The sequence below is a fragment of the Gossypium raimondii genome, chromosome 1, assembly GCF_025698545.1.
Source record: "Gossypium raimondii isolate GPD5lz chromosome 1, ASM2569854v1, whole genome shotgun sequence".
Lineage (NCBI taxonomy): Eukaryota > Viridiplantae > Streptophyta > Magnoliopsida > Malvales > Malvaceae > Gossypium > Gossypium raimondii.
Genome location: NC_068565.1, coordinates 49154018 through 49298196, shown reverse-complemented (window position 1 = coordinate 49298196; position 144179 = coordinate 49154018). Strand labels below are relative to the sequence as shown.

Here is a 144179-nt window from a genome sequence, read left to right as displayed (position 1 = left end):
AAGAACCCCAACCCAGCTTTCCATGAGTTCTACTACGTAACCATACGTAAAATCCTTGTCGGCAACAAGCAGGTCAAAGTTCCGAACAGTACTTTTGTCCCAGGACCGGACGGTAACGGAGGCGCCATTGTCGATTCAGGGTCAACATTCACTTTCATGGAGAGACCTGTTTTTGAGTTGGTATCGAAGGAGTTTGAGAAACAAATGGGAAACTATAGCAGAGCTCGTGAAGTTGAAAACATTTCAGGGTTAGCTCCATGTTTCAATGTTTCAGGCCATAGATTAATGGACGTCCCTGAAATGAGTTTTTATTTCAATGGAGGAGCCAAAATGGGGTTGCCTTTGGCTAATTATTTCTCAATCGTCGGTGATGATAATGTCGTTTGTTTGATGATTGTTACTGATAAAGGCGTCGGTGAAGGTGCCCGTAGCGGTCCGGCGATAATATTAGGAAACTTTCAGCAGCAAAATTATTATATTGAATTTGATTTGGCAAATAATAGGTTTGGGTTTGCTAAACGAAACTGTGCATGAAATGCAAGTTTTCTTAAAGTATTTGTATTAAATTATGTTAAACAGTATATTTTATAATGAAATAAAAGTTTGTTTAAAAGAAGTTTAAATGTGTGATTTTATTTATTTTATATTAAAAATATTTTTAAATAATAATATAATTTATTTTATATAAATAATATTATTATTTTATTAAGTTAACGTTTAATTAACTTTTCACACTATTTCTATATAAAATTAAATAAGGAAACCGATATAATAATGATTTATAATAATGAAAAGTTTGAGTTGCGTTAGTCGCATTTGTTATTCGGGTTTTGCCCTGGTATTGTAATTCACCAAAAAAAAATGAAAACTATTTATGATTGTACTTCTAGCAACGTCTTTTTTGAAATTTAAATCTAAAATATTGTCTTCCTGCATCAACACTTATTAGTATTTATATTATTATTAGCTCCTTGACTAAAGTGGTGTTATAAGTTAAATAGACACAATTTAACTAGAGAAAATGTTAAACGATCTTTTTAAAAAGTAATATTATACAATATTAAAGGTGGGAGATAATAGTCATACCGATTGGACCCGTGTTTGACACGAGCTTTAACTATCACTCTATACAAATCAAGTATGAGTGTGCTTTTGCATTTTTATATAAAATTTATAAAAACAATTTAAACCCAAAAATAAATCTAGAAAAAGAACTTCTCACTCGATGCGATTTGAATTTAAGACTTTAAAATCTCAGTTTTATCATTTCAATAGAATCTCATTAACTTTCACATATCTTTTAAATATAATTTTATATAAAAATTTTCGATGTGGTATAATTAAAAAGAATTTCAATTTATATTATGATTAATAATGATTTTTTTATTAGAAATAATAGTAATTCTTTTAAATAGTAGTAACAAAAAGGAGGGAATGGAATGCTTTTCTTTGGAAGTTCAATCAACTCATTGCTTTCTAGCTGTTTAATTGGGATGTTTTTTTATTGCTTTAGCAATTGCAATTCCTGGCTGTTCCTAATTTCTTCCTAACTAAGCATTCCTTTGCCTTTGCCTTTTCCTTTCTCTTTATTCACTTTTTTCCCCCTATCTTTCATATTCGTTTTATGACTTTTTTTTTTTTTAAATTCAAAAATTTCAAATCAATATTTTACTTAATTAATTTATATAAAAAAAATCTTAAGCATTAAAATTCAAGTATGACGTCTTGAAAATCATATGTGGAATGCATTAATTTGAGTTGAGCTAGTTTGTTAAACTAATTATCCTAATAGTAATTGTTGTCGATTAAGTTTTAGTTCAATTAGCATGAGTATCATTGTCAATGCAAGAGGATGTGGGTTTGGGTATGCTGAAGCGCATTATCTTCCCATTTATGAGTTAGGGAGGGACTATAGGTAATTCTAAGTATTGTGATCAAAACCTATAATAAAATTATTTTAAAAAATAATAATTGTTGATATACTTGTAAGTTATAATTTTAGTAAAAAAAATTAGAATATACCCTTCACTACATTTTTCAAAAATTAAATTATTAAAATAATTTTATATTCCCTTCAAAAGGATAATTTTTATGTTAATTATATTAGTCCAAAGTTGAGATAATAGTATAATTTTTAAGTAATCGAATTTAAATTTGAACCATCATCTGTATTAATCTATAATAAATTATATACGTAAAATATGGGATAATAGAGAAATATTAGGAATAAAACATGAGCAAATAATTAAGTAGTATATGTACATTAAAATATTTTTATTGAATATAATGTAAATATTTTTATTATTAATAAAATTATTGAGTTTTAGAAAAACCGTGTACCAAAAAGAATTAACAAAATCAATTTCATTAAAAATTTGTTACTTAAATGGATTTAAACTTGATAATAAACAAAAGAATCTAATATTAATTTAAATTAATTTTTCATAATTTTAATTACTTGATTTTATTTACATATTATTTAAATATTAATATAAATATAAAAGATATTTACCTCTCATAATTTCAAAAATATTCACTTATCTTCGAGTTTAAAGAAAATCGTTTTAAAATCTATTTGCAATATAAATTTTATATAAAGAAAATTATACTATTTTTTATAATGTTTGCTTTGACTTTTTTTATTTTTAATTATAAAATAATAAAATTTAATTATTTTAAATTTTGATTGAAGATTGTATAATATAAAATTCTAATTAAATTATATGTGTTTTTTAAAAGTTGATAAACATTTCATTAATCCAAGATACAGAAGGACTCCCCACTACAAGTTTCTTAATAGCTAAGAAATATTATATATGTTTTACCTATTAATAAACTTAACCACCAAGATATCTCTGAACAATAAAATTGCCCACCCAATTAAAATCTAGGTTTAATATAATAAAAGTCTTTGTAAAATAATCAATAATTAATTGAATTCTCAATAAAAACAACATCTAATTCACTCTTTAATCGAATATAAACATTAATTAAGTTTTAGAAAAATTAATTTTTAAGTAAGCCCTTAATGGTCATTATGTTTACCAAGTGGTATGTTAGGATTATGCCATGTGGAGAAAACTTATAAATTCTTTTTAAATGTTTAAAATTCATAAAAAATTATAAAATTGCAATGTATATTATAAAATTAATAGAAATGAAAAACGTAACATACTATAAAATTAAAAAATATATATTTTTGAAACTATAAAATTATTAAAATGTTTAAAAAATATTAAAAATCACAAAATTTTATTAAAAAATTATAAAACAAATTTAACGCTTAATTTAAATTCTAAACTTAACTTGATTTGACCCATAAACGCTTTCGTATTGTGGGGTCGGGCCTTGATAAATTTTTAGGCATGTTTGATAGGCCCGAGCTTTGCCCCAAAAATGGGCTTAAAATTTTGTTCAAACCCAACTTAAATAAAAATGTTAAAACTTGAGCTCGACCTGGCCGTATTAAATTTTTTTATATAATTTTAAAAAAAATATTATACATCAAAAACACTAAAAACATTAAAATAAATGTTTCCCGAAAAATTAAAAATATTTTTTTTAAATTATACTTATATAGCACTAATATAGGTGGAACTTAACAAGCAAATGTCTCTAAAATATAGTAAAATTAACAATAAAATAAGAGTTGTTCAATATTCAAACAATAACAACAAAATAGTAGCAACATAATAGTAAATGATAGTAAAACAGTGAGAAAACAATAAAAAAAACAACAAGAAAACAGTAGACTTTTTTTCTTTTTACAAATTTGGGCTGGGTCCGGGCCAAAAAATCTTATTTTAGGCTCGACCCATTTTCTAATTAAACTTTATTTTTTTGCTGAAGCCTATTTTTTAGGTCTATATTTTTTTCAAACTCTCCCATTTTTCAAGTAGAACTTCAAACCAGTCCGAATAACCAATTAACAGGTCTCTGCTTACCGGTTATAGCAACATTTGGTTTAATGCCAACATAATAGAAGACCAAACTGAGATGAAAACTTTGATACTTTCCAAGAGGCTTCTTCCAAACTGCATTGGGATCGACACCTTGCAGCCAATATTTTTATGTCTTGATCACAGATTTTTTGTCACATACCTAAGTTATCCTAATTCAATCAAAATATTAGATATAACATCTATGTAGAAAAACTTTGGGTTTTATATTTGTCTTTAATTTTTTTTTAATTTACTAAATATTTTATATTTTTATAATGCATTATAATATTTTGTAATTTTTAATAGCTTTTATAGTTTTTAAATATTTTTATAGTTTGTTATGCTTTCATAATTCTTAAATAATTTTTTATTATTTTTAATAATTTTTATATTTTTATAATTTTTAAAAATTCTAAAAATTTTAATTTTTTTTTAGCTTTTATATATATTTTTAATATTTTTATGTTTTTTTTAATTTAAAGAGAATTTACCAATTTTCGCCACGTGACAAAATCTTGACATGCCACGTGGTGAATGTGGCGACGGTCAAGGGCTTACATTGAAGTTGCTTTATTTATTTATTTACTTCCTTTCGTATGATTATAGCATCACAATTCTTAATCATTGTTTTTTGATACAATGCTTAGAACTATCCATAGTATCGACCCTCCTCAACCTTTTATACTGACAACAAGGCCGATGTCAACTGAACTAAGGCCTCGTTCTCCTTTGCTTTTTAGGACTTTTGCAATAAAAAGTCCTTTTCTCTTAAAAGGAAGGAAGAACAACCTCCATTTCAGAAAAAATTTCTCCATCAGAGAAGTCTTTTTCTCCAAACGAAGAAGTTAAAAATTTCTCCTTTTCTTTAGCTTGAAGTGCTTTTCTTTAGCTTGAAGTGCTTTTGGCTGATAATTGACCTTTTTAACCTAGTTAAACGTTCTTTCCTCTGCTGCTGGTTCTTTGGAGTTGTATACCCCTTTTTTTTACATTTTCGCTTTCAAAGCTCTTTCCTGTTCTTTGTTCCTCTTCCGCAGGTGAGTTTCTTTTCTTCTTCTTCTCTTTATTTATTCATTATGCTTTGTTTTTAGTTGTTTTTTAGTTCCTCTTCCACAGGTAAACTCTTCCAACAGAAAAAAAAAGAGGGAAAATTCTGGCTTTTGTGCCTCTTTTGCTTCATTGTTATAAAATACTCTTAGGGATGATACCTAGGTTGGACATATATTGCTTCAAATATGTGAGTTTATGACCATTTATCTGCCTCATCTGTGAATTAGATTTTGTTATGATAGTATATGGTTGAGGAATGTGTTTATGGAAAAACTGGAATAAATGTCCTAAACAGGCATATTATGCGTAGGGTAGCAGCTTCTTAATTTCCTCTGCTCATCTATGATCTTATTAAGAGTTTCAAGCTGTTGATACTTAAGCTGGTATTTCTTGAGACAAATGATTTCAACTATGGCTATTTTTAACAGTTTACCCGGCATTTTTGCTTCCTCTAGGATATGTGCAGCTTTGACATTTATGCTCGTATACCATATGTGCTACTGGCTCAAATTCCATAGACTTTGAGTTACCCTTTCAAGCTTGTTGTACCCTCTTGCTTCATTTACCCTGAACTCTTCATGGTGTTGTTACTTAACAACACTCAAAGTCTGCATTGTATTCTCCTCAATCGGAAAACTAATTGACTATCTAGCCCTCTTAAAATTAGATTTGTAAGTTGAGAACACCAGGGGATATAGCCCTGTCTGGTTTATCAGGCCATAGTTTTTTGATGTTAGTTGATGATAGTTCCAAGTGCATAACTTTGGCACACAAAACCTGCAGAACCGACCCTCATTGCACGAATTATGCATGTTTGTGATGATAAATACATACACTCATTAATGAATGCTAAAGAATTTGTTATTAATGTGATTGATAAACTTCAAGTTCAACTATTAGAAACAAAACAATTTGAATTATCATTAAAACAATTATATAATTAGTGGTCAGACTTTTTTTTTCTCAAGATTAAGGAATTATCTTTTCTTAAGGAATGGAATTCTTATTTCACTGCTCAAAGAATTCTAGAAATTGACATGGAGAATTACACAAATTTCAAAAGGCTAATTCTAAATGTCCCTCATATTAGGTGATTTCTATTAGAACCTTGGCTGTAAAACTTACAATGTTACAAAAAATTGTAAGGTGATAATTTCATCAAGGCCGATGATGTACTGCATAAACAACCTCTAGTCTTCGTTACCATTAATGCTTTACTATTTTTTATTACATTTTTGCATTGTCATATCATACTCTTACAATACTAGTTATAACATGCAATTAGAACAGTCTATAACATAAGACATTTCTAGTTTCTTTATGTAGAAATTATGTACTCTAGTTTCTTATTCTATTATCTAATTTAAATTTTCACCCAAATAAATTAAAAAGTTAAAGCACTAAGCAAAAGAGAAGAGACTAACCTTATGGTTGAAAAATGGTGTCTTTTCTTATTCTATCATCCTCTTGCTCCCTTTTAGATGTCATTGCATACATCTTTCAACTCTCAATTCATTGTTTTTCTCTTAGATGAGTGGACATCTTTGAGTTTTGTACCGTTGATCTGGTTTTCTGGACAGCATTGAGACAACTATGAAGTTAATTACACCTGTGGCTCATTCTTTTTATGACGTGAATTATATTACCGTTATAATCATAGCACAATTTGATGATAATGAGGCTTATATGCCCAAATAAATTGCCAACAATAATTACTTTGCAGGTCTTATGTTATTCCTCTGGGTATTTTGAATTACATTTACAAATACATTAGGCACAGTTACTTTGGAGTTGATGCCTGGAAAGCTTACATATCTCACAAGGAAAGTAGCACAAGTATGTCTGGACTATATAGGAGGCTCTCCTATCCCTCACAGTCCTTGAAGAAGTTTTGATGCAATCGATCGTAGTGTGTTTGTCAATCGTCAGTTAAGGAGCTTCTTCTAATATCAAAATTCAAATGTGATGTGAGGATGGTTACAACATAAAAATAAAATGCTAATATTATCGAGTATAAATTTTTTTTTAATTTATAAGGTTAAAAGAACATCCTAATGTATCATTTTTTATTGTTTTTAAAAAAAAAAAGATTAGAGAATTCAATCATTCACATTCATCATTACGTAGTGTGATTGAACGAACTTTTGGTGTTTTGAAAAAAATGGGTCATTTTAAGGGATATGCCAAGTTATAGTTTTGAAAAGAAAATGATGATTGTTGTTGCTACAATGACGATACACAATTTTATCCGAAAATATGTCGGTCGAAATGATGCATATTTTATGGAATACGAAGATATTAACTGGGTATATGAGAATATTATTGATTCAGAAAATGCGCATGGTCGAGAAAGTGATGATGATAACGACGACGATGATGATGGTGATGATGACGGTGAATAAAACAATTCAAATGGTTTTGAAATGGAATTAACAAGAGATGCTATAACTTCTAGTTTAATGAATTCACTTTAAATTGTAAATGCTATTGTAAAATTTTTAGTATTTATATTTGGTATATAAATATTATCCCTTTTAAAACTTTAATCCAAATATATGTAATATTTTAATTTGTTAGGTTTATGTTTTCTATGTTATGTTAATATACAATATGAGTTATATATCCAAATACATTTTAAAATAAAATAATACAAATGTGTTAAAAGCATTAATTAAAAATAAAAATAATTTTATAATAATACAATTGTGTCAATATCTAATTAAAATATTTAATTTTTATATTTAAATATTTAAATATAGTTTATATATTCTAATTAAATTAAATAATTAATTAATATTAATTACTTAGAAATATTTAAAATTAATATTATATATATAAATATTAACAATAAGTTATAATAAATTATTTTTTATATTTTTACTAAAATATCATAATATTAACTAATTTTAACATTATTTAAATACATATTTGTTACTTTATAATATCATATCTAAAATGGACATTTTATTCTTCAAAAGCACTTTTTGACACCAATACCAAACACTCAAATTTTTCAAAAGCACTTCTCAGAAGCACTTTTCCGCAGCACTTTTCAAAAGCACTTTTCAAAAGCACTTTTCAAAAGAAATGAAGAACTGGCCCTAAAACTCCATCAACACACTAAAGTTGGTTTTTTAAAGATTTAATTGATTGCTTATATTCGATTAAAGGCTCAATTCTGTATTGTTTTTTAACAAGTATAATTTAGAGTACTTAATCAATTAAATGAAATAATCATCAATAAACTTCATAGATACAATTCATCATTCAATAAATTCAAACTCAACAAGCAACGAAAAAAAACATTACATACAATAAACAACGAAATCGTTTCATGCAAAGCATATAACAATCTAACATTAATTAAATCCAAAATTATGTCTCTATGGGTAAATCACATTCTTGGCATTACAAACCAAATGCATTGATATAGGCTTTTTTACATTAATAATAATAAATAAATAAATAAATACATATTAATGAAATTAGGTAAAATGTATCGTGAATATTTGGTGCCGCCTGAACAATCGGCGACACCGAACTGAAATGTGATGGCCTAAAATATTTAGGGAGTTAATATGTAAATTTTCTATTTTGATTGAAAAGCTTTTAAGGGTGCGATCTCATGCGGCACCAAAGTTCAAAAGCGTAAATTGCTTCATAAGCCCTTCTTGTTTATTATTTCTTTTTATTTCCCTTCAACACAAAAAATAGAGAGACCTCTTACCAATTAGTCCAAAATATTTATTTTACTAAAAGTATTTTGTAAAAAGTTTATTCAACTGAAAATAAATTTTATTTATTTTACAAAAAAATTGTTCAAATAATTTTTTTTGTAAAATTAGTTTTGAAAAATTATTCAATTGGAATAAAATAATTTGAAAAAAATTGAAAAATAAATGAAATTTTTCCAGTTGAAATCAGTTTTTTACAAATATAATTTTTAGTAGAAAAACTTTTTAGACAGTATCGTAATAGGCCTCTCCATTTTGGTGTTGAAGGAAATAAAAGAAAATAAATAAAAGGGCCTATGAAGCAATTTACCCTTTTGAAATTTGGTATTTTATATTATTAATGTAAAAAAGCTTAGTAGGGATCAAAATTTATATAAAATAAAAGGAATGGAACCTAAACTTTTGTGTTTTGATTAATTATCGAAATGGGGGTACTACTTGATATGGGATTCATTCTAGGGGTGTGCATAATTCGGGTAAAACCGAAAAAATTCGGTTAACCGACCGAATTCGGTTAATCGGTCGGTTAACGAATTTTTTCGATCGGGGTCGGTTAATTTTTTATGATTTTTCGTTAACGGTTAATTCGGTTCGAAACCGGTCGGTTAACCGAAAATTTTCGGTTAACCGAAAAAATTAATAAATAAAATTATCCAACCCAACCCAAACTCAATTACCCAACCCAATAAAACTAAAACTAAAGTTTACCCAATTACCCAATCCAATAAAACTAAAACTAAAAGACAACCCAATTTACTAAAGTCTAAAACCCAATTTACTTTAATAATTTATAAATTTTTTAAATTTTAAAAATAAAAAATAAAAAAATTCGGGTAATTCGGGTATTTTTCGGTAATTCGGTTAATTCGGTTAATTCGGTTAATTCGGGTAATTCGGGTAATTCGGGTAATTCGGGTAATTTTTAACCAAAAATAAAAAATACATAATTTTCGGTTAATTCGGTTAACCGACCTTATTAACCGAAAAAATTTTGGTTCGGTTAAATTTTTTTTAAAAAAAATCGGTTCGGTTAACGGTTAAAATTTTTGGAAGGTCGGTTAATTCGGTTATAGTAATTTCGGGTCGGTTAACCGGTCGGTTAACCGAATGAACACCCCTAATTCATTCTCATGCTCCAAACCATTTTCTATTTTAATTCCAGCTTGAAATATGGAATTTATTTCACTTAATCAACAACTAATCAGAGTGGCGCAGCGGAAGCGTGGTGGGCCCATAACCCACAGGTCCCAGGATCGAAACCTGGCTCTGATAATTATTTTATAATTTTCGTTTTTGGTTGATGTGGTTGTTTGGGCCGAGTGCAAGTACAATGGTTTTCTATTGCTATGTCGTGACATGTGGGCTATGTGTTTTGGGCCGACAGCAATGGTTCCTCTTTTTTTTTTTACTCAATTTCTTTCTTTTTTAACAACTAAAAATAGAAGCTATTCAATTAAAAATGAATAAATAATATAAGGAAATAAGAATTACCCAATTAACAATTACTGAAAAAGAACATCATTCACAAAAAAATAATAATAAAGGTGAAATTGGAGCCTGTTCCTTAACAACACAATCGACTCTTATATACCTTATCTCTCACTGCTCTACTTATACTATGCCCCATATGTTCCATAGCAAGAACAAGTAGTGGATCCCTTGATAGATTCCCCGAAATGGGTCAAACTCTTATGATGGTAAGCCAACTTTTGATTGAAAGAGTCTTAAATGAAGTTTTAACAAGAACGATCATACATTTTCTGGAGATCTAATGATATGTTGTGGGTTATATTTATGAGTAACAAAACTTACTTGATTTGTAGCAATGAAGCAAGGCATAATTTCCTTCTCTGCACAACTGTTTTCAATTATAACCCCACATTTATTTTCTAATACCATATGCTTTGATTACGAACGCCATTAGACATTTACAATAGTTGAAATGATCATCTACTTGTATTCTTAAATTGGAAGAAATAAACATCCCTTAACCAATACAAAATTGAATGTCATAATCAAACAGGAAAACCAAAACCAACGTTACTAAAAAAGAATCATTATTATTTATTCAACAAACCTAACCCAAGAACACAAAAATACTCAAATACATAATAATAATAATAAAACAGGGTCCATCGCCAAAAATCAACATATATTCACATACCTATAGCAAAAACAAGAACAAAATGTATACATCCCTGAATGAAGATAGAATCACAGCCTGGACCAAAGCATGAATCAGATTCATACTAGAAATCCAAATCACATCTAGTGGTTTTAAACGTACCACCGAAGCTACCATTCCCAGTGTTCAAAGGAACCTTCAAATCACATGAAATTCTAGGCTTAAACCTACCAGTTTTCACCCTCCCAAGCTTAAACCTAATCCTCAAATACAACTTCACATCGATATCATAAACCCCATTAACCCTGTCTTCATTAAACTCCGATGTCTCATCAGCACCAAGTCTAACAAATTGCTGCCCTACGAAAACAGGGTTTAAGTAACTAGTGTTCTTATGTCCTTGATAAAACGGGGTCAACGTTTCGGTATCGAATCTTTGATCCTCGTAGTAGGCTCGAGCCTCGATACGATCGTAGTATATGCCGATCCTACGGTTGGGATTACGTATTGTCATGTTAAGAGCAAGGTTGTAATGCAAAGTGTTGTTGGAAGTGAGGTTGAATTGGGTGAGTTGGACGTCGGTGACATGGAACTTGACCTTGTTGGGACGGAAGATGAGCCAAAAGATGAAAACGGCTAGGCCGATGATGACGATGGCGGTGATGATGATGTTGAAGAGGCATTTGAGAAGACAGCAGCCACAGCCACAGCCGGAGCCACGGCCGGGACGGTGGTAGGTTCTTGTAGGTGGTGGGATTGAAGGGCCGTAGTAGGCACCATTAAGGTGAGCTTGTTTGTCAGACATGGAAAAAGAAAAACAAGGACAACAACCCAACAATAGAGGGAATTTGTTTGGTTTGGAGAATGAATTAATGAAAGAATAAGATAGGATGGAGAAGAAGAAAAAGAAGCGTATATATATAGGGAATTAGTGAGGTGGTGGCCGCGTACGTCGTCAAATTAACGCGGTTGCTTTGGGCATTTTCTTCTCCATATGGTGGAAATGTACCTAGCAGCTTGTCTTCATTCATATTATTTTCTTATTTTCTTTTTGCCGCCTTATTATTTTCTTATCTTATAATTATACTTTTAAAGTATTATATTTGTACTTAGTGTCTGTACTTAAGTTTTACATTTTTTTTCTAATGTCAAATCTGTGTTTTTCTTATATAATTTGATATTTGTATTTGACAAAATTATATATTTTGATAACTGTGAATATTATTAATTTAAATTTTTTTATAATTTTATTAATAGAATAAATTTAGCGTTAATTATGAATTTTTTAATTTTACTTTTGATTTGTCAAATATAGTCCAATTAATGTGATTTAATTCAGGTTTTAGAGTTAATTTTGTGAAAGTTAATTGCTAATATTAATTATTAGCTAATTATAAATTTTATCAACTTAATCCTAAAACCTGAATTAAGCACTAAAAAGTTAACACGATTACTTTTGGGTACCAAAATATATAGGTTTTTCAAATATAGATATTATATTGGACAAAAATAACATAGGTACCACGTTAGAAAATAAAATCAAACTCAAATTGAAATTTTGGATTCAAAACACTATAATGTTCTAGGTGTTTATCATTTCAACTAAGAATTTTACTTAATCCTTAAATTAATTTTTGTTATATAAATATTTTACCTGCATCATAAGTGTGTGATAATTTAGTATATATAAATGACTTTGGCTTTCAAGAAAAAATGTATTATCTACTTATACTAATATAATTTTTTATTGAGTTAGTAGTACAAATTAACCAAACATAATTCAATTGTGAAAATTTTAAATTTATTATTTTAAAAATAATAAATATTATTTACGTATACCATGGTTTAAACTTAAATAAATAAAAACCACTATTCTAACTCAATCGTAGCATTTATAATCTTATAAATAAATATATCTATTTTGCATAAAAAATTTCACCTCAATTAATTTAATATATAGATATAAATTCAATATTCATTCTTTAATTATTCTTCTTGTATCATGTAGATTGTTGCTTTCAAAGTTACTAATCTACCCAAGGTTTTATGAGATAAGAAAATGGACAAGTAATTGTATGAAATTGTGATTCCACGTCATTTCTATTCTTTTCCAATATGATAAAGATAAATTAGATTTTTCCCTTGATATTCAGCTTTTCCTCTTGAAAAATTCAAATCCAACTAAAAATGTTAAATATCTGGAGAAAAAAAATATGATTTATCATTCTTCTATTGAAAAGGGATAGAGTTGATGTGGAATTACAGATTCATACAATCCTTTTTCTAAAAATATGAAGATGCCCAATATCTACTTATTCAATGTTTTTAGCTTATTATGAACTAAAATGATTTATGTTTAATTTAAAAATACATATTTGATGTACATAATACTATATTAATAATAAAAGCTACTAGTGATGTAGGTGCTGAGAAGCTTCCAAAGTTTGCTTTCATTGACTTCAATATTGCTTTATTATTGGTTTAGAGGAAGGTAATGTGTTGTTGGATTAATATCAAGCTTTGAGAATGATGTGTGACTGTATTAGTTTGAATGGATGTCATTATATTATTTTATTTTCGAGTTCTATTATGTGCAGTTGTCATGTGTGTGTTTTAGTTCAATTCGTAAGTTTTACTTTAAATTGTAATAGATCTTAGTCCGTTTGTGTTATAATAATTTGATTTTACTTTATGATTACTCGAACAATTTATTTGTATCGTGGTTACATTTATATTGAGCGTTGATTATATTGTACTTATAACAATTTTTAAGAAAAAAATAAAATATTGAAGAAAGAAAAAGTTTTCTTTCATTTATTATATGAACAATTTTATAGATGTGTAAAATTAAAACGCTTCTTCATTTTGTCTCTCCTTTTCTTTTAAATTGAGGATTATTTTTTCCCTCGTTTTGCTCTCATTTTCTCTAATCAAACAAATTTAAAATTTATTTTCTTTCTAATTTTCACCTAACACACCTTAAAACATTAAAAAGTAAAATGTTATGTCACTTTATGACGAAAATGTTAGAAATTTGAGTTGGAAAATTTCAACCAAACCAAAAACCTGTACTTGATAATTCATAAGACTTTAACCATCAATGTTCATGAGTTTTATAACTGAATAATTAAAATTTTATTAGTATAGAAAATGACAATTCTTATTAAAACACAAGAGTCAAGATTTTCACCTAGTTTTTCCGAAAATAAATCGATAATCAATTCAACCCTTAATCGAAAACAATATTCAATTCAACTATAATAATCGATCAAGCTCTTGAAAAACTAACTTCTATGTAACCCTCTGACAAAGTAAACCATGAATTAAGTCTATTTAACACAATTATAGGATGTACCAACAAATTAAACACACCGAGGGATTTGGGGTTGAATGTACAATTGTATGGCCCGCGTTTATCTTACCCATATAATTGTTGGTTTATCAACCTCGAGTAAGGCTAATTGCGGTAGACGGCTGACCTAGCCCAATTCATAATTTGTGGTAGAGAGTGAGGGATACGAATTTTAATTTTTATGTATCGTAAAGTAAAATGAATATAAAAAATATCTTAATTTTATAAAAATATATATATAACAGAATATACGACAAAAAAAACCATCATGCTTAGTAATTGACAGTATAATGTATAGGGTTAATGTATTATTTGGGATTTGAATTTGGCAAGTGTTTTCAAATTAAGGTTTGAACTTTTTTTTGTCTAGGTTAGTCCTTGAACTTGACAATCGTTTCCACATTATGACTTGAACTTTTTTTTGTCCAAGTTAGTTTCTAAACTTGACAATTATTCGCACATTGGGTGTAACACCCTGAAATTATTGCAAATCACGAAATTCCACATCAAATTGACCCTTAATTACATATGATTAAGAAACACACATTAAACGATCTTCTAAGCACCAGGAAAGCACCTCCTCTAAACCGATCTGAAACTTAATACAGGAGCACACAAAACTTATAAGGATTTGATCGAAATCATACCTACAAGAATCAAAAAGACTAACGTAAAACTTATCATAACTTACACTCACTCGATAAAAGTTGTTGAACAATAATATGAAATAACAGATGAAACTCTAACGAAGCAATAGTAGCCAAAATTCGAGCACAAGGACGGAATGGAACAAAACCAATAGATTTCAAGGCGCTTTAATGGAAAAGAGAAGAACAAATTTTTAAAAGAAAGAATAAACAAAGGAAGAACAGAAAAAAATGAATTTCAATGACAGAGAGAGAAAAGAAAACTGTCAACCAAAGAGTGGGAGAGAAAGGATGTTACTAGGAGGAATTTTAAGGATTCAAATTCTCAAAAAAGTAAAAAATAAAATAAGATATATAAATAAAAATAGATTTAACTAAAATCCTAATATAATGAGTTGAAACCAAAAATGAAAATAATTCCCACTAAGCGCACACGAGGATTTGAACACAAGATCAAAAGGCAAGCTAACAAACACCTTATTACTAAACCAATAAGCTCATTCTTATCTCTCAAAGGCAAAAGAAAACATAAAAATCTATCGGCAACCAACAACTCACTTGCAAACCTTAATTCTTCCAAGCCCAATTTCGAGGTGTGACTACTCGCCATGACACTTCCGCTGCACACTCTGATCCCACACACTACAGAACAATACTTACTCTTACAATATTTTAGGAACAGTCTTAAAAGACCTAATTTACTAACACACACAATACCACATCTATAACACCCCTAACCCGTATCCGTTGCCGAATTAGGGTTACGAGGCATTACCAAACAAAACATAGTTCATCACGATCATTTATTACAATTCATGCACAATTTACCATTTATGTCAATTCCTAGATACCCATCCAATAAATTATAAAACATATTCATACTTTGCCATCACAAACTGTGCCTAAACAACCAATATGCAAGCAATCACTGATACATAATTTAGTTTATGGGAATATATGCATTATAGTAAAAACACATCCATCAACTAAATCGTTACTCAACCAAAACATATAACCAATACACCATACATATATATCACGAAACATACTTCCCAAAATGAGCTTATACTATGACCGAGAATACACAAACATTAACATCATTATCAAGACATCTCCACATGGCCACATATATACAGATCAAAATAACCATATCGAAACTAGCCTATAATGCCATAAGTCAAAAGTACAAACTTTTAAAGTACCGAAATAGCTATTGATAGTGTGACGATGTTCCTCGATGATCCCTGAACTCGAGCTAGCTTTCAAAATCTATAAAACAATAAAAAGACACACAAAGTAAGCTTTGAAAGCTTTGTAAGTCATAAGCAATTAATTCAACACGAGAACATATATAATTTAATTTAAAATAGGCCGAAATTTAGTTAATATCATACATTTATAAAATCATTTAACTCATATATTCCAAATTACCATATTAAATCACTTCACTTACCTTATTTTTTTTCAATAAACATATAAACCTCATGCATACCTGAGCCATTCAACTCAAATTCACATTTGGATTTGTTAAGTACACACAGAAATTATATAAAGCTCATACAATGCCATATCTCGGATATGGTCTTACATGTTAACGCATATCGATGCCACTGTCCCAAACAGGGTTGTAAGACCCAATTTATGCCCGGGCCCGACATTACAACCCAAATTACAAACCCATGACCCAGGGCCCAATAAGCCTAAAACCTTAACTAGTTTCAGCAAAAATTAGAAACCTAGAAACCCTAGTGCGCCGCATCTTGCTACCCATGTGCGCATTCAGCGCGCATCACGCCCCATGTGCTGCCCCTTCTGTCGCCAACCTTGCACCAAAACGGCAAAAAGCCGTGAACTTTGCCATGTACCTGCAGACAAAGAAAGACGAAAACAACAACAAGCAGAAGAAATATACAAAAAAACAAATGAAAAAAGGAGAAAAGAATTTTGTATTTCGGCTTTATAAGCCCAAGAATCGAACAATGTAAAGGGGGGTTCTTTTTGTTTTCTTTCTTGTAACTTATTCACAGAAATAAAAGCAAAAAAAATCAAAGGTGATTTCTTGGATTTTCGATTGCAATCTTTCCTTTTTCTTTTTTTCGTTGTATTTATTTTTTATTTTGATTTTTCAAACAAAAACAAAAAAATAAAGATAAAGGAAAAGGGGAAGAATAAACTCACCTGAATCGGCCTCTGAATCTGGCGTCGTCATCGGCTCTTCGCCGTCATGAACATTGGTTAAGGAAGGACGGAGGCCTTCCGCTTTTCTCCTCGTTTCCGTTTGAGCCTTGGTCTCGAAGGCTCCAACGCTGGTTGGAGACACCCTCGCATGGATCCGGCCACCGAAAGCGGGGAAGGCGTGATGCGGGGGTTCCAAGGCTAAGCACGGAACCCTAGCAAAAAAGGAATTTCCTTTTATTTCTTTTTTGCGTATCTCTGCGAGAATGTAGCAAAAAAAAATAAAACAAAGCCTTTAGCTTTTGTGTTGAAGTTCAAGCGGCGCCGTGTAAAGGAAAGAGGGTGTGCATTATTACCCTAATGGGTATTTTACACAATTAGTCCTCAAATTCGTGACACATGCGACGCACTCTTTATTTCTTTTAATTTCGACCACGTAATTTCTACTTTGTTCAATCTGGTCCCGCACAAATCAATGCGCATACGGGATGGGGAATATTGCGCGATCGGTCCCTCCTTCTTAACGCGCATTTTTACTGTGGTCCTTTACCTTTTTTATTATTTCATTTAAAATCTGGCCCTATTTTTTATTTTTTATTTTTTTTCTATTTTGCTTTTATATTATGTCATTAATATTAGTATTTTACTATTTGCTTATTTTAATATTTTAAACTTCAAATTTTGTTATATATATATATATACATAGTTATATATTTTTAGACTTTATAATTTATATATGTATGCATGTTTTTATAATATATATACGAACATATTTTTAACTTTTGTAAATATATATATATATACTTATATATATATATATATATATTATATATATATATATTTAATAGTTTTATAATATGTATATAGACATACACTTTTCACATTTTCATAACTTTATGTATATACACGTATATATCTTCTACATTTTATACTTTTATTCATTTTCTTTATTTATTTAGTTATTTGCATGTTTATTATTATTTTAAAATGTTTTAATTCTATTCGTTTACTTACTTGCAATTATATCTTTTATATTTATTTATTTCATTTCATTTTGATGATTGTTCACATTATTCATACCTACACTATCTAATTCATTATTGCTTTGGTTGCAGTATTAGCATTGTGTTTTATTTCTATTATTTCGTGTTAGATTAATTTTATTTGATGCATAAATTATGATTTTGAATAAGCAAAATCTTGTGTTTAGATTCGAGAAGGTCGTACCCTAACTTACTGGGTTTCGATTTTCGCAATAAATCTAAATACACGAATCTTTTCAAACTCAAGTTCTAGACGATCTCGGGCATTAAAAAAGATCATGTCCTAACTTACTGGGCATGATCCCTTTTCTAAACCCGAGATAATTAAATGTCTTTTTAAATAAGTAAATTTTCGGCATTTATTCTCGTATCGGGAATTCGATACGTTGTGTCCTAACGCATTGGATATGACATGTCATTTTCTCAAGATGAGGATTTTTCTAATAAATTTTTGGCATTTATTCTCGTATCGGGAATTCGAGACATTGTGTCCTAACCTACTGGATATGATTCTTTTTCTCGATTAACGTGAAATATGCCTATTTTCTCAAAAAAATTTAACATTTTAATAAAGGATTGTATTTTTAAATCTCTTTAAAGTTTTCAATTTTCGACATTAAGACATTAACTAATCAACTAGGTACCAATTTTGGGCGTTACGAGGGTGCTAATCCTTCCTCGTACGTAACCGACTCCCAAACCCATTTTTCTGAATTTCGTGGACCAAACTCGTTGTTTTAATAAAATTAAATTGTTTATTAAAAACAACCACTTTTACGAGGTGACCCGATCACACCTCATCAAAAAAGATTGGTGGCGACTCCCGTTTTCGTTTTCATTTTCAAAATCCAAGTAGACCCCGTTTTCATACAAAAAATGGTGTCAACAAGGGTCTTATATGAATCATATACGATGTCAATGTCCCAGACATGGTCTTACACATTTTCTTACTTCGATGCCAATGTCCCAGACATGGTCTTACACGAAATCACACTTCAGAAGTCCTAATATCATGTCATCAATATCAAATACATTTTCTAAGGTTCATTCAAAGCTATAGACTTCTTAATTAAATCATTTCATGCACGAAACCAGTAATCCAATGCTCAAATCAATTCAACAATATATATATTCATGTACGAACCAAATTTGGCAATGTACAACCATATATGAATCAAGTTCGGTAATGTATAATCATATACAAATTAAATTCATCAATGTATAACCATATACGAATCAATTTGGCAACTTATATCCATATACAATTCAATTTCAACAATGTATAACCATGTACAAATTAATTTCAACAATATATAATCATATAAAAATCAATTCGACAACTTATATCCATATACAATTCAATTTCAACAATGTATAACCATATACAAATTAATTTCAGCAATGTACAACCATAAATGAATCAATTCGCAACTTATATCCATATACAATTCAATTTCAACAATGTATAACCATATACAAATTAATTTCAGCAATGTACAATTATATACAAATCAATTCGGCAACTTATATTCATATACAATTCAATTTCAATAATGTATAACCATGTACAAATTAATTTAAGCAATGTATAATCATATACAAATCAATTCGCAACTTATATCCATATACAATTCAATTTCAACAATGTATAACCATATACAAATTAATTTCAACAATGTACAATCATATACAAATCAATTCGACAACTTATATTCATATGCAAATCAATTTCGACAATGTATAACTATAAACAGTCCGAATTCGGCAATATATAAAACATTCAAATTCAGAAATGTACAAAACATATATGTTTAAATTTGGAAACATTTATTTACATATGGACTAATCTCGTTCGGAAACGAACGGATCGGAACAACTATTCGACAACTTTCGACTTTTCCCGATCTAACTCTGATTTCTTTCTTTCTTGATCTAAATCAATTCAAATTTAACTTATTTAAAGACATATTCATTTAATTTTATCCAAAAACACATAAATGAGAATTTTGCACTTTAGCTCCTAGAATTTCACATTTTCACAATTTAGTCCCTATTTCAAAACAACACAAAATACTCAAAATTTCATTTAACCCATGTTTGGCCAATTATTCCTTAGGTCCTTAGCAGCCCATTAATTCCATTTATTTCACATTTTAACCCCTCAATTTACAAATTTCACAATTTAATCCTTAATAAGCATTTTTATCAACAATCACTTAGTAAAACATGATAATCTAACATAAAATATTTATTTTTCATCATCAAACAACAAAAAAATTAAGTTATCATCAATGGCAACTTACAAATTCATCAACCAATCCAAAAATTTAGGCATGGGCTAGCTAGAATACAAAGCAACAATCTCAAAAACATAAAAATTATTGAAAACGGAACAAAAATCACTTACATGCAAGCTAGAGATTGAACTGAATGCTTCAAAGCCCAATATGTGTTCTTTCTTCTTCAATTTCGGTGGAGAAAAAAGATGAATGAAATAAAATGACTTTTGTTTTATTAATTTTAACCTTAATTACCTATTTACCTTTATACCCTTTAAAAACTTTAATAATTTCCATAAAACCAAACTCATAAATGTCCACTAACACAAAAATGGTATAATTACCACCTAAGTACTCTTATATTAAGGTTCTATAGCCATTTAGTGCATTTAACTTATAGAACTCAAGTTTTGCACTTTACGCGATTTAGTTCTCTTTATCAAATTAAGCATGCAAACGATAAAATTATTTCACGAAACTTTCACACATATTAATTCACATGCTGTAAACACATAAAATAATATTTAAAAAAATTTACGACTTCGGACTTGTGGTTACAAAACTACTGTTCTGATTTAGCTAAAAATGCACAGTTACAACATCAGCATAATTAGAAGACCAAACAAAACCAAAACACAAATCGCAACAACTTACAACCATACCTGTCCCGACATTGATTCTAGCTCCCTGATTTCGAGTCTTCTTTAAGGCTTGCCTTAAGCAGGTGGTCGACGAGGGAAATCTTTAATCCGATGCTCCGTAGACCTATATCTGAAACATGCTCCAAACTTTTTTCGACACTCGCCCTAATGACGCTTCTTACAGAACCTACAAACCGACATGTCTGTGCCACTACTAGAACCTCTCGCAGTACCTTTCTAAAATCTGGCTCGTTTTGTAGAACATAGCTCCAAACTAGAGGAATTATGACCTCTCCTATTACAACCCTTACACTTACACTCAGCACACTTACCTTTTTCTTCCACTTTGGACCTCTCCAGCATGGTCTTGAAGACCCTCTCCGGAACTCCCAACACTGATTGGGTCAATGTGGCCATACCAACCCCAGAATTATCGTCACCAGTAGCTTGCGTAGCTACGACGACTTCTGGTTCATGTGCAAACGCACCCCCTGGCGAGGCAGAAGACTCATCTAAAGTCCCACTAGGTTGATTTTCACAATTTTGCTTACCGTCAGAATCCATAGCAGTTCTTGAGTCTAATATATTAAGGTATCTATAATTCCATGGCAACATAGTTAGAGATAATAATAATCTAAAACATTACAGTTCTAATCTTACAGTTTCAATGTTCCTATAGACCAACACTAGAGTCTCAGACACTTTGTTTGAAAAACCATAATTTTGAAACAATGTGGTATGTTTTTACCTGTGGTATGTTTTTACCGAAAACTCCCTTTTAAATCCAAGCATACATACACATTAAAAACACAAATCGAGTTTTGGCAAACTTGGCTCTGATACCACTAAAGTAGCACCCAAAATTACTGCAAATCACGAGATTCCACAACAAACTGATCGCTAATTACATACGATTAAGAAACACACCTTAAACGATCTTTCAAACACCAAGAAAGCACATTCTCTAAACCAATCTAAAACTTAATACAATAGTACACAAAACTTATAAGGATTTCGATTGAAATCATACCTAAAAGAATCTAAAAGACTAATGTAAAACTTACCATAACTTACACTCACCTGATAAAAGTTGTCGAACAATAATATGAAAAAAACAGATGAAATTATAACGAAGCAACAGTAACCAAAATTCGAGCACAAGGACGGAATGGAACCAAACCAATAGATTTCGAGGCACTTTAATGGACAAAAAAAAAGAACAAATTTTGAAAAGAAAGAATAAACAAAGAAAGAACAGAAAAAATAAATTTCAATGACAAAGGGAAAAGAAAACTGTCAGCCAAAGAGTGGGAGAGAAAGGACGTTACTAGGAGGAATTTTAGGGATTCACATTCTAAAATATATATATATAAATAAAATAGATTTAACTAAAATCCTAATATGATGAGTTGAAACCAAAAATAAAAAAATAATTCTCATTTAATGCACACGAGGATTCAAACACAAGACCAAAAGGTAAGCTAACAAACGCCTTACCACCGAACCAACAGGCTCATTCTTATCTCAAACATTAAAAAAAAAAACATATCAGCAACCAATGACTCATTTGCAAACCTTAATTCTTCCAAGCCCAATTTTGGGTTGTGACAACTTAAATATTTTCTCATAGGTTTCGTAGAGACTCAAACTCAAGACCTCAAACACAAATCTAAGGCTCTCAACCACTGAAGCAAATACTTAATTATTTCGTTAGGAAAAAGATTCGAACTTGGGATCTTAATTTAACGTCCATATTTTCTCATATTTCTTTTAACCACTGGGCTATTTCCTCATTCTTGTCTCTCAAACGCAAAAGAAAACATAAAAATCTATCGGCAACCAATGACTCACTTGCAAACCTTAATTCTTCCAAGCCCAATTTTAAGGTGTGACATTGAGACTTAAACTTTTTTTATGGTTCAAGTTGATACCTGAACTTGGCAATTATTCTCACATTTAGGCCTGAATTAAAAAATTTGGACCAAAAAAAGTTCAAACCTTATTGTGGAAACAATTGCCAAGTTCAACAACTAACTTGGAAAAAAAAGGTTCTATCCCAATATGGGAACAATTTCCTAGTTCAGACCCAATATGAAAATATTTGTCAAGTTCATAGACTAATTTAAACAAAAAAAATTCAGGCTTCAATATAATAACCATTACCAAGTTCAAACCCAAAAAGGTTAACTATAACTTATACAACAAGCTCAAAATTTGTCATAAATGAAATAACTATTTTGTGACGTCTAAAAAGTTGTGACAAATTTTCATGGTCACCAATATAAAAATTTACTAAAGAAAATTTTATCATTATGTCATTATTATTTATAGTTTTATTCATGACAAATTGATTCATTGTATTTATAATACATAAAAGGTACATGTTATTTTGTACAAAAATAGGTTTAACGTGAAGAACACAATAATTTATCACTCTTTTTATATACATACTTTTATAAATATATATAACTATTGTAACAAACATCATGAAATTGTGTTAATTTTTTGCACTAAGAATTATCAAACAAAAAGTTGTTGATCAAAAATCTTTTAGTGATATTTTGAATTTTATTTCACGTTTTGTTTGTGTTACTTGTTCAAAATTTATTAATGACAAATTTCCAAATGTTATGTTTTATGAAGAATTTTTTAATTTCATGCTAGTAAATATATTTTATGAAAGACATGTTTAGTTTGTCATTATAGTAAATATTTTGAATTTTAAAAAGAAATTAGCTAATTTTTATTTTATAATTTTAATTTTATATATTTTCTTAAAAAATTCTTTTCTTTAACCTTTTAAATGTTGATTTTTATAATTTTTATTTTAAAAAATATTTGTTGACATAACATATACATTTAACTAATGACATGACATGTAATAATTTCATCAGGTGGTTTAAATTTTTGAAAAAAGTATTAAATTGTGTGACAAAATTAAATTTGAATGCTAATTTAAACCAAAAAATTTAAGTTTCTAACTTGAAATCAAAATCAACTACTAGATATTATATTTATTCTTTTACAAATTACATCAAATTTCAAGCCTCCAACCTAATTTTAAAGTACCCTTGTAACATTATGGCTGTAATCTTCTTGTAATATAGGATGTAATCTCATTACGATCTTCTCCTTAAATAATTTAAGATTATGTGTGAAATCTGAATTTTAAGATAAAATTACCCTTTATTTTTATTATATTTATTAATATAATCCTTTTTATTATATTTTAAGACAAAAATAAAAATATCTCCTTTTTTCTTTCTTTCTTTTTTCTCTCATAATTTTGAAAATCAAAACATTTAACATTCTCTTTCTAATTTTAACTCCGCACTTTACTAGACATTCACCCTCGTCTCCAGTTAGGTAAGTCTAATATTTTAATTTCTAGTTGTGTCTTCATATTGCTTTGTGGTTTATTGCATTGAGAGTTTTTTTTTTTCATTTTTCAATATATGCTATAGATTTCATGTTTGTTGAGTTCTTGTATTGTTGATTGTTATGTGTTCTCTCGTTTGTTTATTTTTTTAGAAAAGTTCTCTCAATTGTTATGAATCCTTATTTAATTAATTAAAGAGAGTATAGAGAGAGAAAGGTAGAAAGAGGAGACCTTGTACAATGGCCACCATTGTCATCTCTTCCTCTATGTTGTATCATTTGTACGTTTCAATTACTTTTCAATTTTCAAATCCCAAAATTTTTTTGTTGAGCAATTATTTTATCAAGAACAATTGCTAACACTTTTTTATTAATTTAATATTACTATTATAGATTGAAGTTTGAACCTTATTTGCTTTTGTTGTTTGTGATTTAAATTAATGTTTCGATAGAAAATTTCACTGAAATCACAGCTTGGAATCAAATTCCTTTTTTTTTGATAGGATTTTAGGTTTTCTTTTTCCAATTATTAATATTATAGAACGATTGACAATTTGGTGGACTAATTTGCTCTTTAACATCCTCTTAGTAGTTGACTTAGTTATTTGCTTAATGGGTTCATATTTTATAATAAAGACAATATAATAAAATTTGTTTTAAGATAATCTTGCATTCCGTCAACCAAACATTTGGATCTTATATTCCAACCAAATGAATCAAACAAAATAATATCATATTTCACTCATAATCTTACATTCTCATAATTTTATTACGAAACGTAATCTAAGATTCAATGAATCTAGTAGTGAGATGTTCCAAGTCCAAGGAGATGCCAACTCTGCAAAATGACTTTGCATGAACATGAACTCTATCTCCATGTGAATTTGTGATTCATCTTAAATATTCTCAAATGAAATTGGTCTTTGATTCCATAATATATATATATAGCCATTAATTAAACAATTGAATTCCGTCATTATCTCAGCTCACACATGCCTAATTACCCGCACAAATGGGCATCACATATCCCACCAACATGCAAACTAGAAACCAGCACCTCCTTTTGGTTTAAACAGGCCATGGGGTGGGTAGTCAACGCAATTTACAGCCCTTTTGTTACATCGAGCTAGTGGAAAGGAATGACTTAAACACATTTAAACATTTTGCTCATCAATTTAACTATATTTTGAAATTATGGTTTATTTAATGAATTATAGGTAAGAACTTGTAGTTTTCTTTATTATCAAACCCTAAAATAATGAAATCACGTGGTTATAACAAGTAGCTTTGATGGATTTGACAAATTAACACAAACAAAATAGGAAAAAGGGTGTGAAAATGTTGTTAAAAGAACAAAAGGTTTATTGCCTACATTGGAATGAGTTGTGAATATATTCACACTATCCCTTCCCATCATTAATATATAAAATATTATCATGTTGTGTTGGGTGGGATGAAAATTTTGATTAAATTTAAAAGCTTAATCTATTGAGAGTAGGCATTTACAAAAGTCCCTTTCTAACACGTAAGTGTATATATATGTGAATTAAATTATTAGGTAGAGAGAGCTTGTGTTGAAAGAAAACGACCACCACTACAATTCCATGTGACAAAGACCCATTCCATCCCCTCATTGGCTCAAACATATTGCTAACACACAAAATTCTCAAATAATTTTAGTCTTTTTGAGTTTAATTACATCTATCCATACATTAATTGGAACATTTTTATCACTAATTTTTTAATTTATTAGTAAATATATATATGTGTGATTATAATTAAGTTGAAACTTTTATCAAGTTAAATTGATATAGTTTTATTTTATATTTATATATTACATATAAAAATAAATTAATGTATTTATGCCTTATAATGTGCTTGATTGAATCAAATTTAAAGTTTCATGTATATATTTAAATTATAATTAAAATTTCATATGTATAATTACATCAAATTAAAATTTATATATTAAATTAAAATTCATGTATAATTTTATAATTTATGCCGATATTTTTAACCTAAATTAGGTGAATATAATAATTAGTATTAAAGATTGGGTTAAATTATGGAGTTAAAAATAAAGAAAAGGAAAAGGGAAAAAATAGTATACATTTAATTCTGATGTATGACAAACAACAAATAAGAAGGCTCTGTTTTAAAGCTTCCCACTACCTTAATTGATAACTAAGGTTAGGTTTGGGTGTATGGTGGAGAATAGTGTGGTGTATTTAACTTATTTTTTATATTATAGTATTATTATAGTATTTAATTTTATTGTCACTGTTATTTTTACATTAATGGTAGGTAAACACATTGCTCACCTAAATTAACCCTAAATTTAATTATAAACTTTTTTTACAATGAAATAAAATAAATTCCAAAGATAAAAAATTGAGTTAAAAATGTATATATAGGCACAGAATAATGCGAAATTTATAAAATATATTATTTTTTTACTAATGTATGATTAAATAATCATTAATCATAGCTATAGACATCAATAATCAAGATATATATTATTAAATATAACTTACATCCTAATTAAGGTTGAAAATATTCCCTTTTTAAATAAAATCAAAATTTAAAGATCCAAGAAATGAAGAGTAAAGAACAAGTAAAGCAATATTTGAAAAACAAATCATTAATTGCTCAATTATTCATTGAAAAATATTTCTTATTATTAATTTTTTAGAAAATAAAATATTTAATTGTAAATTTTGCTAATTTTTTCCTCCATTTTATTCTAGAGCAAAATGTACAATTTATCCTCCAAATAAAAGAAAAATAAAAATTTAACGGCGTGAAATAACAAACGAGGGAAATTGTCTTAATATCAAGGTAAAACAAACGATATACTTAACGGCGTTATCTTTCATCATCTTCTTCCTCAGCTAGCCACCTTACACGCTAACACTGCATCTAGTCACCAACTGGTACTTAATGGCGTTTTCTCCGACCAAAACGCCGTTACTTTTGCTGCCGAAGGTAATAAAAGCCGGGCACCTAACGTAAAGATGATACCTCCCGGAAATAAAAGTCCCAACTTTCCATCTCACCCGTCCATCAATCTTGATCATCAAGAAAACCGACCCGGCACTCTGATCGGATCCTAAACTGGCGGAATATTCCGGTGCGATAGGCACTGAATTCCCATTGACGAAGGGTGACCAAACGTTGATCTCTTTGTGACCCTGGTACGTTGGAGGGATGGATGTTCGGAGGGTGATTTGTTGGTTCTGGTAGGTGGCGTAAACGTCGAGCCGGTCGTAGTAAATGCCGATTCTGTCGTTGGGGTTTCGAGAAGATAGAGTGACTTGGAAATTGGAGGTGAGGAGGTTAGGGGTGGAGGCGTTGAAAGCGTAGACGGTGGTGTCTTGGAGGATGAACCTGGGTTTGCTGGGACGGAGGATGGCCCATATGAGAAGAATTGTTATCAGAACGATTAGAATGAAGATTAGGATGCCGGCGATGATTCGCCGGAAGATTTTCCGGCGGTATTTCCCGTGATTGCCGCACTCTTTTACCGACATCGTTGATATAAAGTATATATGAAGTGAGAATTTAGGGGGAGAAAGAAAGATGATGAGAAAAAACAGAGCAAGTTAGCTCTCTGTTTTTTGGGTGTGTAAAGAAATAAACTTTGTGTGGGAACTTGAACGTGCTTGTACATTATATAAAAGAAGAGGAGAGAGAAAATGGATTCGAATTTTCGATAAGGGAACAACTACAAACCCGAACATAAACTATTTCAATAATTAAAAATAATAATAAATGATTTAACTTAATTATACCATAGCACTTAGGGAGTGGTAAAAGAAAGTGTATGCTTTTTCTTTTTTTTTTAATGTACATGAATTGATAGTGGAAAAGTTTAAGTATAATGAAGACTCATGGATGATGAAGGTGATACAAAATTCAATGTGGAAAATTAAAATTCATAATGTTTTGATTTTGATTAGAAGCTTGTCAAATTACTAATTATGCAAGAAACCAATTATATTTACCTATTTTTTGTATGATGGAGAAATTAATTCATCCGATTGATTTTCATTTGATAAAAGAATCATATTTTTAATTTTGAAAGCGAGTAATTAAGGACAACTAATCGGGACATCGATTAAGCATAGTTTTGATTGATATAATAACAAATTTAGCTCTTAATGTTTACATATTTTGTTAATTTGGTCTTGATTCTAAAAGAATTCAATAAATTTAACCTCAATATTTGTACATTGACACAAATATTGCAGGTTAAAATTGTTAAATCATGACCGAATTGGTAGAATATGTAAATTATAATAGCTAAATTTATGTAAAATTGGCGAAAAAATTAATATTGTGATTAATAATCCTTACTTATTCACTTTCAAAATTAATGAGGATTAAATTGCTCGATTCTTTTTGAAAAGTTGTTTTACCAAAACATACTTTTACACAAATTAGAATTTAAAAAAACATATTTCTATAATTTCTCTATCATTGTATTTGTATTTAAAAAGGAGTATAAAGTTGGAATCAATAATTTTAAATCTTGTGAAGAGAATATATATATGTAGTTGTTTAAAAGGAAAAAGCTGTTTGAATGAATTAGTGGTTAAATTCTATGAAGATATTAATAAATAACCCTTAATACAAGAAAAGAGAAATCACTTTTTTATAATAAATTACCAAAACCAAAAATAATAAGAAAGGTAAAATATAAAAAAGAAAAGGCAGATTACTGACTTTATGAATTATAGAGCTTTTTGGCTTAAATCAAAAATTTAACTTAGAATAAATAAATAAAAGTGAAATGGATAGACACGTTTTGATTTTTAGAATCGTAGAGACCCACGCTATGATGAGAGGAAAGTTTCCAGCTCTACTCCCACCGACTTTATTTGAGGTTCCAGAATATACACACCTCACCCTACTTATTTTTATGAGTGTTATTATAAATGTAGGAGGACGTGAGTTTGAATGTACTGAAATACATTAATCTCTTATTTATGGGTTGAGGAGGGATTATGAATAATTTTAAGCATTCTATCAAAAGAAACAGATATGATAAAAGAAGAAGAAGAAAAAAATTCTTAAGCGTAATTAAGGAATCAAGGAATTAAATGTGCATTGCATTACGTATTTGTATCGATCGAATAATTATAATTATTTGAATAATTCTAATTATTTTAAAATATTATTATATTGATAATTGAAATATGTTTGAACAAAATTCATATATGTATTGATCGCTACTGAAGAGGGAATGATTAAGCTCAACACCGATGAAGTAGTGCTTTCATATAGATGGAGGTGTGTTTAGAGATGCTGATGCAAACTGGTTATGTGACTTTTCATTATAGATAGGCAAGGACACAATTTTTAACGTTGAAGCAAGAGCTGTGTTACAAGATCTTCAAATAGCAGGAAAATGGATACAGAAAACTTGAGCTGGTGGAACGGCCAATAGTAAATTGGGGGAGTTACGCTTAATACACAGTTTGCTCAAGCGAGACTAAAAAGTAAGATTTCATCACGTTTCGGGATCTCAAAATAAAGTTGCCGATTATATGGTCACAACTGTTTGGGAAGCCTCCAAATTCAGTACGGAATATATTAATAGCTGAGTGTAATACTGTTTCTCTACATCATTAATACTTTAAGAATATAATCGTTTTATACTGTTTTTTTATGAGAAAAAATTCAAAGTCAAAATTTTAACATCTCAATAATAATATTAAGCTAAAGTTTCGTTGAATAAAATAAAATTAAAAAAAATATGACTCTTTTGTGTATAAATTATTATTTTAAAAGATTATCACAAAAGAGAGAAAGAAAAGTGAATTGCCTTTATGAAAATCCGAATTTTGTTTCAGTATATTTATTTAGTTAATTTTAAAAAATATCATAAAAATTATATTAATAATTTTACATTGACTTGATTAGTATGTTTGAGTTGAAAGGAATAAACATTTAGGAGTCCACAAACACAATTATACCATTCCCTTATAGCATCAACCAAATCATAATTTCTCTAACAACTTAAGACATAGTTAATTAGAATGAAAATTTTCCTTCTTGGAAAGAAATAATGATTTGATGGGTGGCTCATCCCACCACCAAATCTTAAATTCTAAAGTACCTAATATTTATTTTTATTTTAGATTAAAAAAACCCTTCATGCTGTTTTAGCAAGAAAGAGTTTGTAATCTATTTCTAAAGCTAAATTATCATGGCATTTCACCCACTAATTGAATGTGATTAATTACTCTTTTCTTTTATTATGGTTTACGTCACTAGCTCTCAAACCATATTCATTTCTTTTAATTTTGTCTCTAATTTTTTATGTTGGTATTTAAATTATTTTTCGATTATTATTTTTAGTCCCAAAATTAACGAGTTTAAAAATAAATAATCCATTCGATCGGTGAGAATGCACCACGTGTCTCTTCTTTTCTTTTTCATGTCATCTATGAAGTGTTCATATATCGATAGCATGATATATATATATATATCTAAATCTAGATCAAGATAAATCAAAACAAAACCTAAATTAAGAATTACTATAATTTACATTGAATGAAACTTAAACTTAACATCTCAAAATTTACAAAATATTAAGTTCATCATTAAATCAAAGTCTTCATTTAGGGTAGTCGGCCAGCCAAAAATAGTTGTAACTAAATGAGTGAAAGTCAAAAAAATAATGTTGCTTAGAAAATCTTTTCACATTTGAACCTACCATGCGAAGAAAATGTAATTAAACTTGGGTCCCCAAATTCATATTTATTGGACCCTTTTTTACTATTTCTAAGGAAAATTATATATAAATTTGTCTTCAAAGTGGTCAATAATGTGAAATCATAAAATGGAGTCGTACGTGTGTATGAATTTTCAATTAACATTAATATTAAATAAAGTATACTAAAACAAACCCAAACCCTTACCTTTGAGTAAACCAAAGTAATTAACCCAACAAGAAATACAAAATACCAAATAATTAGAAAGCAAAGAAAAAGCATCTACCCATAGAACACGAAAGGAAAAGCAAGGGAAGCACTACATGATTAAAATTATTGAAAATGTAAGTACCACTTAGAAAAAGTAGAAAGGTGAAAGTGTTTTCTTGGGCAGACTTTTCAATGCTTGAAATCATGATATCTTAACAACCTCCAATATTATATATATATATATATCCAACTTATCTTTACACACATATATATTTCATCGAGTTGTTCTCATCTATCAACGTTGACCTATTTAGTATTAATTCAATTATCATCAATAGAATAGACTTAAATATATGATATTTTTCTCAAATAAGTATATTAGTTAAAGATTTAAGAGGTTAAAAATAATGTAAGAATTTAGTAAAAATTGAAAGTATCTATTAGAAAGATTGATTCATATTAATCCTCTATTATTAGATACTTTCATATGAATAAAAGCATGTGAAATCCTTTTTAATATGAAAGGTTAGAAAGGGTTCTTAGAAACAATAAAAGGTCTAAAAACAATTTATAGGAAATTGAGTGGTAGAAGCAAAGGGTATATATCCCCCTTTTAAGAGGATGACAATTTGTGGTGGGCTCAATGTACAATAGTTTATAGGGGGTAGTAGGATCCCCCAATGTCAGCTTGTGGGCACTGACATTTAAGCTGATTCCCATCTTTACGTTTGTTCTGCAAAGTCCCCACCATGAATCTTCTTTGAACCTCTAAAACCCCATTTCTCCTTTGATTTTTGAAGTATATATATATCTCAAACTTTTATACTTCTTAATTCTTTATAGGATGATAATGTTAACATTTGAACTATGAATATATAATAGGACTTCAATCACTACTAGCTTAAAAGGGACTGTTAGCTTTTAATTATTATCAAAAAAAGAACAAACATTTGATCCACCAAATTTAGTAGAAAGGATTTTGCAATTAGAGAGTAATATTTTTACACGAGTTTAATTATTTCAATGTAGTCGTTTCATACTATTCTTTTTACAAAATAAACATCTAACGTATTGTATTAAATGCAAAAAAAAAATTCTTTTATATTTATAAACATTCATTAATTTGTTATTTTATATATATTTTCCTGTTACAATTTCAGAGCGTGTAGTAGACACGAAATTAGAGCGATAAATTTCAAGGAAATTAATTGTTTGACTAATAAAGTAGGAAGAAAGGTTCCAAGTCTTTGATTGACAGAGAAATTTGTTGCCACAAAACTCCAAACTGGAAAAAGAATAGCGGAAATGATGGAAAATGAAAGGAAGAGATTTTACAACCAACCTTATCAACCCACCACACCATTATAGATTGATTGGAGTATCGGTTTAGAATAAGGGATTGGACTAGTTGAATTAATTGAATCGATTTTCTCTATTTTTTAATAATCTATTCGATTGAATCGATCTGATCAATTAAACTAGAAATCAACGGTCTGACTGATTCGACTATCAGTTTAATTCTGAAACCATAACAGAGACACGCATATATAATATTATAAATTAATAGTTTTTCTATCTAAACTCTAAAGTAAAAAAATTAATCATACGATGGATTGAGCTTTAAATCAATTAATATATGAACTCAAGTATATTTAAGTACATATTTTCTTCTGATTTAAGAATTTAAAGTAGTACGGATTGTTAAAAAAATGAAATTAAAGTAAAGTGGAAAGGCATGAGGTTGAGTGAAAATGGAGATAACAAGTATTAAATAATGTTCACATTGAGGATTGCTATTTCCTAAGAGGGGGTTTTGTTCATCGAGGATGTGTATTGATACGAAGCAATATTGTAAAGAGTGTTTTGATAGATCCTATAATTTTGAATGGAACATAACTTACACAGGATAAACATCATACAACATTAAAAAATAGGTTTAATCTAAAAATTAAGGTTTGCTTAATAGTATCAATTGATAAAATATATTTAAATTTAATAAAAAAATTTAATGACGTTAACAATGGATTTCTAATTTTAAATCAAACAATTTAAGAAACTAAATCACTAAAATTAAAAGTAAATGAATTAAATTCCAAAAGACAAAAGAGTAGAGAGACTAAGAGCATAATTAAACCCATAAAACAATATGAATATAATACAAATATGTGATCCTATCGAAATATATAATATGATTTATGAATTTATCAAAAATACACTAATACAATATAGTTATAGGATTATCAACTCTAAATTTTAATAATTAGATTATATATAATTAAGGGGTAGGGGTCTTCAACATTGTTTTCATAAATAGGCTAGACCGACTGGATCAATAATCATTCGAGGTCTTGATCAAAAATAAAGAGTTAGATCAGTTGATCTGCAAGCCAGTTGAATTGGTTTAATCTATTTTTTAAAGAAAATTATGATTTTTAATAATTTATTCAATTGAACCGGATAAATCGGTTGAATCGGTCAAACTGATTCAACCATCAATTTGATCTTGAAAACTTTTGTGTTCAAAGATCAAACTCAAGATTTGATATTGTTGCTACCTCAAGTTGCTTATCTGCTAAAATGCAAAATTGTAATGGAAGTTCCAAATTGCAGTGGCCACTATGGATTAGCACTGCGGAAAACTGTGCAAACAAAATTAAAGTACCATAAAGGTTTTTTTATGCAGTTCGGTTTCCTTAAGTCTATGGAGCCTGGCTTAGTGAGTAATTTCATTATCTTTAATCACAAATACAACAAGTGGTTCACATTTATCACTCTCCAAGTATAGAGATCTCATCTTTGCACTTAAATACTAGAACACTCACCACCAAATCCTCCCCCTAAGAACTTGGGCAGTAAACACTTAACAATATTTATACGTATGCACTATCTCACATAACTGTTCATTAATGAATTAACTAGAATGCATTGAATAAGCTCTCATACAAAACCTATACCAACCTCAAAGCATGTATCCTATTTGTCTTGCTAACATAGAATCTATGTGAATACGAATATAACTCCTTGAAAATAGCTATTACAATCTCAAAAATCAAAGTACAATCAATCAAAAATCTTATGTCCAAAATAGTTACATAATCTTAATCGATCCTCCATGTTTAGGTAACTAATTTCGTTACTGCATATACTACATTATACAACATTGAGGTAAGCTATTAATAGTTATTGAGTGAAATGTTATGGCTGGAATTGAAGATCGAGACAAGGATTAAATTGAAAAGAATAGAAAGCTGCATAACTTAACTGATACAGGAAATTAGTATGAAATCGAGCTGAAATATTATATATTACTTGATGAATTGATAGTTTGAGGTCTCTGTAGAATACATACAAAGGTAAATTTGATTCGATCGGGTAAATAGCGAAATATGAACATTTCAAATATTAAGGTTAAAGGAATTTCATCATAAAGTAGACATTTCTGTTTGGTTGTTGATTATAATTTATTAGTTTTGAAACTAATACCATTTCATGAACGAATTAATGTTCGTAGTTAACGGTGAGGTCAGAATATCTTAAGACAAAGACGAAACAGGCAACAAATAGCATAATTATCTTTTTTTTTAAATTAAAGTGTTTATACGATTAATTATATAAGTCGATTTGCATTTTAGTTATAAGAATGACTTATGCTTGAATTGGTTAATTGAAAAGTAAAGTTTATGCTATCATAATTTGCTTCAATTCATGCTTAAATAGGCGGCTAAATGTACTAAATGATTGTGACCATAAACATGAGTTGAGGTATGTATTTACTTGATTAATAGCTATGATTGAGTTATGTTTGAAAATATGCGTATGTATATTTGATGGAGTGACTGCATTATAGCATCGTAACGTTATTTATGTTATAAAGAAAACCAATGATAAGCATGATTAGAGGCACATGTATGTTTGACTAGTTGATATAATAAGTATAAGTAGGAAACATATATTTGTGTGATTAAAATGTGATAATGTGATACCATCTTTATTGTAAATGAATGAATTGTTTAAAGAACATATGATAAGATATATGCTATGGACATATAAGTGTGAATTGAATTGAAAAGAAGCTTGGGGGCCGATTGTGTATTAAGGAGCTCATAGGCCTGGGAATGACATAAATTTGTGGTATGAAAAGAGAAGTATGTGCATATATATTTGTATGCATATAGAATTGGGTGTTAGCATGATTATGAGCACATTAAATTATGCAGGAAGATGATCAGCATAAAATATATTGCACATGCATTCTTTTATGTTGAGTTAAAAATAGTCACATGGATTAACTTACATTTGTTTAAATTATTTTCAAATCATAGATTAGCACTAAGTGTTTTACTCAGTGTATGACTTGTTTTTCCCGTGCGCAGATCAGGTTTAATTCGAGCTTTCTAAGTATCGATTTCAACATCCAAACAATGATCCTGTGCTACGCAGGGTTTGTAATCGTCTTATTTTATATTACGAGGGCATGTACCTAGGTTGAGTCACTTAGTACCTAATTAAGTAGATATGCTTTTAAGTTTGTTATGTTAAGTTATAGAATGGTAATTTAGTTTGTTGTTTGTGAATAGACCTTGAGCATGAATTAAAATGTTCAAAAGTGTTGTAAATGTTATGCTCTTGGTGAATTAGGTTTTTTTTGGTTACAGCATGTGAATAGAATACGTTTGATGCATATACATATGAGTGTGTAACTTAGGACTTCCATATTTTGATTAATATATGAAATTGATGTATATGTTAGTTAAGGCTATTGAGGTTGTTGGCATTGGTTGTATAGAAAATTGAAGTTTTGAATATGTTTTGGTTATGTTAAAAATGTTTAGTTAATGTTCATTTGGTCTAAAATAAAATTGAAATAGGTTTACATGGTTATGCCTTTAAATTGCAGGTTTTGGGAATGTGAAAATGTAGAAACAATTAGTGACGTTGCGACATCGTTTGAACATCATTGCGACAAGGAGATCACGTTGCAACGTCATGTGCTTGTCATCGAGACGAGCTTGAGTTCCAAGTCATGGCGTGACGAGGAATCCCATCACGACGAGACCAAGACAGTGAGTCACATCGTGACGAGGAACTCCCTCACGTCAAGACGTCAACCTTGAATTTTGAAACTTTTCATTTTAGTCCTTTTTCGATTTCGATTTCAATTTAGCTTTAGAGTTTCAGTATACTCATGCAAAGCCCAAGAATGATTGTATTACATGTTGAATGTATAATTATTTGATTTTATCAATAAAATTGCATAATTTTAAATGTGAATTTATCATAGTTGCTCTGACAATGAATGTGACATCCCTTAAATCGGACCTGGCGATCGGGTCAAGCATAGGGGGTTATAACTTAATGAACAATATGCACTCTCTCACGAAACAACATATTAGAATCAACTCAATAAGCTCTCATACAAAACCTATACAGGCCCCAAAACATATGTCCTATTCTGCTTGCTAACATAGAACCTATGTGAATACAAACATAACTCCTTGAATATAACTTTTACAATCTCAAAAATCAAAGTATTATCAATTGAAGATCTAATTTCCAAAACAGCTTCATGATCTTCATCGATCCTACATGTTTCAAAGGTTGATTTGATTCACATGAATCCAATCCAATCTCCATATACCAAGGATTGGTTTTTCACAGATGGACAAAGTATCTCTAATAAAACAGCACAGAAATAAGTTTGTAGAATTTCTCAATTAAATTGTCAAACCAAATAGGACAAGTATTTAATTACCCCAGTGGCAATATTTAACTATCTCAGTGATAATCTGTAATTAGCACTACCAAACACCACTCAGCAACTCTTAATACATTTTACCTCAACATATATCAACTAGTACTTCATTTTAATGGAAGTCCTATACTATTACACCACAAGCTGATTGATAATTAAAAGTTATATATATTATATGGAGTGTATAATAGTTTTTAAGTGCATAACTTTGATCCTGTAATTTTAGAAATTAGATGCTACATATTATATAGTGTATAATGTACATATTTATGGAGTAATAATAAATTCAGTCTCTAATATGTACTCTTTTATTACTTTGGTCATAATTTTTATTTTATCTTTTGACCTTCAATCTTTAAATTTAGTTTTAATGATATTAGAGTGGCAACCCATGACAGATCTACATATACTTCATTCTTGACATGAATAATTTTTAAAATTTTATGAACTTTTTTTAATTTTAATAGTTTATATATATATATATATATATATATATATATATATATATATTTATTTTCATGAAGTATAAGTGGACAGTCATGCGAACAACCATGTCACAGTTGTATTAAAATTCTAACAATCTTATTAAGTTTTATATTTAAAGAAAAACAATTTAACTAAATTTTAAAGGTTAACATTGAAAAAAATAGAGAAAAAATAAATCACCCTATTTTAAACAATAAAATGACTTTTTATATTGGACTTAAATAAATTAAATCTAGACAAATCATTTCTTTTATAATTTTTTTTAGAATTCAACTCAACCCATCCTTATTTAACCTATAAATAAGGATTATTTCTCCTATAATTCTTTTTACTATAATATAAAAGTTATTAAATGATTAATAAATTTTGTGTATTTAAATTTAATTTTTAGGTTATGTAAATTATGTGTAGATTTTATCAATTATTTTTTCAATTTAAACTGTCATGTGTGATGCTACCCAACTTTAATAATATTTTAATTGATTTTACGTAACATTAAATTTAAATTAACTGAATATAATTCAATTATTATTAATGAAATGCTCCTAAATAAGATGGGGCTTTGAAGGTCCTTGGATTTTGTGCTCAAAAAGCAAAGACAAAAGTTCCACATGTGTTTTAGTATAATACGATGGATTAATCTGTTAATTAATTTATTGGGCAAATTTTATGATCAAATGGAGCGTTTTCATGTGTCATATGCTATTGGGTCCCTCCCACACTTCATATTCAATGCCTATTCAACCGCAAGCATCAATCCAACACTGTTACTGTTATGACAACGAAGTTACGTCTATGAGAGAGACCAGACCATTGGAAATTTAATTTGTTACGGTAAATTATAATAAGGTTATTCAATTATTAGTAATTCTACATTTTTGGCATTTATTTTTAAAAAGCTATAAATTGGTCATTAAACTATTAGTAAATTTATAAGTTTACGTCATGGTCGCTCAATCTTTGTATCATTACTCCCTAACTCGATAATCTAAATAGTATTAACAACTCAAATCCCAAACCCTAGCAAAGTCGTAGTCAATCTCATGCCTCACTTTTAAGTTTTAACCCAACAATCTCAAAAATCATACATTCTTAATCCCCTCACCATTTCTCGTTTGATCAAAACCACAACCTGAGTGAATCCACAAGCTAGCTATTCACACACCCTTATCTCGAACTAGCAACCAAATATCACCGCAACCACAATCAAAGCTAACAAAAATAACAAATAAAAAAGGAAGAAAAAAATATCTTGTTTCGGAGAGCCCTAAACAAGATCTAAGATTCGGTCAAGAGTAAGTTGAAGAGTTTCAAGTGGTGGCAGCACAATCTAGAATGTCAAGAACAGGAACATATTGGCGTCAGATGATCATCCAACGACAGTGGGCAAAGATCGGGGAGCTTCTTTTGCTAGGGATTTGGGTTTAAATTAGTAGACTTTTATGCTATTTCAAGAAAAACTAGACTATAAAGTTGAAAGAGAGGAAGTTAAAAAGTGAAGAGATTATTGAAATACAATTATAAAGAGATATCTAAAATCCTAAAAATTTCAAATAACTTAAATTTATTAATTAACTTGCAACTTATTTTAAATTAAATGACCAAAACATAACATAAATTCATTAAGATAACTTGACTGTAACTTATGGTATGAGAAAACTTTTGATAATCTGTTAAAATCCATTTCTTTTGACCTGGTTTTTCAAGAGTGTTCTTTTATCCAAGGGCTGATTAGCCTGCCTGAATTTGACAAGTACTTTTACACATCGGATTGGTGTAGTCTGAGTTGAATTTGAATAATAAAAAATATGTTTAAATTTAAATTTAATTATAAAAGCATAAGAAATATAAATTAAAACTATTTCTTAATATTTTATTATTTTTTAAATCGTAAAACAAATTTTTTAAGTGAGTCAGGCCAATCTAAAAACAAGTTTGGGCTTGAAACTTTTTTTGGAACTTGGCATCAATCGATCCAGCCCATGAACACCTTTAGGCTAGATTGGATTATATTAGGTAATTTTTTGACTTGATTTACATGAATATTGAGTATTTTGCTATTAGTTCTCTACGGATGGGGTTGAATTTATATAATACCTAATAGTTTATTTGGCTTAGATGCGATAATTGATCAACTATATGTTTAAACCAATTAAGTAAATCAAATAAACTAATTTATTTCAGTTAAATCAATTCAATTGTCTCTATTTATTTGGTTTAACAACTTCTTGCTCACCCTCGAGCATAGAACAATTAAAAGAAACAACACAAAGCAATTGTTTTCGCTATTCATTAATCGTTACTTATATTTATAAGGCGTTAGATAATGAAATTATTATTTAAATGGAACATACAAATACCAAAATGATTTCTTAGTGGTTAAATTGGAAATAAAATAATCGACCAGTACATGTAAAAAAACCAATGATAGAATCAACTATGAATTTCATAATGGAACTAAGCATACCTTAGGGTGATCAAAGATGATTCCACCATTACCAGTACTTGGTACAAGCTGCATATCAAGCTTAGGACAATGAGGATTCAAATCATAATCCCATCCCAGTATACCTGTTCGATACGAAACCCTCAATTTCATCCCTACAACAAAGCTCATTTCCCCTTTAATTTCATCTTTCCTTATCCTTTCCAACACCCAATCATCAACATATGGTTGTTCTTCCCCACATTGAGCCCTGTTGAACTGCATTTCCACTAGCCTTTGCTTCTTTGGCCCAAGGTGCATTGCTTCCACAACAGCACACGAAATTGGGTTACTGTAATTGTAATACAACGAGCTCTCGAAACTGTGTATGGACATCTCTAACATGCTGTTCCGGTTTGCGAACAACACCGTTACGTTCCATCTTGTCTCGGTTAAGAAACAGGATACGTTAAGGCCTGACATGGTGATTGAATGGATTTTGAGTATCAATGGTTGCTGTTGTGGTTTTGGTGCATATCTTGATGCCATGGTGATTCCAACTATTAAAATGATCATGCCAGTGGCTGTGCCAAGTATTGTAAGTGCCAATTGTAAGTTGCTTGAATATGACTTTGGTTCCCCATTCGCCATAACCCTTTCCTGCACACTTTCAACCACACTAATGCTAACTTAATATATATATTTGGAAAACTAATTAAACCCCATTTCAGGAAACTTTGAAAATGGAATCAAAGTCTAAATTTGATCGCATCTTTCAATTGAAGAAGAAGAAGAAACATAGAGGGATAGTAATTACCTTGGAAAACTTCAACAGTTGAGTTGGCCCCTTGTTTGTATGATGATGGTTTGGCAATGTTGTTGAATTTTTAAGTAAGAAGCGGGAATGGTTTTTACTAACAGATAGCTTTAACGGTGATGCAGTGATTTAGAAAATACAGTGGAGAAATATGAAATGGGGGCATTCACGGTTTCACTGCTTATTTTGATTCAAATCCAGCAGTTTTTCTTTAAGAAACGTCGCCAGTTTTTGGAAGAGACTTCTACAACTATCAATGGGAATTGGGTAAATTCCACTAATAGTCACCCAATTATTAGTAAAGTTATAAAATGATCACACAATTATTCAACTTTTTTCATTTTGGTCACCAACCGTTAAATTACTAATGGGAAGATAACTTGGTAGCTTTTAAAATAGTTATAATAGCAACTTTAACCCTCAATATTTATGAATTGTGTCAATTATATCTTAATTCCAAAAAATTTAACACCCAACATTTACAAATTGTGTAATTTGGCCTTTTGCGCTTTTATTTTCTTTATGATATTGAGAGTTAATTTTAAAGAATGAGAAAAAATTAAAATTATTACTTTGAATTTTTGATGTTTCCATTTCGATATATTCTTTATCAAATTTAGTTGATAAATTTGTTTATTTAGGTTTTTAGGTGAAAGGATCACAAAAAAAAGAAGTAAAACTGCAAAAATAATCAAATTATACAATATATAAATATTGAGGGTTAAAATTACTGTTATGCTAATTTTAAAAGTTCTCACTACTCCCGACTCTCTTTCTCTCCTTTCCCAACTTAGTGGTACTTTCCTATTATTTCCCCATAGCGTGCTAGTAGTAAGGATGCTCGTTTCTTAAAATATCCCATATACGTAGGCAGAAACAAGGGAGGGGCAGATTTGTCCCGATGGGAACAATAGTAACAATAATGTTTATAATGCTATGGCATCAGATATAGTAAGCAAAATCATATGAAAAGAAAAAAGGGGTACGAAGTAACCATAACGGATGCCTTGGATGGACATCAAGTGGTTGATATTATCCCCTTAAGAGATTTTTTGCTCTTCTTGGCATCTATTTTTTTGTACAAATCTTTTTGGTTCTTAAAAAGATAATGCTTCGATTCATAATACTATTTTGAATTTATAATTTTTTTTTGAAAAATATTTAATATATGTACCAACCAATATATAAAAGTTTTTATTGATTTAATTTGGACTTAGCCCTTGGACTTATTATTGTATCCATTTGGGCTTTTAGTCCTTTATGTTGCAATTGATTTTTTTAGGAAAGAGTTATTATCATTAAACAAAAATAACAAGGATAAAAAAAAAAAGGATTATTGACCCCACCTCACATTGAACCAAAGCACTTTTGGTTTCTTTTATCAATTTATTTAAAATATTTTTATATATATTTGAACATTTTAGGTTAAATTTACATACCCATGACAGTACTATTTCCCTGCAAAAGGAAGCCATTAAATGCTCTCACTGCTTTGTCTTTTCATCAACAATAGGAAACCCCAACCCCAACCCCAACCCAAAAACATAAAAAGCAAAAATGCTTTCAACATGCAAAGCCAATATCAATTTGTCTTTTCTCAAGTAAAAGAGCTTTAAATATTCCTACCAGTGCTACATCAAAACATATTACAAAAAAAGATGCCCAAAATACCTAAGTCAACTCAATTCTCCCACAGGACCACTTATTTATCTCTACAAAACCTAAATCATACCCTACATTTTCCTTCAAAGATCTGGCTGAAAACCCAAAAGTTTATTTCACCTTCTATCTTCATCCTCTCTTATTCAATCATGGCAAATCACCAAGTCCGGTCCCTGTGAAACCCCATCTCTGGTGGAAGATTATAATAGCAATCCTCTTGTTTCACAACACCAACTCTTTTCATGGATTTCATCATCTCTTGGGGTTGTCTATTTCTCATACCTGTCAAAGATTAAATATAAAGTCCCTGCTAAATATAAAGTCCTTCCAATATATATTTTTCAATATAAAGTCCTTGTTAGAGATGATATAGAAAATTTGCAGGTACACTATAAGCATAATGATTATTCCAAAGTCCTAAGTTACATGAATAGTAAGTTCACTGACTAAACTATACAATATGAAACTTTATACAAAACATTTCCATGAATACACAACAATGACATTTGTATTTGTACTCATCATTATCATAATCATCATCTTTTACCTTTGTTTTTAATAGCCTGAAAATTTTGTCAGACCTGGAAAAACCGTATCAAGAGACAGACACACCACCATTTGTTTTTAACAATACTTCCTTTTACCTTTCATGTAAAAACCAAAAAAGGAACTTACTTTGTTTCTTTGTGGAATCAAAAGGGGTGTTCACAATACGAGGATGAAACACACCAGTGCCACCAGATTCTCTCACCAAACCACCACCTAACCCCAATTTATAATTATTAAAACCATTAGCTTCAAATGGCAAACCCCGGTTTTGAAAAAGCCGGTTTTGTTGTTGCCTTTGCAGAGACCTAACCCTGGCTTCAACGTAGCTCTCAACCTACAGAACATAAATAGTGACAAGTGACAACCCATTGTTTAGCTTTAATACATCCCATCATTACTGTACAAATGACCAAAAAAAAGGCACTGAAAAGTGAAAGGACGGTTCATAACTTGATAAAAGCATTAGAACCTTTAAATGTACCTGAGCTTGAGTTGGTTTCAAGAACTGGAACTCATAAACCGGTTTAGTCCCAGCAAGAAATGGACCGTTTCTGAACCCGTACGAGTTTTGACCCAAGCCAGCCCCATGAACTGAACCGTAGCGAACCGGTTCTTTAAGCCTCTGCAAAGTGGGGGAGCAAGAAGAAGAACAAATGAGAAACAAACAAAGGGAATGTTACAAAAGCATAAAGCCATGCAAGGGTTAAGAAATGAACCTGAAAGTTGGTGACTTTGGGTAGTTTCTGGTGATGCTTAGGAAGCGAAAGGGCGGCGAAACGAGGAGCTAATTCATCCATGCAAGTGAAAGGGAGGTGATGGTGGTGAAGGCGGGGGTTGAATTTGGAAGGGGGTTCGTGGACGAAGATATCGGAAGGTAGCCAAAGTTCACCGTCATCCAAATTTGGAGGAGAGTTAGAGAAATTATTCGCCATTGTTATGGGAAGTGAAGAAGCAGGGTTTTCGAGGAGGAAACGAGGCTTAAGGGAGATGAATGGGCGCTTTGCTCTCAAAATGACGTTACCCCTCTCACATTCACTTCTTAAACAAGAATATACACATTGAATTACCCTATGTTTGGATCACTACTAATAAAGGAAAGGAGAGTAGAGTGAAAAAGGTGAAATTACATTCTAAGTCCTTATATTATTAAATTGTTTAATCAAATCCTTTTTACTATTAAAAAAGAAGGGTAAATTGTATTCCAGTCACCAAAATTATTAGTAAGTTTATACTTTCAATTAGGTTGTTGGGATGTTAAAATTATTGTTGTATGACCTCATTTGCATCGCTTGCATCAATCGAAAGTTTTCTTTCCACTTCTCTTTTATAGTTTAGTTTTTCTTTATAAAACAGTTTTGAATGTTACGAATCTGCAAATCAATATCCAAACAAAAAAATTTTTCTCTAGTCTCTGACACTGACCATTAGATATCAGATAGACTTGAACTTATGATATGTTATTCTACTCATCGATAGATATTAATCCATTGTACCAAGCATTGAATTGTCACTTTGAGCTTGCTAGTTTGACTTAAAAAAATTTAACAACCTGTTGATTTAAATAAAAACTTTCGAATAATTTAGTAACTTAAATAAAAATTTTAAATAGTTTAATGTCTATCTTATAATTTTTAAAATTGAGTAACAAAAACATAAACTTATTAATAGTCCAATAATGAAGTCAATGCTGGTAATAGACCGATAACTCATCTAAACTCAAAATGATAGGAAAATGTCATTGCTCTTTTTCAAACAAAAACACAAAAAATTTATGGAAAACCTCAATTGAAAAATAAGTGGGATACATTAAAAAAGGAATAGAGGTTATGGAATGAGTTGCTTAAGGAATCTACAGGAATTGGATGGTGTCCAACTAAAAAGACAGTCGATGCTACCGAAGAATGATAGGCTGCAAAAATACAGGTTAGAGTTAACTTTAACATTATTTTAATGCATAAAGTTTATTGAAATTAATAATTTACAATTATAAAAATCTTAGTATAACATTTAACATTTAACACGTTATGTAAGGAAATCCTGATTTTAAAGGATTTAAGAAGAAAGGAATTGAACCACGATTGAATGAGTTAATGTGGCAAATGCTTGCTGGCATTGTAGCCACTAGAGAGAACGCATGGGCACCTTCGTCTGGTGTTCTTTCAAGTGGGGTTCCTATGGGAGATGATGTACCTAATGAGGGTTTTGGTGATTCAGATGAACATAGTAATGAGAATGAATGTATTCCTCCTGATGAGGTACCATCAAACCCTTCTCATGAAATTCCTAATCAAGAAAGCAAACACTTGGGTACATACAGTAAAGGAAAAAATCAAGTTCAAGTAGAAAATCATCAAGAAATACATTAACTACTCAGATTGAGAAATTGTGTGAGAGTATGGCTAGTCTAAGGAAGTCAGTGAATGAAATTATTTTTCCTCACTCTCAATATACTATTTCAAATGCAGTGGATGCTTTGCGTGCTTTGGGAGATGAAATTCCAAAAAAAAGATGAATTGTACTATTTTGCCACCAAAATGTTCCAAATACCGGTGAAACGAGAAGTGTTTTTGAACTTAGATCCAAATGATAGGGTTTGGTGGCTTCGACGCGAGTATGCTGAACAAAATCCAATTGCATCATTTTCATCCTTGGTAGCAACATCCTCATTTCCCTTCCAACCATACCATCAACCACCTCCACCATAAGCTCCTTAGAATTATTATTGTAATATAACTATACTGCTTTTTTATATGTAAAACTAATGTATGATACTTTTTATGTTTGGTATTTTTATGTTATGCTTTTAATCAAGTTTCTGTGTTGTATAGAATGTCACGAAATATTAATTTATTTTCATTTGATTACTTTTTTAGGTTATAGATGAATTCAACAATATGTATAATAGTTTTGATATAAATTATGATACCTCTGAATTAAGTGAAGAAGCTCAACGAAGAATAGCCACAATTGTTACCCAAGTTGATCACAACAATTATCATGAAGAGGAATAATATGTGTTAAGCAGTGTATTGGTACACCATGAAACTTATTTCACTATGCAACCGCGTATGGATTCAAATTATACAGGTCAAATGTGGGTGGACAAAGTATTAAATGGGCACGATGATCGTTGCATGATTAGTTTTAGGATGCCAAAAAATATATTTCACAGATTGTTGCATGATTTGCAAACAAATTATGGCTTAAAGAATGAGAAAGTATCAGCGATGGAGAAGTTAGCATTATCATTATACATTCTTGGAAATAGAGAATCAAATTCAAATGCAACAGAGTGATTTCAACGATCTGAGGAAACTGTTAGTCGAATTTTTACTGATATGTTGCATATATTTGCTCGAATGGGAATAGACACGATTAAACCCATTGAAGGTCAATTCGAGGAAGTACCGAACCATATTCGACATGATACAAGATATTGGCCTCACTTTAAGGTAAAATTTACACAATCTTTATATTTTTAAAACATAAATTATTTCTAACTTTTATCTCATTACTTGTATTTATTTTAAAGGATTGTATTGGTGCCATAGATGGAACACACATAAAAGCATGCATTTCGCCTTCTTGTCAAATATCTTATATCGGACGGAAAGGTGAACCAATTCAAAATATTATGACAGTTTGTGACTTCAACATGTGCTTTATTTTTGCATTTCCTGGTTGGGAAGGAACAGCACATGATAGTAGAATTTTTTTGCAAGCACTTAGAAAGCAATAGTTGAAGTTTCCACACCCTCCACCAGGTTGAACTTTAATTTTTTAATTACTTTTTACATAAAAAAACTAAAATTTTTAATTTATTTTTAAACTTGATATTATATTTTACTTTTTTGTAGGAAAATATTATCTTGTGGATTCAGGATATCCACAAATGGCAGGTTTTCTAGGTCCATATAGGGGGAACGATATCATTTACCTGATTTTCGTCGAGGTAATCATCAAGTATCTGGAAAAAAAAATCTTTAATCATGCCCATTCTTCATTACGCTCTGTGATTGAACGAACATTTGAAGTGTGAAAAAAAAATGGCCAATATTAATAGATATTCCCAGTCATTCATTCGACAAGCAAGTTTTAATAGTTATTGCAACAATGGTTTTGCATAATTACATTCGAAGACATGCTTGGTCAAATGATGAGGATTTTCGAGAATTTGAGAATATATTCGACATGCCAGCGTCTTCAAGCCAATTTGACAGAGGTGAATCGAGTTCTTCTAACAGAAAAAGTGACCTTGAAATCACGATGTTAAGGGAAACCATTGCAACTAGTTTAATGAATCCATATTTGTAAAAACATTTTGTATCATAACCTAATTTTTAGTAATAATGAAACTTGTTATGTCTTATGTTACTATATATTTTTTATTAAAATCATCCGTTTAGATACTTCAAAATTTGATCCAAGTATAATGTTACTATTTGTGAAAATAATATTTATCATTGTTATAAAAATATTTAACTATAAAAATTAAAAATAATTATCATTTTATCTAATAAATAATTTAAATTAATTATATAATTCATTAAAATATTGGAAGATACATTTTAATATTTTATTAAATGAATTTATAAATTCACATATTTTAATAATTTAAAAAAAGTAAAATAATTTAAATAACTTCTATTATATATCAATTCTAATATGATGTCCTTAATAGTCATTTTTTATTCTCACCTCACCGCTACAGCTGCGTTTGAATCGAAACACACACTCCACCATTGTTTCTAATCTCACCGCTACATTATGCAATCTCACCGCTACAGTAACTAATCTCACCGCCACCGCTATTTTTAACCTCAACGGAGATAAACACACCGCCCATCCAAACTAGCCCTTAACTTGCTTTCTTTGTACCTCTTTATATTATAAGGTGAAAGTACTTGTTAAGTCACTTTATTATAAGAACTTAATTAAAATAATCTATTTATTATTAAAAGATGTATTTAGTCATTGTACTATTAAAAAAAGTTAAAAATATAAATTACGGAGGTCAAGGTAAATTTTTTATGCTGAAGATGTCTAAAAATATAATTACAAAATTTTATCAAATGATCAAATCTCCTTTTTGCCTTTTTAGATTCTCCTTTAAATAGATTTATATTTAATATAATGAAATTTAGAGTTCATTCGAATGAATGTTTATATTCAGTGCAGATATTTAATTTTCTTTTTGTCTTACACTACAGTATTACTACAATATCTAATTTCATCGTCACTGTTGTTTTTACACTAACTAGAGATAAATACATCGTCCATCCAAAAGGACTCTTAATGGACCTGTTAAGAAATTTTGACTAATTGTTGAAAGAGTTACTTACGTTGACTAAATATTAATTCAAATTATAATGATGATTTAGAGTTGGTGAATTTAAATGGGCTTAAAACTTTTGGTTTATATATTTTATTAAGTTATTTATTAGCTAAAATAGTAAAACTGTATTTTTATATAATTTTAAATTATTTATATTTTTCACTCGTAAATTAGAAAATAATATACACTTAAATATTAAAAAAACACTCAAACTTATGTAGTAATGAAGTCAATTGAATTTATTAAAATATATTTTGATTTAAAAATTATATAGTTCAATAGGAAAACCTAATTATTTTTATAAAAAAACTTTTTTAGAGTTTAGGGTTAGTAATAAATATTTAAAATTTATACTAATAACTGTACATATAAGAAAATTTGAGGATAATGTAATTAATTTTTTTTCTACCAAAAAAATACATATTTTATTGATGTAATTTCTTAAATTGATTCAAGCTTTATTAATAAAATTTGCCATTGGGCTAAAATCAATTATACAGAGGTCACGTGACCAGTTGGCAGTCGGCACACGCTTATATCAGCTAAAGCCAAGTCAGAGCCGTATTGTTTGCCTCGACCTTCTCTCCCTCAATCTTCTGCCCTTGAGCCGTTTTGGCGCTGTCCTATCATTTTCCCACTTCCTTTTCAACGGACGTGTTCCTCACTCCCCAGCCCTTTTAACGAATCATTCATCCATAAAGACACTTGGTTCGCTTATAGAGCGAGTATTGGATTTGGTAATCCGTAAAAACCGTAAAGGCTGAAATATCCACCGGAGGATGCTGATCATGACCTGCACAATTATACCCGCCTGGATATTTATTTTAAATCATTTTAAATATATAATAAATTTATTAGGCTAAAATATGTTGTTACCCATTGTACTTTGATAAAATTTAAATTTTAGTCCATATATTTTAAAAATTAAAAATTAAGTCATATATTTTTTTATTTAAAGATCTCAGCTCAATCATTAAAAATTTAAATTTTTGTTAATTTTTTATTTAACATGTTGGTTAGGTTGGTTCTATGTGACGTGACATATGATTGATAGAAAATAAAAACATGGTACGTTGATAAATTTTAACAAAACTACTACTAACTATAGTAATGATTGAATTAGAATTCTTAAATTGAAAAAGTAAGGATTTAGTTTTTATCTCAAATTTTGTCAAAGTATAAGGATTAACAACATATTTTAACCTTCTCGTTATGTATATGCGTTTTTCTAAATTTATCAAAATGTAAAGGTATAAACACTCTCGAAATAATATTTGTTCATTTCTAAATGAAATGGTCTTTCGATAATTTCACACTAAATCGAAATTTAATTGATATAGTCATTAAATCCGTCAAAACCTTCTATATAAAGTATAGATTATAGTTATTAAAATGGTTAATTTATTTTTGTTAAGGGCGTTACAATCCAAGGACCAAATCTAATAGCTACTTATGACAAGAAAAATTTAAGGATCAATTTGGGAATCAAATTATTGTTGAAGGGCCATTTTACTGTTTAAACCTATTTATAATTATAGTTTTATCATAAAAAAAAAGTACGGGCTTTAAGGGTGGGGAAAGTACAAAACTGTAAATTAAGAAAGGTGACGAGGGTAGTTTTGAAAATGAAAAAAGTGGATAATGCGTATAGGGGAAGCTGATGGGGTTGGATATGGAGTGCTCAAAGTAAACGAGAGTTTGGATTGCGGTTTATCGGGACTGAGTCAGTGACTCGTCAAAACGACAAGATGGCAGGGTGTCAACTGGTGGGCAATTCGGTGTTTTACGGGACCGAGAGACGAAATTGCCATTGTCAATTGGTTAAATTTTCGGGGGTGCCACTGTTTTATCCTCTGCTCAATGTTCCACTCACAAATATCTCGGCTTCCTTATCCAATGAAGGTCCGCCTGATGGGTATAGGAAAAATGTTGGAATTTGTCTCGTAAATCCTTCTAAAAAGGTCCTTAATTTATTCTCTAATTTTCCCATTAATTCATTTCAGTTTGATGTTTTTGATTTATGATACTGTTATTTTTCTTGGATTTTTTTTTTTAGATATTTACAGCGTCGAGGATATATATTCCAAACACCTGGCAAATGCCTCAGGTATGTTGTTTCTTTTTTCAGAGATTTCTTGGTTTAAGCTTGTTGGATAGGGTTCTATTAATTGGATCCTAAATTGGATTATGCTGGGAAAACTTGAATTTAGTCAATGCATTGTTGAATTTGTTTTTAATTTAGTGAAACAGAATTTGTTGAAATCCTCTTGTAATTGGCTCTGCTAAACTTTAAGCAAGTAGTCTGCATCTGTCCGTTGACTAAATCCGAAATCCTCAGAATTTTAGAGCTGAAAAACAGGTAGCCTTTTCGGTTTCGGTTCATTTCGAGTACTTACAAGTAATGCTTGTATGAAAGAGTTTGGGATTCAATAATTTCATTACTCTTTGGAGCTAAGTGCAAATGCTTCCTGTTTCTGTGACTGTACCTATATGTCGCCTTAAACCGACTTTAAGTTCGCGGTTCAAGCATCCAAGGATTAAGCCTGGTTTTAGGGTTTAAATAATAAGATTGGTGCAAATGAAATAAGGTAACATTGTAGTTCATCGTAAGGCTTTCCGTAGGGATGTGATGCATGTGAACATTAGTGCTGTACTCTTCGCCCTGGGCAGTTTGGGTTCAAAAGTCTGAAACATTTTAAACTTCTTGTCTTCTAAATCTTTGAATATGGTAGACTCTATGACGTGCATATAGCAACTGTCTCGAGTTTTTGTTATGCAGGGTGGTGCTAATAAAGGTGAAGATCTAAGAAAAGCAGCCATGAGAGAACTGAGGGAAGAAACTGGTGTTACATCCGCTGAATTTCTTGCAGAGGTGTGTTTCGAGATAATTTGTATTAAAAACATCTGTTTTATGACATCGCAAACGATAAAACGATTATCGTGTTGAAAGTTATTGAACTGATTTTTTGACATTTAATGTACAGGCACCTTATTGGTTGACTTATGATTTTCCTATTAAAGTGAAAGATAAGCTTAACCGTAGATGGGGGACAAATTATAAAGGTCAAGCACAGAAATGGTAAGGACTGTAGTTTAGGTCATCAAATAAATCTGGTATATTGAAGATCGTAACTTGAATTGTGTAATTCGCTTTGATTGCACATATTGAATTCCTATGTTACTCGGACTTGCATATGGATATGTGTTTAACACAGATATGTTCGTATATTTTTTTAAAGTTTTATCCTGTATTTGAAGGATCTTTTGTAGCTCTCAGTCATATTTGTGTGTATTTTTTAAAGTTTCTCAACGGGTTCTGTTTTTACTGTGAATATATGAGACTGGGGGTTTCTTAATCATTCTATTTGAAAACCAATCTTTCTCTGAATTCGTGTAGTAAGCTTTCAATTTTTCGAATCCAAATAAATATATGCTTCTTATTTGACTTCCTCTGTTTCTCCTGATACAGGTTTCTTTTTAAGTTCACTGGAAATGAAGAAGAAATCAATCTTTTAGGCGATGGTTCGGAAAAGCCAGAGTTCAAAGAGTGGTCATGGAGATTACCAGAACAAGTTGTAGAGCTTGTATCTCTCGTTTCCCAATCCTTAATATAAAGTTTTACTGATCGAAATACCAACATTTTTGAAGATCTGATACTTCTTTTAGCTAATGCTTCAAAACTAATTTTTGAGTAGGCTGTGGATTTCAAGAAGCCGGTTTATGAACAAGTTCTCAAAGTATTCAGCCCTTACTTCTCGTCAGATGCAGACAAAGAGCAGTGTTTGACCAAGAATGAACGTAATGGAGGAAAAATACATAAGCAGACTACTAAAAGGAGTTCAACTAAGAATAAACCAAATGGTGGAAAAAAAATACATAAGCAAACTAAAAGGTGTTCAACTTCTCTGCAGGGTCAGGTATCGTAATTTTGCATTGTTTTGGGGTTGGGGGGCGGGTTGAGAATGTCAAAATAATATCGAAAACCTGTTGCCATTAAGCTGATGCGACCGGACCAAAGTTTCTTGCATGATGAAACTAGATTTATTTGTTCGCTGGCAATCGTAAATCTGTCTCTGCAAATTGGACATCATAGCTATTCTTTTGCAAACAAACACTTGTGAAAGACTATCCATGTGTTGAAATATGCTTCATATTAAGAGTTAAGGATTTAGGCCTAAGGGTTAATGTTATTATCCTATTTGTCATCATTATCATGCACATTTAGGATTGGTTGCTTTGTAAATGATGATTATAGTTGCATTGGAAAATAATAAACTGAACAGTAATGGAGAAAAGTTGACTCACTGAATCGACTGATAGACAAGGTATTTTCTATCCAATGAGTTGTAATGTTAGAACTGCAAGCCTTTTTAGTGAACTTTTAATTCTGAAGTTATATTCCATTTTTTTAGAGCAAAAAGGATACCGTTCCAAGAAGCTCAGTGGCACTCCTATTATATATCATACTTGGAACAAATATGTAATGAGTACAATTTTTTATTATTAAATATTTATGAGGCCTTTGTTTGTATTTATAATTTGGTTTTGACTTTGCAAAATGTTCATGGTGCAAGTGCATCGTCAGTACTGTTTCGGTAATCTTGGTCTTAAATTAGTATTAAGTAGTTTAAGTTTTGTTCCGATTAAAATTTCATTGTGTAATGGTGCTGACTCAATAACTGTTTAGCATTTTAATGGTCAAAGATATACTAGTTTAAGAGCTTAATTGAGTTTTTTTTTTACTATGGACACTATTTACCTGTTCAGCCTTAAAATTATTTATTTATTTATTTGATATATGTAATGTTTTTACATAATTGAGTATTTAGTGCTTTAGAGATGTTCGTGGACTAAACCGGGTTGAGTTTATAAGTGGTATCAACAAGGGCGAAGCCAAAACAAATTTTTAGGGGATTGAATGAAATTTTAATTATTTATGGTCTATATCTTTATAATTTTTAAAGGATTAAATCGAATTTTATAATTTTAAAATTGAATTTTTATAATTTTAGGGGGTCAAAGTATAATTTTACCTTTATTAATTTAAAAATTTTAAAAAAAATTAAAGACTTAAATAGCAATTTTACATTTTAGGGTCGAGGCCCTTGTCATTTTAAATTTCAAATTTAGGTATAATATCATATATAGTTGTTTGAATTCAATTTAATTTGAAATATGAGTTTAAAATTTGTCTAAACTTGATTATATTTGGAAATAATTAACTCAAACCGTCATCCATGTCTTAATTTTTAAAATATAATTGGTTTATTTAGTATTTATTAATTATAAATATATCTTTTATATATTTTCTATTAAACTTTTAATGTAAACAATTTAATATATTTTTAATATTTATATTATAATAATATAATATAAATTTGAAATTGGATTAAATTGAGTCTTTGGACTTTCAATATTGAAAATTGAAATTCTATTTTGGCTCATAATTTAAAGGCACTTAAATTTTTTTGTCTAAGTAAAATTTTATTTAAATTATTTCAAAATTCGAATAACCATTGAATAGTTTGATCTTTGAACAAGATTGGGATTAAAATTAAATATAAATTAGGGTAAATTGTATATAATGTTACTAAATTATTAATAAATTAATGTTTTGATCATTTAACTTTAAAAAGTTATAAATAGTTATTGAATTATTTAAAATTTTTATTTAAGTCATTCGGTTGTTAAAATCGTTGTTATATAACCTTTTTTTGTTTGTACTGCACCAATCGAAAATGCTCTTTTTCTTTCTCTTTTACTGTTTATTTTTTTCATGAAACAATTTTAATCGTCACAAATTTACAAACTAAAATTTAAATAACATTATTTTTAATTTTCGATACTGATCGTCAGATCAAGATCCAAAATATATTCTTCCACCTATCGTTGTATATTAACCCACCAATTGATCTCCGAGCCATTGCAGCCCTTTAGTCAATTTTTTTTTTTAAAAAAACTTTACTATGAAAAATTTTAAATAGAAATTTTGTTTACCTATAGACAATTGCGAATTAGAAATTGGGGATGAAGTGGCTTTAGCGGTGAATGGTGATAAAGCCTTGGATATTAACTTTACTGAAGACCTCCGAAAAGCAGAATTTTTCTTTAAACCCTTTTTCTTTTTGGGAGCATTCCATTTTTCAGATCTTCAGATTAGCAACAAAATCCTAATGCTGCAACAGCACCATCAACAGCAACACCACCACCACCTCCAGTCCGCGATCACCGCGGCACCACCGCCGTCGGCGACGACTTCAACGCCTCCTTCATCAACCACCGGGGAGGCACCGCCGAAGCAGGTGGCTCTAGCGATGGATAGACTCGGACAGGCTGCGAGACTCATCGCTGATATCCGCCTAGGTGCTGATCGACTTCTCGAAGCCCTATTTGTCGCTTCGCAGCCGCATCAAAGCTCGAAACCTCTCCACTTGTTCCGCCAAGAAGACGAGTCAATGCGCCAACATCTCCAAGACCTCCGCACCGTTGGTAAACAAAAAATAAATGGCCTTTTTGTCTTAATATTAGAATGATGTCGCTTTGGAGGACTAGTTTTTTTGAAAATTGTATTTGATTTTCTTGTTAGGAAAGCAGCTGGAGGAATCTGGAGTGTTGAATGAGTCACTTAGGTCAAGGAGTAATTCTTGGGGTTTGCATATGCCATTAGTATGTCCTGACGGTGCCGTTGTGGCTTATGCTTGGAAACGACAGCTTGCTGGCCAGGCTGGTGCATCTGCTGTTGACCGGACAAGGTTCGTACTCAATTAGTCGTATAGATACGGTAAATGTTTGATATTGTTGAATTCTACCTAAGCTCTGGTACAGTGAAATGCCTTTATGAGTTGGTATCGTTTGTTGCATAATCGTATGAATTTTAGTTGCCTGTTATGTATAGGGTTTAAGACATTTTACAGGGAAGTAAAGGATCCAGCACTGATTTTCTGATAATTATGGTAAATTGCATTTGCCTGATTTGAATGGAGAATATTTTAAGGTTCAGATTGAAATGGATGTGAATAATGGTGAGGGTGCTAATTTATTAGCAAAATTTTGGGTCCTACTGATTTTAGTAGATTGTGACATGGTGCAATATGCAACATGAGTTGCTTGAAGTTCTTTTAAATGGTTCACGGACTTGCTAAATTCTTCTAAAGTAACTACTTGTTTAGGAGGTGTTGCTAGCTTGCACTAGTCTAATTCTGAATGAATAAGGGGTGGTCTGTCTGATACATGAACAAAGATTTGAACCAATCTCCTAACTCATTGACTAACCACAGTCTTGGACCACAGATATAATTGCAAAGGAGTTGCTTAGAATACAAAATGAAATGATTTTCTGATGTTATCTCTATGTTATCATTTTTTAATTTAATGTGCATTGGTCATGGAAAACACTGTAGTGGTGTGCTGTTTTGTTTCATTTCAATTCAGTATCATCACTTCTTGTTGCAACATAGTAGGTACAGTGAGTTCTTTTTAACTTAGCAGTGCTTTCCTTGGCTCACAATTTTTTGTTCTGAAACTTGAGATTGTCAAATTGTTTATCTCATGCTTCTAATGTTCACAGGCTTGCTCTCAAAGCCTTCACAGACCAGAAAAGGCGATTTTTTCCTCACCTTGATGATGAAGAGGATGGTGAGGGTACTGACACTGCGTCAAAGAAACACCGCAATTTGCCAGCTCTGGCAGAAGACAATCAAGATAATCTTAGCGATTGTAAAACATTATCTGATGTTTTGACTAACTTGGAGAAAGAAATACCAAATCTGAAAGTTTCGACTTATGAAAGACTGGATTGGTTGAAAAGAGCTTCTTCATTGCCTGCTTCAGCAAATGATAATACCATGGAGGCACCAAAACATAATTTTCACAGCACAAGTATACTTAGACCAGCACTCCAGAATGTTGCTTCTATGGATAAGGTTGCTGTAATTGAGCTGTTCTTTCCTTCTATCTTCAGAGCTGTAGTCTCATTGCATCCAGCTGGTTCAACAGATCCAGATTCAGTGGCTTTCTTTTCTCCGGACGAGGTAATCTTTTCAGCAGATGGAAATGCTACTTGTTCTCTTCTTTGAAATTAATAATAGTATTAAACCTTTGGTTTGCATGTTGCCATGAAAGAGGCAAATGTTGGTTGTCTTATGTGATTCATGGATCTTATTATGTTAGCCATGTGGTAGAGTAGCTAAGTGGTTTTACATAGTAAAGATCTTTCTTTGTTAGTAATCTTCTGATGTTCATATATGCATTGCTGCATAGAAGCAGAGGCAAATGAGGTACATAATATAATCACAGATTCATGAAATTGGTTGTGCCTATTCAAGCCTCAAATGCTTTTTGGAACTAATTAGTCTGCTTCAAGCTTGGTTTCACCTTTTTATCCGAGTCAGCTTGAACTTGTTCATGAGTCTGTATAATAGACTATTGGCTTATTGGTTGTTTTCTGTTGGACTTGACTAGTATATTGACTAGTTTTGATGCCATTTGAAAGATTGGCTTATTGGTTGATATTTTTTGGACTTGATTGGTATCTTGGAAATGTTTTGATGCCATTTAAAAGAAAAGGTGGAATGCCAACTGTTTAATTTTGGCTAAACAATGGGAACTCAATTTGCTGGTAGAAAGTTGACCAGGGATCATGCTCCCATTTCTAAAGCCTGAATTTATCTTCTTCAATACTTCAAAGTTCTAACTTCCTAGCTGCAATTTTGGGGATGCACCAAAGTCTATTCTGTGGACTCACAAGAAAGGCGGATTGTAACTGTAACTCATCATTTTTTTTAAAGCACCTATGTCTGACACTTGCGTTTGATATATATTTGGACATGGTTATGGGGATGTAACCTCCACATACATGGAAAAACTACACCATAGTCAACATGCTTGTATGGGATGCATACCCATGCACTCACATCCAAGTCCGAGTAACATAGGTGCAAATCACCTTTCTGCTCACAATCATACCTTTATTATCATGATTACAGTCGGTTTGGTACTATAGATGCTGATGTACAGGGGAATTAATATTTACCTTCGTCATATATCTTGGTTAGCCTTGTTGCCTCTCAATAAAGCAGTTTAATTGCACTTCTGTATTTTCCTTTTTCATTCTGCACAGGGCGGCAGCTACATGCATTCTAGAGGTTCTTCGGTCTACCATGTATTTAGACAGATAACGGTAACAGTCTATCCAGTTCGGGTTAATTATATCCACTAAGCTGAAGCTTTCTGTTATACTAATAACTATTTCCCTATTACAGGAGCACGCTACTGTTGCCCTCCAGTATTTCCTTGGAATCAGAAGTAAAACAGCATTGCATTCTCTTTTGGTATGGTCTCTGTATAAATGTTTGAACTGTTATTCAATTTTTTGCAGCTATTTCGTGCTAATGATGTACGAATGCATTTCCTTTTGTAGCACTGGATATGCAGCTACCAAACTTTATTCACCAAAGTCTGCAAGTATGGTTTGCTTTCTCTTTCTCTAAGAATTCTCCTTAGCTTGTATTCTTCTCTGGTAATAAAACGGTGAACCCCTTGGTACAGCAAATGCGGACGGCTATTGGCAATGGACAGGCAATCAGCTTTAATCTTACCTCCTGTCCATCGTCCTTATCGAACTCTTTCGGTTTCAAAACATTCATCGACTCAATCTATTTCCTCAACATTAGATCAAGGTTCTAATGCCCCTGAAGCTTATCATATCGGTTGCTTCTCGGATAACACGTAAGTTCACACTTCTTTCTGTTAACCAAGGTAGATTAGCTAAAGCTAGGAAAGAGAAAGATCAAATTGATACTAGTGAGTGATGAAAACAAGGTTTCTATATTTACTTACTTTAGGTGATCGAATGAGAATGATTTAGTGGATGTGTAAGAAACATAGTGTATTTTTCATCTCTAAATTTATTGTTTCTTTGTGTTCCTATGCCTTTTTCTTTTCTTTTTTTTTTCTCTTTCGTTTGTTCTTGTTTTCTGTTTGTATTCAATTTCTTAAAGTTTTTAAGTAGACTGAATTTTAGCTCTGTTAATACTCATGAGTTTGAGCACGCTTAACCGTTTAATATTTTGTATAAAAAACATTAGTCTTAATAGTATATTTGTAGAATAATATTTTTCGTATTTAGGCCAGTGTGTGTTACTCAAGCAGTTTAAAGTGATGAGGACGATAACATATTGGCTCTTTTACTTTTATCAAATTTGTGATTTCTATTTTGAAAATATATATTTTGATATCCACACTTTTACTCCTATTAATATGATGCTTACAGATGACCCAATTATAAGATTTTTTTTTTTTTTACAGTTTAGGTCCTTAAAGATTGAATTCTAGAAATTTTTTTTCACTGCAAGCCTTTAATATCTTAATAAATAAAATCATCCCAAACAAATCAAACATAAAGCTAAGACAAACAAAAATTTTCCACTCCTTTTTAAAAAACAAAAAAAAAAAATAAAGATGATAACCACGGATGAATTACATATTTTGTCTAAGACCAATACATTGTAACCTATCCACATCAATTCGGTAAGGCATCATTTTTCGTTTTTCATGTAAAGAGCCCTAATTTTACAAGCTCTCATTTGCTATAAAACTCACTCATTGATTTCATCAAACAACAAAAGCAAAGACAAAGGCGAGGGAAGCTTCATTTCCCAATAAGAGGTTTCTCTTTATTTATGCTGGTTGGTTGGGAATCGTATTGTTTTTCTACAGCATGGTTATTTGCCAGGACTAAATAGCGATAGAGATATAATATCTTCATTAAAAGAAAAACAAAGATGTCGAGTAAAGTGCTAATTGTTGGGGTTTCAATCATTGTTGTGGTGGGAGTCATTGTAATAATCCAATTTGCCCGGGCCCGATTGAAATATAAAAACCAAGAAAAATAAATAAAAAACGTCCAGTCCATTTACAGTAAAAATAAGCCCAAACCTAATTCAGTCCGAAATAACAAACGACCCAACACCAAGCCCAAATTACAAAACCCAAACTTCAGACTCAATCTAAAAACAGTGGCCCAATTACAATGTGGCCCAAATGCCCAAAACAGTTTTCAGAAACCCTAGGGCAGCAACAGTAGCATCTAGCGCCGCAGCCAAGCCCCTCCGCACGAGCCGAGTCTCCACGCGCGCACCTCCTCCAAGCCTGTACCTGCACAACAAGAAAGGCAACAAACAGTATAGGCAACAAAATGGCAAGAAAATCAAAAAAATCGCAAATCAAGCAGATAATAGAATGGATTTCTCTTTATTTTCTTGTTTCACTACGGCTATAAAAAGCCACTGAAAATCTGTAAAAAAGGATTGGAAAATCAATAAAAAAACAAGTATTTCACAACATCAATAAGAGAAAAGAAAAATAAAAATAGAGATTAAAGGTAGCAATTTATTTTCTTTGTTTTTTTTTTCTTTCGATTCGATTAAATTTATTTATTTATTTATTTCTGTACGGAAAGTAAAAGAAAAAAAGAGAAAATACCTTGAGACGCCTTTAAATCTGCGCGAAAAAGAGCCAAAAAGCCTCTTTGGGGTGCGGCTCCAACCACCTTTCACGGTGGGATCGTGGTAGAGGCACAGCGGCGTAAAAGCTAGGGCCGAAACCTTAGTAGAGAAATATCAAGTTTTTTTTTTTAATTTTTAGGGGCTGCAAATGATTTTTTGGGGAAAAGTTGATTTAAATAGTGGTACCATACAGTACCGTTTCGAGCAGGGACTATAAGCGTTGAAATGATGCCGTATTGGCCATGACTAACGCGACCGACCCGATCCGAAAGGGATCCGCGTGTTTTTGAGGCCTAAATGGGAAATTTATGGTTTTAGTCCCCTCACTTCTATAACTGATTCAATTTGATGTTTCTTTAATTTTAATTTTGTCCCCGCAGTTGTCTTTTTATTTCATTTTAACCCAGATTGCAGCTCTGCGTTTTGGAGGAAAAGGAAATATTTTCCATTAAGTCCCCCATGTTATTCGCGCGCCGCATTTTGGCCCTCAGCTTTATTTTATTTACATATTTTCCTTTTAATTTGGTTCTAAATTCGATTTAATCCTTATTTCAATTTACTCATTTTAAAAAAAATATTTAAATATTTTATTCTGTTGTTTTTAATACATTTAGTTTTAGATCTAATATTATTATAATAATTAAACTTATTATTATAAATTTATTATTGTATTATTATTTTAAAAGTTTTTTTATATATGTATTATTTTAGGTTTTTCATGTATTATTATTTTTAGTTTATTATCATAATTACTCTAAATTTATTATTAATATTATTTTAAATTTTCATACACTATCATTTTAATTGTTCATGTTTTATTACTTAAATTTAACACATACTATTTTTACATTTATGTCAATTTGATATAATTAGTGCATTTCTTTAGTTATATAATATTTTTTATTTCTCTGCTATATCTTTATATATATAAAAATCTATATGACAATTTTTTATACTATACTATTATATGTGTATATATAATTTTATCAAATTATTTTATTTTTATATGTATTATTTGTTTTAAATATTTTATACATGTAATTTGTTGTTGATATTGATGTTTTAGATTTCCTTTCTTTTAGGATACTTTTTAAGTTTGCTATATTTTATTTGCGTAATTTGCTTAAGTATTTCTTTCAATTTTTATTCACTTGCTTTTGAATGTTAATTTTAGTATTCGTATAATATATGATGTATAATTACCATTCTTACATGTTTCACATTGCTTATCTGTATTGTAACATCCCTTACCCGAGACCGTTGCCGGAGTCGAGCACGAGGCGTTACTTAACTTATCTTTTACTAATTCGGAGTATAAAAACTTGTTTGAAAATTTATTTCACTATTTATAGCAAATCTGTCCAATTGTGCAGTAGTTACTAAATTAATTATAACTCGAGCTACGAGACTCAAAATTTAATTCCGTAAATTTTTCTTGAAACTAGACTCATATATCTTCCTACCATAAAATTTTTATAATTTTTAGTTTAGCCAATTAGTACAGTTTATTAGATAAAGTTTCCCATGTTTCACCACTTAACTGTCCTGACCTCTTGTCACTAAAAATAAATTTTATCATTGTAGGATTTTCATATGAAGTTATTACTTGTTTATACAGAAAATAGACTTAATAAGGAATCTAAGCATGTAAAATACAACTCATAAATATTTTTTACAATTTTTAATGATTTTCTAAACTCAAAACAGGGGACACCAAAAACTGTTCTGACCCTATGTCACGAAAATTCACATATCTTAAAATATAAAACTCCTTTTGTTAAACCGTTATTTTTCCATGAAAATAGACACAACAAGCTTTAATTCCATATATCATTCACCTTCTAACTCATTATATACTATCCTAGGTAATTTTTCAAAGTCACATCACTGTAGCTGCTTGAAATCTGTTTCTTTGCAAACTTTTACTCTTTCATGATTTTCATGCATGATTTATCACCTAAACATACATAGTACCAAACACATTCATACTTAACCATTTTAATCACATACTCACACATCTTCCTTTAGCAATATCATAGATAAAAACATTCAAAATGATTAATTCCTATACATCACTTAGGTACATGCCGCGTTATCAAAAGAAAGGCACATCACTAAAATTTCTCTGAGGTCGCGATTACTCTGGATGCTGGACCGAACATTGGTTTTCTACTAACCTGCGCACGGAAACAACCGTACGCAGAGCATGGGAATACTCAGTGGTATTACCATAATTCAAATTAATAACATTAATCGATAAATTATATACATTTAATTTATGTTTATAATTATTCGTTAATTGTCTCGTACTTTAAAACAACTTGATAATTAATAACAATAAGCAATATTTCAATCTTGTATTTAATTGTATTCATGCCTTATTTCACTATCTCAATTCTATTGGATTTTTCAACAACTCATTCTAATAACTCATTTCAATTCATACAAATTCAATCAATTTATCAACTCATTCATTATTCATTTCTATTTATATTCAATTTATACTTTTAATCATTTAATAAACATTTAATATATTAAATCCATAAATAAATTTCAATAACTTGTATTCAATTAAATTCACATATAATTCCACTATTTCGAATCATTTTATTTTCACTTCTCATTTCTCAGCAATAGCTATTTCAATTTGCTTATCTTTACTTATATTTTTACATCATCTCATACTACCAAAATCATTTCGTGAACTATATCGTTAACTATTTCTTGAACCCTTGGTTCATACATTTCATTTCCATATCTCAATTTAATATCTCATTTCGATTCATATTCAAGATCATTCAATAAAATTTATATTATCAAAATTATTCATTTACCCCTATTAACTTGACTCGGACTTTGGCGGATACACGGATCCAACCAAACACACCAGAATGGCACCCAGTGCCTCATCGGATAGTTCGAAGCAATAAAGTGACACCCAGTGTCTCATCGGCCAAGCCGAAGTAAGTTGGTACCCAGTACCTCATCGAATCTATCCGAAGTAACAGTATGACACCCAGTGTCTCATCGACTCAAGGTCGAAGTATCCCTAAACACTTCCAATCCTATGGCATGCCAACTATATCCGACTCAGCCCGACTAGTTAATAGGGTATTCAAATCATTTTTCTATTTCAAATTCACTTTCGATTCAATCACAATTAAACTCAGATTCACTTCCCACTTTCAAATCAATATACAATTCAATACCAATACATATTTCAAATATTCGCATACAATCATACTTCGATTCAATTCAAACCACTTTTCAATCAATACACAATTCACATATTCACATATCTTCAAATCTCATATCTCGATTTCCAATTCACATATCAATTCACAATTCACATATTCACACATAATCATAATTTAATTCACTTTTATTCAATTTATATTTTAATTCATTTTCCAATCAAACTCAAATCACTAATTATTTTTCAATCAATATGCATTTCAAATACTCACGTATTTTCTTCATTCAATTCAATTTCTTTCAATCCAAATCACTATTATCATTTCTATTGCTTACCTAATTTTACTTATCTACATGCATTTTAATTAAAATATAACAATTAATAATTAAATTCGAATTATGGTAATACTAACCAAAATTTCTCTCGAGTCACTCCTTGTTCACCTTCTCTTTTTCTTTCTCGGACAATAACTCTTGCACGACATTAGCAAATGAGCTTAGAACCTCAAAACCTCAATTTTCTCTTTTCTTTCTTTCCTTCTCTGTTTCGTCCATGCTATTCTGTTTCTATTCTCTTTTCTATCTTTTATTTCATTAGTTTAATATAATAACAATAAAATAATAATATAAAATTATTTACTTAAATAATAAGTAAATGTGTAATAATTACTAATATATGTATTTTATTTTTCCACATGTCATCATATACACCATACATTTGTCAACAATTTTGTTTATTTAAAATATAATAATATAGTAATATAATATAATTTACAATATAATAAAATCATAATATACTTAAAAAATCTCAGATTTTATCATGCATATGCCGCCTCATTTATGGGACTTGGCATATTTACCTATTTAGTCCTTTTAACTTTTCTTTAATCTATAATTAAACTTTTACCTTTGTTGCAATTTAGTCCTTTTAATCAATTAACCATCGGAACATTAAAATTTCTTAACGAAACTTTAATACTACCTAATGACACTCCGTAAATATTTATAAAAATATTTACAGCTCATTTTATAATATCGATGTCTCGATACCTCATTTTCGACCCAATTTTCCTAATAATTTCTTTTAAATCACAAAATTCGCTAATTCAAAAATATTTCTAAAATCACGCTGAACTTATAATTATTAATTAATAAATTTTTCTAACGTTTTCATCAGATTTAGTGATCTCAAATCACTATTCTGACACTACTGAAAATTGGGCTGTTACATGTATTTATTATTTTTTAAATCATTCTATTGCATTTATGTTGTTTAAGAGATTGCATGTAACCAAAATATTGAAATCATTTTCATTCAAAGGTTTTCAAAACAACGTATATTCGGTATTTAAAATTCTCGAGAGGATGGTGCCCTAACTTACTGAGTTTCGATTTTCTTTGTTGAGTTTAAGAAACCGAGCATTTCTTTTTCAACTCAAACGTAAAAATTTCAAATCAAAATTTATTTTGGGAAGTTCGAAACATTATGTCCTAACGCATTGGATATGACATTTCGAAATTTCAAAACGATTTTTTTTAAAAATAAAAGTAAATTTGTATATCGTCTTTGAAACTTCAAGGAATTGTTCCCTAACTTACGGGGTTTCGACTTCCTCATTGAATCGGGACGATCAAACATTTTTTACACGAAGTTTCAATAAAAGGGGAATTGTTTTTAAACTTTTTCAAATTTTTCGGCATTTGGACTTTAAGACATTAATTAATCAATTAGGTACCGATTTTTGGGCATTACGAGGGTGCTAATCCTTCCTCGTGCGTAACCGACTCCTGAGCCCGTTTTCTCAAATTTTGTAGACCAAAATCATTATTTTTAATAAATCAAAATGTTTTATTAAAATGATTAATCTCAAGGTGACCCGATCACACCTCAAAAAAAGGATCGGTGAGACTCCATTTTTATTTTAAAAGTCGGCCCCGTTTTTAAAAAAAAAGTGGTTTCGACAGTCATAATTGGTGTTGTGTCTACAATTCATTAGACTCAAAATGATAATGAAACATTATCTCCATAAATGAAGGCAAGGTTTAACTTTTGTTCTGTAACGATTCGATTTTTAATGGTGTCGACAATTGAAGTTTTGATACCTCGTTTCTGTAAACCGAGTTCGTAGATATTAAATAAGAATATTTACGGGGTTATTATATAAATGAATTGGAATTCTGTTAGTGATTTAGCTGAAATTGTGGCTAATTAAGGCCTGGGGATTAAATTGTAAAAGTTCAGTTGCTATAAATTTTTAATTGACTAATGACTTGGGGGACCTAAATAGAAATTAACCAAAAGTACAAAATGGTAATTAAACCATTCTTAAATAATAGTTGGTGGATAACGATGCTATATTCTATTATGAATAAATAATTTGTTAATTTAACTTAATAAACTAAGCTTAAAGTAATTAAATTAGATTAATTATTATTAATTATAGTATAAAAGGGGGAGTTAGTGGAAAGTTCCACCACTTTCTTCCTCAACTCACCATCTTCCATTTTTGAAATCAAAGAAAAACCATTTTGGATGTTTCAGCATTCGACCACTTGATTTGGTATGAAATTCAAGTCCTTTTCTTGTAATTTTTTTTTATAGATTTAAGGTCATAAGAGCTTGATTTAGCTAGCACATGTACCAATTTGAAAAACTGTTAAAGTTTTAGAAAGTTTCCATTGTTGATTTCTTGAAGAATTAGATGTGAAATTGATAGAAATTAAGCTTAGTTTATGAAAAGGACTAAATTATAAAGCTTAATTGTTAGTTTTGTATATTAGGGACCAAATTGAATAAAATTAAAAACTATTAAACTTTCAGTAGGAATAGAAAGTAGGAGGTCCCTAATGAATATATGTGAAATCGAATTTTAATTCGAAGCTAGGAATTAAAAGTTAGGTTTATTTTGAGTTTAGGGACTAAATTAAATAGATTTCAAAATATGATTGGCTTAGTATTTTTATTAGGGACCAAATATTCAAGCATAACAATGCCAATCTTATTAAACAAATGCTTCTTTCACCACTTGAGGCATTTCCAACAAACACATATATGTATATGACATATAGCCATTCAAAGTCTAAGCCATTCATGATCCAGAATACCATAATTCGACATCTCATAACATCATACTTTTATACCAAACTACACCTACAAATACCATTTGGATGCCATTCAAGATATCACATTAAGCTATCACTCAACTATCACATATTGAACAATTTTACACCATTCTCATAGCATTACCTCAACCATTCCACATTCAAAATTTGGTTATCATACACACTTATATACATAACATGCAAACATCCAAAATCAAGTATTACATAGGCTCAAGTTCATGAGCAATAAAAATGACACATATGCAATACGACTACTATATACATGCCACATAACCAAGTTCGAAATGATTAAAAATCTACTGAGTCAAAAGCTGGAAAGTGTGGGCTCTGAGTTGATCCAATCTACACGTTTCACAAAAGATAATTACAAGACAGGAAACATAACTGAGTAAGCATTACGAATTCTTAGTATGTTCATAGAAGCTAAAACAATAAACTTGCCTTACTTCACAATTAACAAAACAAAATAGCTAACTATACCACTTTCCTATTTTACATTTAACATCAATAAGATGAGATCATTAGATATAAGTCTTATAGCATTTCAATCTATAAGATACAATTCAATTCAATTCATTCAATGACATTCAATCAGTATCATCAAATATATATACTTCAGTTACATTATTCAATCATTATATAACATATTAGTTTAGAACATACATAATCATTTCAATCATTTAGTCTTATATTTCCATTTCTATCACTTGTTTCCATAATCATTTATCCTAATGAAGTATAATAAATAGATACAAATACGCGGGTAACCACCAAAACATACCAGATTGCTCGTTTGAGCGACAACTCCAATACATACCTAAGCATCGAAGTGCTAAACCCGTAGGCATCATATGTCATAAGACATTACATCCCTCTAAAACAAACCAAGGTCTCCATAGAGACAATCAATAACAACGGTCTCTGTAGAGACAAAGCTCGGTAATCTGCAACAAATGCTGGATTTCGATATAAATAGTGAATTCTCTATACATCAGTATTATCATATACCATATCTCGTATAGCACGCAAATAACCCTATTGGTATGCCAGTTATATCCTATCCTTTCTTACGTTCATCCGGACACATTTAACACATTAGTTCATTTATTTACAATTTAGACATTTTCTCACATTTTTATCCCAATTCATATACAATTTAAAATACATTCACACAACATAAATTTATAATTCAAACACCTACATTACATTTGCATATAAAAATATACGATATGAACTTACCTGGAAACAACGTTAGTAAATGAAGTGTCGAGGACTAATTCATAATTTTCCCTTTTCCTCGATTATCTACCGGTTGACTCAAATCTTGATCTATTTAGTAATTGTTTTCAATTTATCAGTTTCAATCACTTATACTATCTCATTCCAGTATATGACATATTAATTTCACTTTTCACAATTTTCCCCAAAGTTTCCATTTTATTCAATTTAATCGCTAAAACCGAAACAATCATATCTTTCACATTTAAGCCCCGTTTTGCAATCCAATTTCAATCACATCATTTTACGACCCTCTAATATCTATAATTACATAAATTTCATGCTAATTTCGAATTGTTTTTATTTTTGTTCTTATACTCAGAACTAGCATTTAAACTTTACAATTTAATCTCTTTTTCATTTCTAAGCTTAAAAGCTAACATTTAAACACCAAAAGCTTCAAAATTAATCAATAGTAATTTTTATAAACTTTAACAGTTTTACAAATTAATGGTCGGGTTAACTAAATCGAGCTACAACGATTTCAAAAATATAAAATTTATGAAAAATAGATTTTAGAATCACTTACATGCAATGGTCGAATGCAACAAAATTTTTTAAGCTCTCAATTCTTCCTTCAATGGTGATATTAAGTGGAGAAGATGAGAATCAAACTCATTCTCTTTCTTTCCACTTTTGTTTCTTTTAATTAATTTCTTAATTTCATCAATTTATCTTTAATTTTAAGAAAACAATTGTTAAAATCATGCACAAACCATCCATAACAATTGTTAAAATCATGCACAAACCATCCATAATAATATATTATGGCCTAATTTTCGTTTAAATCATTGAAAATTTCTATTTAAGCCTTTTAACTAATAAAATACAATAGCGATTAACTTTTATGGTTTTTATGATTTAGTTTCTGTACCTTAATTACTAACTATTCAATAAAATTACCTGATTAAAAATAAATATAACACTATAATATACTTGTCAATATTAATAAATAATATTTACTGACTCGATCACGGAAAACAGGATCTCGAAACTGCCGTTTTGGTACCACTGAAAAACAGGCTGTTACAGGGATGATAGAATGTGTACATTGTGAGAGCCATCGTTTTCGAGCTATTTACGATGTTAGAATATTTAGATATTGAATGCCCTCATTGTCGGGCCATTTGGGATAGTAGGTTAGGTAAACTATGAGAAACATTATTGTTGGGTTATCCAGGATGGTAAAACGAAAGTATAGTGAAAACCATTGTTGTCGGGCTATCAGGGATGGTAGAATATTGAATTTGAATACACCATCATTGCCAGGCCATATGGGTGGGTAATTAATCGAGTAGTGCGAACCATCATTGTCAGGCCATCCGGGATGGTATAATGAATTTTGATAGCAAAAGTCATCGTTGTCGGGTAACCCAGGATAACAAAAGTAGTATAGAAGTTATGGAATGCTAATGAATTAGTATAATATGCTTGTATGTGTGTTAAGGTAGATAAGGTATGTAAACTACTATATGTATCGATTGAAAATAAGCCCAGGTGGCCGGTTGAATAATAGTGAGCCAATAGGCTCGAAAATGGTCAAAATGTTGCCATTATATATGTATACATGCTGATGATGGTAGATAAAATAATGGGTAAACTACTAAAATAGTCACTTTTGTTTACCTCAGGTTACATTTTAGTCACTTATATTTGAAATGTTACATTTTAGTCACTTACGTTATAGTATTGTAACATTTTAGTCACTGAACCGTTAATTGTCGTTAACAATATAACGGTAAGCTGACGTGGCATATTAAATCATCATTTTAAATGAAAATTTTAGGTTAAATTATACAATTGATTCCTATATTTTTTCGTTTTGAGCAATTTAATTTTTTTCCTTATTTTCCATTCTCTTTTGTTTCTCCTTATATTTTCCTCCATTTTCTATTTTTTAACATAGTTTTTTATGTTTTCCATTTATTAAAATTAGTCCCTATAATTTTATTTTTTTGAAAAATTTATTTTTTCCTTTTATTTTTATTCAAAATTGTCTATAATAAGCAAAAAAAAAGAAAGATTAAAAATCTTTATTCGGGTTAAAAATCTTTATTCGGGTTTTCGTTGAAGATCAATACAAATTTTTTAACTTTCCTTTTTTTCTTTTTTTCATTCTCTTCTTTCTCCCTCTGCTTTCCTCCTTCTCTGCTTTCTTTTAATATAGTTTTCTATATTTTCCGTTTGTTAAAACTAGTCTCTATACTTTTATTTTGATATTGGGTATTTCTTGTACGCTTCTGCTTAATCTTCCTTTTGATTAGTTTTAATATATTTTCAACTCGGGGTAACAATTTTGTATTGCTCTTCAATGAAAATCCAAAATAAAGATTTTTTAATCTTTTTTGCTTATTGTAAACAATTGTGAATTGGGGTTTTGATATTTTACACTTATTGTTGATGCTATACAAATGATCCAAAATGGATTATTATGGTGATTTTATAGAATTGTTTGGACTCGATATTTCAATCAAGATTTTCATAATATTGGTTAACCCTTCCGATCCCATTAGAGTTAACTTGATTTTTAGTTTTGGCACCAATTTGGTAAACAAATTAATGTCTTTGGTAGAATTTAGCTAGGTGTTCTATTATATATTGAAGAAGAATTGGTATTGATTAATGCAATAAGATTGATTTTATTCATCTTGCAATGATCAAAAACAATTTTGGGTTTACACAGTATGTAATCAAAGATAATTTGCTTTAACAAATAAAGAAATAAAAATAAAAAATTAAATTGTTCAAGAAAAAAAAGTATAGGGACTAATTTTAACAAATGGAAAATATAAAAAACTACATTAAAAGAAATGGAGAAGGAGGAAAACAGAGGAGAAGTAGAAAAGAATGGAAAATAAAGAAAAATAAAGAAAATTAAAAGAACATAAAAGAAAAGAATTAAATTGCTTAAAATGAAAAAATATAGGGACCAATTTTATAATTTAACCTAAAATTTTCGTTTGAAATGATGATTTAATGTGTCACATCAGCTTACTGTTACACTGTTAACGGAACTTAATGGCTTAGTGACTAAAATGTTACAACATGATAACGTAAGTGACTAAAACGTAACATTTCAAACATAAGTGACTAAAATGTAACCTGAGGCAAACAAAAGTGACTATTTTAATAGTTTACCCTAAAATAATATATGTGTGCCTATGCTTGTCAATATGAATTGGTTTAAGTTAGGTAATGGATAAGTGACTTGAGTTGATTTTACTATTGTTATAGCATGTTCAAATGTGAATATGTTAATAGAATTATTGGCATCACAGAACATGTTTAGAATAGTGATTGACATTAAATACCTTGTGACAATTCACTAATGCATATGTTATTTATTTTATTGAAATCATGGAAATACTACTGAACTTATTTGCTCAGCGTGTGGTTTGTTTTCTCTGTACACAGGTGTAGTAGATTCCCAGTAGTTTGAGCAGTTGATCCAACATCCCGGAAGCAATCCTTGACTCAAAAAAGTTTGTATAAGTTTTGTTTTGGTATCAAGTATGACATATACCTAGGTTGAGTCTATTTTGGTATAAAATTATAACTATATGCACCTTTGAATTATAACTTGATGTATGGAATTGGTCAATTGGATGAAATGTGTTAATAGATTTCAAATATGTTTAGGAATCATATGAAAAGCTGCAATTGTTAATGATTTGGTAAATAGATATGTTTGATAAGGTTTTGAATGAAATATTTTAGTGAAATGATAATGCTACATGGTTGAAATAGGTGTTGTGCTATGTTGAAACATAGATATTACATATTTGCCTGGAAATATGATTTGAATGTGCATATTTATTTAACTGGAAAGTGCAATTGATGATTCATTTGAAAATTGCAGAAACAGGTTGTCACGTCATGACATTGAATGTATGTCATCGCAACGAGATTAGGCCCCCAAGCCATGATGTGACGTTGAGCATGGGTCATTGGGGGGAGACTAAATAGTATGTTACGTTGCAACGAGGAACCCCCTAACATCACGACGTCAATCTAAAATTTTGAAAACATTACGGATTAGTCCTAATTCATCTCGGGTTAGCATTAGAGCTTTCGTAAGCTCGTATAAGACCCAGAAATGAATACGAATCATTTTATATACATGTTTAACTGGTATTAGGATGTTTGTGTTATAAATTAAACTTTGATTTGATCGTAGTTGCTTCAGCAACGAATGTGGCACCTTGTAAATCAGACTCGACGATCAGGTTGGGTATAAGGTGTTACATATTCATTTACTCATTATCGGGAATCTTGCCAAAAGATTCTTAGCTCTGTCAATAGCACTGATCCTAAAAAGTTATTGCAAATGCTATCTTAGCAGCTGCGGAAGCAGTCAAGAAGTTTTTCAACTATTCTAACTCTCTGATAGTTCAAGTTAAGAACAACTGCTTCACAAAGATGGCCTTAGATGATTGTAAGGATATGATAACTATGCTGTTGATTCACTTCAAGCATCATACTCTGACGTTAGTGATAATGAATTGCGCAACATTAATGACCACATTAATGATCTTAGAACCTAGTTGAGCGTTGTTATATCATACCAGCAATCATGCTTGGATGGTTTTGAACACGATAACATGATGAAAGAAACCATGCAAATGGGTATTGTCAATGCTAGTGAACTCACAGGTAACGCCTTGGCAATATCAACAAAGTTGTCGGATATTCTTTCCAAATTCGACATCCATTTAAACATTACTAACCCCCATAAACTTTTTTTCATTGAGAAGAATGAATATCCCTTATGGTTCTCAATTAAAGGTTGCTAGCTTTTGGCTAGGATTGATAATAGCAACTTGAAACCAAATGTTATTGTGGCCAAGGATGGTAGCAGCTAATTCAAGACCATTGGTGCAACATTAGTTGCCGCTACCAAGAACTCCAATATCCGGTATGTGATTTATATCAAGGCCAGAATATATGATGAGTACATCACCATAGACAAACAATACACCAATATCATCATTCATGGTGATGGCCTAAGAAAAACTATTGTCATTGGTCGCAAGGGTGTCAAAAATGGTGGCGAAATTACCACTTGGCAAACTGGCACTTTCAATAAGTATCCAAGAACTCTAATCGTTCTTTTTTTTATCAATCATGTAATTATTTTATTAATAGAAAAGGTATTCTATATCAACCAATAACATAGGTAATATATAATTGTAGAGCAACCTATATAGTTTTCATAATATTGTAGAAGATAACTTGAGTCAGTTAATCCATCATAAATATTTCTCACGATAATTTATTATAATAAAATAATTTCATATTTTTAATGGTGCAACTGCTATTGGGAATAGGTTTAGTGCCAAATCCATGGGATTCTAGAACACCGCTGGTCTTGAAAAGCACTAGGCGGTAGCTTTTTGTGTTTAATCAAATAAATCAACCTTCTTCAATTGTAGAATAGATGCTCACCAAGACACCTTATACAATCAAGCAAATCGTTAGTTCTTTCGCATTTGTGTCATCTCTAGAACCATTGACTTCATCGTTGGTGACTCCCTTACTGTTATCTAGAACTCATTGATTATTGTAATGAGGCCAATGGATAAGCAATTCAACACAGTGACAACACAGGGCAATGACTTTATTAATGAGAACACTGGTATTGTGATCCAAAATTACTAGATTGTCCCCGAGCAAAAGCTCTTCAACAATAAGTTAAAATTTACAACATACTTGGGTAGGCCACGGAAGAAATTCTCTACAACTATTATCATGGAATCCACATTAGGTGACTTCATTAAGCCTAATGGATGGATGCACTTTAAGGACCTGAAAAAGTCCCTTTACCATGTTGAGTACAATAATTGTGGCCCTAGTGCTAACCTTAATGCGAGGGTTAATTAGAAGGGTTACCTCAAGATTGATAGGGCAAGTGCCATGAAATTCATTGTCCAATCATTCCTTTTGAGCAAAGAGAATTGGTTGCATTAACTAGCATTTCTTTCACTACAGCGTTGAGATATTAAAGATCATATAGTCCAATAAATTAAATAGGAGAAATCGACTATAAAAAAACTTAAACAAGTCAAAGAATTTTATAGTGTTCTCTTAGTATGTATACATATCAAACGGAGGCAGATCTTTCTTCATCATAAATTTTCTCTTTGTAAGCTTCTGTTTAGAGATCTTTCTAAGATCACCTAGCTTAAGGTATTTATTTTTCCAGTTTCCTATGATTAGAACAAAAAGAATTCACTTATGTATTATATGCCATAAATTAATTAGTATTATCTATATCTTTTCTTCTAATATACCATCAACATCTTTAATATACACTATATTATATATAAATTTATTAAAATAAAATAAAAACCAAACATAACTTTAGTTAAAATAAAACCAAACCAAATATGTCTTGGGTTCAAATATCATTATTCTCATCATCTATATGTATTTTTAGATTTATCAAAATGTAAAAAGATAAAAAGATCTTCAAAATAATATTTATTCTTTTATAAATATAAAGGCTTTTAGTAATTTTACAACTGAATTAAGATTTGATCGAGGGTAACATCAACTCAATCAATACTTTATATATAGAAGTAACTCTAACTATTTGATTGAATACCAACATTTGGTTTTCTGGTAAAGAGCATTCACCATATCCCCGAGATCGTGAATTGATTCACAAGTCGTACTTGTGTGGTAAATTTTTTTATAACAAGAAACAACTAAAAAGTGAAATCAAAAAGCAAGTTAACTAGAAGAAACAATCATAGGATGAAGGTCACCCTAGATTAGCTTCCTTAATAAGGATGGACACTCCTCAAATATATGCATCTCATCATAATTCTCTTTGCCAAACTTAGCCATCCAATCAGCTACTTTGTTATATTCTCTTGGAATGTGTCAAAGGCGAACCTTCCAATCACGACATAAGAGTTGCTTAATTAAGTGCAATTCAGGTAACATTCTAGCTCTTGCATCCTCAGCAAAAATGGTTTCCACAACTAAGGCATTATTACATTCCAACTCTTGTTGCCTAAATCCAAATGTCCATGTTAAGTTTAGACCTTCTAAAATAGCTCATACATCAGTTTTGAAGATTGAATCTTTCCCAATCCGCAGAGTAAACCCGCACTTCCAATTGCCATCATGATCTCTAAACACTCCTCCTATCGCAGCAGTGTTAATATTTTCCGAAAATGCACCATCTGTATTCAACTCAACCCACCTTTTTTCTGGTGTCTTCCAATGATCACCCAATATCGTTTGAATGCGATTTAGCTCACATGATTTTGAGTTAACAAAGCTCTCGACCCAGATTAGATTTGTATCTACAAAAACATCAATATTACTATTACTATTATTGAAGATGAAATTGTTGTGGCATTTCCATAACAGCCAACAATGGATTGCAAAGTCAGTTGACCAATTCCTTCCATTCGCTAACCACACTTTTTGGGAAGCCAGGTTATTGGTTAACCACAGTACTTGTGCGGTAGTTTAAATTATATATCAAATATTAGCATAATTTTTTTAACCAAACCCCATCCCATCAAAAAATAAAAAATTTTAATCCGTTTTAGCCTAAAATTCACTGAGCTTTCCTACAAACCCCTAAAAAAATTGAAGGAAACTGTGATGATTTGTTTGATGCAGAAAAAAAAAACTACTCCAAACAAATGGGTTTTTGTTTTTCTTTTAAACCCTTCTTCCTTTTTCCTCTAATTCATTGTCTTGTTCTCCCATCTTAAGCTTTAGCTTGTGCTTTCTCCAATGGTGGAATCTGGTCTATATTACGCACACTATTGACGGTGTACTAAATAATTTGCTTGTGAAGTTTTTAAACTTTATCGGCATGTTAAATAATTTGTTTTTTAAGTAATGAAATGGACTAATCTTTTGATTTGGGATAGGCCATAACAATTACTTTGAAATTTCTTGGACTATAGTGTATAGGGTGATGATCAATCGGTTCGAGTTGGTTTTAGAAAAAAAATTACATGAATGTAGAAAGAAGACAATGTGGTATTGATCATTTATATTTTGCATGGAGCTTATTGATTTCCTGAGGTGAAAATGAAAAGTATGATGCTTCACACACACCACTATTAGGAGTATAATGGTAACTTGAAAGCATTGTGTACATCATTGGCCAAGGAAGAGGAGTACTATTACTATCTTCTTAATCCGTCCATCCATCCATCCATCCATCCATCCATCCATCCATCCATCAATCAATCAATGAAAGTTAAAGGGGCCAGCCAGCCATGTGTGGGAGCAATGCAAGTCTATGATTGGAAGTAAAAGGTAAGGCACGTATGTGATATGGGTGTTTGGTGTTTCCTAGTAATAATCAATCCCATGGCCCCAACTTCACAACATGACAATAACAAGCAGCACAACCCTTTCTATCTATCCATCTATCGAACAACACATGCAATTGCATTAGCCCTCACCGTCTTCCCTTTAAATTACTTTTCATCTATTGCTTTCATGTTTTGTGTCTTCCTTTGTGGGTTCCATTTGGTCATGGATGTGTTCAAAAAAAGATGTGATGATTTCTTGAGTACTAGACTCATATGGATAAAAATATCTACATGCCCACATTATGTACTTGTTCATAATAATGGATAATAATAGCATCACAAAGGAATCAACCTCACAAGTATATTACCCCCTGCATGCCCATCTATTACAATCATTAGGTGATAATGTTTTGGATGGCTAATACCATTGTAGACTCGGGCCAAAATGTTACAAACTGAAAGTTTAAACACCAAAACATGAATCTTATAATTTAAAGACAAGGGAATCCACCAATAAAAACCAACCGCAAACAAGAAAAATTTATATATTAACATTGAATTCTCAAATAGATAGAACACAAACAGCTATCTACAACTCCCAAATGAACAAAAATATTAAAAGGAAATATGCAGCGGATTTACCTCTTTTTCATCGACCATCAGCTGAAGTGAATGAATCCGCAAAACCAGTAGGCCTAGCAGGGATACTACCTTTGCTGTCTTCTAAATCCATATAACTAAACTCCTTTCCTTCAGCTTCTTGCCAACCTTTCACCATCTGGTTAAGTGGAAGACTGTAATCGATGCCACAATATTCATCACTGTCATCATCCAATGGTTTCCATTTTTCAACAAGTGGAGCCAATACATTCACAGCGTGGCCCATGTCTGGCCTTTGGTTGGGTTCCCTTGCTGTGCAATGTCCAGCTAGTTCAGCAATGATGGAAATACTCTCGAAAGTTTCATCTTTTATGTCGAGAGTAGGGTCGATGGCTGCCCTCAGTTTCTCCTTGTCTGATTTGATATGCCAGAACCATGCAGCTAAGTACTGGGTTTCTTCGGGTCTACCATCGTCTAGTGCCATCAATCCAGTTAGAAGTTCCATCAGCACAACTCCGAAACTAAAGACATCAGCTTTGGTCGTGATTTTTCCTGTCACTGAATTGATTGGCATGTGAAGTTAGACATGAAACAAAAAAGAAAAAAGCCAAAAGGTTTTCAAGAACAACAACTATGGGACTCCAATGGAGGAACTAAAGCTATGTATAGAAAGAAAAGTTCGAACAGTTCGAAGTTTAAACAAATTAACTACTTCATTGAGAAAAACTTATGATGTCTATCTAGCCTAATATCATTGCAAATGATTGGAAAAGCTTAAACGAGTTACGTACCTGCATATTCCGGTGCTAAGTAACCAAAAGTCCCGGCAAGCCTCGTCACAACAGATTTCTCCCCATCAGGGGCAAGTTTTACCAAACCGAAATCCGCAACTTTTGCTCTGAAATCATCACCAAGTAAAATATTTGAAGACTTAAGATCTCTATGTATGAAGCTTTGGTGAGCCAGTGTGTGAAGATACTCCATTCCTCTAGCTACATCCAGGGCAATATTTAGTCGTCTCTTCCAAGATAGAGGCTCCAATTTCAGGCTCTTCCAATGGAAAAGATGCTGGCTAAGAGCTCCTTGAGACATATACTCATAAACAAGAATTCTCTCATTGCCTTCAATGGAATAACCCAAAAGAGATACCAAATGACGGTGCCGGACCTTTGAAAGGACTGCAATTTCAGACTGGAATTCATCCAAAGCCTTGCTTGTAATCACACCAGCTTCCATTCTTTTAACTGCAATTTGTGTCCCGTCATCTAGTTCCCCTTTATAAACTACTCCGAAGCCACCACGGCCAAGCTCGTTTTCAGGTGCGAAATTTTTTGTCACGTTTCGAAGAACTTGAACTGATACGACTAAGTTTCCAGCTTCAATAATATGAGACTCCCCAATGTTGCTACTGTTCCTGCTTGCAGAGCCACTCCCTGTTAGTGCAGAAGTGCTTCCTTTGGTGTTACTCACAACAACAACCTTAACCGCATTGTCTGAATCAGACAGATCCCTTGGGTGAATCACCAAGGAAGGAGCCAACTTACTGTCTTGTCTTTTCTTACAACAGTAGATAGATAAAGGAACAACCAGAAAGGCAAGAACCACAAAACTCGCAACCGGAACAACAATTGAAACAAATGTGCTTTGTTTGGACCCTTTTGGTTCGGTTGATTCCACGGAAGAATCAGTAGGACTAGACCCTGAACCTTTTGACGAGGTAGATCGGCTATTGGTTGGAAAACCCAAACTCCTGGATGGTGCATTGTCCCCGGTGGAAGGGGCTTTCTTATCACCATTCAATAAAGGATTATCAGCTATTAAAAGCTTCACAGTGCTACCAAATTTTGGTAATGGACCAGATATGTTATTGCCACTGAGATCCAAAGTTTCCAGAGATTTCAAGCTCGTCCAGTTATCCGGAACCGGACCACTTAGATTATTAGATTGAAGCCTAATTTGAGAAAGGGAATCCAAGTTTGCAACTGAAGGACTCAAAGTACCAGAAAGATTATAATGGGGCAAGTTTATGATTGAAACTTTCTCACCATTACATCTAATTCCCACCCAATTGCAAGGCTCGTTATCAGTCCAAGAAGAAACAAGCCTGGAAGGGTAATTCACCCCACGAAGAAATCTTAAAAGTGCCATAACTTCTGGGGAACAAGGAAGTCCCTGACTGGCTTTACAAAACTTGTTTGAAGCACAAGTCACATTTGAAGCTTTAAACATTGGAATTGGACCCATAAACTGATTATTGTTTAAATCTATGGTGTCCAGTTTCATGTTTGCTAAACTATTAGGAATTAAACCAACAAGGTTATTTGTATTAAGATTGAGATCTTGCAAGAGAGTTAAGTTACCAATGTTGTCTGGGATTGGTCCAGAGAAAAGGTTTCCATGCAGCCATAGAACTGTGAGGGACTCCATTGTTGCCACTACATCAATTGGTCCAGTAAATTGATTCCCATTCAGCCAAAGCATCTGCAGAACACTGCCATTGAAGGTGTTTGGAATTTCACCGGATAATTTATTATCAGAAAGCTTCAAGTTTGTCAAAGAAGGCATGGAACCAAGAAAATCTGGCAATGAACCAATCAAATTACAACTCATACAAGAAAAGTTAGTCAATTGAGCAGAATTTTGTAAAGCCTTGGGGATTGACCAGCCAGTTGTGGCATTAAAATTGTTGTGATCCAATGCCAACGCTTCCAAATCATCTAAGCCATCAAAGAAATCAGCTGGAATTGAATCAAAATTGTTGTAATCCAAATAAGCATACTGCAAATTCGATAAGCCACTAAAAGATGGCAACTTTCCATTCAATTGGTTTCTTTGGAGACCTATGTTGTTGAGCATGGTGAGCTTGTTCAAGTTTTGTGGCAAAGAACCCTTCAACCCCATACCTTGAGCTTGAATCTGAGTAACCCGGGACTCAGCACAGAAAACATGGTTCCAACTCGGAGGACCACAAGGGTCACCTCCATTTTCAGGCCACTTCAAGAGCTCAGGGTTCTCAAGTCCATCTCTGAATTGCATTAAGACATCAAGGTCCCCAGGGTCAGTGATGCTTAAAACCACTGTAACAAGAGATAAAACAAGCAGTGAAGCAAACTTGTTTCTCATGACAGATTTGTTATGCTGCATTGGACCAGATCACCCTAACCGCTACCAAAGAAGCTTCATTTGAAACACCAATGGCGGTTTCTTCAAATACCCACTTCAAAATCTTGCATCAAACAAACTAAAACAACATGCTTTAGATTCCAGAAATTCTGGGTTCTTAAAAAACAAGCAAAATAACATAGAAAAAGCAGAAAGAAAAGAAATTATTGTACCCAAAGGTGAAGCATTTGAGCTAAAAATGGAAGAAAAGAAACAAGGGCCATACCTTAAAAAACAAAAGTGAAATTTCTGAAATAGCATTGTGTTGTAATATACACAATAATCATCATCAAGATACTGAAAAAGCAGTTAATAATTTGTGACATACAAGACCAGACATTTCCTTTTCCAAGCTGCCTTGCTTCATCAATAACTGCAAAAAGACAAGGGTAACACCGACTTTTTGGAACAGGTTATGTGACATGAAGGGTGTCATTAGTGTTTTATTATTATTATTATTAATCTATTTTTCTTTGTGGTTTGTCCCTAAAATTAAATATAAGATGGTGGGTCATTTTTTTGGTGTGTAGAGTGGACTGGTCTGATCCATTTTCCCTGCTGCTTTGATTTCCGTGACCTGCTGGCTTGTTTATGGTAGAAGCTACCATTCAAATTCCTCTATGGGTAATAAAATAATGCAGATGCCTACAAAACTGTGTTTTCGGTTTTATTATTAGTGTCGCTAAGTCTACAGAATTACAAGGATATGTCTGAGCAGGGTTAAGAGGTAAATAATAATAAATTTTAGGGACTAAAGTATAATTTTATCATTTATATTAATTTATAATTATATAAATTTTGAAAGGATTAAAATTGGAAATTTACCATGTTGGGACCAAGGCTCTACAACATGAGATTAAATTATTACAATGCACGTATGAACAAAGAACTTGAATTTGATTGAGTTGTAATGGAAAAGAAATTTAGTTGCGGTCAAGGTTTTTAAAACCAAATTGACGGTTAAACCAGTCAAATAATCACTTTTTAGTTTGTAGTTTATCCAGGTTAATATTGTTTTAATTAAATAAATTATTAAAAATTAACAAATTTAAAATAATTAAAATAGAGAAAATCGATTTAATCAGATTTTTAATCCGATTCAATTGATTCCGAACAATTCACTCAATAATGGATTCAAAGTTGGTTTTATCCTTCATTTGAATCGATATAAAAATCGATTCTCGATTCAATTAATTGGTCTAATTCCAACAACCATAGGTGTAAAAGAAGTGAAGGTTAAGGATTTAAAATGAAGAAGCCATGGAATTGGAATGCAAACATTGGAGGATTAAGTTCACTAATTTCCAAATTTCCAGACAATGATTAGTAGCTTTTGTCAGCTTTGTTTGTCATTAGCATAGTCGGTAGTGGTAGCCGCCTTATGCCATTCAACCATTTTGTTACCAACTAATTGTGTTTGTGATATTCAACTAATTATAGGTTTAAGATTTATTATTTTATATTTGCTATAGTGATTAAGTTACATAAAGTGTTCGGATAAATAACAATAATAGTTCACACAGAAGATGGTATAGAGAGTCTCTAGGAATGGGGGTTTAGAGAATTGGAGAGTTTGACAGAGTGATGGTATCACGAGTCGTTGAATTCTCTTGTACTCTTATACATATTTCTCCCTCTCATCATCTTTTGGTGTTCGAATATGGCATTTATAGAGGGAGGTTGGCTTGAAGTGAGTTCGTTAGAGTTGATGTGAGATGATTAAGCATAGCAATGTCAAGTTTGGGGAGATGTGATAGATTAACAAATATTGATTAGAGGTGAAGCCAAAATTTTATTTAAGAGAAGCCGAGATAAAGTTATAAAATTTTGGAGGGACCAAGGTTAAATGTTTTCATTAAAATATTTAAATTACATTATTTATATTTTTAGAGGAGTCATTTTCCATTTATTTGAAAGCTAAAATAGTTACTTTTCTCGAAAATTACATTAATTCGTTTATTTATTAAAGCTGATATACATAAGCAGTAGATATAAGGAAATATTCTTTGAAAGTCATAATTCAAGGCATCACAGTATCACACATGGACAATAATGGCATATGAGTCCAACTCTTTGAATCATGTGATCATTTTTTAGCCCACGTTATTAGGCATCATACCATGTTATTAAAAGAATATAACACAAATAAATATTTCAAAATTTATATAAATAGAAAGTAACTTAAATTTGATATAACAACAATTCATATTTCAGAATTAATATTAATTTCAAATTCGATCTATTAAATAAATAAAATAAAATAATTTTAAACGTTACCATCACTAATTACTTTCCCGCTTGAAAGTGATTCAAATACTTTAATTATAAATAATTATCAAAGTAATAATAATTATAAATAATTATACTCAAATTTAATTATAAAATAATTTTTTAATAATTGATATTAATTTTACAATTAGTTCAATATTTTTTTTGAAAAATGAATTCTATTCGAATTTTAATACCTTCTCTCTTTTCTATTTTTTGGTGAATAACAAACACAACTAGCGCAACTCAAACCCAAGCCACACCCGGAGCGATGAACACCTTGACCATTAGGTTCCCTTCTCTCTTTTTCTAAGTATAACATTTTTGAGCAAAACTTTTAAAAATGATTTTAATTATAAGGGTAAATTATAAAGATAGTCAATTTTGTTTCTCTCAGATTACATTTTAGTCACTTATGTTTGAAACATTATGTTTTAGTCACTTACGTTATCGTTTTGTTACGAAGTGGTCACTCTACCGTTAAGCTTCGTTAACTCCCTAACAGCGCTCCTACATGGTAGTCCAAATAGGTTTTAAATGCCAACTTGGATGTCCTATATGGCAGTCCAAATTAAGTTCATTTAATTAAAAACCTATTTTCATCCCAACAGCTGAACATCCAAGTTGGCATTTTAAACCCATTTGGACTGCCATATAGGACTGCCGTTACGGAGGTAACGGAGCTTAACGGTAGAGTGACCACTTCGTAACAAAACGATAACGTAAGTGACTAAAACGTATCATTTCAAACATAAATAACTAAAATATAAAATGAGGCAAATAAAAGTGACTATTTTTGTAATTTACCCTAATTATAAAGATTTGGATCCAAAGACTGTTAAGAGTTGACTTTTCATAAATGTGCATTATCAAATACCAATAGAGATTCACAGTGTTAATCAATGTGGCAATAGAGAAAGACTGAAGGTTGAGATTGGATTTAGACGGTGAAAAAAAGAAGAAGGAAAAATAATACTTAAATTACAAGATCCAATTGAAAATTTTAGGAAGATTTGATTTGATTAAAGAAATAAGAGAGTGCCATAATTGACCAATACTGATCCTTCACAAGCCCCTTCATTGCTATTCTCATATAGTCGCACGACATACTCATCACACTATATTTATATTTCATTTGAATATTGTTAAAAGTTTTTAAGGGTTTTCTTAATAGGTTTTTGGTAGTAATTAGTATATTTTCTGCCAGTAGCAGTGACTAAATCTTTTACCACGAGTTTTTTTGAAGAAGTAAACGGCCAGCCATGAAATTCAACATTAACAAATGCATTCAATGGAATTTATTTCGATAATAATAGGTGCTAAGGTTTTCGTTAATATTTTTTTATTGTTTGATAAATCTAACATTAACAAATGCATTCAATAGAACTTGGGGTTTCGAGGTTTATATTATTTCAAGTTTTCAATGTTTGATAGAGATCGCAAAATTTGAACCACCTGATGTATTCCAAATTGGAGCAGATATTTTTTTTTTGTAAAAAGTGGATGTAGAATGGGGCGGAGTGAATGTTTTTTTGAACAGTGGGTATGAAGCAATTACGGTAATTGCTTGATCCACTCCACCTTGCCCCATTATATGAAATTAACATTTTACCCAACTATTACAAGGGTAAATTTGTAATAATTTACTATAAAACTCATATGTTTTACGTTTAAATATTATTTTGAAGAATTTTTTTAAATATTACTTACCTTTAAAAAGATTGAAAATATTAGAAATAGCTGGTAAAAATTAAATTAAAGTGCAACAGGGCGGGACGGGAATGTATGCATCCAACATCCATGAAAGTGGTAGAGAACAAAGTGTGCCAATTGTGGAACGGTAATGAATCTGGTAACATCCACTCTTGCTGCACTCCATTGCTATCCCTACTGCCAGTCCCCCCATAAATTCGCCTTTGAACTCAGGTAATAATACTTTACTATGTGTAAGGTAGTTATACGATAAGGTAGATTTTTATATAACAAACTACAATTATAAATTATAAATAATATACATCTGAATAATTATAATCGAAATCAAACATTACAAAATACAATGAACTCATAATTGAGATATCTCTAAATCTAAACTAAAATAAATCTAAATAATAAAATTTAAATCAAAATAAATAAATAAAAACTACATAAAGCATTTATAAAACCAAACTCAAAGTAAACTATCCAAATCCCAAAACCCCTACTTTATTTATACTACATTTAGTTAAGGGTCCCTTTGTATGGATGTTTATCTTCAGTGTGATACGTTTAACTTTTTTTTTTTACGCGTTACAATATTTAATCTCATTCTATCATTATTTTTACATTAACCATAAATAAATATAGCGTCCATCCAAAATAACCTAAGTCAATTTAGATAAAATGTGTTACAAGACAACTTCTACTCCCAATCCTCCTGTCTTTATTCTATTTGAGATTTTAAAGCATAAATAGATAATTCAAGTTTCAAATAATATATTATCAAAAATATAAAATATAATTTATTTAATTTCTCCTCGTAACTCTATTTAATGCATGCATCTTTGAAAACTTGGCCTCAAAAGACAGTTTTCACTTTCCAGGTTTTTGGACTTTAATTATTATTTACTAAAAATATAAATTATTTAATTTTGATTATAAAATAATTATTTCGTAATTTATTGTTATTTCCAACAATTAAATGTACTGTGGAGGACTTGGCTAATCGGACTGACAACCATGTCTACCGTTATGTTATCGCTTTCAATTCATTTAGGTTATCTTAATTAAATTCCTTAATCGGGTTACATTAAAAAAATATTTTTATAATTTTTAATTAAAATATTATATTATTTGAGAATATTTTAATTTTTATTTTAACAAAATATATTTACCGTGAGATTTAAATCCAATATTAATTGGATTATTAAAATCTTAAATTTACCATTCAACCAAAATAAAATCCTTAATTGAGTTGGAGTCAAGGATTAACCGGTACCAACTCGGTTAGGAAATTAATGTACTAACTTGATTAGGAAATTATGAAAATGTCATTTTGTAATTAAAATAAGTTATATTATTTAAATGTATTTTAATCTTTTATTGTAAAAATCAAGAAAAATATTCATATAATTCTTTAAAATTATCACTCAACCAAAACTTTATTTAATGTTATTTATATATTTTTTAATATGTACAATTTATTATCTCCACCAACTATATATATTAACAATGTTGTTAATTGAGTTGGAGTCACAAGTTAACTCGGCACTAACTCACAATTGATGATATAATCATAATAAATAATTATAGTGCATTTAATTTATCTAATGTATTTATGTGTTTAAATTTCATTTTACTCATAATTTAATCTAACTTTTAATTTTAATATCGTATATATTTCACATGTCATTATGGTTACTTAGTTTCAAACCATACGTTTAGTTATTTATTATATGTTATTTTAAACACACATTTAAAATCTAAATCTGTGATTTCGAGACTCAAAATTTTTATTCATATATTACTAAACTAGTCTCCCAACGCACTCTGTGAGTGGAAAGTTTATTTAAAATAAAAACAAAGAAAGTAATATATTTATAATAGAAAAAATAAAAAAATAATGAGAAGAGAATAATAATTGAATATAAAGGAGCGAAAATGGAAGTAAAAATAGGAGAGTGGATAAATAAGAAAAATAAATTTATTTAAATAAAATATTAAAATACTAATATAACTTCAACAATACATATGTATATTTTATAGTTTGATTTTTAAAATATATTTTATTAATTTAATTTCACCGAGTCAAATAATACCAAACTTAATAAAAGATTATGATTAAAAAATTAATAAAAGTCTTCTGTAATGAAAATAATCAAATATATTCAGAAAGAATTTTTGTCACGAAAATATTTCCCTAACACGGTTATTTATATAAAATTTTATAAATGTATTTATTATATAATTATATTTTTCACCCGAATGTATCATAACACATAATTACTAAAATATAAATAACTACTTTAGAATGCCAAGTTGGAATCTATTGATTGACTTCGAATAATTGTTGTACTAAAAAATATAATTAATTTTAAATAATTTGTATGTCTTTTAAATTTATCTTAATATTCTTTTAAATGTAATTACTTTAAAAAGGAATAGTTTTTTAACCTATATAGTGCTGTGATGATTTTAGTTTAAATATATGATTTTGGGTTATTGGATTAATCATATACTTCTACAAATCTATACCGACAAAAGTGGGACCAATATATCCATTACTGACCATCTTTTATATTTTTTCCTACCTTGATTTTAAAGGTAATAATGAAAAAAATAATCCAAGTGGATGAAGGAAATTTTAGTATGAGCTGAGACAAGAAAAGTTAATAAAAGCTTAGGAAAAATTCTCAAAAATTAAAACTTTTAGATTATGTGTAAAGGAGTTTCGGTTCAAATAAAAAGAAAAATATGAAAATCGGTATTACTTATAGAGAATGTGTTGTATGAAACTATGATTTTATGTCATCCTTATTCCTTTCCATAAGAGAATGACAAATCATAATTTGAGAGGTTATAGACAACATTCAGAATGCCATCCAAATAGCTAAGAAGTTGTTAAGATGAACGAATGCATTTTGAAATCTCTATACTATAAATTAATAATAAATTATATAATGGTTTAACGAAAATATCGGTTTTGCCGATATTTACAAGATTTTACCAAAATTTATAAAATTTTATCAATATTTCCAAATTTTCTAAACATCATACTAGGTCTTAACAATTACCAAAATTTCTATTGTTTTATCAATATATTCAACGATTTACTAAAATTTCTAAGGATTTATCAAAATATTTAATGAGTTACCAAAATTTATATCATTTTACCAATATTTATGAAACTTCACCATAATTTTTAAGATTTTACCAATATTTTCAAATTTTCTAAACCTTCAATGGCCTTATCAAAATATCTAAGAATTTACCAATATATCTAACGATTTACCAACATTTCTAAGGATTTACCAAAATTTCTATCATTTTATCAATATTTATTGGACTTTACCAAAATTTCTAATATTTTACCAATATTTCTAAATTTTCTAAACCCTATCTGAAGTCTTAACAATTACCAAATTTTCAAAGGATTTACCAAAACATTCGACGATTTACCAATATTTCTAAGGACTTATTAATATATCGACGATTTACCAAAATTTCTATAGATTTACCAATATTTATGGGACTTTACCAAAATTTCTAACCCTACACCAAATCTTAACAATTACCAAAACTTTTGTAACTTTTCAAAATTTCTAACTATTTACTAAAATTTATGTGACTTTACCGATATTTCTAATAATTTTACTAAAATTTATACTGAATTTATCAATATTTCTTTGAATTTATCAAAATATTTAAGACTACCACTATTTTTTTGTTTTACCAAGGATTTATTAAAATATCTCATTTTACCCAAAATAATTAACATTTTGAATTTACCAAAATGTCTAAAATTTTACCAATATTTCAATAAATTTTCAATATTTATATGGATTTGTAATAATTTATCAAAATTTTTAAAATTAAACCCTTAAAAACACTATTTTAAGTGGCAGCCTAGAACATTTTTTATACTTTTTATGTAGGGGCGTATAGATGAATGATTCTTTTTATTTCGGTGGCGGTGCAAAGGCAGCTTTTGATTAATGGGGTCCAACCATATCTTATAATTTTCATTAAAATAAGATATGAGATGTTTAAATATAATTAATGTAATAATTTTAATTTAGTTGGTATCGGTAATATTATTGACATAAAAGAATATGAATTTGAGCACGTTGAAACATGTTTATCTTCCTATTTAAGGGAATTTAAGGTTTAACTAATATCTATCAAAGGACAAATTTAAAGGGACAATCAAAGGTCCCGACCCTATCCGGCTCTTTAAAAATGTTTAAATTATAAATTAACATATAAGTAAATTACACTTTGATCTCCCGAAATAGAAAATATATATCTAGTATTTTCAGAAAATAATAAAATAATAAATTAATACATGATAAAATTATATTTTGACCTCTCAAAATTTATAATTTAATTCTAATCCTCTAAAAGAATGTGCATATCGGTTCATTTCTATCAATATCATTTATATGTATCGGCTTGTAATGATTTATATAATATTTTAATATTTTAAACTAAATTTTGATATTTTCTAATTTTAACATAATTAATCATTTTAAAATTTATATGTGTATAAAAATATATTTGAACGTATGTATATTTTAATTAAAAACTAAAAATTAAATCGTAAAATATATGTGAAAAATATCTGAAACATTATATATAGCACTAGGTATACTACAAATGAAAATTAGAAAATAATAAGTTAATAAATATAATTAAGATGTTGACATGTGTCTCCTTTAAAACATATTTAAAAATTTAATAAATAAACAGATGTATATCATCCTCTTAACCATACTATCTCATAATGATTTTATGCATAAATAATATAAGAATTATAGTTAATTGCACCGATATCTCTAAACTATAATCGCTGTTTCTAGATTTATATCTAAATTTTAAAATGTTTTAATTACATCTTCAAACTATCAATGTTATATCAACCAGCTTTCTTATTATTGAAACGTTAATTTAACCATTAAATGACATGTAGTGACATAATTTAAAATGAAAATTTAAAATAAAAATAAAGCAAATTCGGAAAAAGAAAGAGAAACAGTTTAATGTGAAAGATTTAAAAATTTCAAAACCGATAATTTTGAAATAATAAATTTTTTAAATTTTATTAGATAAGATAATCTAAAAGGGTTGGTGGAATTAACTCTAGGATTATTATATCTTCATGCTACAGCAACCAAGATTATTTGATTTATTATCTAAACCACTAATTGATATTGTAGTTGAAATTATAGATTTTATAATAACCCAAAACTAAATACATAGAATCTAGGGTTGGTGGTGTGGATTGAAAGTGCCTGAGTTCAATTTCCATTCAGCTAATTGATAAGGACATTTGATCTAATAAGATTTAGAAATTTAGAAGATTGACTAAATACAGGAAAATGTTCTCTTTCCATCTTTGTTTTAGTTAGAGTGAAAGTGAAACACCACAATCAAATTTGTTTCCTCCCAAAACCCTTTCTCCACTTCAAATATACACTTTTCAAGTTTTTGAGTCATTTATATATATGTGTTAAAATTTACATAAAATTGATTATTCATATAAAAAATTATATGAATTTTTATTACTCAAAACTGTAAAATAATATAACATAAATATCGTATGATTAGAATTTAGAAAAGAGTTAACATCGATAGAAATTAATATAACATAAATATGAATATTTGATGTATTGTTGTTGGAGTTTTTTAGACTCCACAAGCAGGTTGAGAGTGTGAAATTGTGATTCCACGTCATCCGTATCACTTTCTAATCGGAGAATGATAAATCGTATTTTTCTTCCTAACTTTTAGCTTTTTTAACTGGGTTTGAACTTTTTTATTAGGCAAAAGTGAAAAATCAGGAGGAAAAGTCTGATTTATCATTCTTCTGGAAAGGGACAAGAATAGCGTGGAATCACAGTTTCATATAATCCATACTCTTTTACTACACCTTATAATACATTTGTCAAACCTTTAACCCACTTGTGAAATCTAAAAAATTCTATTAGTGTATCCAATAATTTTCTTTATTATTAGCTTATTAAACATTATTAATTTGTGGTAAATAATGAAGAGGAAATGCACATGATTGGTCAATTAATGGACAAAGAAATCATAGTTGAAATTTCCTGGATAATGAACGACTGAAGTTCCATTTTCCTTCTCTTAGCCAAAATTCATAGATTCACCGACATAGATTTTGTTATATCATCTTGTCTGTTGGTGAAACATAATCATTAGTTTACTTTAAACTCAGTCATAGGATTGTGCAGCCCTTTCCCATTGCTGTCAAGAATTTCATTGGTATTGAACACAAGATTGCTCCTTGACTTCCACATTTTTCAGCATGTAATAGCAAATAAAGTTTCTCATTGCATTCCACTAAGCACTATAGCCAGACCCAAGTTGAAAGAAAAGACATAGATAAAGGCATGTTTTCGTGAGATATCTCGTCTTATCTATAATAATAGGATTGAATCATAACATAAAACATAAATTTGATTGGTTAGATTAAAACCACATAGAACTAGGCCCAGAATAGATTAATCTTAAGTCAATTTATAGATTAATTGTCTTATGATAATCATTGTGTTACTTTAATAATAAGTGAATGACAATATATGTATGGCTTATATACTTTGATGTATTGATAACAAAGTGTTCGGAATAGTAAGCAAAAGGTTGGTGCATGTGGTATATGACTTATATATGATACAGTTTCACTTATAGATAGTTGAATTATAGTTCAAATAAAGAGTTAATGACATATTCTCAAAGAAATTGTATGGATTATGCAAATTGAACATGTCCACAATCATTACTGGTACAATTAATGATCGGGAGTTCAATCATGACACTTTTAATGGTTTCGCTCTATGATTAAATAACAATATAACTAATAAACAAATGATTTATATATGTCTAATCGATTTCTTCACTAATTCATTATAAATCTGCATAAATTGCATGTTAAACTATGAACTGGTGGATATATTTTGTTTTAATAATTGAGGGAAGAGAATGAGATTGTTTGAGATTGAGCCCATACTCTCATGCTTACAACAAAATATTCATGTCACCGAATCAAAAGGTTATTGAAAATAAATAAATATGCACATGTAACTTAAAAAAGTATATGCATATAAAATTAATAAGTGGTTAAAAGAAGTGTTAATAGATTTTGTCTCCAAATATTTAGACTGAATTCGAAAATATTAAAATCATCATGGTTAAAAGAGTTTTATTGAACACCATTTTCGACCCGAATATAATTAAGCTCAAATTAGATCCATACTACCGTGGTTATAAAAAAAATAGTAGGTATACAAAAAAAAAAAAAAAAACTATCCAACGATGCCATTAGCCTAACACTTGTTTTTATAGAGCTCAAGATTCTGGATTAAAGCCCAAAACTAATTCAACCCAAATATTATACCGACCCGCATTTTTATACCCAGCCAACGGTAAAATTGACCCGATTTGCTTTTTGTCCACAAAATTATAAAACCTTAGGGTTTTCGTTTTTTCTTCTCTCTTCTTCCCCAAAGTGAAGATAAAAGCTTTGTCGCCGCCATGGTCGGTTTCTTTCGAATTCTATCTTTTCAATCCTTTTCAAGAACTAATTTCAAATGGTTAAATTTCGCAACTGTTGCTAATTTTTCTTATTTGATTTTTGTTTAGCCGCAAGGTGATTACATAGAGCTACACAGGAAGAGGCATGGTTACCGCCATGACTTCTTCGAGAAGAAGCGCAAGAAGGAAGCTCGTCAAGTACACGAGCGTTCAGCTAAGGCTCAAAAGGTCTTAAATTTTTTTTCCATTTTGTTTTTGGTTATTTTTCATTTTTTTGGGGGGTGGAATTTTGTGAGATAATTGATTTGTTTTTTGTTGAATTGTTATGATAGGCCCTGGGTATTAAGGGTAAGATGATTGCGAAGAAAAATTATGCTGAAAAGGCCCTCATGAAAAAAACGTAAGTTTTATTTATTTATTGTTGTTGTTATTATTATCTGTATTGGTTACACTCCAATTACGGTTTCATAGAACTGCTGATCCATTTTGCACTGGAAAGACTTGATTATTATTTGTTTATTTTAACATTTATTAGCAGACAGTTAAATTCTGTAAATTTCAAATGAAATCGCGAATGCGATCACCCGCCGTAGTTGAGTGAATTTGAGTAAGATGGTTAATTCATAGTGATCATACTGTCTATTGTTAAGCTATGTCCTTTTCATGCCACTTATTCCTGGGAAGTTAACTTGATTGTTTCCCATTTTCATGTTGCTCAAAATTGAAAATTTCTTTCGTGAGTAGCTAATCCATATCCGGTTGTCAGTGCATGTATTTTGGAATGGTTAAAATGCATTTATGAATGGTGGTATTAGATAAGAGATTGAATGGTATTAGATATTGCCTTCTGATTTTCCCTGAGAAGTTTCTTTTAGGACTATTTCAAACATGTAAATGAATTAGAAAAACACACCTATAATTTATATTGTTTTGTTTACACCAAAGGATTTGAAACATGAGTTGAAACCTACCTTTGAGACATGAATTTCTTGTTTTAAAGTGTGACCTTGTTTCAAAGAGCTGTTATTTCTTCATCAGTTCTGGTCTCTTCTTTGTTAGTTATGTAATAACTAAGAATTATATTTTCATCATGTCAAGAACAGATTGGCTATGCATGAGGAATCATCAACTAGGCGTAAGGTTGATGATGAAGTCCAAGATGGAGCTATTCCTGCCTATCTTATGGATCGTGAAAATACCACACGTGCTAAGGTATGCTTATAAATGAGGTTGTTTCTTTAGTACCTATATTTATGTCATCAATATATATATAACATTATGCTTTGCCCTAGGTTCTCAGCAATACCATAAAGCAAAAGAGGAAAGAGAAAGCCGGAAAATGGGAGGTCCCTATTCCCAAGGTAATAAGACTTCCGAACTTTTCTATTTGTTATATCTTAATATGTTCTTTCTCGATTTTTCTTTTGTATTCTGGTCTTAATGGTTCTCATAGTTACAGTTGTTTGACTTTGAACTTTTGTTCCTCTTTAGGTCAGGCCGGTCGCAGAAGATGAGATGTTTAAGGTGCTCAGAACTGGTAAAAGAAAAAGTGAGTATATATAATTTAGCTTATTCTGTTTGTCATGTCAATCATTAAAGAAACACAATCTTTGTTTCCAGAGTTTGGTTGTCCAATTTATTTATGGTTTTCTCCTCTTGCAGCAAAGCAATGGAAGAGAATGGTTACGAAGTGCACATTTGTAGGACCTGGTTTTACAAGAAAACCTCCAAAATATGAGCGTTTCATCCGTCCTTCAGGATTGCGATTTACTAAAGCTCATGTTACACATCCTGAGCTCAAGTGCACCTTCAATCTCGACATTATTGGGGTAAAGAAAAATCCTAATGGTCCAATGTATACATCTCTTGGTGTCATGACCAAAGGAACAATCATCGAGGTAAATTATTTATTTCCCATTCAAAATCATTCGGTATGACATCTGTTTACCTAGCATTATCGATACTCATTTTCTCATGTCGAATTCAGGTGAATGTAAGTGAATTGGGTTTGGTCACGCCAGCTGGGAAAGTTGTTTGGGGTAAATATCCTCCTTGACCAATATTCGTGTTTTTCTTTGTTGTTCTAGCGCTTATTCTAATTGGTTCCGATATGCGTGCAGGAAAATATGCTCAAGTAACAAATAACCCAGAAAATGACGGGTGTATAAATGCAGTTTTGCTTGTCTAAGAGGTTTACACCCCATGTGTTGGGTTGAGTCTGCTAACTTTGCTTGATTGTCATTTCATTTCATGTTGTTTAGTATGTTACATGTTTCAAATTTTGAGTAGTCATAAAGGGTAATTTGAAAAGTGGAATGTTTTAAGTGGTAAAGAAACATGTGGATCGTGATTTGCATGATGGGTGGATGAAGGTCAAAAACTGACAACCTTGGTGGGATCACATTGGCAGCTGCCCACAATTGCTATCGGGAATCCGATGGCCACTCATCTCCCGTATGGCATTTGGGATAGCCCTTCCCAGTTGCTTGCTTTCTATGTAGTTGTCCGCTTCGTAAAATCTAAAATTTCAGAAAAATGAAATACAGAATTAGAGACGCTAAAATTTTCCAGATTGATCTCAGATAGACCTGTTCAACTGTTACAGTTAGTGTTAAATTTAGTCTTTAATATTTATTTTTTATTAATGATAAAATATTTAATGAAGGTTAAATTTGAGATTATAGTTATAATATAATGTCTCTGGTTTTAATTGCTTAATTGATTATTGATATTAAAAAAAATTATAAATTGGTTTAATCGATTCAACTACGGTTCATTTTCAATCTGACTGAGTAATCGGTTGTTTACATCAAGGAAGCATGGTTAGATAGGATGGCAGGAAAAGTCACACCAATAAGGCAAGGAAAATAAAGGGGAAGTTGGACAAGCAAGGTGGAAAACTTGGGCCTTAGCCAACCAAAATGGATCACGTTTACAAAATCACAATCGGGTTCAAGGCAGATTCCCGCAAGGAATCGGCTCCTCTAAGCATATTCCATTAATCATCCATCTCCAAGAAGATCCTAACAAACGAATCAAAACGTGCCACCTCATCTTTACACGTGACAGTCACCACGTAAGCAAGGAAATCTCTTGAACCATCTCACTATTCCTATGTGGAATTCCACGTGTCAGTTCCTACTACTTGTTCTTTGAGCACCAAAACCTTAGCCGTTAAATCCTCATTCTCTCTCTCTCTCTCTCTCTCTCTCGTTCTCTTTCCTTTCTCGCTTCTGCAAAGTGTGAATCCCCAAAAAAGAAGAATTCAGGTTAAAGAAATATTCTCTGTTAACGGAATATTGAAAACCCTTGCTCAATTTGAGCGCCATGGACAAGGGGTCTCAAACTACGGCAGCGGTGGTGGCGACGACGACGACGACGACGTCGAATTCCAGTGCTTTCTCGTTCATTTCGAAAGGGTGGAGAGAGGTCCGTGACTCGGCCGACGCGGATTTGCAGCTTATGAAGGACCGAGCCAACACGTTCAAGAATCTCGCGGCGAGTTTTGACAGGGAAATTGAGAACTTAATACAATCCGCGACTCCAACTTTTTCGGTACCAGCGATCCGGCAATCATCGGAAATTGACTTCATGAAGAAGTTGCAGCCTAAGATATCGGAGTTCCGGAGGGTTTACTCGGCGCCGGAGATTAGCAGGAGAGTGATGGAGAAATGGGGGCCGAGAGCGAAGTTAGGGATAGACTTGTCAAGGATAAGGAGCGCGATTGTGGCGGAGGTGGACGAGACCGAGGAAGAGGATATGTATGGAATTGTTGAATTTAATAAGTTTAAGAAAGGTAGGAGGGCGAGGTTTACAGAGGAAGGGCAATTTGGGGATTGGGAACCAATTCGGGCGTTGAAGACAAGGTTAAGGGAGTTTGAGAAGAAAAATGCGTCGGTGGAAATTTTTGGCGGGTTTAAGAATAGTGAGTTTGTGGAGAAAGTTAAGTCCAGTTTGGTAAGTTCTTTTGTTTTCCCTGCTTTTTTCTAGACTGAGACTTAAACCCTTAGCGCCACCTTTCTTTCCCAGTTATTTGGCTTGTTTTTCTTTTCAATGTTTATGATTGGTGTGTCAGTTCTTTTTGGGTTTATTTCCTTCATACAGGGCTTTTTAGTTCCAGAATTCTCTTTTTGGTTGAAAGAAGGAAACAGTGATGAATGCGCGGTGTAGTTAATGTTAGAGCATCTTGCTGATAACAAGGTATTGTTCTCCTTGGTGCTGTTGGGCTGAAGGGTAACTGTTGGAGAGTGATGCTCGCTCAAAGTTGTCCCTAGCTTTGTTGATTTATGAACAAGTGAAACCTTGACATGAAGAGCAAGAGCACACGGTGCTATGGTCGCTAAAAAGCGATCTTATGTGGAGACTTGAATCCATAACCTCTAGTCTCCCAATCGGTCCAAGTCTCCCAATACGCTCACTTTTTAGCGATCATGGCACCTTCTGCTCTTGCTCTCCAGCAGCCCGTGGTTTTGCTTGTTTAGGTGCAAGTGGTCTATCCAGGCTTGCTTCAGAGCTGGGGGACAAAACCTTGACGGTGCTTAGCTCTACAACAGTAGCGCTTCAGTGCAACGACACCTAAAGAGTACGACACTTTCGCGTTATCAGCACAATTCTTTAATGGTTAGAAAATTGAAATTTTTAGGATACTGAAATTGTAAATTAGAACAAAATGTTAGATAATCTCATGAGTTCATTCGAGTTTTTAAGATGCTTGAATTTTTATTTTTTAAATGCATTTAATTGGGCTTGTAATAGTCATGCTCTTACTAATGAAGGGTTTGATTGCTTCTCATACCATGGCTGGGAATTTTTATTGGTTTCATTTTCATATTTTGCGTCTAGGATGTTGTGTTTCAAATTAACATGTTGGTGGCTAGATTGAATTGTATATTTTATGATTTCAAATCATAAGATGAAAATTTTGATAATCTTTATATAATAGGGCCTTCTATAACTCATTTACCTCTAAAATAAACATGGTAGTTATGGCATTTAAAGGCCGAATCCTGTGGCATATGTAGACACGCCTTGTTTTTTAATGGGAAGATGATACAATGACTGCTTTAAAATTGCCTGGTTAATCAATTGGTTCATATATTTGGATATGGATGCAGGAAGTACCATTGCAAAAAGCATGCATTCATATCTGAAGGCTGGCAAAATTGGTTTCCTTCTTTCAGTTCTATTGCTTCCTTGTAGGAGATGCCCTTTAATCAACCACTAATAGTGGGTAGTATATTGGCGATTAGTTACATTTTCCTTCTTTTACTTTTGAATTAAGATGTATCTTAAGATATCAAAATTCCCTATTAGGAAGCATATACTCTGACTGATTAGGCACTGTTGAGAAGAGAAATTAGGTTGAAGTGTTTGTGGAAAGATCAGATATTGTGATGTAATTTATTCCTTTCCCTTTGACCAATCAGTTATGTCAGGATAACTAAAACATAATATCATCATGATATACAAATGGTTAATCATGATTTGGAATCTTAAGATTTTCCACCAGAAAGATAAAGATCAGAGATAGGCACATTTGCAAATTGTTGGTTTAAAATTGGAGTTCGGAATCTTCTGTAATTATGTAGATGTAAATTTAATTCTTAGTTTATTACTCACTACCCAGAAACATACATTCCTGTAAGGACTTTTTTATCTAACATAAAGTTCCTGTGATGGAAAAGGTTTTGTAACTTGAAGAGTAAGCATTTTAGTTTGCTCACTCTACAGTATTCGATAAAAGGAATTCTGTTATCACCTGTTGCTGAACATCCTTAGATTGATGGTATATAGTTGGATGTTGTACATTTTAGCTTGTACAGGTCCTGTTTGTACAGTCCAGATTCTTTTTTTTTTCATTTCTGATTTTGTTATCTTGATTACTCTAAACTAAAATACTTTAAGCATGCAATTTTAAATTAATTAATTAATTTATTTTGCAGAAAGCAATAATCAAGGAGCCTCAGGAGTCAAAGGTTCTCTTCTCAAACTTTGGCTTTTAGTGTAATTACATATTTCTAATTTTTTGATTTCTTATAAATGGTTCTGTATTAAAGAATCTAAGAGTGATACTCCCTTGTAATGATAGGCAACTAGACTGTGCTTCTACACAAGAGCAGGGTCTATTTAACTACTGTCGTGCCTGTATATATTTGGATATGTGGTTATTTGGTTGGGATTAGCATAATCTATTATTCTTATATTGATATTCCCTAGCACAGCAATATTGGAGTAAAGGCATAACATCTTGAATTGTATGTGGCCTGAACTAAAACTTCTATCTCATCCTGTGCATAGTATCTTAGACATTCCTCTATGTTTTTGGACTCTTTCTACTTTTTCATCCTTTAATAGCGAAATATTTGGGTTGACTGAGGTTTACCACCTTACAAGGGATTTAATGCCTCTTGGCCTTAAGGAATTAGAGCATGGGCTTTGAACTAAAAGCATGCATATTGAGTCCATGTAAAAGCTTTGAACTAAAAGAAAATTTTGCTGATTGACAAGTCTTTTGCTTTGAACAAAGATAGATATTCTTTTCACCTCAACTTTTATGGTCATTTCTAAAAATAAACATTTCGTATGAGTTGAATTTATAGAAATATTTCTCATCTGGAGTTTTAACCTGATATCTTCTCCCTTGTGATTTATATTTTTTATCAATGTTGTACATTATTGGTTGCAAGCCATTGCTGTCGATAGGCTATAAAAGACTGATCTACTGTTATCGAACATGTAAATCCTAGCCTTTTAGTTTGTGCCTTTATCTTCATAGAGGCTAATTCTTGCGCTAAACTGCAGTCTGCTGTGCATTTTGAGAAATAATTAGAGATAACTCAGGATTCACCAGTTATTTGTAGTTTCTAGAACCTAGCATTAGCAACTTTCATACTGATCATCTCATTACAAACATCTTTATTGGAGGATGGGCCCATTGTATAGGTCTAATGATATTGTAGGCATATGTAAACATGATTGAACTTTAAGATGCTTCGTAAAATAATGGTTGCGTTATTGTTTAATGCTTCTTTGTTTTTCCTGTCTGGCATAGGATGTACCCGCACTAGATGTACCTGAACTTTTAGCATATCTGGTCAGGCAGTCTGGGCCTTTTTTGGATCAACTTGGCGTCAGAAGGGGTAAGTAGCTATAGCTCTCTTATTTTCTCTTTTAAAATGTGTAGTGCCATGTTAACTTTTATCTGAGTTGATGTCCTGTCTATTGGAATCTGTAAAATGTTCTATCACCTCACCAACTTATGCAGCTGATTTGTTGTGGATAAAATTGGGGCCATGACCTTCAATGGCCATTGTTCTGCAGCAAATATGAACTCCAGTGCTTGAAATAATCCATTATGTTATTTCTCTTCTGGGAGTAGTTAAGCTGAATAATTAATAGTTCACCTATCATTGGCAGTTGATTGTTGAGGAAGTAGTGGTCTTCTTGATGCTGATTTTAACTTTTAAACACCCTTCAATGTGACAATGAAATTTCAAATAAATTTCCTTTTTCATTATAGTAATGCCACCTTTCAAATATTCAAAGAACTTAAGATACTCACAAGTAGAGCTTTCTACTTCCACTGATCAATAAAGTTCCTGTTCTTCCCTATTATTGTCACTTTCTTTAGTATGACATCGTTTACTTATGCAGTCAGAACTGGTTTCATTTGCTTGCAATTTTACATCTGTTAGGGAAAAAAGTATTTAATGACCTTGAAAGTAAGAGGCAATTTACATATTCTACATTTTGCCATTTGTGGCTTATCTAATGTATCTGCTTAATATATAAGACTAGGAATCTAACTGCAAGTGATTTTTACAAGTTTCTTAAATGTGATTTCTCAGATCTATGTGACAAGATAGTTGAAAGCTTGTGTAGCAAACGGAAGAACCAACTTGTTTTGCGCTCCCTTGCTGAAGGAGAACCCCCTACAGTTGATGGTGATAAGATAAATGATGAACTTGATTTAAGGATAGCCAGTGTTCTTCAAAGTACAGGGCATTGTTATGAGGGTGGCTTTTGGACAGACTTTGTAAAGCATGATGTCTCAGACGGGAAAAGACATGTTGCCATTGTTACAACTGCCAGCCTTCCATGGATGACAGGAACTGCTGTAAATCCACTTTTTCGGGCAGCATACTTGGCCAAATCGGCAAAACAAAAAGTCACTCTCTTGGTTCCGTGGCTTTGCAGATCTGATCAAGAACTTGTTTATCCCAACAATCTCACTTTTAGTTCACCAGAGGAGCAGGAGAACTATATACGTAACTGGCTTGAAGAAAGGACTGGATTTAAAGCTGATTTTAAAATCTCCTTTTATCCAGGAAAGGTAATGTCTGATGTATTACATCATGTTCCATCTTCTCAGTCATTTATCATATATAATAAATGATAATATTTTCTAATTGTTTTCTAGTTTTCAAAAGAAAGGCGAAGCATAATACCTGCTGGAGATACTTCTCAGTTTATCCCATCAAAAGATGCTGATATTTGTATTTTGGAAGAACCAGAACATCTGAACTGGTATCATCATGGTAAACGCTGGACCGACAAATTCAACCATGTTGTTGGTATCGTCCACACAAATTACTTGGAATATATTAAGAGGGAGAAGAATGGTGCTCTACAAGCTTTTCTTGTGAAACACATCAACAATTGGGTCACCAGAGCGTATTGCCACAAGGTGTATGTCGATTTTGTTTATGCTTGCCTCGCATCTCTCAAAATCATTTTTCTTTCTATTCTAAACTGTATCATGGGTTTGGTCTGCTGCTCATTCTACAAGTCATTTAAAAGTCTTATTGGTAAACTTGAAGAGTCATCCTTTATATTGCATAAACTAAGTGTTTGTTTTCCATCCTTCAGGTTCTTCGTCTTTCCGCTGCAACTCAGGATCTACCAAAATCCGTGATTTGCAATGTTCATGGAGTAAATCCAAAGTTTTTGAAAATTGGGGAGAAAGTTGCTGAAGAAAGGGAGCTTGGGCAGCAAGCCTTTTCTAAAGAAGCATACTTCTTAGGCAAGATGGTCTGGGCAAAAGGATACAAAGAGTTGATAGATTTGTTGGCAAAGCACAAGAATGATCTTGATGGTTTCAAGTTGGATGTGTATGGAAATGGTGAGGACGCACATGAAGTTCAGAGTACTGCTAAGAGGTTGAATCTGAACCTTAATTTTCTGAAAGGAAGGGACCACGCGGATGATTCTCTTCATGGGTATATATACTATCCAATCATTTGCCGAGATGAAGCTTCTGCAAAAATAATCATTTTACAAGTATAGTTACTCGATTTATAACATCCTAACATTTTTTCTTTGCCTGAAGGTACAAAATCTTCATCAACCCCAGTGTCAGCGACGTGCTTTGCACAGCTACTGCAGAGGCACTTGCTATGGGGAAATTCGTAGTATGTGCAGACCATCCTTCGAATGAGTTCTTTAGGTCATTTCCCAACTGTCTGACTTACAAATCATCTGAAGATTTTGTTGCTAAAGTAAAGGAAGCATTGGCAAATGAGCCTCAACCCCTTACTCCCGAGCAAATATACAACCTGTCGTGGGAGGCTGCCACCCAAAGATTTGTAGAATATTCAGAGCTTGACAGAGTTTTGAATAACAGACATAATCCAGCAAAAGTGGGATCGAAAATAATTGCAAAATCATCGTCATTGCCAAACCTTTCAGAGATAGTTGATGGGGGTTTAGCATTTGCCCACTACTGTCTTACAGGAAACGAGTTGCTTAGACTTTGCACCGGGGCAATACCTGGTACACGGGATTACGACAAGCAACATTGTAAAGACCTTCATCTCTTACCACCACAAGTGGAAAATCCTATCTATGGCTGGTAAGTCAATATAATAACTGTATCGACAATCCTGTGCATAATAGTTGTAGGAGGCTGCCAACCATGTTTGTTAGTCTTTTTTGCTTAAGAAGACAGGTGTGAGATATATTCAGACAGTATCCTATGAGTTTTGTTGTCTTGTTCTGTTTTTATTGCTGTTCTCCTTTGTATTAATGCTTAGAAATAGATATCAAAATATTTTTAATATAGGAAAAACCAAACAATCCTTTGCTGTAAGTAACAATGTTTTAGGTGTCGGCATAAGCTGGTAATAAAATGGTGGCAGTTATTCCTTTATCTTATTGTAACCTATTATGTATTAAAAACTAGAGTTGAGCAGAAAACCAAGAAAACCGGATCGAACCATAGTGTTGGGTTCGATATTTATTGAATCCTGTTCAGTTTTAGTTTGGATTATAATCAAGTTTATTTGGTTTTTGTTTGGTATGACCTAAAATTGAGTAATTAGAAATGGCATGCCACCTTTAATATACAAATAGCATAGACGTATGTGTAGTGTGAAAGGTAAGAAAGAAAAAAACATGTAGGATACCACAAAATGCCAATTTGGAAATGGGGGAATCTTATGATTTGAACAAGAAGGAAACACACTCTGGGAATAAGCACAAAAGCTAGGGTCCATCTCTCTCTTTATCATTCATTGTTTCTCAATATTGTCAAGTTGACTATTGGGCCCAACCATATTGGGTAATGTTATCCATTGCCTACTCAATGTTTTTGGGTCATTTCCTTTCAATTATATACAACCAATACTATTATCTGAAAACTTCCAAATACTTGAATTTAACTTCATCAGCTTTAAAGAGATAGTATTTAGTATATTTTAAATTTTAGCCCTAACAGCTTTCTTAAGGAAGATAATGAGCGTTACAATTTTGCATAAAGTTGAATACATATGTTGTATGTCGGACTTTGGAGATGAAATTATTGAGAGAGGTAGTACAAACCTCGTAAAAGAAATATTGATATATACTATACAAAGAAACAATAATAGGGGGATACTAAGTGAAAGACACAAAGGCTGGCATTGATAGCGAACTCAAACTCAAATACATGGGGCATTGGATTTGTCTACACTTGCCGAAGCACTAAAACTTCCAAAAATCTATCTTTCCCTTTCCAAATCAGAGAAGCCACCCTTGAATCATCATTTTAATACATTATACAATTTATAAACATTCGAACAATGGGGTTTAGTTTATTTCAATAGCTAATGCCTCGTGATCGAAGTGAGGCGAGTAGAAGAAACAGAAAGGTTTTAATTTTCACCATTAATTTCTTTGTCACTCTGTTTATAATCTGAATTTTTTATTGTAATCATTTCCAAATTCATATGGGATTGTTACACAGTTTGGAATCCAACAAGAATAGTTAGGTATACCCAAGTTTTTTAAATAAATTCATTTGAAGTATTTGATGCTTACTATATAATATGCAGTGTAGGGGCCACTGTCTGCCTAACTATCCACTTCTTCTTCCATGGTCATTTGGATGTAGAGAAGCCACGTTTCCAGTAATGAATAATAAAACTTTTAAGACTAAACAAAGTCAATATTTATTTCCAAAAATGAATTTGATGAACACGTAGTATATTACATCTCTTTCATGGGGCCTTTAATTGAATAATACTTGCATTGAATTATCATTTTTTTTTAAATATTTAGAATCAAACACTAAATCAATAATTTCAAGATTTTTTTTTCTGAAAGATGACTTCTGCAATGCTTATGAAACATAATTGTTATTTTATTAGATAAAAATATATTATATAGTATTATTAATTTGGCACCAATTTTGGCGGAAAGAAAAAAAAGAAAAAGGAAAAAGAAATCAAACTATAGCCACATATCTTTTCATTTGAGGGCATACTTTGTGGTCCATATGCTTATGTAGGGGTTACAAAAGCATGAATCATGTAGCTTTATAGTGTGCATATGGGGGCATTGGGTGTTTCAAATATTTGTTGTGAAAACTTAGAATTATTTTTACTGAATTTTCAACCTTATTATCCCATTTAATTTCATACATGTAGGCCAACTTAGGGTTATAGAGTCTTCACCTACATTAACCTTATCTATATTTGTGTCTTTAATTTAGGGATGATTGAATCCAACTAGTATTGTGAATATCGTATTTTTTTTTTAATCTTATTAAATTTAGGAAAGAGGTTGTCTGCTTGCACTGTATTTCATGTAATTAGCTTAAAAAAACCTTAGGTGTTTTAATATTAAGGTTGGAGTTTTCTCATATGAAATTATTATATGTGGATTTTTAGTTTCAGTGTAATTGCCATACCTATGTGTTGTGTAATATTTCAATTTTTCATCTGTTTATGCTTTATGTTAGTTCGGTTTCACTTTGTAGTTGTTTTAACGGTAAAAGTATCATGGTGGCGTTTGGAATAAGAGTTGGATTGCATTTTGCCCCTCTACTAAAAAACTGAGCAAATTAGTCCATGTACATTAGATCAAAGAGCAAACTAATCATTCTATTAAAAATTCTATCCATTTCTACTATTAAAAACTGGCACCTATATGTTAGCATGAGGTACACGTAACATGCTACGTGTAACAGTAGAAATGAATGGAATTTTTAAAGAAAAGACCAATTTACTATTTGGTATAGCGTACATGAATTAATTTATCCATTTTTTAAGTAAAGGAAGCAAAATGCAATATAATTCCTGGTATAACGGCCTCCATCGTACTTTTATTTTATTTTTACATATATCGTGTCAATTTAATCAACATTGAATTATTTTCAACAAAAAAAATAAATATAAACATAAATTGAAGTTAAGTTTCCAGAAAATTTAATATAAATCTCATTCACTATATTCCTTAAATTTCAACAATGATTTAAAGCATTTGTATAATCAGTATTTTATGGGGTGTGATTGAAATAGTTTAAAGATGAAGTTTCAGCTTCAATAAATAATGATTTATGAAAAACAAAAGTTGGGTCCTTTCTTATTTCACCTATGAATCATATTGTTGTTTTCGTACATCAACAAATTGTACTTATACACATCTTACAATTTAACTTCATCATAATTCAGACTTTATATCTTCTTATTTAAAAAAATCTAAAACAAACTTTTAACCAATTTAATCTGATTTTTTTATCTGTTCAACAAATAATTAGGCTTAAAAGTGTAAAAAGTCCTCAAATTTTTTTTAAAAAATAATTACGCCCCTGCCTTTTTTTTTGTACTCAATTGAGTACTTGAACTGTCAAAATGCATAAAAAAATCCTCAAACTTTTTCAAAAAATGTAATTAAGCCTTTTTTTTTGCACTAAATTGGGTATTTGAATTGCCAAAATGCATCAAAAAGGCCAATGGCAAATCTAGGGGGGTTGGCAGGGGCTCCGACCCACTTAAAATGGAAAATTTTCCATGTAGGCCCCTCATAATCTATAAAATTTTAAATTAGTAATGATAAAATTGCACTTTGTCCCACTAAAAATGATAAAAGAATTGATTTAATCCTCTAAAAATTATAAAGATATATGCTATTAAAATGATGAGATTATATTTTTACTATCATAAAAATATATAATTAATTCCAGCTCCTATCCAAAAAAATTTTGACTTTACCCTTTTAACCGTTAGCTTTAACTATTGACCATTAAACCAATAATTTACTGGCCAATTTGTAAACTCTTTAATCTCTAAGTACTAAAGGAGTGAAGAATTTTAAGATTGAAGTTAAAACTATATATATCTTTAACCTTTATGAGTTGTAAATTCGAAAAATTAATTTACTTACTAGAATTAATTAAAAAAATGAATAATCTAATTACTAAGTGGACCCCACTAATTCTCTTATCCTAAAAATCACTGTACATGCGTCAACTTAGCATTTTTTTTGGAATTCCCTTTTTGCTTTAAGCAAGATTCGCCCTTTTAGCCTCTTTTTCCCACGTGGCTCCCACCACTTAATCAAAACCCTTCTCTCTCCCTCGCATGTAATTCCACGAAAAGCGGGTCCCACATGTTTAGAAAGGTCAAGAAAGCAGCCAATGAGAGGAGAGTCGAGTCTCGCGGCAACAGCCCCACCTTTATTTATATATATATATTCATTGTCAAGTTTGTACTCTCTGTTTCTCCATTTGACACATGTCGCATACTTCTGTCACGTGACTAATCTGCCCCTTCCTTCCGTGGCCTTCTTCCATAGGCTATTTTACTAAAATAGTACAAAAAATATTATATTAACAAAAATAATTCAAATTTAAAAACAATCACCAAAATAACTCGAAATGGCCAAAATCACCTCGTATTTTAGACCCATGATTGCTTAATAAATTGTGTTAGACTTAAAAAATGATTTTTTTAGTTTTGGTCTGTCAATGACTGAAACCAGTGTATTTTTTTAAATTATATAATATTAGTATACAAAAAAGAAAAAACAAGAAAAAAAAATTTTTTTTGGTGCTGGCCTGTCAATGGCCGGCACCCCCCAGCATACGAAAAAAAAAATTCAGGTATTGGTCTGTCAATAGCTGGCACCACCTTTGTGGGAAATTTTTTTTACTTTTTTCGTATCAATAGCAGGCACCAGTATACGAAAAAAGTTATTTTTTTTTGGTGGTGGCCTGCCAATGGCCGGCACCACTTTTTTCCAATTTTTTTTTACTTTTGGTCTGTCCATGGCCGGCACCACTTTTATGAGAATTTTTTTTTACTTTTTTCGTGTCAATGGCAATCACTAGTATACGAAAAAAGTTTAAATTTTTTTTTGTGGTGGCCTGCCAATGGCCGGCACCACCTTTATGGGAATTTTTTTTTACTTTTTTTGTGTCAATGGCAGACACCAGTATACGAAAAAAGTTAAAAAAAAAATTTTGGTTGGGGCCTACCAATGGTCGGCACCACCTTTTTCCAATTTTTTTTTTTACTTTTGGTTTGTCAATGGTCGGCACCAGTATACGAAAAAAGTAAAAAAAAAATTTGGGTGGTGGCCTGCCAATGACCGGCACTACCTTTTTCCAAATGTTTTTTTTACTTTTGGTCTGTCAATGGTCGTCACCAGTATACGAAAAAAATAAAAAAAGAAATTTTGGTGGTGGCTTACCAATGGCCGGCACCACCTTTACAACAATTTTTTTTAAAATTTCAGCTGTCATTGGCCAGCACCAGTATACGAAAAAAAAATTTGTTGGTGGTCTGTCAATGGCCGACATTAAACTTTATATATAGTGAGTGGTTTGGGTTATGATAGTGTAACTGAAATAAGAAAAAAAAATTGAGAGGGCCATCAAAATGATAGTGTTTTGTAGTATATCATGAAATGAGTTTTTTGGATCGGATAGTGTATGGAGTTTTTCGTAGTGTACAACAAAATTTCGGGGTTGAATTATATACTGTCATATTTTAATGGAGTTGAATTATATACTGTCATGTCCACCCTAAAGGTTATGCTGTTAAGGGTTGGATGATTATTTGCACTATAGATGCCTAATCGAGTTGTCCAACGCAGATGAACATTATCTATGGTGCAATAGTGTTAATTCTGCAACTAGGTTCTGACTGGAACCGGTTGGTAGAGTCTTCATGCAAAGGTATCTCATGAGACAATGGAGGAAGAAAAGGTCTAGAGCAGAAGACGATTAATTGTAAAGAAACGAGTATCGATGCAACGTAGACCTGATTCAAGTAGAAGACGATTAATTGTGAAGAAACTAGTATTAAAAATAATTGTATTGTTTCTTAAGAATGTTTGTATTTTTTATATTTGTAAATTTAATATAGTTGTTTAGGATTTAAGGTTTCATTTTTATATTTTCATGTAATAATTTTTTAGAATGTTTGTATTTTTTATATGTAAATTAAATTAATCTGTAATATATAAAGTTTGAAAATTAAATTTTCGTGTATTTTACCTATATGTTTGTAGTTCATTGGGTGTTTAAATTTAATATCGTGCATATTATTTTTGTTTGAAATTTATATTTTTGTATTAATATTGTAGAATGATTGTATTTTATTGTGTATGTAAATTTAATTTTGCCGTGTAGTATTACTTATTTAAATTATTGTTTTTTAAATATTACGAAGTCATGTATTCAAACAAATAATTGTTTTAGATCTATTAAATTAATATTAAAAAAAGTAAACTGTAAAAATAAAAAAAATATTTACAGAATAATTTTAAAAAAATAAAAAATTAACAGAAAAAATTAAAATTGTCACGATCCTAGGGACGTCCCCGGCGCTGGCGTGTAACAATCCGGATGCCTCCGTCGGCGATGCCGTGCACCTTGCTGAGGCGTTTGAGAATTGCTCGGTCCGGCGTCCGGTGTCCCGTCCGGTGTAGTTAGAAAGGTGGAATAATCATATACACCATAATCGAGACTTAATTGGTATTGCGTGACCGAAGGTGCCGATGGAAAAATATCCTCAGTTGTGGGTGTACGTGCTTCAGGATGGAACTCCGAGTGGTATGAGGATGATGATTCGGATCGTGTCGAATATTGAGGGTGGAGGTTGTCACCAAAAATTTTTTTAAACTTTTTTCGTATACTGGTGCCGGCCATTGACAGACCAAAAGTAAAAAAAAAAAATTTGGAAAAGGTGTTGCTGGCCATTGGTAGGCCACCACCAAATTTTTTTTTAACTTTTTTCGTATATTAGTGCCTGCCATTGACATGAAAAAATATAAAAAAAAAATTCCATAAAGGTGGTGCCGGCCATTGGCAGGCCACCACAAAAAAAAATTTCTTACTTTTTTCGTATTTTGGTGCCGGCCATTGATAGACCAATACTCGAAAATTTCTTTGTTTTCGTATACAGGGGGTGCCGGCCATTGATAGGCCAGCACCTAAATTCTTTTTCCTCTTTTTTCTTTTCTGTATACCAGTATTAAACAATTTAAAAAAAATACACTAGTTCCGGCCATTGACAGGCCAAAACTAAAAAAATAATTTTTTTAAGTCTGACACAATTATCAGGCAATCATGAGTCCAAAATACGAGGTGGTTCCGGCCATTGACTGGCCACAACCCCATTTCACTGTTCATTTCGAGTTATTTTAGTGATTGTTTTTAAACTTGGGTTATTTTTGTAAATATAATATTTTTTTGTACTATTTTAGTAAAATAGCCTCTTTCATAGCTTCCTTTCCCCGCTTACTCACTTTCCCTTTCAAATCACTCTTTTACCCTCCTTTAATATTATATTTACAATATTATACATTTAAGAAATCAACGATAAAGAAAAATAATTAACACTACAATCTTTTTACACTTCAAAATATAGATAATAAATAATCAAACGTAAATTATTTATTTTAATTACGGAAATAATTTTTGTAATTTTTCACTCGAGTTTAAATAATAATAAATATATACAACTGGTAAATATAATAAAGTATGCATAATACAACAATGTAATTATTATATTAAAATAAAATTTTAGTTTAGTGATAAAATTAATATTTTTTTGACGTAAATAGCATGATTAATTCCAATTACATGCAAAACTTTTATTGATTTTTAGAAAAAAAACTAAAATACCCTCTATTCATATAATTTATTTTAATTACGAATGAACATTTTGTAATTTCACTAAGTTGTTGGTCAATTGACTCATGATACCAACTCAACTAAAGACTTAAATAATAGTATAGATTAGATTTCATAACATCTAGTTTGCGAGATACAATTTTTTAAGTAATTATATTTTAAAAGAAAAATTAGGTTATATAAAGTGTGTTGCAACATCTCGAGTAGTATTGTGAATGGTATTGTAAGAGTTGAGTTTAAAATTTAAATATACTTATTATTAATTAATACAAAATATAGTTGAACAATTGTAAGTAATTTATTTGTAATTGAAAATTTTAAATTAATGGAATTTGTTGTATGTCAATTTATGAATAAAGATTTGATAGTTAGAAAATTGTTTAATCAAGGGCATTATCTATTATCTTGGTGAGATGAATTGGTTGGAACCTATAAAAAGAGACAACATCCTTTCAAAAGGTAGCATCAAATCTACTCAAAATGACTCTTTTTTGTTGGTGCATTTCTGGCAATATTCTACTATTTATAATGAGTGTTTGGTGCTTTCAATAGCAAGGTCTTTCAAAGCAAGAAGGTCTCTTAGAGATCTAAGCATTTTCCTCGCTAGTTTCAGCTAGGAATATTTCTACCCAAATTAGTGAGGAGAATAAAATAGAGAAAACCTAAGTTGAGAAGAGTATTGCTTTCAATTCTAAAAAAACCTGTTGAAAATGCTAAAAACACTACTTTTAAAAGGAAGAAATGGTCCTTCAATGTCAACTAGAGTGATGAGGCTAAAGATACAAAGCATTTAAGCAACTATGTTGCTTCCACTGCCAAGTGAAAGAGTTTTACTTTTGATGTTGTACCATAGAAATAGATTAGAGAAAGTCAATGATAGTGATAGAAATGCATTGTAACACCCCTCTCCCGTCCTCGTCATTGGAGTCGAGTTACGAGATGCTACAACAAATAACAGAACAGTTATATGCGATTTTAATCGAGAATATATTTAAAACATTCAATAATTCTCATACATTCACACAAATCATGTTATGCAAACAAAATCGGGTTTAAATCAAGCTTACGAAAGCATCTAAAACCAACCCGGAATCAATCAAGGACTATTTTGAAACTTTTACAAAAAAGAAGGGCAATAATTCCAGATAGGAGTCACAAGGCGGTGTGCCCAGGCTGTGTAACAGGCTGAAACTGTGAAGTATTGGAGTAACATAACTGTGTATCTAGGTCGTGTAACTAACTGTGACCGTGTGGATCAAAGTGCAAAAATTCAACATAATAGATGAAAAGTAAACATGACCTTGGGTCATTTGTTTTTGTGATAAATGACTTGATTACTATTTGATATATAGTAATTGACTTTTCATGAAGGAAGATGTAATGGTTACCATGAGATAAAATATCCATATAGGGAAAACAAATTTATCCCAAAGAGATTAAGAATATTTTATGAGGGTAACACACTTATGACAAGGTCATTGGGCAAGTGTTGATTAAGTAGCTTTCGTAATGGTATGTAATTAGAGAGAGCTCAGCCACAATACTATAGTGGGATGACTTCGTAACTAAATGAGTTTATAATTAATAGGCGAAAAGTTGAAACTTAATTATAAATCATTTGAGTCCTAATTATATATGTTCAATCGATCCTTTCGCTAGCTCGTTGAAATAAAAAATGAATTGCATGTAGAACCAAATGAATTGAAATGATGAAGTCAGAGAATGGGTCGCATTCACAACTGAATATGTTTTCTCACTAAGTATAAAATTGACTTGAGAATTAATTTAAGGTTTTCGAATTATTATTTAATTAATTAAATAATTGAAGTTCAAAAATGGAATTAAATTAATTAGTCATTGTGAATCCGTTGAATATGGAAATTAAATATATTTCATCATAGATTCTTTTACGGTAAAGTTGCTTTGACTTTAACGGAATTAGAACTAGGTTGAGAAAATTATTTAATTGGAAAATTAATTTATCTAATTAAATTAATTAATTAAATAATATTTGTTTTGGGAAATAGAGAAACATGTATTAGGTTGGATTAAATTATAAAGTCTTGGATTTAACTAGGTGTGTCGCCCCTTCTTCTAGCTCAACTAAAAGACTAATTTTTCTATTAAATAAATATTATTTGTGTTTTACTAATTCAACCAAGATTTCCTTATCTTTCTCTATAAATAGATGACACTAGTAGAGTTATTAATAAAAAAGTTTTCCATAAGTTTCACATAGCTTTGAGATATTGCTATTTTGTTGGAAAGTAGATAAAATTTATTTTCTAAGTATAAATTCTATTTTCTAGAAATAACAATTTTGTCGGTTTGTATTGAGAGAGAATTACTTTCCTACCGAAAGTAATAAATCATTTTTGGTTCTGTGTTTGGTTTGTGATTGTTTAAGCCTACACTCGAAGTAATTCATGGTACAATAATAACAAAGAAGGTCATTCGATTGAAAGCCAGAAATGTCTAAAATTCGTCTGGCTTAAAACACAGACACATTTTTGGAAAAAAATATTACTATAAATATTACAAACCGATTTAATTTTCAAAATCTTAATTTTTCGCTGTGACTGAAAATCATTTTTCTAAACTGAAAATTATAATGGGTAGGTTTATGGAATACCATATTAGCCTACACTTCAATGGAGAAACTTCCTCATCAGTATTAACCAAACTTTGTGGCCAAAATCTTCATGTCCAATTCATAAAAGAAGGATATGAAGTGTTAGACCACTCAAACAAACAAGTCACGAAGGGGTAGAACTTTCAACAATTGCTACAAGATGGTCGATATAGTGAAGTGTCACAAAGTCACAAATGATGATCTAGAAATCTAGCACCAATATTTGGGGGATGAGAAAGTATCGAAATCTTTAAAGGATGGTGAGATATGATTGTTGTAACATTTCATTAAAGAGTTCTTTTTGGAACATCAATAGTAAATTTTTGGAGAGAGTAAGAGTTATAAATCGAATAATGTTAGCATAGTCAAATTAGATACCGAGAAAGAAAAAACAAATAGTAAATTTTAGTAAAAGTTTGAGGATCAAAGTGTAATTCAACTATAAAAAGAATAATTAGTCATTTTACATGAAAGTAGCATTGGAATATATTAATATTTAGAATTGAAAAATCAGTATATGGACTAAATTGAAATGGAAAATAAGATAGAGGGACTTATAATAAAATTTTACCATTAAGTAATATGCAATTATAAGTATGCCAAGTGTCAAAAAGTTAAATGGTAGAAGGATTGAAATGATCAAATAACTCTGATTTTTTACACCAAAGGTCATTTTGAATTTTGAATTAGAAAAAATTATCTATTTCCATTGGAACAAATTTTCAAGATTAAATATTAAATTGATTTAATAAATAAATAGATAAAAAAAGAAAGAAAAACATAGATAAATGAAGAGAAGTCTTCATTGTCATTATACATGCATCAAATGTAGAAGAAAAAACAAAAGGAGAGGAAGATGGTTTTGACCTATCCCATACTTTTATTTAAATTCCATGAATACGTAATTTGTCTTAAATAAGTAATTATTAAATCAAGTTTATCATGGTAATTATCTAGTTTTTTTCCTCTTATTTTATTTTAAAAGAGTTTTCAAATATATGTTCTCAACAAGATTTTAATAGGTCTGGTTTAAATTTAACTCGAATAAAGTTATTCAATTCAACTTGACTCGATTTAAATTTTCCACTCAATTCAACTGAATACTTACCCTAATCATATTTCCTAGTAGTTATTAGTATGGTAAATTTTTATTAACTTATTAATTAAGCAAGTACTTATTTATTTCTTTTTAATATTCAATTTTAGTTTTGAAACTTTTATTATATTGAATTTAAAATATTGGATTATTTTGTTTTCACGTACATACTAAGTTGAGGAATAAAATCTTCCAATTCAATAGAACAAATTTATCCAATGTTGGATGAAAAACATGATCTAGTTGTAGATAGGTTTTTGAAGGTTGCTAAAGTACCCCATTTCCAATGTGCTCGTTGTTGCTTACAACCTTAGTGGAAAGGTGGAGTAGAGATTCTTACCTTCCACTTCCCCAATGTTGAAAGATTAGCCCTAATCACGTTGTTGTAACCAGTGTGGCTAAATTTAACCTTGAGCCGAAAATGAGGTAGTTAATAAGCCATCATCCAATCGACAATGATGATAACAAGGTCGGTAAAGTGAAGTTCACTTGACTACATATATTGGTTGAGCATCGACTAGCCACTGATATGAGCTATGAAGAATTCAACAGTATGTTAAAGTGTACATATCATGTGCCATCGGTTGATATTGCTTATAGAAGATAAATAAAACTCCCTCTAATGCCGCCCTTAAGTAAAGCTCTCACAACAATAACAACTTCTAAATTCAAATTTGACCCAAATATCTAGAGAAGATATTCACTTTCATTTCTTCCAACCATTTATCGATACATTTTGTTTATAATAATTACAACACTACAATTAACACTAAAACAATCCAAAAACAAGTGGGGGCTCACATAATTGCAACCACAAAAATAATAAAAAACAATATGAAGGGTTGGGCCTAAGAATATTACCTAAATTAGCTTGTATATCTTACTTTATCACGCATGATATATATGGGTAAAACATATATTACTATAAAGTGATATAAAACTACGTCATTATTACGATAATTACGTAACATATGTGAGTGAGATTTAAATTTAATGATTTTCGTATTTATTTAGTCTATAGAGAAAATACCCAATAATAGTTGCGTCTTGAGACGGGCATTAAAGCAACGCAAAGACTAATATGGTAATGGTAGGGCTCGTCACTTTAAAAGCTGCCTTATTTTTGTAAGTTATTTCAAAAATGGGTCCATCAATCTAGGGATGAAAATATATGCTGTGATTTTAAATATTTTTAAAAGTAATTTTATGGTAAATTCTAGAATTAATCATTCAATTATTAGCATATTTTTGTTTTGATTGTCTAGTTATAAAATTTTCAATTTACTTATTAATGTTTTAAATGATTTTTATTTTGGTTATTCTATTAACTAAAGTGATGATGAGATTTTTTTCTAACCGGTATAATAACATATTTAGTTATCAATACTTATACAATCTATCAATTTGATCCTCAAACATATTATAAATATAGTTAAATATAAACACATATAATATTATTTATATAAAATAAAAAAAATTCTTCCCCTCCCCTCTTCCGATCGTCCCTCTCCTTCTCCCCACCGTCCCTCTTATAATTTTTTATTTTAAAAAAACCTTTCCTTTTATTTTGGGTTTTTTTTTTCTTCTTTTTCAATTATGAATCCATGATAGCGGAGAGATAGAAAAAGGCTTGACTTTTGATCGATCTCAAGATTGAAAAAAAATGCTTTTTTTATTGAAAAAAAATGCTTTTTTTTTTCTTTTTGAGTTAAAAAGTTTTTAAATGACCAAAAAAAAAAAATCTGTTGCAGAGTTGAAAGAGAAGCAAACGACGGGGACGGAGACAGTGAATCATCTAAGAGAACGATTAAAGCAAAGACGCCAACAGTTGCCCGACATCGATGGTAAAAAAAACTCACAAATACAAATCCATTCTCTCTCTTTTTTTTTTTTTTCTTTCTTTATTTGTTCGTTTTTTCCCCATCGATAAGCCTATTTAATAAATTATAGGAGGAGAGGGACAGGAATATTTTTATATTAATATTAATATAATTATTTAATATAAATAATGTTATATGTGTTTATATTTAACTATATTGTTTAAATATATTTATATTTATATTTAATTATATGTGTTTGAGGTATAAATTAATAGAATGTGTAAGTATTGATGATTAAATATGCTAGTACATAATTAAAAAAGGTCACAAAATAATAAATATATAAAATATGAGTGGCCAAAATAGAAATGATCTAAAATATTAGTAACTAAATTGAAAACTTTCATAATTGGGTGACTAAAACAAAAATACGCTAGTGGTTGGGTGGCTAATTCTATCACTCTACCTTTTTTTTTTCTTATAGAAAGCTTACAACTGTTGATAATCTCTCTTAACCTTTAAATAAGAAGTTAAATAAGCTTCAACATGCACATCCTTTTGCACTAACACCTATACCAATGCCAACTGAATTAATACTCCATAAACTTAAAAAATAATATTTAATAATATTTAAATTGATTAGATTAGAATATTAATATTTAGATATTTAATATCCAAATTAATACTCCTTTCTTTTTTTTTCTATTATATAATATCTATACTAGGTTTTTAGCCGAGGCAATTAAATTATTTTTAAAATTTTCTAAAATTTTCTAAATGATATGATTAAAAATAAATATAAATAAAAACCTACCAACTAAAACAAGTAGTCATCTATTTATAATAATGTAAAAGATAAAACTATATCTAATAGAATGGATTCCAAAATTAAATTAATTTAAAAATAGAGAAAAATATTATTTATTATTTCAATGTTATAAAATGTTGACGTATTGATCAATGAGGCGTACCACTTGTCGCACCATGAACTCCTCCAACTGAAAAGTATTGAATCAATTTATAAAATTTATTTGGTATTTTCTTAAAATTAAGTATGAAATATAGTTAGACCGTTTGATAAATGTGCATTTTAAAATTTTGAAGGTAAATTATTTAAAGGATAATATTGAAAGAAATAAAATAAAATTAATAATAAGAATTGAAAAAATTCAACATTAAATGATAATAGTCTCTTATTTACTTATTATTTTCTGCACTTTTCATTGAAAATTTTATCATTTATTTATTTTTATTATGAATTATCAAGGGCACTTAAAAATTAGATCATTAAAGATATTAATTTTCAATTAATTTAATATTTTCAATGAATTATCAAACAAGGCCTTCAATTATCTCCTATTTTGCATGAATTTTTTTAAACAATATTTATACATATGATTATTTATCAAATAATTCAAGTCCATTTAATATTTTATATCTATATACTTTTTTGAAATAATCTAAACATTTTTTATTTCCTACTTTTATTTAAAATTCGTAATTATTTTTCTCAATAATATCATTTTAAAATTCTATCCTGTATTTTCTCCAACATAATATTGAATTACATATATATATATATATATTTAATATAGGATTAGGCTTGTCTCTTTCGGGGTCCGGCTAAGAGGCAGTTGACCGACCTCCATCCTCAAGATTGAAAAGTTGGCTTGCCTCCTATTTTCCTAATTTACCCCTTCAATTTCCACATTGGAACATATATTTTTAATAATGTATGTATACCATATACAAAGGATGAATTTGGAATTAAAGAAAAGAAGTTTAAATTTTGTTTGAATATATTTATTATTTATCATTTAGTATTAAATGGACATTAAAATAATAATTTATTAATAATTATGTTAATTAATATTAGTTTTATTATGATGACATAATGGCTAATAAATTATTATTTTAAAATAATAAGTACAATTTAATTTTTATATAATTTAAATTTAAAATTTTGATTTTAAATTTGAGGTGTTATTATCGTTTAAATGAAATATTTAAATAATAAAAGAACTTGAATATATAATATTGGAAATTTTAAAATATAATTAGAGTGTTCTTAATTTCGAGACTAATTTAAAATAAGAGTTATAGTTTAAAGATGTAGGCTGGAATTTTTTTTTTTTGAAAATTTCTCTAGGCCTACTTTATTTTTCTCTTTTATTATTTTGCAACATAAATAATTTTTTTAATCATGAAACCTTCTAGCTTTTTCGATGTTTTTCTATCCCAAAAGAAATTGGAAATTTGGATGAGAAGTGACAAGCAGCAACAGCTCACAGCATGGATTATTTAAAAAAAAAAAGATCTTCAGAGACAATAGTCTTTCATCATCATAATCATCATTGCTGAGAAAAAGAAAAAGAAATTAATAAAATATATTCAACCATGGGGTAAGGAAAAGAAGAAGAAGAAGAAGATAGAATATTCAATTAAAAAAGAATAGTTTATTATTATTTTAAAATGTTTGATGTGATATGTATTGACACTTCATCTCGTCATGTGTGTTTGCAATTTCATGGATTCCATAAAGGAAACTGTTTTCAAATTTTTAAGAGATTATTTTAAGTTAAATTAAATAAAATATATTTTTTTCTAGAAGATTTAGTATTTATTAGTATAATATGTTTAGCATAGTTTATTTGATTTATTAATTTAGCTTATAAATAAGTTCTTTTATAACTTTAAAAAACACACCTATTAGAGATTAGAACTCATAACACATTTAGAGAATTTTGTGTTTACGTTTTGAGGTTTAATTTTTTATCTCTATCTTTTGTGCTCTTCGTTCTTTTGTTATTATAGTAAATTATCTTTGCCCGTAGTTTTTATCCTCTTTGGAGAGAGTTTTTCCATGTTAAATTTGTGTGTTCAATTTCTTACTTTATTTCGCTATTTTTTTACTTGTTACTTAATCGAGTCGATCCTAACAAGAATATATCAGTACGATAGTGATCTCTACGATGAACAAAACATGCTTAAATATTTACTACGTGAAGGCTGAAGCACCATCAAATTATGGATGTTAATGGTATTATATGAATAGCTTCAAATGATTCGCTTCACCATTAAAGACAAGGGGGTAGAGGTGTAGAGTTTGAGAATCAATGATTGAAGGAGAGGGGGTAGTGTTCCAGGTGAGTTTTTGAGCTTACTTTTTATGGAAAGGGTTAGGGATCCTTTCAGTAGCTGTACTGAAAATGAAAAACTCCGAGTTAATGATCTCTACTCTACGTCACGAATTTAAACTCTAAAGTTTGCTTCCTTGGACAATCCTTCGTCAACTACAAATATAATATAGTATAAAATTCAACAATTATTTTTAAATTTTTATATGAAAAGTTCAATACACTCTTGTATTATCGAGAGCATAAAAAGTTAATGATTAAAGTCCCTTGTTGATACGCTAATGACTGACTCAAATTTTATAAAGAGTTTCAAGTAATTTTACACAATAAATTTTTTAATTGTAATCAAATTATGGGTTTAAAAAGTAAATTGATAGTCAATGAGGCCTTAGTTTAATGATAAATATAAAGTCTTAAAAACTTTAAAATTTTAAGTTCAAATCTTACTCTGTATAAACTACATGTGGGTTCTTAATTTTATTCTAGTTATTAGTTTGTCTGTGCTTTATAATGATTAATTTCGGTTATAGTTATTCGAATATATTGTTTATAATTATAATATGATTGCGCTTCAACTTTTAAAAAAATCATATATATTAACTGAAAATACAATATATTTAACATATAATTATACTAGAATATATTGCAACTTATAATTGAATTTAATAATAATTAAAATTTGTATGTTGAAAATCATTGAATATAAAGATTGAAGATAAAAAAATAAAGACTAAAGTTGTCCTTTTATTTATGTTGATAGAACGTTTCAACGGGAGGGAGGCGATGGAAGAGAAGAAGGATACTTGCTCTCTTGTGCATTCAGGCTTATATAGTAATGCCGCATGGAGACCTATATGGTGTTTTGTATGATTGTGCGAATTCATTATATGTCAGTTATTGTCATGGTATATGCTATGTAGTCATAGATTATCCTCGTTTGACACCTTTTTAGTTGATTGTAAATATTACCTGCAACATGAGTGATTATTTTTATAGTTGATATTCATATAATTCAATGAAGCATTATATTTATATAAAATATATAAAGTGTGAATGCAGTAGTATAAACTATAGTCCTATTAACATCATAGCCTGGAAAGCTGTCACTGCTCATCACTTTTGTACTGCTGCTACTATAATTGTTACTGATGTTGATAGTAAAGTATTGTTCATCAAATAAATAAATAAATAGGTAGATTTTGTTGTTCAGAGAGTTAATTATTTAAGATATAGCTAATCAGTCCCCCTCTCTGAGTTCATTCTTTTTTTCTTTAAGGTCAACAACTTCTCTTATACTTTTTACTAAATCTATTGCTACTGGACACTTCCATGGTTCCATTCTCTTTTTAGGGTTTTCCCTGTTATGTAAAATATTGACAATTATGAAATTGTGAAATGGGTTTGGTTTCAAGTAGGTCCAAATTCAGATTTAATTTTCTTTTTCTTATTTCAAATTACAAGAAAAAATGAAATAAGAAGTAGGGCATGCACAGTTGGAACCCTTTTTTTTATTCAAATTCACACATTCATGCATTTGATTGAAAGACGCCACCAGCTTTTGTTTAGTTTCAAAGATCAAACTATTCACTTTTTGGTAGGTTTCAAGTTTTAAAATATTTCTCATGCAAGAGAAAACAATGGGATTTCTTTACATTTCTATATATTTGTAGCAGTATTCATTTCATTTTGTATTTAATATTCTTTTTGAAGCATTAAAGTAGGTGTGTTATGGTGGTTGGTTGTGTGATCCTTAGAAATTTAATTGCTTTATCTTCAAACTTTGGCATCCAACCACATAAAAAAAAGGAAAAAAAAAAGTAATAAAAACGATAAAGACAAAGAGATATTTAACGTTGAACTGAGGAGTAGGACCCTCCAACCCTCCATGTTCATCATCATATGAATTATTCATTTTTTTTTCTTAATTTATTTTTTCTTCATTAGGCTTTGGCGTGGAAGGAGACATTTCCTCGTTTATCAGTTGTTTTGTGATCTTCTGACACAGAAATATTTCATTATTATTTTTATTTATAAAATTTTCATTATTATATATATCAGAAATTATTTGTCTGTCATTCTCATTTTCTACTGAAAGATAAAAGGAAACCATTTTGTACATTTTTTAAATATATAAATTTTTGTAAATGAATGTCATATAGACTACTCCTCCTATAAATATGTCTTCCCAGTGTCTCTGAAAGAGAAATATATATATATATTTTCACTTAATTTTTTTAAAAATAAAATAAAATAAATGGGAATTAAAGATTGAAGAAAAATTGCCTTAAATCTGTGGATAATGAAGTGAATAAAGATGGGTATCTTTTTTCTCAGCCTTTTTTAATCTCAACTTTTCTCTCTTTCTTTCTTTTTGCCATTTTCAGTGGAGAAGTTGCAGAGATTTTGAGTTTCTCTCTTTTTATATTGTGAAGCAGGGAATTCATTAAAAGAAAAAACCCATAAATTCCATAGATAGATCATATTCAGAATTTCTTTCTCATAAATTCTGGTATTTTAACTATAATTATATCACCTTTACTTTCCCTTTAGTTGATTTGCAGTGGTGAAGATGATCATAAAGCACGTGCACACTCGTAGTAACATCAAACCAGGTACTGAATATCATTAACCAATACACATGTCTTGTTTTTTCAAAGTTACTTTGTGTTTGATTGAACTTGTTTGATTTGTACAGGATCCACTTGATCATCCCAATATCATCGTTTAATTAGTTCCCGTTGCAGCTATAATTTATCAGACTAGCAAGTTCTTAAATGGGTTGATTCAAAGTTTGATGATTGATTGTGAAGAATAAGGTTTTTAAAGTTTTAAATCATGTTTCTTCTCAGTTTTGGTTTTTCTGTATGTTTTGTTTTTGATTGACAGTATTATTTATTACTTTCAGTCCCTTTTTTTTCAGTGAAGTGAAAGCACAGAAAATAACAGCAAACACAACAGAAACTGCATCCGATGGCGACGTACTTTCATGGGAACCCTGAAATCCAAGCACCTGATGGTCTTCAAACCCTCGTACTCATGAACCCTGCTTATGTTCAGTACTCCGACACCACTCCGCCGCCGCCGCCAAACAACCTCGTTTTTCACGCTCCACCACCTCCCCACACTCAACAATTTGTCGGTGTCCCACTCACGGCTACTTCCACCGCCAACCAAGACCCTCCTTCCCACGAAATCTCCCCCTTGCATGGCCTCGTTCAACGCGTCCATTACAACTTGTACAACCCTATTGACCCTTCTGGAGCAGCGCGTGAAACTCCACGCGCTCAGCAAGGACTCTCTTTGAGCCTTTCTTCCCAACAACAACAACATCATCATGGTTACGGATCACATGCACAAGCGGTTTCAGGTGAGGACATGAGGGTTTCCGGTGGGTCGGGTTCGTCGGGTTCAGGTGTGACTAATGGAGTTTCGGGTGTACAAAGTATGCTGTTTAGCTCTAAATTCTTGAAGGCTGCTCAAGAGCTTCTCGATGAGGTTGTTAATGTTAACAATACCGGGATTACCAGGAACGAATTGGCTAAAAAGGGTAGCGGAGGAGGAGACAATAGCAATATCGGTAAGGCTGTAGGAGAATCCGCGGCGGCAGCCGGAGATGCAGATGGGAAGCAAGGACCCGAACTGACTACGGCGGAGAGACAGGAAATTCAGATGAAGAAGGCAAAGCTAATTAGCATGCTTGATGAGGTATGAACATTATATGGATATTTATTTTTTACCATATATATAAAAGCATATTATATACGGGAAAGTTGTGTTCTTCAAGGAAAATATTGTTCTAAATATATACGGTGGAGCATTCAATATTCTTTGTTTGTTCATGATTTTTGGTTTTTTCAGGTGGATCAAAGGTACAGGCAATACCATCACCAGATGCAGATAGTGATATCATCATTTGAACAAGCAGCTGGAATCGGCTCTGCTAAAACATACACATCTCTTGCCTTAAAAACCATCTCAAAGCAGTTTCGATGTTTGAAAGATGCAATAACAGGTCAAATCCGGGCAGCCAACAAAAGCTTGGGTGAAGAAGATTGTCTAGGAGGTAGCAAAATAGAAGGGTCAAGGCTTAAGTTGGTGGATCATCATCTTCGACAGCAGCGAGCACTTCAACAGTTAGGAATGATCCAACACAATGCTTGGAGACCCCAAAGAGGATTACCTGAAAGATCAGTCTCAGTTCTTCGTGCTTGGCTCTTTGAACACTTTCTTCATCCGTAAGTACTCTAAATTTGGACCTTGTAACAAAATTCCAATACTTTATTACAGTATCTGATTTGTTTATTTGTATTTCAGGTACCCTAAAGATTCAGACAAGGTCATGCTTGCTAAACAAACGGGGCTTACTAGGAGTCAGGTGTCTAATTGGTTCATAAATGCTCGAGTTCGGCTTTGGAAACCAATGGTGGAAGAGATGTATTTGGAAGAAATCAAGGAACAAGAACAGAATGGTTCAGAGGAGAAAACAAGTAAAAGCCATAACAATGAAGATTCAACATCCAAATCCACTGCACCAGACAAAACTAGCACAGACAACAAACAGGACAGTAATATCCCAAATCAGAACGGTTGTTCCTCAATGTCGGCTTCAATGGCTTCAGCGTCTCCCCTTATCGGTAACCAGTCAGGATTTTCCTTCATTGGATCATCTGAATTGGAAGGGATCACACAAGGAAGTCCAAAGAAACCGAGAACCAATAATGAAGTTACAATGAAGTTTGACAAAGATGGGTACACATTCATGGGAGGAACAACTAATAATGATTTCATGGGTGGCTTTGGACAATACCCCATTGGAGAAATAACAAGGTTTGATACAGAACAGTTCACTCCAAGGTTTTCAGGCAATGGTGTTTCACTCACTTTGGGACTTCCCCATTGTGAAAACCTGTCTTTATCAGGCACCCCTCATCAAACTTTTCTCCCTAACCAAGCCATGCAAATGGGGAGAAGGGTCGACATTGGTGAACCCAATGAGTTTGGGTCTATAAACCCTTCCACACCACACTCTTCAGCTGCATATGACAACATCAACATTCAGAACAGGAAAAGGTTTGCAGCACAATTGTTACCCGACTTTGTTGCCTGATTAAACTTACAGGGGCAGCTTCACATTTTCCAGGAAAATGAATGGTAGTGTAAAGAAAAAAGAAGAAAGCGAATTTCAGCCTAGTATAGGTTTTTATACTTTGGGCCAAGTACAATTTGAGTCCTTTAGACAGTTTAGGATTCTCAGCATATATTTGAGGATTGTATATTAATTTTGTAATGGGAGATTGGGATAGATGGATTGATATCATAAAATTAGTTACTTGGGGTATACTTGGTATAATCAAATTCTAGTCCATTCGGGGTATGAATTTATTAGCAAATTTATAAATTTAGTTCTTTTTCTGATGTTTAATCAGTTGATAAGAACATAAATAAGATGGTGTCACAATTTTATTGCTGCTTCCTTGCATTGTTTATTATTTGCTAATTTATGGTTTAAGTTTTGTTTTGTTTATTTAACTAAAAAAATTACAATTTAGTCATTGAACTATTCAAAATTTTTTATTTAAGTCATTGACTATTATCTTTTTTCTTTTTTTTTTAAAGTTCTGCCAGCGAGCTCTAAGTAACGATTCAGCGGTTGGTACGGTGGATTAGTATCCATTGATGAATAGAAAAATATACATCAGATTCAAGTCAATTTGACAATCAGTATCCAAGATCAGATAAATGAATAAATAATGCATAAGTTTACAAAACATAATTTGTTACAAAAATGCAGCTATAATCCATCAACATCAAAGTTGTGGAAGGACTTAAAAGGATTATGCTTAATGAAAAGGTAGCTATAAATACTATTTTTAAAATAATTATGAGTAAAATTTTAAAAGTCTACTCTAAATTTAGTGTAGGGCATATTTTGTAAAGATATACGATAAATACATTTGTCAAATTTTTAATTTTCATTTTAAAATTTCCAAAATAACTCTTTTTTTATTAGGATTTAATTAAATCGATTTCAATATTCAAGGATGATGAAATTCTTACTATCATTAAAAAATAGGTAAATGTTATGTTGATTACGATACTTTAATCACCTCCAATATATATAAAAAAAATAAAAATTTGAGAATATTCATATTATATTTTTATTTAGTGGATACTTTCATTTAAATTTAAGTAGCTTAAGATAAGAAAAGTATTTGCTACCAACGAAGTCTTAATATTATTGGCAAGATTTTGCGCCTTTAAATTTTCAAGTTTATGTGTAGATTTAATTTAGTAGATTGATTTTAGTTTAAATTATTTTGATTCTATAATTTGCATTGATTCAATTCTATTTTATAATTGCGTATGCACCTATAGAATAAAAAAATGTATGTTAAATGACAAAATTATATCCCATATACTTGTATTATCTTAACATTATTTTGGAAATATGAACTCCGATCAAATGACAAAATTATTTAGGGTTATTACTCTTTTGTTTGGTACATAAATCTCATCTCTTCTTTTAAATTTAAACAAGATTATCAATAAATATTGGTGTAATGATAAGACATATTATATTTATAATGAAAAAAATTTATTTTCAATTTTACAGAAAAATCACAAATTTTGGAAAAAAAATAATTTTTATAAACTATCAAAACGGATAGAGGAAATAATTTGATCTAAAAACAAAATAAAAAAGTTCTAATGGAGTGAAAACATGTCTCACCCCATTTCTCAAAACTCAATCAAGGCTCTAATGAAAAGGCTAAATCGCTTTAGCTACGGATCTAATATTGTTTGATTTACAAACAATCAAACCAAACAAAGAGCAAAATGGGTTGTTACAGTATCTAATCTCATTGTCACCTCTGTTTTTACATTAACCACGGTTAAGCACATCGCCCATCCAAATCCATCCTTAATATAGTGAAATTCTTCTTTGGGCAACACCTGATATACAGGTTAGGTTCGAACTGCATTAGCAACTCTTTGTTTTATTAAAATAAGGGTAAATTTTTATATTTGGGTTTTAAATATAGGACATTTGTTTGTCATCCTTCATAACAATCTCACTAAAAAGATATGAATTTTGGAAAGATGCTGGCAAGTTTCCTCTTATTTTTTTTTGTTTCCCCTGAAATATCAGATTTTACAGGAGAGTGGGCTTAGTAGTTGAAATCAAGCATTACTCCAGAGGATAAATTCAAGGTTTTAAGGAATCAAGTTGTTATTTTGTTTCAACATGGGGAGGAAATTTGATGAACACTGTGATGAAGTTAAATATGGGGTTGGTACGATGCGAAAAAGATACTCCCACACAGAGAGCTCAACAGAGGAAGACATGGCAGATGCAATAAAATCTCATCTTGTCTCACCCCTTCATCTCTCTCTCTAAGCTAACATACAATTCAAATTCTTGTTAAAAAGTTAGAGAATTTAGTGCTAGTTTGTCAAATTTATAGTCCATGGCAGCAAAAGAATTGTATCCTTCAACACCCTCAGGCTAGAAAATTTTGATCTATAAATCTGCAATAATGCTTGGTTTGTTTGATTCATTCACTGGGATTACCACTGTTCATGGTAAGAAATTATGTGACTTAAATATTAATAATTATGATTTATTTAATAGATGTGTCCATCTAAAAGATGTTCGGGTAATTATGTTTTTAGAAAGAGACATAAAAATCCCCATAAATAAGAATGAAATTTCAATTACATGACACATCAAAATTGACAAACAAAAGTTCTTTTATTCTTTCTCTATGTTCTATTACTTTTAGGTTATTCTATAAAATTGACAAACAAATTGATAGTTGTATTTATCTCAAATTTATATAGAATTTTTTTAGGGTAAACTATCAAATTGAAGGTTTAACTGTCAATATCATTACATTTTTTTGTTAAATTTATTGTTGTAACATTTTGAAACGAAAGAAATACTAACTTGGTAGTAGGGGTGAGCAAAATCCGTTTCGATTCTAAAAACTTGATAAAAAAAATTCAAATTTTGAATTAAATAGTTTGAGTTATTTGAGTTAATCAAATTATTCGGATCAACTCGAATAAAAAATTAAGTTTTTCGATTTAACTCGAATATGAATTACACAATTCAAGTTAACCAAAAATCCGAATAAGAAAAGACAAAATTACGTCGTTTTGATAAATGTTTAACTATTCTAAAGTTAAAAGTTAAAATCATTAAGTTAAAAAGTAAAATTATGTTGTTTTGATAAATGTTTACTCATTAAGTTAAAAGACAAAACCATTATATTGTTCACGTAGTTATATAATCTTATACTTCGTCTACTAGTTAAATAATTAGTTCATGTAAACACAACATTGAGTATAAATAATATGATTCATTAACTCGACTCGACTTGATTTGAAATTTTTTGACTCAATTCGACTTGATTCGATCGAATACTTACCCTTACTTGGTAGCCATGTAACAAATAAATTGCAGTTGTAATGGATCTAAATTTAACAAAAAAAAAATTAGCAGGGTTCATTATTTAACCTAAAAATTGAAAAATAAATAAATTAAATTTCATGAAATAAAAATAAAAAGGATAAATTCCAAATATAAAAAAGGTAAACTTTAAATATAAAAAAAGTCAAACTACCAAATAGTCACTTTTGTTTGTCCCAGGTTACATTTTAGTCATTTATGTTTGAAATGTTATGTTTTAGTCACTTTTGTTATCGTATTGCAACATTTTAGTCACTAAGTGTTAATTGCAGTTAACTTAGTTTTTCTCCTTCTCCTTCTTTTTTCCTCCCTTTTCCATTTCTTTTAATTAGTTTTTCTTTGTTTTCCATTTGTTAAACTAGTCCCTATACTTTTATTTTTTTGAACAATTTAAATTAGGACGATCAACCAAGCAGAGGGAAAAGTAGAAGAGAATTGAAAATAAAGAAAAAAAAAGGAAAGTTAAAAGAACATAAAAGAAAAAAATTAAATCGCTCAAAACGAAAAAATTATGGAGACCAATTGTATAATTTAACCTAAATTTTTTTGTTTGAAATGATGATTCAACGTGCCACGTTAGTTTACTGTTAAACCGTTAACAACAACTAACGGCTCAGTGACTAAAATGTTACAACATGTCAACGTAAGTGACTAAAATATAATTTGAGATAAATAAAAGTGACTAAAAAAAATCTATGAAGCTATAATTTAGGGAGAAATTTGCAAATAAAACCCATGAAAATCTCAAGCATTGAGTAAGACCAGGCAAGTCGTTGGTCTACTAATAGTAGTCCTAGACTTATAGTTGTCGTACTGGAGCCTCTTGGAAAGCCAACCCTTTTCCGTGTTTTGACTTTTGACTTTTCTCTCTGGTTTTGAATATCTCGCGTATATAAACTCATCCCCCAAATTGTCTTCCAAGTTCAAACCAATTCACGATTAAATCTTCATCAGCCTCACTTCAATTACTTTGAATCCAATTCTCAAATTCCTTTCTTTGTACAAATCTAAGCTTTTTCTTGTCCGGGTTGTTCTTGAAATCTTGGTTTCATTTTTGGTATGGATGAAATCGATGTTCCTCCATTTTTCATCTGCCCCATTTCTCTCGAGTTTATGAAGGATCCTGTTACGGTTTCAACAGGGATTACGTACGACAGGGAAAGCATCGAGAAGTGGTGGTTTTCAGGGAAGAACACTACATGCCCTGTTACGAAGCAAGTTATTGTTGATTGTGAACTTACCCCGAATCATACCCTTAGAAGATTGATTCAATCTTGGTGCTTGTTAAATGCTTCTCATGGAATCGAAAGAATCCCAACGCCAAAACCACCTATTAGCAAAGCTCAGATTATCAAGCTTCTCGATGATGCTAAGTCACCACAGCAACAAATCAAGTGTCTCAAGAGGCTTCAATCGATTGCTTCTCAGAATGTTACAAACAAAAGATGTATGGAATCTTCAGGTGCAGTTGAGTTCTTGGTTTCAATTGTGAGTAATAATGATTCTACAGTAGCTGAAGAATCAACAATTGATGAGGCTTTAAGTATTCTTTACAGTCTCCAACTCTCAGAAGCTGCTCTGAAGAAGCTTATGGCCAAAAATGGTGATTTCATAGTGTCATTAACGAGAGTAATGCAAGGTGGAAGCTATGAATCACGCGTTTTTGCAGTATTGTTGTTGAAATCAATGGTGGAGATGGCTGGTCCAATGCAACTCATCAATTTGAGACCTGAATTATTCGTTGAATTAGTCAAAGTTTTGTGTGATCAAATTTCTCAGCAGGCCACTAAAGCTGCTCTAAAATTGTTGGTCTATACCTGTCCATTGGGAAGAAACAAGATTAAAGCAGCTGAAGCAGGCGTGGTACCGGTCTTGATCAACATGCTTCTTGATTCATCAGAGAAAAGGGCTTGTGAGATGATACTAACAGTGTTGGACGCAGTATGCGGATGTGCCGAAGGCCGATTGGAACTGATAAGCCATGGAGCAGGGCTTGCAATTGTTTCAAAGAAGATACTTAGGGTCTCTCAGGTTGCAAGTGAAAGGGCAGTGAGGATTTTGCTATCAATTTCAAAGTTCTGTGCTACCATTAATGTGCTACAAGAGATGCTGCAATTAGGTGTTGTGACTAAACTATGCTTGGTACTTCAACTGGATTGTGGATATAAAACAAAAGAGAAGGCAAGAGAGGTGCTGAAATTGCATGCTAGAGTATGGAAGAATTCCCCTTGCTTACCTACCTATTTGCTCTCTTCTTACCCAGCTTGATTTCAATCACCAATTGTATTTTTGTACATAATTGTTCATTGATAAATCAGATACGAAAAGCAACATAAAATATATGATATTATTTCATCACAAATATTTTTGATTCTATACATAAATATAAGAAAGAAACAGTGATATATAGCTGAGGCTAGTGCACATGCATTAAATTTTCCATGATCAAGTCCTGGAGAAAGTATCATCACTATACAAATCAAATGGATTCCAATTACCAAACAGTTGATTGGGATCATGAGTTTCGGGTTCTAGGACTGGCTCTTGTGTTGCTTGCAAGGATGGACTCATGGTGGATTGAGAATTCGGCCATGGTAAATCATCACCAGGCAATGGCGGCAACCCATGGTTACCACCAGAGCAGTATATTTGTCCATTGTTGCTCAAATGGTTTTCCGTGGACAAATCGAGACCATTTTCTTCTGGCAGCTGAATACTTGATGCCATGTTTGTGTTCAATATTCTTGAAAACTCTAGAGAAGGATCGAACTCTGTTCGCAACTCCGGGACCACGAAACCGGACTTGTTTTCCGGTTGTTGATTACTCAAGAAGTTTGCATAAACAAGTGCAAGATCAATATGAGAGCCATCAGACATGGATGAGGAGCTATTAGATTCAGTAGAGGCATAAGAATGCCTAAATGAATCACATGACAAACTCTTTGTTTGGGCACCATCGGTTGGTAACCTTAAGGACTTACCTCTTCTGTTTTTCCGGCAACCACCACCGACCGGCACGTTCCGAAGTGACCCTCCTTTAGTCCAATATCTTCTACAACCTTTACAGAAGTACCTCGGTTGTGTTAAGCTATAATTGTTGTAATAACAGAATTTGGTATTGGAAGAACCACATCTTGGACAATTTGGTGATATCTCCATTCTAGGCTTCCATCCTCTCTCCATAACCAATTACCTTGAGCTGCATTAGCTTTCATCAAAGAAAGCTAATTCGCAGAAAAGAGAGAAGGGTTTCAACTTTCAACTTTCAAGTGAAGAAAACCAAAGAAAGTCAATAGAGTTATAAGGGCACATGTATGGTTTATGGGGCCTTGGAAAGGTGCATGAGATTGGGAGGGGGAGGGGTTGGGGTGCCGTTAAGGGCGACGGCTGGTGTGGAATTAGTCTCATAGGCTAATCCATTGTGTCGGTGCAATGAAGGAGGTTTAGGAAGCAAATGCCTCGAGAGGCACAATCTGGTTTTCGTTCAGGAGCCGACAACCTAGATATGAAAATTAATATAAAAAAAAAACAAAGAACCCGTTTATTCATTCCAAACCCAAAGAGTTTAATGTCCACCATTTCAGTTAAAACCTGCCCTGGTGAGAAGGACTAAAAGAAAAACAGATGCACATGGCTGGTGTGTTCCTTAAAGAAGGAATGTCTCTTTAGTCGGTAGATTGGTTAACTTTGAGAGAGGATTTCTGGGATCATGCGCTTCTTGGATCATGTGGCTTTATATATATACATACGTACATATTATTTTCTTTTTTTTTCCTAATCACAATATCCACTATCAATGATAAGAATTAATTTTTCGTCGCAGTTAAATTAAATAATTAACTATAAAATATGCTCAATTTAATAAGAAAAATTAAATCTCTAATCACATTATTAAAAGACGATGCATTGCTAACCGTCTAGAAAATCATGCTAGAAAGTGTACACAATGTGTACAATTACATATTATCATATTAAATTTTTTCCCTAATTTCTCTCGCAAAATGCAATTATTGTAGCTGTTTCCACTAACAAAATACATCATTAACTTTGAAAGTTGCATAAAAAAATGAAAAAAGAAAAGTTCCCAAAAGGTAATCGTTAATTTTTATTTATGAACAGCCTCAAATTTGCAGAATTCAAACATTCCCTTATTTTATATCAATTTAGCTTTCCCCTCCAAAGCTATCAAGATTGAAGAGCTTAGAAGAAAAATTATTGCTCAACAAATGGAAAATCCAAATGAAAGTCGAAATTTCCAGACTTAATGGAGAAAAAGCTCATTCCTAGATTGAAGAAACAGGAAATTACAACCAAAATCAAAACATTGATGTCAGGAAAAGTTCAAATAATTTGTTTAGATTCTCTAATTAACGAAGAAGAAAGAAATAATGCATGCTCTGATGCAAGCTTTGATTCAAACACAAATGAACTTTATGATCTAGATATTGTGTTCATTATTTTCATGATACTAATGTAGAAGATTTAGAATCAGGCCTAACCAACAGAATGCGATTCTCAATCATTGATGAATTGTTCAAACTTTTATCAAATGCATGTCAAGTTAAAAGGGTTTTGGTGTGGTGAAGAGATAATTGTGTAGAAAAAGTTTGAAGTCCTCAATTTTGCTTGCTATGATAAAGGTGACAAATTGAAGTCCTCAATAACTTTGGAATTTTTAAATTCTTTTTTAAGCTTATTATTATATGATTATTGTCACATGTTAGAAGAAATTGAGTTTGTGAACCAAGAATTGTCACATTATAATTTTTAGTTAAAAGTTTGTAAAATTAAAACAACATTGAGTAATTGACTTAGTAATAAATAAGAAGACGACTTAGAGGCTTGAGTTTAATTCCTTTCACTCCCAAATTTGTTCTCATTTAAGCTTTGTGTCGCCTCCTCTTATTAACCTAGGGTTAATTATCATTTATTTTATTTTATTGAGTCTAATTACTCTCCTTTGTTGCTGTCGTCCAACATTCTTCTTTCCCACTTTGTTCATAGTTTTTTTTCTCTTTTCTCTTCTCCTCACTGGAACTGCCTCCCTCCCCTTTCTAACACCCTTTTTGACATTCACTTCTTATCTTTTGGAAGTGATTTACTGTTCGTTTTCTCCATCATTTTGCTGCCGTTTTTCACTGATTTTCCAGCCTCAAATCTGTCATTTTTATCACTTAAAAACAACCTCCATTGCTGCAATGGAAAACACCATTGCCGCCCCTTCATCTGTCTTGTGTAAGTGTCGTTTTCTTATCTTTTTCCCTTCCTTTTTGCTACTGATTTATTTCAGATTCGGATCTGGAGTTTTGATGATTAAATTGTTGATCAAAACAAATTTTTTCAGCCCTTGAACGTTCTCTAAAAGCCGCCTAAGTCAGCCTTTTTAACCACCGTCGTAGGGGTGTGTTGCTGCCCTTAAAGTCTCTGTTGTGGCTGCTGATTGGTAAACTTTAAAACACTATTTTATGCTGCTCTCATTTTCCTTATTTTTCAAGCCCTAAATAATTTCTAGTTAGCTCCTAAACCCCTTTCGCTATGCCGATACAAATAGCCCCTCTTTGAGCCATCCTTGGTGGTGCACCACCTCATCTAACACCATTAGGGGCTGCTATTTATATATAATAAGTTCTAAAAGTAACATGTTTTAATCCTGTTCTTAATGCATATTTTGGTGATTATTCGATGTAAATTGTGAATTTTATGCTCCTAATCCTTTCAATTCATGTTTCTATACTTAAGAGAGCATTTGAGAGCAAAAAGAGTGAAAAACGAGTGAAAATCAGAAAATTGGAGCAACGTACAAGGGCCACATGGGCTGGATCATTCCACACGGCTTAACCACACAATCGTGTAAGCCATACGGGTTACCACATGGCCATGTGGCAGACCATGTTGATTTCGCGATTTGCACTCTAAACATGCAAAAAAACTGTAATTTTTAGGTTTTTCGGATATTTTAAGACCTATATATGAGCTGTCAAAAAATACTCAAGGAAACAACTTGAAAAACACCATTGAAGCAGATTTTGAAGCAGATTTTCATCAAGATTGAATATTCCTTTTGATTTCTTTGGAGATTATTATGAGCTTTTTTGTTTCTTGTGGTTATACTATATTTTAGATGTTCTTATTTGCAAGTATAAACTAATTTTTTTAAATACCTAGGGGAGATGAACTCTATGATAAATTTTGTCGTTTGATTTCTATTTTACGCAATAAATACTTAAATCTTATTCTCAATTACGTGTGTTTTATTCTTGGTTTAATATTTCTAGACTATTGATCCATATTTGATGTGCTTAAATCAGAGGAGGAATAGGCCTGTTTAAGAGTAGATCTCGCGTAATTGAGTGGAGTTGCATGCAATACTAGAAATAGGAAGACATAAATCTATCGGATTAGAGTCAAATCTAATAGGGGAATCCATAAATCGAGTTAATGCGATAATAAATGTTTTAATTAGAAAGAAATTTCAATTAATAAACCTAGAGTCAGTTGCTCTTATTCTTGAAGAGAGATATTAGGATAATTTAGAGATTTCTACGGATCAAGATACCATGTGAAGAAACTGCGTAATTTAGATTGATAGTAACAAATGAAGTCTAGGTGAATTCTTTCCTGGGTATTGTTTAGCTTATTGGTTATTAATCGATTATTTTCCTGTTTTGTTCTTTGTCGTGTTTGTAGTTTATTAATTTAGTTAATTTTAGTTTTAATCAATCACTTAAATTTATCGGTTAAATAATAGAAAGATAGTAATTACTAGTACTTTTAGTCTTCGTGGGAATTGTAACAACCCAATTTTCGTTAAATTGGAACAATGGTTTCGGAACCACAAATTCGAGGTTAGAAAATTATTTTAATATTATTTTTGGCATTTATAACATGTGAATATATATGTGTGAAAGTTTCGTAAAGAAATTTTATTGTTTAATGCTTAATTCGGTAAAAAAGACTAAATCGTGTAAGGTTTAAAAGTTGAGTTCTATAAGCTAAAGGTGTCTAATAGCTATAGAACATTAAAGTAAAGGCCCTTAAGTAGTAAATAGGCCATTTTTAAGTTAGTGGATGATAGTGGAGTGACATTTGGTGTAATTACTAATGTTTTTAATGGTTAAATAAGTAAATTAGTAAATAAATGATAAATTAAGTAAAATTAAGTAAATGTATAATCTTTTTCCATCTTCTTCAACCGAATAGTCAAGAAAAAGAAGCCATTTTTTCTCTTTAGGGTTTGGCACTCATATAGTTTGATTAAGGTATGGTTTGAGCTCGATTTTTGATAATTTTTACGTTTTTGAGATCGTTACTTCGTATTCTAGCTAGCCCATGTCTTAATTTTTGGATTGGTTGATGAATTTGTGAGATTCCATTGATGATATCTTGATGTTTTTGTTGTTTGATGATGAAAAATAAATATTTGATGCTAGATTATCATGTTTTACTAAGTAATTTTTGACAAAAATGTCAAATAGGGATTAAATTGAGAAATGTGTAAATTGAGTGGTTGAAATGTGAAATAAATGCAAATTTTGGGCCGCTAGGGACCTCTAATAAATCCGACTAAGCATGGGTGTATTGAAATTTTGTGTAATTTGTGATTTTGTGAAATAGGGACTAAATTGAATAAATGCGAAACTTTAGGGGCTAAAGTGGAAAACTATCAAAATAGATATTTTTGAATGAATAGGTGATTAAATGAGATAAATTTGAATTCATATAGATCAAGAAAGAAAGAAATCGGATTTAGATCGGGGAAAATCGAAAGTTGACGAGTAGTCGATCCGATCTGTTCATTGTATATACGAGGTAAGTTCATATGCAAATAAATACCTTTAACTTGGTTTATATATTTTTATTTTTTATTGAATTGCTTTGGATGTTGAATATTTGAATACGAGAAGGTATCAATCGAATTACGACGTCTGAAAGCCCCGTACAAACTATAGGAATAGTATAGGATATGTATGTCATGACATTAGGATTCCGAGGTGTGATTTCGTGTAAGAACATGTCTGAGACATTGGTATCGTATATGATTTCGTGTAAGACCCTGTCTGAGATAGTGGCATCGATATATTATAACATGTAAGACCATATCTGGGATATGACATTGTACGAGCTTTATGTACTATCTGTGTATCCTTATCAATTTCGAACGGTTCAACGGGCAATGTTGAGAAGTGGATGAATATGAGAATGAGTAATCAATTCAGTTATGTATGATGTTATATGAAAATTGAAAGGTTAAGGCAAGTGATGCTTATGAATCATTAACAAGTGAGTTAGATGAGGAATGTGATATTTATACATGTGATTAGCCATGATTTTTCATTGATGAGTTGGTTATATTTACTTCATGTATTATAAGTTTATTTGTATATGGCTTACTAAGCTTTTAAAGCTTACTATGTTTATTTTTCACTATTTTATAGATTATCGAAGCTAGTTCAGACTCGAGGATCGTCGGGAAACGTCATCACGCTATCGATCATCTTGTTGGTACTTTTGAAGCTTTGTATATATGGCATATGGCATGTATAGGCTAATGAACTTTTGGTATGTTTTGAATTGTAATTCTAGCCATGTGAGTTGGCTTGGAAATGGTATATCTTGTGTGATGGATGGTGGCAATTTGGTTTGTGTGATGATAAGATGCTGTCCAAATTAGTGCTTAAATGCTATCCATTTTTGAGCATATTAATGCTGTCCAAATTGATGATTAATTGCTGTCCATTTTTGAGTATATTAATGTTGTCCAAATTGGTGCTTAAATGCTGTCCATTTTTGTACAAATTAATGCTGTCCGAATGTTGTTATTGCTGTCCAAATATTTGTGAATTAATGATGTATAAATGTTGCAAATCAAAGGTGTCCAAAACAGGACATGTTTCCTATGATTACCTAGTGTAAATGCTTGTTTAATTGGAGTATAAATGCTGTCCAAAACAGGGTAGGTTACCTATGTTTTGTCTTATTGTACATGCTTATTGTCCAAATGTGTTGTCATTTATGTGGTTTTATTTAACTAACTAAGCTGTTAAAATGTGTTGATTTTCACTGACCAGTTGTGATGCTGTTATGCTGCTATATTGTGTAATTTAGTTGCTATCCAAATGGAGGAAAACTTATTGACTTAAATGCTATTTGTTGCTGTTGTTTATTGAATTAACTGTGAAATGTTAAGTGCCGCTCGAAAAAAAATAGGGATTGTCCGTGTCGAAACTATTTTTAAATTTTAAAAAAACAAGGATCGACTCTTTTAAAAAAAAGGGGAGTCGCCACCGATCCTTTATTGGGGTGTGATCGGGTCACCTTAAAAAACAATTTTTTAGGGTCTGCGAATTTAAAGAAAACAGGTCCGGGAGTCGGTTACGCACGAGGAAGGGTTAGCCCCTCGTAACGCCCAAAATTGGTACCGAATTGATTGTTTTAATGTCTTAATATCGAAATTTTGTAAATATTTTAAAATACGAACAGTTAAAAAGAAAATTCAAATGAAGTGAATTGGGTGATAAGACTCACCTATTTCAAAGAGATAGATTACCACGCTCAGTAAGTTAGAGCGCGACAGTTCACTCTTCGAAATTAGGTTTGTCCTCTTTTAAAAAAAATCATGTGTTTTAAAAAGGATAGTTGATTTTTCAAGTCAATTGGGAAACCCGAACCTAGTAAGTTAGGGTTCAATTTCTCGAAATCCTTAAACATCAAAAATTGCCTTTGTTTTTGAAATCGAGATACCAGATTGTCATATCCAATAAGTTAGGATTTAACATTCTGAAATCTTATGAATTTTATTTAAATAATTGAACGGCTTTAATAAAAATGGGCACTAGGTTGTCTAATATTATCAAGAAGAATCGAAGGCCAGTAAGTTAGGGCACGTTTCTCTCGGGAAAATAAACACCAAGCCCCTTTTTTAGGATCGTAAAATAAAACGACTAAAAAGCTTAAAAAAAAATAAACTTTCACAAAAAGGATATGATTAATCAATGACATACGTAATGTAAAAGATGATAAAAATTTAAACTTAAGCTAGTGACAGTTAAACTAATAAAGCAAATATCAGTATCAACTTTGATCATATTATACAAACATTCATAAACATTTAAGCAGCTCATGCATTCATAATCGATAAAATGAGACAACAAAAAACGATAACAACAAATAACACAAATATTTGATATTTAGTAAGGATATATAAAAATATAATGAAGGATTTTAAAACCCAAAGAAATAAAACGCAGTAAAATAAAAGCAAAACAACTTGAAATTAATGTATACGTTTTAATTTATGTGAATAAAACCTAGTAGAATTAATAGTATATACCCAACAATAATATATATAAAAGTGAAATAAAATGAAATAACAAACTTAAAAGAACAAAGCTTTTGCGTAAAAATAAAAATTATCACTTGAAGTTAATAACAATATACTATTATATGTGTAAGTATACTATTAAAATACTATATGTATATGTATAAGAATATAAAGCATTATTGTTAGAAATTTTGGAATTGATTATATATACATATATACGAACATGCGTGAAAGCAACAAGAAGGTGTATAAATTAAATTAAGATAAGATCATAAAATATTTATATTATTAAGGAATGAATCCCAGGAAGGCTATTTATAAAATGTTAACACAAATTAAAGGGGATTAGATTAGAAATTAAACAAAATCTAAAAAATAAAAATAAAAAATGGAGCAAAATGGTGGGCCAAAACGCGACACGCAGATGACATGGGGACCAAAAGGGAAATATTTCCCCTCCCCAAAACGCAGCGCCCTTGCGCGGACCCAAATGGAACGAAAACAAAATGCACGGCTAAGATTAGACGAAATGTAAAAGCTTATTTGAATGCTTCATGAAAATATAGGGACTAAACGCGCAAAAATCCCCTCAGACCCAAAACGCGCGGATCCTTCCCCTGGGTCGGGTCACCGCGCGGGTCAGGAGGATCGGACGACGCCGTTTTGAAGCTATCACACCAGCAACAAACGACGACATTTCGGGTCCTGCGAATAAAATTAAAACAAGCCTAAAAACCCTAACAACCATTTTCTCTTTTTTAAGAAACTGAAGCTCCCTCTCTCTCGGCGCCGCATGACGGTTCATCGCCTCATTTAGAGCCTCTTCGAACCATGCACCTAACTCCGATGACAACGGAGAAAGGGCAATCGGTTCAGTCGCGAGGTACATCCTCCCTTTTACTGTTTTTTTTATTCCCTCTAGTAGACACACAGAAGAAAAAAAGAAAAGAAAATAAAACTATGTAGAAGAGCAAACAAGGAAGAAGATGAGTCTGGAAAATCACCTTTTTTTTTTGCTATTTTTTTGTATTATCAATCGTCCCCGCTTTTACAACCTTCTTGGGCTTTTATAATGCCTTTTTACAGAAAAATGAAAAGAAAAACGAAAAAAAAAAAGAAATCCCTCCCCCGCAATCGTATTTCTTCCTTCTCTCTCTTCTCTGTTTTGCGTCTATTTTTGCTGCTTTTGTGCGCGTCTCTTGCAGGTACGGAGTGCAGAGTCAGGTGTGTATGGAGGCGGGTGGCGAGGCTCGGCTCGGAGGCTGCTGAGGCTTGGCACGCGCGAACGAGGAGAGCCGCTGCGGCGCTAAGGCGTGCGGCTAGGGTTCCAAGGGCTATCGGACCTGGGCCCTTGTAATTAGAAATTGGGCTTATTATATTTAGTTTGTATTTCGGGCCTTTGTATTTTGGGTATTAGTTTTGTAATCTGGACACTATGGTTTTTTGGACTATTTTTTATTTTTTTATTTTTTTATTATCGGGCAGGGCAATATTGGGCCATTACAGTCCGAATGCTAAAATTTCGACATTTATCTTTTGATTATAATGTGTCGCTGGGTTAGTATGGTTTGGTATGCGAATGTGCATAGGTTTAAAAATAGAATGATTAGTAATTTGTTAATGAAATAAATGTATGCAAATGGATATTTTGGCATATGCTCAGTATATAAAATGTAATGATATATGATTGAATATATTTTAAGTATTCAAATGACATGAATTTGATGGTAATGAAATGGTTGAGTTTCGAAGCCTGATTTGAAAATGTGATTTAATTAGTAAAGCATGTTTGTTTAAATTAGCTATGTGTTTTAATTACGTGTTTTATTGATATGGTTAAATATTGAAATAAATTTCGATTATGTGAAATGATTAGTAAGGCATAATTGATTTTTGGTTGGCTATGAGAATCTAATATGCGAATTTGGTTTATGTGAATAGGAGAATTGAGGCTAATTGAGTTTAGAAAATTTTGTAAAGAAGTGGATATAGCTTTGTGCATGAAATGTAATAAATGATTGTGCTTAACTATGTTTTGTTTGGTAATGCCTCATAGCCCTAATCCAGCGACGGATACAGGTTAGGGTGTTATAGGAACGATATCTTTGCTCACCGTAGCTATACTATTAATTGATAAGTGTACTTGCCTTAGTCAAATTTTTAGTTGGTTTACGATTGCATCAATATCGCATTTGCAACCCTTTTCCAGCTTTTAAATACTGTTATTTAACTATTCTAATTAGTGTTAAATGATTTTTTTAGGTGTGTTCGATTTTCCTACGTTCGTCAATCCGGAAGTAGTAAATGGGTAGTGCAAGTGTCAAAATTGGCGAAAGCTAGTTACAAATTGTTTTTGCTTATAGTTGTTATTTTCGTTGAGTTTTTCTTAGGGTTTTTAACATTGTTCAATTACTACATTTTGGTATAGAATCGATCATAGGTGCTGATCATAGCACCCCAAAGTAGCAGTGAAATTAGGTTTCATTCGCACACTTGTTAGGCGTCGTAATAATGTGAGTTTGCTTGTTTTAGCAAATATGAAAATTCATAATTGTAATGTCATTCTGGCCGAACTCTTGGAGTTGTTTCAAGGTTGGTTTTAGGTGCTAAATTAATGTTTTAATGTTGTCTTTGGATCAGCAATCATTTAAGGTTTAAGGTGTGAAAGTGCGGATTTTTACAGCGTAGTGGTACGAGTTGCGAGATAAGGTGTGGGTTTTAACAAATAAAATTTGTGCATGAAGTATTTTTGTTTTAATGTTAATCAATTATGATTAATATATGAATAATATATATTCCGAAACATGATTAAGTAACGATTGGAAAGTACTAAAATGCTTATTGATTCTGAACCTAAGGTAAATGCTCTAATTCGAATTCTATGATGTTTGATTTATTGTATGATAATGAAATATGTTATGTTCTAACAATCATGTTTTGTGATATTATAGCACAAGTTTGTTTCTGTTAATCTAATATCTTAATACAAGATAAATTTCTAAAATCGCCATATTTGATTGCATGTTAAGCATGCCCATTGTTCTAATTTTGTTTTTTTATGCCATATCACATAACATGGGTTTGAGATGTGATAAGTGATAAAAATAAAAAATTTTAATCATGTTCTTAATGCGCTTTTGGATGATTATTTATGTAAATTGGTGAATTTTACGCTCCTAATCCTTTGAATTCATGTTTCCATACTTAGGAGAGCATTTGGGAGCAAAAGGAGCAAAATAGAGTGAAAATCAGACAAATAGAGTAGATTTCAGGAGCCACATGGGACTTACATCCCAAATACATGAAAAAACGCGATTTTTAGGCTTTCTAGGCATTCTAAAATCTATAAATACCAAATAAAAGAAGAGAGAAGGGAGCCATCAGAGAATATTGAAGAGAACAACTCAAAGAACACCATTGGAGACAACTTTGAAGTAGATTTCCATCAAGATTGAAGACCTCCTTTTAATTTCTCTTGAAGTTTTTATGAGTTTCTTTATTTCTTGTGGTTATTCTGTCTTTATCACAATTATGAACTACTTCCCTAGATACCTAGGGAAGATGAACCATATGATGAATTCTATTATTTGATTTCTATTTTACGCGGTAAATACTTGATTCTTGTTTGTCGAAACCGTTTTTTTGAAAACAAAATTTTTAAGTTGTCGACTTTAAAAATGAAAATGGGAGTCGCCACCGATCCTTTATTAAGGTGTGATCGGTTCACCTTAAAAATTATTTTGGTCTACGAATCTTTGAGAAAATGAGTTCGGGAGTCAGTTACGCACGAGGAAGGGTTAGCACCCTCGTAACGCCCAAAAATTAGTACCAAATTGACTATTTGATGTCTTAGTGTCGAAAGTTAAAAAGATTTTAAAATAAGCTTGAATGATGAAATTTGTAAAAGGATAACCAATTGTTCAAGTCATGTAAAGAAATCGAGTCCCAATACGTTAGGGTACAATCCCTCATAATCCCCGAACTTTGAATATCACTTTTATTTTATGTGAAAATCTTCATTTCGAGAAAGTAACAGGCCACACCCAATACGTTCGGGCACAACAAGTTAAGTTCCCAAAAATGATTTTTATGCTCGTGCATTTTGAATAAAGAATATTCTCGGTCATTTAAGATTGACAAAGAAAATCAGAACCCAATACGTTAGGGCTTAATTTCTCTCGAAAATCCCAAACTTCAAATAATGTTTTATTCAAAAAACTTTAAATCAAGAAAATAACTTTGATGAATGGTTAAAACCAAATTATATTTTCAAAAGGGTATGTTAAAAAGTTAATATACAATATGATACAAAAACTTTAATGCAAAACATATATGAATATAAATTTACAAAATATATATACAAGTACAATATACAAGTAAATTCACAAATACGTGCATGCATATATTTGACACACATGTACAAGGATACATAAAAAGATAGAATGGAATATATCAAACAAAAACTAAAAATGCATGTATATGTATTTGAAAATCGTGAAAAGGATAAAATACAAAATATATGCATATGTGTATATATTTACAAAATAGGAAAATAGAATGTATAAGTAGAAACATAGGCCAATCATGAAAATTAGCATACATATATATTCAAATACATATATATGTGTACAATATGTATATAAAAAATGGGATATATATATAAAAAAGATTTTAAAGAAAAACGTGTACATAAATATACGAAAAATGTATGGGTATCTTGAATTATAAAGTGTGAAAAGTGTATATGTTATATAATATATATAAAATATAAAATGTATAAATATTAGAAAAGTAAAAATATAAAATATAAAAAGTATGTATGTATATTATTTAAAACATGCGATATATGTACAAGAATAATAATAATAATAATAATAATAATAATAGTAATAAAGTCATAGTATAACATAATTTAAAAAAATGAATAAAATAAAAAAGGGTTAAATTGAACTAAAAAAAGAAAAAAAAAGCTAAATTCGAAATAAATCTGAAAACAAGACCACATTGAATGCGCGCGCAAGTGTGGAGGATCAAAAGGGAAATTATTCAGTCCTTCCAAAACGCTGCGCAGAAATGGGCTAAATCGAAAAACAAATAAAAATTGTGGCTCAATTTAAAAAAGAAGCAAATCGGGCTTGATCGTGACGCTCCACAAACAAGAGGGCCTTAATGTGCAATTTACCCCTTAAAGCCCAACGCGCGGATCCTCCGGGTCGGGTCGGGTCAACACGCGGATCTTTTCCCCCAAAACGACGCCGTTTCAATTAAATTATAAAAGCAACATCTTTAAAAAAAATCATTTCCTGCTATGCTTTTCAAAAAAAACCTCTTGAAACCCTAGCCTCCTCTGCTAGGGTTCTAACTTCGCCACCACCGCCGCTCGAGATGGAGCCTCCAACTCCGATGACGACGAGTGAAGGTCCTCTGATTACTCAACGCCGTAAGTCTCTCTTTTCTTTTCTTTTCGTTTGGTTTTAAAATAAAGAACAAAAATGAAAAAAATAAAAACAAATCCCCGAAAATACCTTCAAAAATTCTTTTTCCTTTTGATTCAGTATTTTTTGCCAATACAATCTTTTCTCCCCCCCTTTTACAGATTTCTAAAAGCTTTTTATAGCCCGAAAAAGAAAAAGAAAAATAATAAAATCAACATCTGTCTTTGCTGTTTTTTCTCTTTCGGATTCTTTGAATCCATTTTTGCAGGTGTCGTGGAGCGAACGGCGCGCGTGGGGAGGTCGATCTCCGAGTCCTACGGCGGCTGGAGGCTGGGGAGGTTGCTGCTTGTTGCGGCTACTTGCTGCTAGGGTTTTTTGCAGTATTGGGCTAGTTCAATTGGGCCTACATGTGTTGGGCCATTCTAGGTTTAGTTGGGCCCGGGCATTATTGGGTTTGTACAGTGCCCCTCTTTGCTCATTGTCGTGTAACGGGAATAGAGCAAAGACTAAAAGCCCAATTGTGCCCGGTCTTACTGAGCCTCGACTTCTTCATTACTTCTTTACTTCAAATAGCGTCATTCCTTCCTACTGCATCTTCAGAGGTATAGGAACTGGTGCTTCAATCTACTCCACTGCAATGTATGTCAGGGAGATAGGATTCGTATGTTGTAGCTTCTCAAAAGAACTAAATTTGCTATCTTTAATCTGCTCCACTGCAACTTCAGGGAGATAAGACCTGTAGCTTCAATTTGCTCTGCTACAACTTAAGGATAAATCTGACGCGATCTGCTCTACTGCAACTTCAGAGAAATGAGATCTGCGATTTTAATCCACTCCATTGAAACTTCAAGGAGATAGGATTGGTATACTTCTGTTTGCTCCACTGCAACTTCAGGGAGATAAGACTGGGGTCTTCGATCTGCTCCACTACTGCTTAGGGAGATAAGAATACTGGCTTCAATGTACTCCACTGTAACCACAGGGAGGTAAAATTCACCATCTTTGATCTGCTCCACTACTGCTTAGGGAGACAAGATCTGAAATCTTCAATCTATTCCACTGCTGCCCAGGGAAGTAGAATTATTGGCTTCAATGTACTCCACTGTAACCACGGGGAGGTAAAATCCGCCATCTTTGACCTGCTCCACTACTGCTTAGGGAGGCAAGATCTGAAATCTTATGGAGGAACAAGCCTTTGAAGATTTGATCAATCTAGATCAACCAAATCGAATCCCCTATTTTTTGGAGATTAACTTGAATGACTTAAAAATATATCTAGAAAAATCTCTAATTTATTTGAGACTTTATTAGGACATTAATAGTCTTGATTTATTGGCCACTTTATTAAGATATTGTAATTGGTCTGTATATCAATAAGTTCGAAAATGCTTACATATGTGATGCTCGTATATGTTATCGACCTAGAGTTTTTACCATTTAAACCAGTTCATTGGGAATATGTTTTAGAAAGTGTATTTTGTAAGTAAAATAAATGAGTACATTTTAAAGAGAAAATTTAGTGGAGAATGGTTTAGATAATTTTTATTAGTTTATTTTTGAATTTAACTTTAATATAATTATACATTGAGATTGATTAATTTGAATTTTAAAATTATTGGGTTACTCAACATCAATACAAAAGCACAGACCCTTAAAAATGTAAGAAAATACTACCACTTACACAGTATAACTTTTAACTCACAACATCAACCATCAAATAATCGGTAAACCAGAGGGTGATAACCAGCCGGATTTAAATCCTCACACCTAGTTTGACGAGGGAGAATTTGCAATGCATGTAAAACAAAACTCCGCAGCCAAAATATCTTAATATATATTCTTTGACTGCATTATCATTTATTTTATTTGAATATTTTATAGTCACCACTACCAAAGTGTGTTCAATGTTTGCTTCCTGTTTTAGCAGCTATTCACTCCAATTAGAGAGCCCCTGGGGTGAAATTGCTTTCTTTTGACTCTAATTAACCTCCAATTTACATACATTAAGAAAGGGTTACAGAATATTAATTTGAGGGTTTCAAATATCGCATTTAGCTAATTCAAATTATATTCTGTCAATGTTCTTCCATCGTGTCACCAGCCTTCTTGTTTGAATGAGATTTGTGCTAAAGATTCCAAGGGCATAGTACTGCACGTGTTGGCTTCTTTTCAACAAGTGTGGGTGGAAAATGGAAATTCATACTATCATCCATCCATTGCAAATAATCACACTAATTGGTCCTCTTCATGTACAAATACATGACTTTTCATCTACAGACTCTAGATATTGGTCTCAGTTGCGTGGAGTTCCAAATTTCCAGGGTATCTTGTTTTCCTAAGGGTAGACTACATAGTAATTATATTATGAATATGTTTTCGTTTTGGTCACTTTAACTAAAAAGAGCTACAATTTAATCATTAAAGCTTCTAAAATTATTATTTTTGGTGGCACTTTTTAATTAATATAATAACAATTTCTGTCTTTAATTTTCACACTTTTATCAATTTGACCTTATTTATATATAAAATGATAAAAAATCAAAATTAATTTTAAAATAATTTTTTATTATACCGAAAAAGCTATGTCAAGAAGCAGAAGTGGTAAAAAAAATAAAGAACTAATAATTTTACTTAATATCTGAATTTAGATGAAAATGAACTAGAATTAAATTAAAATAAAATTTATTGAAAAATAAAGATTATTTAAAAGAAAATTTGTCACACATCACATGCATACTAATTTATTAGTACTTGCAAGTTGCAAGAGTCAATGCAAAAGAACCCATGGCAATGAATTTCCTATTGCGTGCGAGGAATAAATTAAATTTTTATAGTCAATAGACTTCAACTTAAAAGAGCCAATGTTTTCTACTCAACAATTTTTTA

The 144179-nt window shown here is 31.0% G+C and overlaps 12 protein-coding genes, 2 long non-coding RNA genes, 1 other non-coding gene and 1 pseudogene across 17 annotated transcripts in view; 11 read left to right on the top strand and 5 right to left on the bottom strand.

Moving 5' to 3' along the window:
* Positions 1–616, top strand: part of LOC105786300 (probable aspartyl protease At4g16563) — a 1560-nt gene extending 944 nt beyond the window's left edge. The window contains exon 1 of the mRNA XM_012612677.2: positions 1–616. This exon is cut by the window's left edge and continues 944 nt beyond it. Coding sequence (XP_012468131.1) covers positions 1–534 — 534 coding nt within the window. The 3' untranslated portion in view covers positions 535–616.
* Positions 617–9922: 9306 nt separating this feature from the next.
* On the top strand, positions 9923–9994 carry TRNAM-CAU (transfer RNA methionine (anticodon CAU)). The gene has a single exon. It is a non-coding gene; the product is annotated as a tRNA-Met (tRNA).
* A 768-nt stretch (positions 9995–10762) lies between these two features.
* Positions 10763–11735, bottom strand: LOC105786298 (NDR1/HIN1-like protein 3). The gene has a single exon (XM_012612676.2). It carries the CDS (start codon positions 11650–11652, stop codon positions 10972–10974), a length of 681 nt encoding a protein of 226 aa, XP_012468130.1. The 5' UTR covers positions 11653–11735; the 3' UTR covers positions 10763–10971.
* A 15330-nt stretch (positions 11736–27065) lies between these two features.
* On the bottom strand, positions 27066–28013 carry LOC105786297 (NDR1/HIN1-like protein 1). Its single transcript, XM_012612675.2, has one exon. It carries the CDS (start codon positions 27890–27892, stop codon positions 27263–27265), a length of 630 nt encoding a protein of 209 aa, XP_012468129.1. The 5' UTR covers positions 27893–28013; the 3' UTR covers positions 27066–27262.
* A 14329-nt stretch (positions 28014–42342) lies between these two features.
* Positions 42343–44052, bottom strand: LOC105786296 (uncharacterized). The gene is made up of 4 exons (XM_012612674.2): positions 43699–44052; positions 43464–43604; positions 43109–43316; positions 42343–42715 (listed from the first exon to the last, which is right to left on the bottom strand). The coding sequence occupies exons 1-4, from the start codon at positions 43912–43914 to the stop codon at positions 42591–42593; spliced, it is 690 nt and encodes a 229-aa protein (XP_012468128.1). The 5' UTR covers positions 43915–44052; the 3' UTR covers positions 42343–42590.
* A 5863-nt stretch (positions 44053–49915) lies between these two features.
* On the top strand, positions 49916–52855 carry LOC105786295 (nudix hydrolase 27, chloroplastic). The gene is made up of 6 exons (XM_012612673.2): positions 49916–50278; positions 50374–50424; positions 51097–51189; positions 51302–51396; positions 51787–51901; positions 52013–52855. Exons 1-6 carry the CDS (start codon positions 50066–50068, stop codon positions 52241–52243), a joined length of 798 nt encoding a protein of 265 aa, XP_012468127.1. The 5' UTR covers positions 49916–50065; the 3' UTR covers positions 52244–52855.
* Positions 52856–54319: 1464 nt separating this feature from the next.
* Positions 54320–58242, top strand: LOC105786294 (mediator of RNA polymerase II transcription subunit 27). Its single transcript, XM_012612668.2, has 7 exons — positions 54320–54806; positions 54904–55069; positions 55885–56347; positions 57436–57495; positions 57578–57646; positions 57736–57779; positions 57864–58242. Exons 1-7 carry the CDS (start codon positions 54491–54493, stop codon positions 58045–58047), a joined length of 1302 nt encoding a protein of 433 aa, XP_012468122.1. The 5' UTR covers positions 54320–54490; the 3' UTR covers positions 58048–58242.
* Positions 58243–68598: 10356 nt separating this feature from the next.
* Positions 68599–73384, top strand: LOC128035569 (pectinesterase-like; annotated as a pseudogene).
* A 2835-nt stretch (positions 73385–76219) lies between these two features.
* On the bottom strand, positions 76220–79847 carry LOC105786282 (receptor protein kinase TMK1). Of its 3 annotated transcripts, none has more exons than XM_012612655.2 (3): positions 79694–79847; positions 77097–79546; positions 76220–76863 (listed from the first exon to the last, which is right to left on the bottom strand). In XM_012612655.2, the coding sequence occupies exons 2-3, from the start codon at positions 79447–79449 to the stop codon at positions 76355–76357; spliced, it is 2862 nt and encodes a 953-aa protein (XP_012468109.1). In that variant the 5' UTR covers positions 79450–79546; positions 79694–79847; the 3' UTR covers positions 76220–76354. The 3 variants fall into 3 exon arrangements, with proteins under 3 accessions (XP_012468109.1, XP_012468111.1, XP_012468108.1); XM_012612657.2 differs by having other exon boundaries at positions 79641–79698; XM_012612654.2 differs by lacking the exon at positions 79694–79847 and having other exon boundaries at positions 77097–79687.
* Positions 79848–90872: 11025 nt separating this feature from the next.
* LOC105786290 (uncharacterized) lies at positions 90873–93551 on the top strand. The gene is made up of 9 exons (XM_012612666.2): positions 90873–90984; positions 91090–91209; positions 91314–91381; positions 92085–92193; positions 92274–92342; positions 92473–92530; positions 92644–92879; positions 92969–93020; positions 93102–93551. The coding sequence occupies exons 1-9, from the start codon at positions 90982–90984 to the stop codon at positions 93167–93169; spliced, it is 783 nt and encodes a 260-aa protein (XP_012468120.1). The 5' UTR covers positions 90873–90981; the 3' UTR covers positions 93170–93551.
* Positions 93552–94154: 603 nt separating this feature from the next.
* Positions 94155–101128, top strand: LOC105786283 (digalactosyldiacylglycerol synthase 1, chloroplastic). Its single transcript, XM_012612658.2, has 7 exons — positions 94155–94938; positions 96924–96956; positions 98033–98120; positions 98829–99313; positions 99401–99667; positions 99850–100199; positions 100310–101128. The coding sequence occupies exons 1-7, from the start codon at positions 94309–94311 to the stop codon at positions 100833–100835; spliced, it is 2379 nt and encodes a 792-aa protein (XP_012468112.1). The 5' UTR covers positions 94155–94308; the 3' UTR covers positions 100836–101128.
* Positions 101129–113468: 12340 nt separating this feature from the next.
* LOC128039774 (uncharacterized) lies at positions 113469–118080 on the top strand. Its single transcript, XR_008194367.1, has 2 exons — positions 113469–113951; positions 117825–118080. It is a non-coding gene; the product is annotated as an uncharacterized LOC128039774 (long non-coding RNA).
* Positions 118081–119311: 1231 nt separating this feature from the next.
* LOC105786285 (BEL1-like homeodomain protein 1) lies at positions 119312–122537 on the top strand. The gene is made up of 5 exons (XM_012612660.2): positions 119312–119676; positions 119760–119880; positions 119985–120769; positions 120923–121299; positions 121379–122537. The coding sequence occupies exons 3-5, from the start codon at positions 120035–120037 to the stop codon at positions 122169–122171; spliced, it is 1905 nt and encodes a 634-aa protein (XP_012468114.1). The 5' UTR covers positions 119312–119676; positions 119760–119880; positions 119985–120034; the 3' UTR covers positions 122172–122537.
* Positions 122538–126452: 3915 nt separating this feature from the next.
* LOC105786288 (E3 ubiquitin-protein ligase PUB23) lies at positions 126453–127899 on the top strand. The gene has a single exon (XM_012612663.2). The coding sequence runs from the start codon at positions 126597–126599 to the stop codon at positions 127803–127805; it is 1209 nt and encodes a 402-aa protein (XP_012468117.1). The 5' UTR covers positions 126453–126596; the 3' UTR covers positions 127806–127899.
* On the bottom strand, positions 127866–128907 carry LOC105786291 (dof zinc finger protein DOF3.5). Its single transcript, XM_012612667.2, has one exon. It carries the CDS (start codon positions 128718–128720, stop codon positions 127983–127985), a length of 738 nt encoding a protein of 245 aa, XP_012468121.1. The 5' UTR covers positions 128721–128907; the 3' UTR covers positions 127866–127982.
* A 1591-nt stretch (positions 128908–130498) lies between these two features.
* LOC105786292 (uncharacterized) lies at positions 130499–134263 on the top strand. Its single transcript, XR_001131353.2, has 3 exons — positions 130499–130772; positions 130882–130980; positions 133973–134263. It is a non-coding gene; the product is annotated as an uncharacterized LOC105786292 (long non-coding RNA).
* The last annotated feature ends 9916 nt before the right edge of the window (positions 134264–144179 follow it).

What these genes read in the sequence shown, in the direction of transcription:
- LOC105786298 (XM_012612676.2), bottom strand. Translation starts at nt 11,652, where the DNA reads ATGTCTGACAAACAAGCTCACCTTAATGGTGCCTACTACGGCCCTTCA.
- LOC105786297 (XM_012612675.2), bottom strand. Translation starts at nt 27,892, where the DNA reads ATGTCGGTAAAAGAGTGCGGCAATCACGGGAAATACCGCCGGAAAATC.
- LOC105786296 (XM_012612674.2), bottom strand. Translation starts at nt 43,914, where the DNA reads ATGGCGAATAATTTCTCTAACTCTCCTCCAAATTTGGATGACGGTGAA. An exon ending in CCAAAGTCACCAACTTTCAG is followed by an intron (nt 43,605 to 43,698) that starts GTTCATTTCTTA and finishes CCCACTTTGCAG; the next exon opens with AGGCTTAAAGAACCGGTTCG. An exon ending in TGATTCCACAAAGAAACAAA is followed by an intron (nt 42,716 to 43,108) that starts GTAAGTTCCTTT and finishes AATCTTTGACAG; the next exon opens with GTATGAGAAATAGACAACCC.
- LOC105786295 (XM_012612673.2), top strand. Translation starts at nt 50,066, where the DNA reads ATGGCAGGGTGTCAACTGGTGGGCAATTCGGTGTTTTACGGGACCGAG. An exon ending in ACACCTGGCAAATGCCTCAG is followed by an intron (nt 50,425 to 51,096) that starts GTATGTTGTTTC and finishes TTTGTTATGCAG; the next exon opens with GGTGGTGCTAATAAAGGTGA. An exon ending in CCGCTGAATTTCTTGCAGAG is followed by an intron (nt 51,190 to 51,301) that starts GTGTGTTTCGAG and finishes TTTAATGTACAG; the next exon opens with GCACCTTATTGGTTGACTTA.
- LOC105786294 (XM_012612668.2), top strand. Translation starts at nt 54,491, where the DNA reads ATGCTGCAACAGCACCATCAACAGCAACACCACCACCACCTCCAGTCC. An exon ending in CCAAGACCTCCGCACCGTTG is followed by an intron (nt 54,807 to 54,903) that starts GTAAACAAAAAA and finishes TTTTCTTGTTAG; the next exon opens with GAAAGCAGCTGGAGGAATCT. An exon ending in TTATTCACCAAAGTCTGCAA is followed by an intron (nt 57,780 to 57,863) that starts GTATGGTTTGCT and finishes CCCTTGGTACAG; the next exon opens with CAAATGCGGACGGCTATTGG.
- LOC105786282 (XM_012612655.2), bottom strand. Translation starts at nt 79,449, where the DNA reads ATGCAGCATAACAAATCTGTCATGAGAAACAAGTTTGCTTCACTGCTT. An exon ending in CTTAGCACCGGAATATGCAG is followed by an intron (nt 76,864 to 77,096) that starts GTACGTAACTCG and finishes CAATCAATTCAG; the next exon opens with TGACAGGAAAAATCACGACC.
- LOC105786290 (XM_012612666.2), top strand. An exon ending in CAGAACTGGTAAAAGAAAAA is followed by an intron (nt 92,531 to 92,643) that starts GTGAGTATATAT and finishes CTCCTCTTGCAG; the next exon opens with CAAAGCAATGGAAGAGAATG. An exon ending in CCAAAGGAACAATCATCGAG is followed by an intron (nt 92,880 to 92,968) that starts GTAAATTATTTA and finishes TGTCGAATTCAG; the next exon opens with GTGAATGTAAGTGAATTGGG.
- LOC105786283 (XM_012612658.2), top strand. Translation starts at nt 94,309, where the DNA reads ATGGACAAGGGGTCTCAAACTACGGCAGCGGTGGTGGCGACGACGACG. An exon ending in TCAACTTGGCGTCAGAAGGG is followed by an intron (nt 98,121 to 98,828) that starts GTAAGTAGCTAT and finishes GTGATTTCTCAG; the next exon opens with ATCTATGTGACAAGATAGTT. An exon ending in GCGGATGATTCTCTTCATGG is followed by an intron (nt 100,200 to 100,309) that starts GTATATATACTA and finishes CTTTGCCTGAAG; the next exon opens with GTACAAAATCTTCATCAACC.
- LOC105786285 (XM_012612660.2), top strand. Translation starts at nt 120,035, where the DNA reads ATGGCGACGTACTTTCATGGGAACCCTGAAATCCAAGCACCTGATGGT. An exon ending in TAATTAGCATGCTTGATGAG is followed by an intron (nt 120,770 to 120,922) that starts GTATGAACATTA and finishes TGGTTTTTTCAG; the next exon opens with GTGGATCAAAGGTACAGGCA. An exon ending in TTTGAACACTTTCTTCATCC is followed by an intron (nt 121,300 to 121,378) that starts GTAAGTACTCTA and finishes TTTGTATTTCAG; the next exon opens with GTACCCTAAAGATTCAGACA.
- LOC105786288 (XM_012612663.2), top strand. Translation starts at nt 126,597, where the DNA reads ATGGATGAAATCGATGTTCCTCCATTTTTCATCTGCCCCATTTCTCTC.
- LOC105786291 (XM_012612667.2), bottom strand. Translation starts at nt 128,720, where the DNA reads ATGGAGAGAGGATGGAAGCCTAGAATGGAGATATCACCAAATTGTCCA.